We start from the raw sequence: 126268 nt of genomic DNA on the forward strand, positions 1-126268 counted from the left end.
TTGAATGTCTATTCAACACAGGCAAGACATAGGCATGGGAGCATTATACATTGTTAAAGAAGTTTAACTGATTCCATCCAAAAAAGGAACATTGTCCCATAGTTTGGTTATTAAAGTGCCCTATGATGTCCTATATAAACAGTTTTCTTGTGCTGTGACTGTTACCATTGCATCAGGTTCCATCTGTTGATCTTGATTAATGTGAAACTGAATATTAGTTCTAAAAGTTGCATCTTGATTACTCCTTTCAGCGAGGGCTTCTTGTTCTATATACAGAGCACGTACAGTTTTGCCCAGCTTCAGGCCCAAAGCAAATGTTTTTGCCGGGCCCTGACTGGTGATCACTCTATTGAGACTGCTGATTGGGAGAAGCAGCCCAACCAGAACTTGGAATTCATCTTTGGCTTTTGTAGGACTACTTGACACCTGTGGGGGCAGATCTTTTCCCAGGTACAACTCTATTTAATTTGCACGATAGAACTTTTATACATTTTCTTTATTCCACCATCCTAGACAACTATGGGTGGTATGGGATGTGGAATTGTTGCTGAATGTCTAACAATTATAAACAAACCTAAGTGACCATATGTTTAATATGTGGGTTGTTTGACTAGATTTTATTCTTTCTGGGAGCCCCCAGAGAGAGAACAACTGTTTAACCAGTGCCTTATCAGTGGCAGAAATTGTGTTAGCTTTTCCCTTAAAAGTTTTCACCCACTTTGAAAAAGAGATCTACTAGTACCATCAAATTTGTATGTGTGTGTGGAAGATAGTTATGTTAAAATTAATTTTTTAAACCAGGATTTAACTGGTTCCCTGACATTTTTTAAAGGGAACATTCTACACTGAGAGTTTTAACTGCTGAATTGTTTTCATAATATTTTTATTTTTAGTTTGTAAGGCTTTTAAATTAGAGACAAATTTTTTCTGACTTCCCTTAATTGAAGAAATTGGATGGAATAGACAGGCTGGCTCACAAACTTTTGAGAGTCTGTTTATATCACGCCCCCTAGCATTCCCTTTTTGTCTAATACATTAGCTTTTGATTGTTTTGGACATACAAAGCATCATAGGTGCCAATGTCCTCTCTACCCTGTGGATGCTCGACCCTGCCCCGCCCCAGGCCCCACCTGCAGTCTACCCCTTCCCCCAAACTCCCGCCCCTGCCCCACCTCTTCCCTGCCTCTTTTTGCTCCCTCTCCTGAGCACTCCCCATCCCCGCTCCTCCACCTCCCTCCCAAAGGTGACCTGCACTCCATGAAGCAGCTGTTCGCGGCGGCTGGGAGGCGCTGGGAGGGAGTGGGAGAAGTGATCAGCAGGGCCGCCGAGGTGGGTGAGGAGCTGGGGGGAAAGTTGGGGCTGATTTCCTTTTTTGGTGGTTCAGGTTCTGTAGTTTCTGCGTCAGAGTGTTGCTCTTTTAAGACATCTGAGTGCTGTAGCTGTCTTTAGAAATCTCACATTAGTACCTTCTTTGTGTTTTGTCAAATCTGCAGTGAAAGTGTTCTTAAAACAAACAACATGTGCTGAGTCATCATCCGAGACTGCTATAACATGAAATATATGGCAGTATGTGAGTAAAACAGAGCAGGAGACATACAATTCTCCCCCAAAGAGTTCAGTCACAAATTTAATTAACACATTGTTTTTTTAAAGAGTGTAATCAGCATGGAAGCATGTCCTCTGGAATGGTGGATGAAGCATGAAGGGGCATACAAATGTTTAGCATATCTGGCATGTAAATATCTTGCAATGCTAGCAAGCAAAGTGCCACGTGAATGCCTATTCTCACTCTCAGGTGACATTGTAAATAAGAAGTGGGCGGCATTATCTCCTGAAAATGTAAACAAACGTGTTTGTCTGAGAGATTGGCTGAACAAGAAGTAGGACTGAGTGGACTGAGAGAAGAGTGAGGGGGGATTTGATAGCAGCCTTCAACTATCTGAAGGGAGGTTCCAAAGAGGATGGAGCTAGGCTGTTCTCAGTGGTGACAGGTGACAGAAAAAGGAGCAATGGTTTCCAGTTGCAGGGTGGAAGGTCTAGGTTGGATATTAGGAAAAACTATTTCACTAGGAGGGTGGTGAAGCACTGGAATGGGTTACCTAGGGAAGTGGTGGAATCTCCATCTTTAGAGGTTTTTAAGGCCTGGCTTGACAAAGCCCTGGCTGGGATGATTTAGTTGGGGTTGGTCCTGCTTGGAGCAGAGGGTAGAACTAGATGACCTCCTGAGGTCTCTTCCAACCCTAATCTTCTATGACTTGTAGGCACTAAAGTTTTACATTGTTTTGTTTTTGCGTGCAGATATGTAACAAAAAAATCTACATTTGTAAGTTGCACATTCCCGATAAATATATTGCACTAAAGTTCTTGTATGAGGTGAATTTCTTTTGTTTATGGTTTTACAGTGCAAATTTTGGAATAAAAAATAATATAAAGTGAGCACTGTATACTTTGTATTCGGTGTTGTAATTGAAATCAATATATTTGAAAATGTAGAAAAACATCCAGAAATATTTAATAAATTTCAATTGGTATTCTATTATTTAACAGTGCGATTAAAACTGTGATTAATCGTGATTAATTTTTTTGAGTTAATCATATGAGTTACCTACTTTTCTCAACTAAAACAAAGCCTTCAGTACAGTGGTTCTCAACCTATTTATCACTGTGGGCTGCATATACAGCTCTCTGTGTGTTATGTGGGCTGCGTCCACACAATATCCATACTACCTGTATGACTGAGGATATCACATGGGCTGCAACTGTGTGCTGATTGGGCCGCAAGTGACTTGTTGCCTGCGGGTTGAAAACCACTGCTTAGCATAACTACTTCTAGAAGGCCTTACACTAATAAAACTGGCAGAGCAAGGGTGGAGTGTGCGCGGGGCCACGGGCAGAAGAGGCGGGCCAGGGAGCTAGCTTCCCCAAGCAGAAGCTTCACCCACTGCCCATGTTTCCCTCCTCTCCAGTGCAGTGGGCTTGGGCTCGGGTACATAGTTGTCCAATGAGAAAGAAGGGGCAGGGTAGGTGTGAACAGAGGAATATTAGACCTCTTGCTGTTGAAGATCAATAGCATATAGAGGGAAGGCAAGGGAAAGATCACTTTTCCTGCTGTCCCCAAAAATCTGTTGCTTCTACAACAATGGCATTTGAAAACAAGATGCATTTCCCCCTCTCAGTGTTTGCGGCTGGCTGCCTCTGTGCTTGGCTTTTCTGGTTTTCCATATGTTGCCCGCTGCTCCAGTCTAACAGTGTGGATGCTTCCACTGCCAAGCCTGCATGCATTAAGGTGAGACCAGGAAAGCAGAGGGGGCCATTTGTGCTGCTTCTCTCTATTTCCAATGCAGTTAAAATATTGGGGAGAGAGAGAGAGAAATTAAAACGTGTATTTGTTGGTCAGTCTAGAAGAATTACATAACTGTGTTTTATTTTATGCTTTTGCTGTATCACCCATCATACTTCCCGGGATCATGGAAAAGAGGGATTGTACTCTTAAGTTTTTGCATTTGACTTTTTTTGTATGATTCCTTAATGTTATACAGCCCTCAGATGTTACAGTGATGGGCATTGACAACATCTTAAAAAAAGGTTTCAGAGTAACAGCCGTGTTAGTCTGTATTCGCAAAAAGAAAAGGAGGACTTGTGGCACCTTAGAGACTAACCAATTTATTTGAGCATGAGCTTTCGTGAGCTACAGCTCACTTCATCCATGCATACCGTGTCCATAATAGTGTCCACGGTATGCATCCGATGAAGTGAGCTGTAGCTCACGAAAGCTCATGCTCAAATAAATTGGTTAGTCTCTAAGGTGCCACAAGTACTCCTTATCTTAAAAAAGGTGAAAGTTTACATGTCACTATGTCATTGTACTACAGTAGATTTATGTATTAACATGTATATGTTAATAGATTTAAATGGTTTCCCAGAAGAGCTAACTTAGTGGTCTAAGTATCAGATACCTACTACCATGGAATCACAAGTTAAAATCCCAGAAGTGTCAACTTAGCTGTTCATGCTTCCGAGGTAGGCAAGATAAGTTTCCTGCAGCTTACTGGCTGAGGATCTTTTGAATGAGAGCTTATAAACCAAGGTCCTGTTGTCTTTGCACTTACTTACTATGTTCTGAAGCAGACATTATTTAAAACAAATCTCAGACACCAACAATATTGTGCATCTACAGTGAGAGTCCAGAACACTGTTATTTACCATTGTATTACTACAGGAATTTGGAGCAGGATTATAGAATACTGTCGTATTATTTTATTATGTATGGAGTCACTTATTTATTGTTAGGTAGTAATGGGGAAATATCCATTGATATTTACTAATGATTTTGACCATGGGCAAAATAATGAACAGCATGATAATGAAAAATGTAAGGATATATTTTATCAGCTTTTTAAATTACTTAAAAAGAAAAGGAGGACTTGTGGCACCTTAGAGACTAACAAATTTATTTGAGCATGAGCTTTTGTGAGCTACAGCTCACTTCATTGGATGTAGCTGTAGCTCACGAAAGCTCATGCTCAAATAAATTTGTTAGTCTCTAAGGTGCCACAAGTCCTCCTTTTCTTTTTGCGGATACAGCCTAACACAGCTGCTACTCTGAAACCTGTAATTACTTAGATGTTGGGACTTCATACTAAACTCTATTTTTAAACTGTATGTCTTTGACATTTGCGCTGCCTGTTGGATGTTTGCTTATCTACCTGACAATAGAGGCAGTTCATGCTGCATCCTGGTTTTACATCCTCCTCCTTTGCACCTGCACAGTGACATCAGCTACTAGCCTGGAGGCCTTTGAGGGCTCCTTTCCTGCCATTCTTTATGAACCAAATTGTGGTTCCATAAAAATCCAGGGGAATGCTCACCATTGATTTTAGTGGGACCTGGATTTAACCTTAAGCGAATAGAATGGTGGTCTTCATACAGTAACAATGTATGTTAATAAATGTGTGATGTACAGTAATGTAATGTTGTAAAATGTATTAGATAAATGTGAAGACATGCTAATTAATTGAAACAGTGAACACATGAAAGCGGAACAGTGATCCCAGCCACTAAAGAGGAACTGCCATGAAAATGGACTTTGGTGGGTCTGGCACATTTTTCAACAGCAGCTAAGCATGGGGGAGGGGGCGAATACATCGATAACTTTGTTCCCGCTGAAGTTACTTCCTCTATTTGTTAGAGACTCCCTTCTTCTAACACACACAGATAACATTCTAAAGCACCTCATAGGACATCTACATGGGAAAAAAATGTTCCTCGAGGAGAGTCCAAAGTCATTCTATACAATGCAGTGGTTTCTTTCTAACTGCACCACATTTTGACATTTGAATTTCTCACTTCATCTTAAGCGCTACAATGAACTGTGGGAAAGTGACTCAGGTAGCATCAAACTGGGATATAGAGTACCTATTGCAGATCTTCATTGCTTCTATCCACTGTTCTTGCGTTTATCCTGTTACATGCTACGTTGCAGTGAGTATAAGAGGAAAACAGCAACATAAACTACCTAGTCAAATCAATGGGCCAAACTAATCTCTGATATATATGTGTCTCATATTTGAGGTATCTTTTGGCATTCCAGGTAACAAATGCACAGTCAGTTAACAGGTAAAACTGTATCCAGAGTAAACCAGGATGTGACAGAGGGTGAGAAGCATTAGGCTAGGTGCTTGGTAGGCATCCCCACCGAGGGCAAATTAGGGAGATAATGGGTTAAGGACTGAATAACTAACCAATTTGGACAGCTAAAAGAGAGACAGGAAGAGGAAGAGAGGTAGGTTGGAATGAAGGGCTGCTGAAGCGCAGGCTCTTAGGTAGGTGGGAACTTGCCTTCCTCTCGCCCTGTACCTAGGGAGAATGTAAGCATCTTGAGCTGTGGGGAACTGTAAATAGAGCATTGGGTGTTGAACTTGCCACAGCTTCTGTGTGAGGATTGTTTGCAGTAAGTAGAGCAAGGTGAAGGGACGTTTTCCTTTCATGTTCCCCGGACTGGCACGTCTTTAAGCTCTCAGAAAGCTTCTGGCATGGAGCAGATAGTTAACATCTTAATACAAAGGTTTCCTAACAAATCATCTCTGACATTTCCTTGTATCGTTTCCAAGAGGGCTTCGTGCTCTTCCACATTGTGCAATGTTTTCGCTTCCTAGCCCTAGTCACAAAGAAATGTACTGCCAACTAGAACTGACTGAATAGTGTTTGACAAATACACCATTCAACAAGTATCACCATTTTCAACAAGTACTTTAGTCAAGGAATATTTTGCCATATGTAACCAAGCTGTTAGAATACTATTAACTGAATGAAGTATTTGATGAAACAGTTACGTTCACACACTGATTCATTCAGGGTGAAACTAACCCCTTTGCAGAGGACCAGTGCAGGGCCTATGTCCCAATTATCAGCATCAGTAACAAACAAGGGAACTGACTTTCCATCCATTACTGTGATAAGCTTCAAACTCTTACAAACCACCACCCATCCACCACGTATGGCTGACAGACCATCCTCTAGTTCAGCTATTCTCAACCAGGGGTTTGTGGCCCCCTGGGGGTCCACTAGCAGTTTCAGTGGGTCTGTGAAAGAGGGCTGGCTTTAGGAAGCAGGACTGGGAGCCAGGGCAGAAAGCTCAAAGCCTTGAGCCCTGGCACCCTACGGCTGAAGCTCTGAGTCCGTCCTCCCCAGTCTCCCACCACATCCTGCAGGGCTAAAGCCCAGAGCCCTGGCACCCTAAGGGTCAGAACAGAAGCCCCAAGCCCAGGGCTGTCTTTAGGATTTATGGGGCCCTATGCAGTATTATTAAACTGGTGCCCTTATGCCCAATGGCAGCCGAGGCTTGCATGTGTATTTTAGATAAGGGAGGTCTTTTGAAGGATTTATTTAAAAAACTGTATGTCTGAAGATCCAAGCATTTCAGGCTAAAGATGAATACTCAGATTGTGCATCTAAAAATCTATGCAAGGATTTTTTAGAGATGTTATTTTATAATCTTCAGATCTTCAGCAACACACTAATGAAATATTTTTAAAGCAAATTTTAAACTAAGGTCCTGTAGACTAACATGTTCTGAGTAAATATTACAGTAATGCACAACTGTTTTTGTCAGTAACTTCATAAACTGACAGTATATACCTGGGAATTGGCAAATGCCTGTTAAATGGCTTCATTATCACTTGAAAGGCTCTTTAACAGTTTCAATGTTGTGCTATAGGTCTGGCAGGCTGGAAGGCTTTTTCACATTTAAGTACTAGATCCCCTCTGGAGGAAGACTTGCCAGGCTGCAGCAGCCAGCTGTGGTGGGAACCTGCAAGAAGGGTCAGAACAGGGATAGGAAGAGGCAGGAGGGTGGACACTAAGACCCAAGGGCACCCCAAATTTTTGGGTGCCCTACGCAGCCACATATGCCTAAGGATGGCCCTGCCCAAGCCCACACACCGGCAAAGTTAAAGCCTGGAGTCTAGGCACCCTGGGGGTTGGAGGCCCCAATCCCTGCCATTCTGCGGCTGAAGCCCAGAGCCCCAAGCCCCACATTCTGCAGGGCAGAAGCCCTGAGCCCCCCGCATCCCATGAGCCCCACCATCCTGCAGTAGAAGTCCAGAGCCCCAATCTCCCCTGACCCACTGGGCAGGAGCCCAGTGCTTGGCGCCCTGCAGGGCAGGAGCCCTGAGCCCCCTGGCCTCGTGGCTAAGCTCCAAGCCCCCGGCCCTGCTGCCCTGCAGGTCAGAAGCCCCAAGCTCCCTCCTTTGCCACAGCTGAAGACCTGAGCACCCGCTCCCCATCCCCTGCTGGGCCCTGGAGTTTTTATAGCATATTTTGAGGGCTCAGAAAGAAAAAGGTTGAGAACCCCTGCTCTACTTCATCTCACCACTTTTTTTGAAGAGACATCAACATGTTTCTTCTTATCTTCCGTTTACAGACCAGAGACTCAACTCTCCCCATGCCCACCCACTTACTATGGTCAAGAGACCACAAGATATCATGTTTTATTTTCCATATTCTCTTCAGTCTAGGAACATTTCCCAATCAATATTCAACTGAATCAGAAAGCCAAATCTACCCCATCCTATATGGAGTTGAACTCCCTTTATACCTTCCCTATTCACTCTTCTAATGTGACTCAGAGACCATCCTTTGACACTCCACACCTTCCTGGTTCAGACTAGATGTCCTCCTTCACCCACTGCACTCTAAGTGTAGTGGCCCATGTTCCCTCTTAGTGATTAGACCCCTTGGCACTGCTTTTGTGTTGCAAAAGGGCAAGAAAGAAGATTATCTTTCCAGTTCTCCAGGCAAGGGGGAATCCAAAGGGAAAGTAAAGTCAATGAGAGGTGTGTTGGGGTTGCACTGCACTCCAACAGCCCCAGACTGCAGACAATCCCTTTGAGGGGCCATAAAGCTTAGAGGAGCCTCTAGGCTACTCTAATCTTCACCAGGATTGACATGAGCCTAACCCCAAAATCAGGGAGTCACAACCAACTCCTTTGTCCCCACATCCCTTTGCTGCACCCAATGGAAACTTGTTGAAGCAGAGAATCTAGCCCATAGCTTGCAGACCTCAGAGTGTCGAATGCTTCAAACAAAGCTATGATGTTATTTACCTCAGAGAAGCCTGAGAATCAACATATCTGCATAGTGTGTTACATTTTTAATTTGTAACTAGTGATTTCAAAATGTCTTCTTGCTGGATAGATGGAGAATGGCTCTGGCGTAGGCAGAGTTAAGTGTTTTTTGCTATTGTACATAATTTATATGTGTACATTCATTTAAAAGTTTGTATTGTATGAACTGTGAATATATTTGAATATTTATCTACCTTTCCTTAATTGTTCATTTCCATACTTTTCAATATTTGGAGATTTTCTTAACTGTAACTTTCCTTAGTGTACATATATAGTAGCAAGCTCAAGTTAAAATTATCAGAGAAGTTTTGCTTGTCAATTTACTTGTTTTTTCAGTGCTCCATGTTTCCTTGTTCTTAGGACACCTGTTGCAGAGGAGCTGTATGAAGTTACTAGCTCACCCATCCTATCCTTTGCTTAATTAAAACATTTTTTCTTCAACTACTACCTGTGCATGAGTTTCCAAAAGAGATTTAATTTGGTAAAAAGTTTCCAAGGACGGTAATGAGCCTTTTTCAGACTAGAAGGACATGAAGAAGAATTAAGTATAAAACAAATTTCTCCCATCAGGGTAATTCGTAATTTTCTGTAATTCCAAAAGAGCATGATGTGACAGGGTCGGGCCAGATGGCTACAGAGAGTAATAGAAGTATTCAAACTTTGCAGAAGAGTTCAACTTAACTTAAAAATTATCACCTTATTGTCAGAATAAACCTGTCAATTTTTCAGGCCACCGGAGTTATGGAAAAGCTATAAATTGGTGGATTACACTGGAACTTGGTTGCAAATTTAGGATGGATGAAAATATTATCTTTTCATAACAGTTTAATTTGGTATGTAGAACATTAATAGAGTAAGATCGATCTTATGCCTTATTAGCAGATACTATTATGTAGAAGACATTCAAGTTAGACACTAACTTATTTTATTTTTCAGGAACACAAAAGTGATACGAAAGACTGCTGCTGCCTCCGTACTTGTAAGTGTATTTTGCTCCAAATAGATAGATAGATACTAGAAGCACTAACCTTATTTTAATTGCTCTTTTACTGTGGAGGTTCTTTAACTTTCATTACAGTTTGTTGAAATGTGGTTTTGAATTTTTTTTAAATGAAGTATGATTGGCTTTTTAAAAACCATACTGGTAAATCTAGCCTTGTACTTCAATAATCACTCTTCATGCTGCTATGTGGGATATCAAAACAGCCAATAGGGATATTTCAAAACCTTCTGAGTTTGAAAACCTATTGGGTGTTATTCTGTGGTCAATTTGTAACTTGAATGGGAATGACCTAACCCGCTGTTTACCGGGCAATATTTGTTCCCTGGTGTTTGTTTTCTTGCTGAAACTAATTTAAAACTCGATTTGCAAGTAAAAATGTTGGACAAGATTTTCCAAATTGACTCATGACTGTAGGTGGCTAACATTAGTCCCCTTTAAAGGAGCTTGATTTTTAGACAGTGCTGAGCCTCCCACTCTCTGAAAAATCAAGCTCCTTTCCGTTGTCTCAAGAGAACCTAAAATAATGGGACATCCAAACCTTACTAGTCACTTTGGAATACCCTGCCCATCAATCTTATCTGCAGAACATTCTAAATTATTATTTAATACAATCAGTAAAGGCACACTTTTTTCTTAACTAGTGCAGTTCAGTACAAGTCTTTCCTCACGACTGTAATCTCTCTTTTAGGTGAGAAAACGTGTAAGCTGGTGCCTACAGTCATCCAGTTTACATACAAACGTTGTAGCACTTCAGTTAATGCATCGAAATGCAGTGATCATTGCAGAAAAAAAGAAAAGTAAGTTATTAGGCTGTATTTAAATAAAATCCAACCCGATTTGTTATTGAAAATGTCTTTGTATGAGATTCTCAATTGTATAAGAACAAATTATTTGATTTTTTTAAATGATACTATAAAAGAGGGAGTGCCCTATTTCCCCCCTGTGCTTCTACAACTGAAGAAGAGACAAACTCACACTATCATGGAAAAGGTGAGGGAAAATTGGTTTCAGCGTGCATCATGGTCCCCTCTGTGCCCAGACCTGGAGAAGCCGCCATATGAGTACAGTATGGTTCTGAGTGGAGCCAGGAGTGGAAGAAGTTGGAATCTGCTGCCGTTTTTTCTGAAGACTGGTGGTTTCCCACTCGAAATCCAACTGGGAGGTGTTGATGCTTTGTAAACAGCACTAGGTAGCAGCAGAGTATGAAAGTGTAGGGCAATGGGCCTTTGCAGGTGTCCCAAAATCTGTGTGGAACCTGAGACATCTGCTGGATTAGAAAGAGGAACATTGCAGTGGGAGAGGCTCCTTACAGTGGAATGAGGAGGAGGAAATGCCAAGAATTGGAACTTTGAGTCTCCTTCCCTTCACAGGCAGGGCTGGATTAACTTTTTGTGGGCCTGGCGCCAAACATATTTGTGGGCCGCCCAGAGAATGATTGTAAAAGGGGCTGGGGGCAAAAGCATAGTGGGGTGGGAGCTAGGGTTGGTCCCTGGAGCAAGGGAGGGGCCAGGGTTAAACTGCAAGCACAGCAGGGCTGGGGAGGGGGTAAACAGAATCACCCCCCCTCGCCCCTGCTCACATAGAGCGGGTACCTACCTGGTTCTAGCCCATTCTCTTTGTCTCTCTCCGCACTGAGCTGCCCCTCCTCCCGCAGGCCCACGTGTGCTGTACTGCTCTGGTAGGTTGTTCTTGCACAGGGGAGGGTGTGGCTGTGAGGCAGAAGCTTTGGCCCAGATCCTCAAAGGTATTTAGGTGCCTATCTCCCTTTGAAATCTATGGGAGTTAGGCACCTAAATACCTTTGAGGATCTGGGCCTTTGTTCCTCACTAGTTCCATTATCTCTGTTATTTTTGATTCAGGTGTAAATCTTCACTGGAGGCTGTAAATAAAATCTCTCTGTACCTATCCAAGCAACTTTCAAAACAAAACATAAAGCAGTATCTAAAGGAGTTTGAACACACTAGAGCGAGAGGTCTTATAACCAAGGAGAATTTGTCTTTTGTTTTTGTTTTTCCTACTGATGCATCAGAGGATGAATTATTACAATAGTTAGACTTCAGGCCTGACAACATAGAATCATAGAATCTTAGGACTGGAAGGGACCTTGAGAGGTCATCTAGTCCAGTCCCCTGCACTCATGGCAGGACTAAGTATTATCTAGAGTAGACCACCCCTGACAGGCGTTTGTCTAACCTGATCTTAAAGACCTCCATTGATGGAGATTCTACAACCTCCCTGGGCAATTTATTCCAATGCTTAACTACCTTGATCGAAAGTTTTTTTCCTAATGTCCAACCTAAACCATCCTTGTTGTAATTTAAGCCCATTTCTTCTTGTCCTATCATCAGAGGTTAACAAGAAATTTTTTCTCCCTCCTCCTTGTAACAACTTTGTAGAGAACAAGTACCTTATTGTGTTAATTGTATAATAAAGACACTATTTAAGAGAGCATTTTGTTTGCAAGTAAATCATTTTCAGAAAAAAAATGAATACAATTTGTATATGATATCATGCCAGATTGATTTCCAGATGACAGCCTCTCACAGGTTTGAGAGATTTTAGCCAAAATGATCATGGTTATTACAGTTGCACTTCAGAGCCAACCCAGAATTGTGCTAGGTGCTGTACCAGCATAAGTAAGAGAGGGCCCCTGGCCTGAAGAGTCTAAGGAGACAAGAGAGACAAAGCATAGGGGAAATGAAAATAGCATACAAGCAAGTGAACTGTGTCATGGCAGCAAGGCTTATGTTAACTCTGTGATTATTTTGGTTTGGTTTTGTTATTTAAATCCTTTCAGTAGGTTATTAGGAAGGGATTAGCTAAAACCAAGGAAGGGAGGCAAATGAAAGGATTGCAGCCATTCGGCACAGGGGATGGACTGTTCAGAATGAAAACTGTAGAAAGCAGGCTGATATCATCAGTGTGTATAAGTCTTTGCTTGAACTGCTTTCTGCAGCTGCCCTGCTGGCTTCAGTCTCTGGCTAGCTCCTCCCTGCAGTTTCTTTCCCACATCACAGGCAGGAGGGGGAATGCTGCATGGCAGATTTAAGATATAGAATAATTTGGGTAAATGTGCACAACGTTAATACTGAATGGAAAACCAAACTCCTTTCTTCATGTACATTAATCAGCTCTGCTGTTTCTTTTATGGAGAATCATTCTTCCTGATCTATATGCAAGTAAGCAGTTAATTTAGACAAGAACAATTGAAAATTGTGAAATGGTTTGATTGACGAAGGTAGAAGAGTCTTACAAACAGAAAAGATAGATTCTATTGTTTCGAGTGAGCAGTTTTGAGCAAACAGGTATCTTATGAATAACACAGAATCTGTCAGACCGGTCAGCTTGCAAAATACTCTTCTTTATCTGCTTAGAGATGTCAGGCTCTCAGGTGATGTTATGAAAAACAATTTTACATTAAAGCTTGGCACTCTGAAGTTGTATTTAACATTTCAAAACAATACAATTTACCAACAACAACTTATTTCTTCCCTTTAGCTTTGATTACAAAGAACGCCAATGTTGCTGCTGCCAGGAAGATAAAACTGAGGCTCAAGTTGGTACTCTTATTTGTAACAGGGAAACTATTGACTTCAAGTACAAAAATGTCCTCTCTTGTGCATGCAAAGATTGTGCAAAACCATAAGATGTTATTATTAGCAGAAAATCAATAGTCTTTTATTCTTAAAATTATTATGTGATTTTGATCCTTTCTAACTATATAAAGCTGATTTCAGTAATGATCAAACAAACAAAAATAAACATAGGGTCCAGCTTGTTCCAGTATATGCAGGATGCACAGCACATACCCCTAGGAGCAGCCCACATGGACAGCTCTCAAGCGAGTTATTCTGTGGAGCATATCCACTCCCATTCTATACTAGCCTATATAGATACACATACGCAGCATGCCCTCAGTTGTACCAGGATGCTTAGATCCAGGGGTGTTGGAACAATTTGTATAGTGGAGGTGCTGAGAGGCATTTAACCAAACTGTAAACCCTTTATATAATGGAAGCCACTTCAAGCCAGGGGGTGCAGCTGCACCCCCAGCACCCCTAGTTCCAGCACCTATTCCTAGATCAGCATGGGGTATATCAGGGCCGAGAGCTGGAGTAATAGCTATTGTGTTTCGTTTGCAAAGAACCGTTAGTTCTCGGGGCCAGCTAGTAAGTGACACATGCCGGTCATTCTGTTTTTTGCTGAGCTGTATGTTTGTGTATAGGAGTGTTCCTTCAGCTTGCACCCTGTGTTTGGCAGGGTCCTTTATGGTATAAAGACTACCAGCTGCACCTGTGCCCATGCTGAACTGCCAGCACTGATGGTTGGCACAGAAGATGCTAGCAGGCATTATTCAACACTCACATCCATGCTAATGACTGACTGGGGGAGGCAAAATTTACATGGAGGGGTGCATGGGAAATTAACCACTCCTACCATCACGCAAGCATCCCAGGCCCTTCCCAGAGCTACTCTATACAGGGAACTTCTGTGCAGTGACTGAGGTCTTGATCCTACAGCCTTACTCAGGTGGTTAAGGGATGCAGGATCGGGCCATGAATGTGGACTCTTGTTGTGTTTTTTCCCAACATAGGCAACTGAAACACACACGTTCCTGTTTTTCACCATGGTACTGCACTGGGCCCTTAGGCTACGTCTCCTCTGCAAGTGGGCTTGTGATTGGAGCACACGTCCACATACCTGAGCTAGCTGTGTTCTAGCTAGTGCTCTCGTACCAATAACAGCGAAGCTTCAGCAGCACAGGCCTCGGCGCAGACTAACTGCCTGAGTAAGTACCCAGCGTCCCAGGTGTCGCTTCCACAGCTCATGCTGAAGTCTCTGCTGTGGAGGCTTCAGTGCTATTGGTGCTCACGTTAACTAGCGCAAAGCCAGCTCGGGTATGTCTACATGGGCTGCGCTCACACCTCTGACTGCAGTGTAGACATACCCCACGTCATGATTTCATTTCAAAACAGATGAAAATCACACATTTCTCTCCTCATTAGCTCTTTACTAATCACACCTGTCAAATAAACATTTCTTTGCATTTAAAATATGTGATGCTTAGTTCATTGTGAGCTGGTGTTTGATTTTATTGTTAATTATTTCATAGCAGCTAAGTGTGGGCTAGATGCTTCCCTGAAGACAAAGAAATACACAGTCCCTGCCTCAAAGAGTGACAGACTAAATAGCAGCTATGTGATAGAATGACTGAGGCTTATGAACAGACGGGAGGGGACAGCACTGTGATTGCATGTTGCTCGGCGTAGGAACTTGCACATCATGTACTTAAGTTAAACCTTTTGTTAGTACTTTACATGTAGGTAACTCTTCTGCCAGGTGTTCTCGGCAGCAAAAAGGGCCAGAATCAAATATCTAGAGGGGTCTTCTTAAAATTAACAAACACCACTGGCTTGAGATGCCACCCAGAAATCTGAGGAAAACTACATACCTTCCCTGGGCACACTTAGCAGGCAATGCTTCCCCTCTTGCAAGCACACAGTCTGTGTATAAAACAAAAACAATTTCATTAAGGGGGAAAAGGAACACAGCATTAATCTGGGAAAACACAACAATGCTAAATCAACTATGTGTTTATACAAATAGTAAGTAAAACACCCACTTCTACCGTATCTTGGGCAGTAGTCCTTAGTCTCTGTTTTCCACCTTGCTACTGTGAACATCTGATGGACAAATGTCCCTTTGAGACCTCATGTCCTGCCTCTTTCCCCCCTGGGGGGAAATTAATCATTAATCCACTTAGGGTTTGGTGAAGTCCCAGAGCCTGAGAGTGACGTGCACTCAAACAAGTTCAGCTCCAGGCCGAGGGGGAAGTGCTGTCTGGCTTCCTGAACAGATGCCTTGCTGCCACCTCTGCATCATCTCTCATTGTGCCCCTCTAGCCAGGATGCTATCTCTCTTACCTTGCCACCACCTCTGCCTGCAATGCCATCTCCGTGCCATCTCCTCTATCTGCCTCTATGTCTTTTCTCACCACGGTCACCTCTTATTGCAATGGCAGATGTGGGTCTTCAGGCTCCTACGCCAGTGATAGTGATAACAGCTCTTGTGGTGCTAGATCTAGGTCCCTCCCAGAGTTCACTCCGCTCTGCCATTATACTATGTGAAGAGTCTTGAGCAGAGTCTTGCCACCAGGGATTTACTCTTCCATACCAGGTAAAAGCCCCCTTCCCCTCCCTGTCTGCCCAATGGTCCCAGTTCCATTACGCAGAGGTGTATGGCTCTTTGCTCAAGGCATATTATGTACAGTTCTTTTGTGCTTTTGTCACACAATAAGGATGACAACATTTAATTACCCAAACATCCCATACTTCATTGTATTTTAACCAAAATAGTCACACTGGGAGAGCCGGTAATGAACATGCAAATGAGGTCTACTCACCAAGAGATGGGAGCTGAGAGGTCCTTCCCTAGAGCTACCAAGCTGCCATAGGCTTACATGTATAAAAACTAGAGCTGGTCAGGGTTGCATTAGAAAAACAGATATTTTTGTTTTGTTTTGTTTTCATTTAAATTTTTTGTTAATTTTTTTCAGGTTTTCATTAAAAACTCAAACCTCCAAAATTTTCCAGTTTTTGACAACCAGCCTTTTGATTATTTCAGTGAAAACCCGCAAAATTAGGACAAAAACAGAAATGTTCATGAGAAGGTCTCCATGTAATCCCACAGGCATTTTTAATCAAAAATATTCTCAATGTAAATATTTCATCCAGTTCTAATAAAAATGCAAGGACTTTAAAGGAAGGGGCCAGAATTTTGAAAGAGCTCAGGCCAGATTTTCAAGGGCTGAGGCGTCTGGGCCAGACTTTCAAACATGTTCAGAAGCCAACAGCTCTCACTGAGATGTGCTCAGCTCTGTCGAAAATCTGGTCCCTTGTTTTGGTGTTTCCTTGGGAACCAAGCTGGGTGGAATCTCAGGGATGTAAGATACGGTGAAAGTTTTGTCTGGGTAAGGACTTCAGGATTTGACCCAGGAATTCTGCAATGAGAATTGTTGAGAACATCCCATTTCCTTTTACTTTAATGGGAGGTACAGGGTCTCAGCACATAGCAATATCCAGTCCATATTTTTTAAAGTTCTTTGGACTCCACAGAATGAAGAGTACAGTATAGATGTAAAATATTACTACAGTCTAAATGAAGCCCAGCAGCCATTCCTCCATACACACCCCTTCGTCCCCATCATACTCTGGTTAGTCTTTATGAAGGAAACATATTGATTTTGTTAGCAACTTTGTGGTTTACTTATCAGGCTATATCAAGAATGGACCTTAGTCATAACAACTGCAACCATCAAGCCTGTGATGACGTGACAAGTCATAGACCAGATCCATATTGCCCTAGCTACCAGTGGAAATGATGACTCACCCTAAATCCAGATCATTTGCCAGTGCTGGGACCAGAGATGTAGGAAAGAGGTTTCTAAGTCCCTGCCTCCAGTAGTTTGAGGCCCCACTCTTGCTTGGGATCCTATATAACTCAAAAGGCTGGACCTACCTGTAACTTATACATAACATATACATCTTCCGCTAAATTCCTTTCGCACATAATTTTTCTGCAACAAAAATGTTTTTCCTACAAAATGTTAATAAAAGATCAAGCATTATTTTACAATGTAGTATTATCCTAAGAATAATATTCTCTTACAATATTTGACCCTTATCTACACTGACACCTTGATTAATCATGAAAAATAGAATGTACATCTTGTAGGAAAACTGATTTATTGCTTAATCCTTTGTGTTTATTTGTCAGTATTTATGCCCACTAAATGTAAAGCACTTCTACAATAATTCATACCCCCTGTAGATGAATACACACCAAATAAGGGATGAAGTCAGCCTGAGAAGATGTTGTGCTCCAACAAGTAATTTACAAGTGTTCCTGAGGAGAAACATTTCTAAAAATGTCAGTGTGTGAATTATTTCTGCAAAGAGCAATCCTGGTGACAGAAGAACAGTCACAACACTAAAGCCTTAATTTAGGAATGAAAGAACTTTCTGGTCACCATAGAAATTAAATGAGAGAAAGGTGATCCCCTGGTTATACAATAATGTGTATTTTGCTCATCTATAGAACTTTCTATCACAGGATCTCAAGGTATTTTACAAACAAAACAATGGATTAGGCCGCACAGCACCCATTCTATACGTAGGGAAACTGAAGCTCTGAGGATTTAAGATTAAAAATTTCAAAAGTAGCCACTGATGGTTGAGTGTCTTAGTGCCCAACATTTTTTGGGTGTTCAACATTTTTGAAAATCAGAATCAAAGTGTTTCAAACTGGGGAACCAAAATTGGAGATGTGACATTCTGTACCTTGGGGGAGCACCCTGTAACCCCCAGATTCCTCGTTTTTATATCATTGTGATCTGACATATACTGTAAAGTATGCCATGTGAGGAAAGTCACTGTTCTCTCTGCATATGCATATCTTTAGCGCATATGAAGTTATGAGATTGTGTTGTATTGTTGTCACTAAAACATGCTGTAAGTTGGGGAATCAGCCAGATATTTGCTCCTCAGAGACAACAGCCAGGAAAGTAACCAATGCCAGGGTGAAGTGTCAAACAATCATCAACAGCCCACTATCCAGCAAGGGAGCTACAATTCAATGACTCATCTTCATGAGGCCACACCAGGGGAATTGCTCAACCTTGCCTGGGGAATCAGCAATGACCCCAGACATGCCTGGACTTGTGCTCCCCAAGCACATGGGACTGAAGGTATAAAAACAGAACATATCAGGCCCATGCTTGGCCTTTCTCCTGCCCCCACCTACACTGCAAGCAACCAAGACACTCAGAAGAAAACTGAAGACTCCAACAGAGGAGGCTGGCCCAGGTTTAAGGGATAACCCTGTATATTAAGGATTGCTATATCCAGTGGGGTGAGAAAAACTGCTTAATCTAGATGTTACCCAGTCTAATAGGGTCGAGAGTTTAGACTGCGTGCTTATATTTTATTTTATTTTATTTTATTTTATTTTATTTTGGTAACTAACTCTGACTTTTTGCCTATCGCTTAATATCACTTAAAATCTATCTTTTGTAGTCAGTACATTTGTTTTATTGTTTATCTTTACCAGTGAGTTCGTATGAAGTGTGTGGCAAAACTGCTCAGGTTTACAAAGGGTGGTTTATATACACTTTCCATTGATGACATGGTGAAACAATTAATAAATTTTCACTGCTCATCTTGAGCAGTTTAGGATGGTATATTCCTGGGGTACAGTGCTGGGAGCTGAGGGGATCTGGCTGGTGCCTTTCCCTATGTGATTCATGAGCGGCTCTGGGAGCATTCATGCAATCTAGCTGGGTGTGGGGCTCCACATGCTGTTGTGCTGAGTGATCACAGCTCCCGGAGGGGCTTGCTGCTTGTTACTAGCAAGGCATTGTGAGAGACAGCCCAAGCTGGAGAGACTTCAGGGGGCACAGCGGCCCCATGGTCCCAGGCTGCACTCTGGGGATCGTGTCACAGGAGACACCCTGAATCAGTATCCACTTTTGAAAATGTGGCTGTGACTTGTCCAGAGCTACGCAGGAAATCTGTGGTAGTGCGAGGTACATGGCCAGATCTCTTAGCTATACTTGTACCACCAGCCCCTTATTTTCAGTGTGTGGTTCTACATCGTCTCCTCAGACACAAAGGATTGATTCTTTAAGTCAACGTGCACATCTGTTGGAAGTCCACTCTACTCTGGTTTGAATTGTCCCTACCCAAATTAGGGTGTTCACATGCTACTAACCTTTTGTTGTAAATTAGATATAAATACTGTATGTTGGTTCTCAGCTACAAAGTGGAACACAGAATCAAAGACACACAAGCCAGCATTTTGTGAATCGTTGACTAATTCTTAAACTAAAGTAATGCTATTTTCTGCTCTAAATATACTGATCGCTGTTTCTATTTACTGCATGTATTTGCTAATGCCAAAAACTCAGGCTGAATGAATTCATAAATCACCTCTTTGGTAGGTTTTAGACTGGTTCTCCTTTTCTTCTACGCCCAGATGCCTGAGGGTAAGCACTTTTCTTTCTTAGCTGAAACTCACTGGTATGTCTTGTCTTGCTGTCTTCATTTTGTTCCATTCATTTCTAGAAACGCTTCATCTTCCCAGGTCCAGGTAAGACCTATTTTAACATTTAACTTTCCTGCTATGCATTTGAGCTACAGCATGTCATTTTTGCTGATTGTCATTTCACATGTTAAACCAATGCAACAGCAAAGGTAGGCTTCAGTGAATATTGTTAGTGCAGCACTTTATAATATTAGTAATTCAGATACTGTAGTAGTGATGGGGCCATACAGGTACCTAGATAGATAGGTTACTATTGACACGTATCTTACTAACAGGCCAAGTGCTGTTCAGTGGCAGTACTTAAAATTGTACTTAGGTCCAGTGATGAGCTGCCAAAATCTTAACAACCAGTTCCCTATCAAAAGTTCTGATTTAAGGGATGTGCCCCAGTATATATTTTTTGTACCGACAAGGTTACCATACGTCTGTATTTTCCCGGGAGGAATTTTTAACTTTTTAAATTTTAAAAATTCCTCCCGGACGGCGATTTAAGAACCAAAAAGCCTGACCTGTCTGGGAAAATATGGGTGTGTGTTAACCCTGCCTAAAGTTCTTTTTTTAAAAGATGGGCCTGAACTAGAAATGAGCTCTGTTTCACGTGTGGGTCCCTGCCACTCCCTGGGGGTGTGCTAGGGTGACCAGATGTCCCGATTTTATAGGGACAGTCCCGATTTTGGGGTCTTTTTCTTATATAGGCTCCTATTACCCCCCACCCCCTGTCCTGATTTTTCACACTTGTTGTCTGGTCACCCTAGGGTGTGCACATATGTGGGTCCCAGCTGCTCCCTGCCCCTCCCCATTGAAGCAGGTGTGCAGGGTTACTGCCCTGGGAACTGCAGGGCACCAGTGGATGTGGGGCCAGCTGCAGACAGGGCGTGGGCCAGGGCTAGCTGGAGGCAGGGGGTGCTGGGTTGGCTGCAGGCAGGGCAGGGGGTGCGGAGGTGGCTGAAGACAGGAGGGTGCTGGTTGGCTGGAGGCAAGGGGGTGTGGGGCTGGCTACGGGCAGGGCAGGGGGTGCGGCAGGGGCTGGCTGGGGGCAGGGCACGGGGTGCGGAGCTGGCTGGAAACAGGAGAGTGTGGGGTTGGCTGGAGGCAAGGGGGTGTGGGGCTGGCTACGGGCAGGGCAGGGGGTGCGGCAGGGGCTGGCTGGGGGCAGGGCATGGGGTACGGGGGTGGCTGGAGGCGGGGATGGCTGGAGGCAGGGCAGGGGGTGTGGCAGAGGCTGGCTGCAGGCAGAGGATGCAGGGGTGGCTGGAGGCAGGGCAGGGGTGCAGGGGCTGGCTGTGGGCAGGGGTGCAGGGGCTGGCTGGAGGCAGAGGCTGGCTGCAGGCAGGGGATTCGGGGGGGCTGGAGGCAGGGCAGGGGGTGCAGGGGCTGGCTGGAGGCAGGGAGTGGGGGGGGCTGGAGACGGGCTGGCTGCAGGCGGGGGGTGCAGCAGGGGCTGGTGCAGGCAGGGGGTGCAGGGGTGGCTGGAGACAGGGGCTGGCTGCGGGCAGGGGGTGCGGCAGGGGCTGGTGCAGGCAGGAGGTGTGGGGGGGCTGGAGACAGGGGCTGGTGCGGGCAGGAGGTGCGGGGCGCTGAAGGCAGGGGGTGGCTGCGGGCAGGGGGTACGGGGGGGCTGGAGGCAGGGGCTGGTTGTGGGCAGGGGGTGCGGGGGTGGCTGGAGGCAGGGCAGGGGGTGCAGGGGCTGGCTGCGGGCAGGGGTGCAGGGGGTGGCTGCAGCCAGGGTGTGGGGGTGGCTGGAGACAGGGGCTGGCTGCGGGCAGGGGGTGTGGTGGGGCTGGTGCTGGCAGGGGCTGGTGCAGGCAGGGGGTGCAGGGGGTGGCTGGAGACAGGGGCTGGCTGCGGGCAGGGGGTGTGGCAGGGGCTGGTGCAGGCAGGGGGTGTGGGGGTGGCTGGAGACAGGGGCTGGCTGCGGGCAGGGGGTGTGGCAGGGGCTGGTGCAGGCAGGGGGTGCAGGGGTGGCTGGAGACAGGGACTGGCTGCGGTCAGGGGCTGGTGCAGGCAGGGGGTGTGGGGGTGGCTGGAGACAGGGGCTGGCTGCAGGCAGGGGCTGGTGCGGGCAGGGGTGGCTGGAGACAGGAGCTGGCTGTGGGCAGGGGGTGTGGCAGGGGCTGGTGCAGGCAGGGGGTGCGCGGGTGGCTGGAGACAGGGGCTGGCTGCAGGCAGGGGGTGTGGCAGGGGCTGGTGCAGGCAGGGGGTGCAGGGGTGGCTGGAGACAGGGACTGGCTGCGGGCAGGGGCTGGTGCAGGCAGGGGGTGCGGGGGTGGCTGGAGACAGGGACTGGCTGCGGTCAGGGGCTGGTGCAGGCAGGGGGTGCGGGGGTGGCTGGAGACAGGGGCTGGCTGCGGGCAGGGGGTGCGGCAGGGGCTGGTGCAGGCAGGAGGTGTGGGGGGGCTGGAGACAGGGGCTGGTGCGGGCAGGAGGTGCGGGGCGCTGAAGGCAGGGGGTGGCTGCGGGCAGGGGGTACGGGGGGGCTGGAGGCAGGGGCTGGTTGTGGGCAGGGGGTGTGGGGGTGGCTGGAGGCAGGGCAGGGGGTGCAGGGGCTGGCTGCGGGCAGGGGTGCAGGGGGTGGCTGCAGGCAGGGTGCGGGGGTGGCTGGAGACAGGGGCTGGCTGCGGGCAGGGGGTGTGGCGGGGCTGGTGCTGGCAGGGGCTGGTGCAGGCAGGGAGTGCAGGGTGGCTAGAGACAGGGGCTGGCTGCGGGCAGGGGTGCAGGGGGTGGCTGGAGATAGGGGCAGGCTGCGGGCAGGGGCTGGTGTGGGCAGGGGGTGTGGGAGTGGCTGGAGACAGGGGCTGGCTGAGGGCAGGGGGTGTGGCAGGGGCTGGTGCAGGCAGGGGGTGCAGGGGTGGCTGGAGACAGGGGCTGGCTGTGGGCAGGGGGTGTGGCAGGGGCTGGTGCAGGCAGGGGGTGCAGGGGTGGCTGGAGACAGGGACTGGCTGCGGTCAGGGGCTGGTGCAGGCAGGAGGTGCGGGGGTGGCTGGAGACAGGGGCTGGCTGTGGGCAGGGTGGTGGGTGCTCATGGGGAGAGCGGCTCGGAGCAGCCCGAGCAGCAGGACGCAGCCCAGGCCCAGCAGAGCAGCTGGGGACCCACCAGGCAGCAGCGGGAGCCCCAGGGCCAGGGGTCGGGGGAGCAGCAGCAGCAGGAACAGGGCTCGTGCCCAGGGCCAGGCGGCAGCCCACATGGCTCCCGCAGCACAGCATCCCCGGCAGCCGGAGGAGGAATTACATCACTTCTCGGCTGGAGCCCATCAAAGCCTCAGCGCCCCCTGCAGGGAAGCAGGTTAACAACCGGTTCTAAAACTGCTTCAAAATTTAACAACCAGTTCACGCAAACCGGTGCGAACCAGCTCCAGCTCACCACTGCTTAGGTCTGTCTGTTATTTTCATACAGTATCAAATTTTGAAGTTCAGCTCAACAGGAAAATGTTTGCTGAATTATGCCATAGGAAATTGGGTCTGCTGGAAATTCCCTTCACAGTAACTTCTCACTTAAAGTCATCCCGGTTAACGTTGTTTCATTGTTACGTTGCTGACCAGTTAGGGAACATGCTCGTTTAAAGTTGTGCAATGTGCCCTTCTAATGTTGTTTGGCAGCCGCCTGTTTTGTCCACTGCTTGCAGGAAGAGCAGCCCTTTGCAGCTAGCTGGTGGGGCCTGGAACCAGGATGGACCGGCAGCCTCCCATCAGCTCCCCACTTCCCTAAGTTCCCTGTGCAGCAGCTGCCCAGCAGGCTATCAATTGCCGGCAGTTCAGCTGTCCCTCCCCCCACTGCCATGTGCTGCGCCTGCCCTCTGCCTTAGAGCTGCTCTTCAGAGCCTCCGGCTTGCTGTGCGGGGGGTGTGGGGGGAGAAGAGTGAGGCTAATGTCAGGGTATCCCCCTTCCCCCTGCTCCTGCACCCCACTTACCCCATCTTCCATAGAGCAGGGGGGATACATGACAGGGCTCAGGAAGGAGGGAGCTTCCTGGCAGCAGCTGCTGTCTCAGCATGCTGATTAACTTAAAAAGGCAGTGTACTTAGAGTGGGGTCAGCGTACTTAAAGGAGCAACATGCATCTCTCTCTCACACACATGGTGTGTGTCTCTGTCTCTCTGCCATGCTGTCTCTCCTCCCTCCATTTATGCTGCCTTGTAGAGTGTGAGGCTACATTAACAACAATGAGTTAACCCTTGAGGACTCAGCCAATTGCTAGTTCATCATTTAGCAGTAAGGCATTCCCTGGGAAATATCCCACCCTCTGACTCCACCATCTCAACCAAGCTTCACAATCATCATTGCTGTATACAGTATTAAATTGTTTGTTTAAAACTTATACTCTCTGTGTGTGTATATATATATATATATATATATATATATATATAGTCTTTTGTCTTTTGTCTGGTGAAAAAAATTTCCCTGGAACCTAACCCCCCCATTTACATTTATTCTTATGGGGAAATTGGATTCGCTTAACATCGTTTCACTTAAAGTCGCATTTTTCAGGAACATAACTACAACGTTAAGCGAGGAGTTACTGTACAACTAGATAGCAAAAGGCACAACTGCACAAAGGTTACTCAGCTTCTCATACATAGTTCTTCAAGATCCTTCAAAGCTGCTGTACGCTAGGGGGAACTGAAATAATGAGATACCAGCATAGAGCACAGAAGGCTGGTTGTCCTTTTATAATTTTTTCCCCACTATTATAGCTAAAATAGCTGTGTAATTATGGAGATTGCAAAATATGCTAACATAGGACCCAATTCTGCAAATAAGTAAATGACTTTACTCATATGACTAGTTCCATGGAAATGCTTGAAATGCCACTACCCTGGTATCCTGTGGAATTTCATCTTAGCTTACTCCACATGGCAAGGGCTGTGTGGGAATTAGGATCAGGGATGGAATTGGAAAGCTGCTATTCTCTGCTACTCCACAGAAGTTAATGCTCCAAGCAGTATCAACAAGTCCTCTGTGTCTGCTTGTCCCTCTTGAAAGGGAGTGGGTTATAATGTACACCGGGGACAGCATGGCTTCATTTGAGGTGGCAGGCAAGCAGGCACAGAGACTGCCATCTGCTTTTCCAAGACCCTTGAGGTTTATAGGTCTCACTTCTTCCCATTCTGATTGCTAATCCTTCCCTTGGTAGGAAGGATGCAGAGAAAATCCCACAAGGAAAAACTTTGTCTTCCGATGATTCCCCTTCCACAGGTCTTTCTGCAGGGCACGAGCACCTGGTCCAGAGCTACTAGCTATTTTCCTCATTGCACATGCTTAATGACTCACTCATAATATTGTTTCTGCTATGCATATCGGCATGAGACAATTATCATGCCTCAGTTGATCTGCTTAGGGTTAAATGGGTTATATTTAAATGATAAGATGGGACTTCTGCTTATAGCACTTTATTTTTATTTTTAAGTGTCAACAACCTTTTGAAATCTTATCAAAAGCAATTCTGAGTTGTTCTTTTGCTTTGATGTAGCTGTTAGTCACTAGCAGGAAATCAAAGCCTGCATTTTCTTTTCATCTGCCTGTATTTTTATTTCAGTGGTATCAGTTAATGTAAGACAGCTATGAGCATAATGTATACATGAGGAGAGGTTTGATGAGGCAAACTGTTAAATGTCATAACAGGTTTCTTTTCCTCCTGCAGGTATCCAATTCGTTTGGTTGTCACATAAAAGAATGTGGCTTGAGCTGATCATTCTTTTAAAGTTTGGTAGGTGCAAATACTTTACACATGTCCAGGCTAAACCTTTTTGGTTAATATTGTGTAATTTACATATTTTCCCAGCCTTTCATTACATTGCTTCATCTTTCCTCTAGTGATACACAAAGTGTTTTCAATGGTTATTAAATTCTACTGAAATATAGTCCTGGTAAGACACAGGTGCAACACTCCAATGACTCCTCTTTCCAGTACCTGCATTCCAAAGACCTGATTCAAAGTTCATTAAAGTCAAAGGAAACCCTCCCATTGTATTCAATAGGCTTTGGGTCAGGCCCTAAAACAGATAACCCATGCCTGCCAACAGTTGATAAATGTGAATCTGGGAAGCAAAGTAGGGCAAACCAAACACTCCTATTACTTGACTACGGAAAATGCTTGTAAGTAAACTGCCTGTCTGAAGTATATCCTAAGCCATAAATTGAAGTTTGACAGTTCAGCACTCCCTACAAACACTCTTAATTGATGCTAGTCTGCTATTTCTAACACTGCATTAATAATCTCTCTAGTTTCCCTTAGAATCCTAAAACACAATTTTTATCAGAAGTTGAGCCAAGCAGAGTTAAACAATGATGCCTCCAAGGCTCCCATTCCTGTTCAATGTTTCAGGACAGAACTTGCCTAAAAAGGGTAAAACCCTGCAAGGAAAATCTTAACTTACTGGGAGGAAAATATTGAAAGTCATGTCAGGCAATGCAAGCCATAAAGCTTTGTGATTATCTGATTCCTAATTATTTCTGTTCCTAAATGTCCATCTTATCCTGGAAAATGTGGGGTATGGAGACCAAAGCTAGGGGTTCAATTCAAGTCATCTGACAAGCTGAGGAATCACTGACTTGGATTCCAATCTCAGTTACGCTGGTATAAATCTGGAGCATTTCAACTGCAATCAGCAGAGTTACTCCAGATTCATATTAATGTAAATGAGGTCAGACTCTGGCCCTGTGTATGGGGTCACCTGTGATGTTATCAGTAATACCTCATCAGTGCTTGCTATATCTACATATGAAGCACAAAGCATAACAAATTATTAGAGCCTGGCAGTTTCACATATTTATTGCACGATGTAATATTGATCAAAATTTTAGCACTGATATGCAATATGCTAGTTACCAATTTATTTATAATTATCTGCAGCAGGTGGGTTCAGACTGGAAATAAGGCACACATTTTTAACAGGGAGGGGAATTAACCATTGGAACAACCTACCAAGGGTTGTGGTAGATTCTCCATCATTGGCAATGTTTAAAAGACATGGTCTACTTCAAACAGGAATTAGTTTGGGGAAGTTCTTATGGCCTGTGTTATACAGGAGGTCAGACAAATGGTCCATTCTGGTCTTGGAATCTATGAACCTATGAATTAGAGAAGCTCTTTTGAATCCTATCAAGCAGCTTAAACAAAGGACAAAAGGAAAGTGTAGACAAAGGACAATTCAGGTGACGTTCCAGTGTAGCTGCTTTTCTCTGGAGCATATAGCTGAGTATGTCACAACACCATTACAGCTGTATTTGTCTTTTGTGTTCAGTGCTGTTTAGTCTCCTGCATGCAGAGGATGAATGTAATAGTGGCTCCTGTCATCCAACCGTTGGAGATCTTCTGGTGGGTCGCAGTGAGCAACTAACAGCCTCATCAGTTTGTGGACTGACTGGCCCTCAGAAATACTGCATTATAGGCTACCTCGAGGTTGGTTTATTCTTATTCATAAAATAACTACACAATACATAATAATAAGATGCTACATAATAATAAAATGCTTCTAGATATGTTTAAATAATTGTCAGATGACAAGAATACACCTGGTGAAATTATATATTCCATTAGGGCAGGAAGATAGCTTGGTAGTAGCCTTCAAGGTGATGTTTAATTTCTCAACAGAAATGGCAATGCATTAGTGAGACATAAGAACAGCCATATTGGGTCAGACCAATGGTCCTCTAACCCAGTATCCTGTCTTCCGACAGTGGCCAATACCGGGTGCTCATGTTGTAGGAGCAGCAGTGATCTGTATGCTCTGTATGACTATGCTCTGTATAACCTGTAGGTTCAAAAGGTCTGTTACACCTCTTCCCCCCCTCCCCTTTTGTCTCCTCTCCCTTTTTGAATACCTGTGAAGTGGCTTTCCCCCTCCCCGCTCCTTCCTGGAATGGTTGTGGGATGAATGGGCTGCTTGAGCAGCTGGAAGATCAGAAGAGCTTGCAGGTAGACAAGGTGGCTGGGACTCTGATTAGGCAGTGATCAAATGCCCAATGTATGGACACTACCCAAGGTGGAGTGTAACCAACCAGATGTGGCCAAGTCATCTCTAGTCATGGGCCATGAGGAGCAGGTCCTTAAAAGGGGAAGGGACCATGTGCTCGGGAGTGCACTCATAAGATTGTACCTCCTGTGAGGGCCCTTCACCCGGACTGCCTGGCCAGTGGTTCGCCACATTGCATTCCATCGTGCCTCGGGAAGACTTACCTTCATCGCACCATCCATCGCTGCACTGTGGGACACTTACGTTGAAGGATCCTGACACCTCCAGTGCTGTGCCTGTGCTGGGTGCGTGAGTATGCAAGTGTGAGTGTGACCCCCCACACACACACTTCTTCTGAGCTCAGCTATCAGTATAATAAACGTGCTGCTTTCTGCCAAACTCTGGTGGGTCATTAGTCCTCCCTAAGCTTACTAGCTGGCCCGATTTCAGGTAACATTTCAGAGGGAATGAACAGAACAGGCAATCAGCAAGTGATCTATCCTCTGTTGTCCACTCCCAGCCTCTGGCAGTCAGACGCTAGGGATACCCAGAGCATAGAGTTCATCCCTGACCATCTCGGCCAATAGCCATTGATGGACCTATCCTCCATGAACTCACCTAGTTCTTTTTTTAACCCCGTTACAGTTTTGGCCTTCACAACATCCCCTGGCAACAAGTTCCACAGGTTGACTGTTCAAGGAAGTAGTGTGATGAAGTACTTCCTTTTGTTTGTTTTTAAACCTGCTGCCTATTAATTTCATTGGGTGACCCCTGGTTCTTGTGTTATGTGAAGGGGTAAATAACACTTCCTTGCTCACTTTCTCCCCACCATTCATGATTTTATAAACCTCTATCATATCACCCATTCGTCATCTCTTTTCAAGCTGAAAAGTCCCAGTCTTTTTAATCTTCCATACCCTTAAATCATTTTTTTTCCCTTCTCTGTACCTTTTCCAATTCTAAAATATCTTTTTTGAGATGTGGCAACCAGAACCACATGCAGTATTCAAGGTGTGGGTGTACCATGGTTTTATATAGTGGCATGATGATATTTTCTGTCATCTTATCTATCCCTTTCTTAATGATTCCCAACATTCTGTTAGCTTTTTGGACTGCTGTTGCACATTGAGCAGATGTTTTCAGAGAACTATCACAATGACTCCCAAGATCTTTTTTGAGTTTTGACAACTAATGTAGACTGCATCATTTTGTATGTATAGTTGGGATTATGTTTTCCAATATGCATTACTTTGCATTTATCAAAATTGAATTTCATCTACCATTTTGTTACCCAGTCACCCAGTTTTGTGAGATCTCTTCGCAGTCTGTCAGGGACTTAATTATCTTGAGTAGTTTTATATCATCTGCAAATTTTGCCACCTCACTGTTCACCTATATTTTTTCCAGATCATTTATGAATATGTTGAACAGTACTAGTCCTAGTACAGATTCCTGGGGGACACCACTGTTCACCTCCTTCCATTCTGAAAACTGACCATTTATTCCTACCCTTTGTGTCCTGTCTTTTTTTAACCAGTTACTGCTCCGTGAGAGGATTGTCCCTCTTATCCCATGACTGCTCAGTGTATTCACAAATGAATACATGAATCTCCAGTAACACTTTGCTGCTGCTGTCCTCAAGTAGTTTTCCTGTAAAATGCCTCATAAAGGCAAACATACACCGTATATGTCAGTCTGATGGGCATTCATGCATGTGAAGAATGTAGTTTTGTAAGGCTACGTCTACACTTCAAGCTGGAGGTGTGAATTCCAGTTCAAAGAGACATGCCCTCACTAGCTCTGATTGAGTCAGCACACTAAAAATAGGGTAGCTGTGTTGTTGTGAGGAGCTAGCCACCCAAGTACATACCTATCTGAGAAGCATATATTTGAGGTGGCTAACTCTTCCCATGGCTCATGCCACCACAGCTATGCTCTACCTTTAGTGAGCTAGTGTCATAAATATAAAGGGAAGGGTAAATACCTTTAAATCCCTCCAGGCCAGAGGAAAAACTCTTTCACCTGTAAAGGGTTAAAAAGCTAAGACAACCTCGCTCGCACCTGACCACAATGACCAATGAGGAGACAAGATACTTTCAAAGCTGGAGGGGGGGAAACAAAGGTTCTCTCTGTCTGTGTGTTGCTTTTGCCAGGACCAGAGCAAGAATGCAGGTCAGAACTTCTGTAAAAAGTCAGTAAGCCATCTAGTTAGATACGCATTAGATTCTGTTTTGTTTAAATGGCTGATAAAATAAGCTGTGCTGAATGGAATGTATATTCCTATTTTTGTGTCTTTTTGTAACTTAAGGTTTAGCCTAGAGGGATTCTCTATGTTTTGAATCTGATTCCCCTGTAAGGTATTTACCATCCTGATTTTACAAAGGTGGTTCTTTTACTTTTTCAATTAAAATTCTTTTTTTAAGAACATGATTGCTTTTTCATTGTTCTTAAGATCCAAGGGTTTGGGTTTGTGTTCACCTATGCAAATTGGTGAGGATTTTTATCAAGCCTTCCCCAGGAAAGGGTGTGTAGGGCTTGGGGGGATTTTGGGGGGGAAAGACATTTCCAAGTAGGCTCTTTCCCTGTTATATTTGTTAAACGCTTGGTGGTGGCAGCAATAAAGTCCAGGGACAAAAGGTAAAATAGTTTGTACCTTGGGGAAGTTTTAACCTAAGCTGGTAAAAATAAGCTTAGGGGGTTTTTCATACAGGTCCCCACATCTGTACCCTGGAGTTCAGAGTGGGAAAGGAACCTTGACAGCTAGTCTGGGTATGTCTTCTCGAGCTGGGAATTACACCTCCAGCCCAAAGTGTAGACATACCCCCAGTGGCAAGATTTTGTTTCTTGTGTACTGCACCTGTAAGTCTTTTGGGTGCCTAAATGCCTTTCAGGATCTAATCCTAATGCCCACTGACTTCAATGGAGTTAAGCACCTAAACACCTTCGGGGTTCAGGGCCTAAGAGTCTGCTGGATGCAGTTGCCATTTTGTGTTCAGTTTAGATGTAATGTGTTGCAGAGAAGACACATACACAATGTGCTCTCTTATGTTGTTTTGTTGTGTAATTTAAAATAAAAAGTAATTAATTGAGCAATCATTATTTGTGTATGAAAAACATAACAGTGTGTGTATGCTCTTTGACTGTGCAGGGAGGTTGGGCTGATCTCCCTGACAGTTTTTGTGAACATAAGAGAGGAATAGGAGCCAGCATGAGCAAACACAGCATTCCCCTGAAAAAGCTGCTAAAGCTGTCAGTTCTGACATTGAGATACATTTATTTGGGTTGTTGTAATTCAATGAGTTGCAATGAATTCAAAGCTGTTTGCACTAGAGGACCATACACTCATTACCTTGACAGATGCATCTTGTCCTCTTCCACATGGCTGCAGTGGGCCTCGCCTGCACTAAAATCAGTCTGGCTTTGCCACATAAGGGGCTGGATGCATAGAAAAGTGCAGAGGGAGTCTGCACCCTCTGGATGCCATGGAGCCCAGCTCTGAAGGGACCCACATCTCTGTGCAGCCGAGCTTAGGTGACAGGGAAGTGATGGATAGCGCTATGCGGATCCAACAGTCATTGCCTCTTATCAAACTTCCTACTGATATAAATGGGAGTTTCCCTGAGCAAGGGTTTCAGGACATGGTCCCATGAAGTTAATGAATCATCATGAGAAAATATTTTTCACTAAATACCAGATGTGAACTGCAGAGGAAGTTAATGAGACATTACTCATTTTAGAGGTAATTTTAAAATGACTATTTATCACCTTCTGGTCAAGGACTGTGACATGTTTAAAGTATAATATACTGCAGAAGTAAGAGAGTCGGACGGTACATATCAAGCTAATGCAGGTCAACTTATTCATTGTAAATCAGTGATCTGATCAATTTAACCACTTTTTCCATTCTCAAATAGTTTGTGAATCAGTCCTATTTTCTGTGAATCTCTTCACTTTTTGTAATTATCCACCAAATAGTGTGAATGAACAATTCTCAGGCAACATGGTTATTCATGAGCTATTCCCTATAACTATTTACTCTGTTTTTTTGTGTGGCCTCAGATGCACATGTTGTTTCTGATCCCTGACTGGTTGACTGCAACTTTTTAACGAGGAGATTGAAGAATGAGAAATAATGAATAGTAAATAATCTTGTTTCTTCATGCCTACCTTTGATATCGTGTGAATATGGTATTGTTAAGATGAACAGCCATTCTTGAGACATTAGTACAATGATTTGTGTGATTTGACACTGGTTAAGTGTCATGTCCTCTCTAGTTATTATTTTGCATAGAAGATAAGAGCCTACTACTGCTATCACCTAATGGGATTATTCCTTCAAATCAAAGAGTGGAGGCCTGTGCTTTGGGGGCTTGACTCTTGTGACAGGGTCAGGCCAGATGGCTATAGGAGAGTAATTTTTTTTTGAAGCAAAAGATATTTTTATTTGCATAACACACTTACAAAGTAAAAACAGCAGCATATGCAATGTGTAACACAGCAACCTATCACAATTGTTTTCTCATTAGCTTCAGGGGAGGGAAGTGTTCAAGCTTGCCTGGGCCCAGAGTGGGGGGCTTCCTCAACTCTTGTGGTCTTCCACCCTTCCGAGTTACTTGGTGGCCCAGAGCGAGGGGACTTCATTGACTCTCGTGGTCTTCCACCCCCTCGAGTTACCTGGCGCCACCCCCGAGCGTCACCAACAATTCCCTCCTCTGAAAGCACCCGACAAGAGGGGCAGGCTGTGGGGTGGACAATCTGGGGGGGGGCACGTGCACCCACGTGTGAAAGGACCCCTCTAGGGTGGTGATGTCCGCAGCAGCAATGGCTGGGGCTGGGGTCCCTTACTCTCTCCCCCAATCAAAGGGTCAGACAAAGGGACCCGGACGTGGACACCAAGCAGAGAACCTCGGACAGCGTCCACCGCTCCTTAAAAGCATCAAGGGAGTCGGTGGACGCCGCCCAGAGGAACTCCGCCCAGATACATGAATGGACCGAGGATCGTAAAACAGCTCCACAGTCACAGGAAACTCCATCGGCTAACCTCCTTTTTAGCCAGGGCCAGGAGGAGGTTAACTAGGAGATCCCGCAACTTTGTGAGGCCACAGATGGGGAGTGCATAAATAAAAAGGTGAGGGGAAAAATGCAACCAAAAACATAATAGGAGATTTGTGAGGAGCTGGAACAGGGGCTGCAGCCTGGCGCACTCCAAATATATGTGCGCCAGGGTTTCCCTCACACCACAAAAGGGACAAGTATCTGGGATGGGGGTGAACCACGCCAAGTACATGCCCGTGCTCACAGCTCCATGAAGGAGCCGCCAACTGATGTCCCCAACGGGCCTCGGAACCAAGGTGGAATATAGGCTGGCCCACCAGGGCTGCTCACCCTCCAAAGGTGGCAGAAAGTCTCGCCACTTTGTGTCGGGGCAGGACACTAGGGTGAGGGCGTGAAGGTTGTGGAGCGCGATGTTTCCTTGGCTCGGTTTAGAAGCGTATCGGCTGCAGTTCATGCAGCCGGCTCGCAGTGAAGGGGTGGGGGGGTAGATTGGATCTGCGGGGCAGGGGTCCAATTAAAAAGTCCAGAGGGCCTGGGGTAGAGGGTGGGCGGGGCGTGTCCTTGAGCAGGACCTGGTCAAGGTAAGCTCGAGCAGTGGGCGGCAAAGCGGCCTTCACCTCCTGAAGTACGTGCCGGAGGGGTACAAGGTCTGGAGAGCCCCATACGCCGGGCGAGCATCAGGGGATCCAGCCAGTCTCCCCAGTCGTAGTCCAGGAGGTCTCCGACTCTCGTGACTTCTGCCAGGATCAAGCTCTGGCGCATCGAGCGGGACTCCGCTACCTGCACACGGAGCTGGGGGTTGTGTAGCAGAGGCTCCGCGAGGAGATCTACTCCCTCGGTGGCCACCATGGACCTGGTCGTTAAAAACAGTTTCCAAGTCCGGAGGAGGTCCTGGTAGAAGACTAGCAGCCCGAAGAGGTCTTGCGGAAGACCTCCCGGATGGAGATAAAAGAGCTGCCGGTCATATCAGAGCCCTCAGATGCAGCGCAGGATGGCGTGCGCCAGTGTGCTCCACGCCGAACTACTTGCACCATAGAGGAGCCTCTGTAGGGCCTGGAAGCGGAAGACACGGACCTGAGTGTGTAGACACTTCAGGCCCTGTCCTCCTTCCCTCAGGGGTAGATGAAGAACCCCTACAGGGGCCCAGTGTGTTCCTGACCAAAAGAACCCCAGAATCGATGTCCGGAGGTTGGTCAGGAAACCCGGGGCTGGGATCAGGGTGTTGAGCCAGTACCAAAGCATGGACAGGACTAGTTGATTAAGCACCAGCGCTCTCCCTCGGAGGGAGAGACATCGGAGTAGTCCTGTCCATTTCCGGAGCTGCTCTATCACCCTGCCCCTAAATTTTCCCAGTTCTCCGGTGGAGAGGGATGCATGGCAGAAAGGTAAATACCGAGGTAGAGCAGCGGACCCGCGCTCCACCAGATGGTCTGAAGCGCGGGTGGGAGGGAGCTCGCCTGCCGCCAGTCTCCTACCACCAAGCCAGAGCTCTTGACCCAGTTGACCCGGGTGGAGGAGGCTGCCGAATAGATGGCCTGGCAAGCCTCCACCCGCGCCAAGTCGCCGGGGTCCTGGATCACAAGGAGCATGTCATCGGCGTACGCCAACAGGACCAGCCACAGCTCCGGCTTCCGCAGCACCAACCCTGTCAACCTCCTGCGGAGGAGAAAGAGGAAGGGCTCGATTGCCAGAGCATACAGCTGGCTCGAGAGGGGGCACCCCTGCCGTATTCCTCGCCCGAAGCTGACCGGTTCAGTCAGGGTCCAGTTGAGCTTAACCAGACACTCTGCGGAGGTGTACAACACCCGGAGAAAACCCACAAACTGGGGTCCAAAGCCAAACGCCTGCAGAGTGCTCAGGAGGTACCCGTGGTCCACCTTATCAAATGACTTCTCCTGTTCTAGGGACAGGAGGACAAACGACAGACCGTCTCTACACCCGAGTTCCAAAAGGTCCCGAACCAGAAATAGGTTATCAAAGATACTGTGGTCTGGGATGGTGTAGGTCTGGTCTGGGTGGATCACGTCCGCCAGCACAGACCCTAGCTGCAGCGAGATTGCTTTTGCTACGATTTTGTAGTCCGTGCTGAGGAGTGAGACGGGACGCCAATTTCGTAAATCGCGGAGGTCCCCCTTCTTCAGCAATAAGGCGAGCACAGCTCGCCTGCACGAGAGAGGGAGGACCCCGCTCTGCAGAGACTCGGCCCAGATGGTGACTAGATCTGGGCCGAGGACGTCCCAAAACACGTGGTAGAACTCCACAGTCAGCCCGTCCATGCCTGGAGACTTATTGGTGGGCATATGACAGAGGGCTTCCGAGAACTCGGCCAGAGCGAGAGGCAACTCTAGCTGGTCTTGGTCGCTCGCGCTGACCGTAGGGAGCTCCACCCAAAGCACTCTGCAAGCGCTAGGGTCGGTCGGATCCGGGGAGAAAAGACTTGCGTAGAAGGCTCGGGCCCTCCCGCACATCTCTGCCGGTTCCGTGAGGGGGGTGCCGTCTTCTGCCAGGAGGCAGGTGACGTGTTTCTTGGCCCCCTTTGTTTTCTCCAGGGCATAGAAGAAGCGGGAGCTGTGATCCATCTGCTGAAGGAGGCAGATGCAGGATCGAACAAAGGCGCCCCTGGCCCGATGGTCCTTGAGGGCCTGGAGTTCCTTCCGCTTCTCCCAGCACGCTCCGCAGAGGAGCGGGTCTTCGGGGCTGGCGGCCAGACGCCTCTCCAGCTCTAAGACCTCCCGTTCCAACTGCTCTATCGCCGCATTTCTCTGTCGGCTGGTGCCCCGAGTGTAGTCGCGGCAGAAAAGCTGGACGCGCACCTTCCCCAGGTCCCACCATTGCCGCGCCAAGGGAAAGGCATGCCGCTGCCCTCACCGGGCCAGCCAGAATTCCCAGAAGGACATCACGATGCCCTCATCCTCCAACAGGCTGTTGTTAAAATGCCAATAGGCCGGCCCTGGCCTCTCCGCACAGAGGGAGGCTGTCACGGTGGGTAGGTGATGGTCAGAAAATGGGGCCAGCCGAATGCTGGAGGAATGGGCTCGTGAGAGATGGAAGCGTGATAGATAAATGCGGTCCAACCGGGAGTGGCTCGACCGATGGGCTTCCACCCGGACAAAGGTGAACGTGGAAGTGTCATCCGAGTGGTGGTCATGCCTGATGTCCACTAGGGAGTGATGTTCAACTATCTCCCGGAGTGTGTCCATGGTGGCCAGGCACTGCTCAGTCCCTGAGTGGTCTCGCTTCTTGAGGGTGGTATTAAAATCCCCTCCCAGGACCAAGCACTCGTGAGAACCTAAGGTGCCGAGGAAGGCGGACGCCTGCTGATAGAATTGCAGCCACTCCGGGCCCGACGTTGGGGCATAGATGTTAACGAGGTTAACCACGAGCCCCTCTATACGGACCTGGAGATGCAGCAGGCAACCCTGCATGGCCTCGGCAACCCCTAGCACCTCGGGCCGTAGGTCGGGGGAGAACAGGGTCACCACTCCAGCTTGCCGAATCGTGGAATGGTTAAAGTAGACCCTGTCCGGAGGAAAAAAATCCCCCCATCGCTGGAGAGCAAGCTGTTGCGGGAGCCATGGACATCCTCTAAAAACTTCCGCAGCTCTCCTCGCAGCTCATGGGGAGGTGGGGTTACGGTTTCCCAGTTGTTCCCCGGTGGGGCCCTTGGTGCAGCCCTGTGGTCCACTAAAATGGACAAGCAGGGTGCGGACCCCCGACGGGGTGCCTGATGGGCTGGAGCTTCTAGGCCCACCTCAAGCTCTGGGGCGATAGGGGGCAGTGGAGGGAAAATAGCAGCCCCAATGGGTCGGGGCAGGAGAACGCAAAGGCCGCTCCCTGGGGGTCATCAGTTGGAAAAGGGAAGGAGACAGCCCCGGGGGCGGCAATAACATCGCAGGAGGTAGACTGGATAGGGATAGGGGCAGGGGCAGGGCAGAGGCATGGTTCTGGGTTTCGGGAGGCAAGCAGCTGGATGGTGGCGCCTCCTGATCAGGGTCAAGGGTTAAGAGGGTGGGGAGGGAGCTCTCAGTGACACTGGGCATGCTCTCTGTGGTGGATTTAGCGGCCACAGCATCAGGAGGTGGATTATCTTCTGTTGGGCCCCCGCCCAGGAAGGAAATCAATTGCTCCGCACCAATGGGGGGTGCCCCTGGCGGCCCCTTGCCCCGGCCGCATGGCGCTGGTTGTCACCTGGGCAGGCTCGGTCGTCGTCAGCGGGGTGCCCTCAACAGCCGGGTCAATGGAGGAGTCCAGGGGCTCCTCAGAAATGGGAGCAGAAACAGCAGTTAGGGGGAGGGAGCATAGGGAAAAGAGAGGTGGAGTGAAGTTGCCCAAATTGAGGTTTTCTGGCAAAAGGTCGTCCTCCCCCTGGGTGACCGGGGTCAGATCTAGGGCCTCGATCTCCTCGAACATGGAGGAGAGGACACTTTCCGTCGCCCCAGGGTTCTCCCCGCTGGCACCTGCCACGATGGTTGCCTCGGGGTTCACGGGGGCTTCGGGTAGTGTCGGGACAGAAGGGGCTTCCTTAAGGGTCTCGGAGGGGAGGGTCTCCCTTGGAGGGGAAACACTACCTTCCAGTGCTACCACGTCTTTCCCGGCTGACACTGGTGGATGGGACGCACTTGTGGGCAAAGCGGAAGGTTCGGCATTGGTGCCCCCCTTCCTGGTCTTCCGGGGGGCCTCTGCCTTGGGTAGATGAGGCGGAGCTCGAGCCTTCCGCTTGCCTCACTTCCCCTGGACTAGGGCCCAGCCCTCCATGGCATCATCTGGGGGCTGGTTAGCAGGGGTCGTATCAGGGGGTAAAGACGATGGCTCAGGGGCTTGGTGGAGGGACGGTGGGGTGGCATAAGGGAGGGAGGATTCTCCCTGGGGCAGACTTTCTCCCATGCCTGGTGGTATCTCTGCCACACCCTCCTCCATAGGCCCCGCCAGATTGTCAGCAGCAAAGGCGGGGTTCTCCCTCTCATCTGGGCGTTGTAGGGGAGGTGCCCCTTGGGCCTGAGCGGGAGAAGTGGTGGTCCAAAGAGGAGAGGGGGCGGGTTCGGGTATCAGAAGGCCAAGGGCGTCAGCAATGATGGGGCCAATGTCCTGCCAGGTCTTGGGGATCCCAGGTGCTCATCCTTGCTGGGCTAAGGGGCAGTCCCTCCAGACATGCCCTGACGCCTGGCAGAGGTAGCACCAGGCTTCCCCCATGGAGAAATACACCCGGTAATGGGTCCCCTGGTGGGGGACTAGGAAGGACCCTTGAGCGCCTCTCCATCACGCGCCGCCGATGGCAGTAGAAGCTGCACTTGCTGGCGGAAGGAAAAGATGTGACAGAGGGTGGGGTCCTTGCAGCCCAACAGGAGAGGGCTGATGACAGAATCAGGTTTCCCCAGGGTGGAAAGGGTGGGTAACAGGGCAGCATCGGGGAGAAAAGGAGGGACAGAGGTCAGGACCAGGTGGACGCCCAGGTCCTCCAGCAGCTCTAGGGGGACAAACACCCTGCCCCACCGCCAGGCCCCTCTCCACTACCTCCTGGGCGGCAGCCTCTGATGCTAAGAAGAAGACGACCTTCCCATACATTTTGGAGGCCGCCACAATGGCCGAGGGCCCCACCACCCTTGCCAACGCCCGCAAGTAGGTCTCCATGTGGGGCAAGGCGGGCACCAGGAGGCATCGGACACCATGCTTCCTTGTCATGGTGGGGAAGGAGCCCCGGCCGCTGTTGATGGAGGCGGAGGCGGTGGACAGGAGAGATGACGAGGCAGCAGGTGGGGGGGCTGCCGCCGCCCGGGTATACATCCTGGGGGGGTGAGGGAGGGACACCTGCAGAGCCGGTGGAGAGGGCAGTGGGGAGGGATGCCGTGGTCGATGGCGGGGCCGCAGCAGTGGGGGTGGCCCCTGCCACGGAGGGCCTGGTGGTTTTAGCGGGGCCCTTCCCCTTCTTCTTGCCCTGGCCTTTCCTGCCGGCTGGGGGGCTCTCCTAGAGTCTGGGGAGGTGGTGGGCATAGCAGCGGCGGAGGTCACCCTGGTGTCCTCCATTGCCAATGCCCCAGTGGGGGCGGTGGCAGGTGGTTAACTGGAGTTGGGGTCAGGTAAAAAGGGACAGACTGTGGGATGGGCAGTTCGAGGGGGGGCACATGAACCACCATACGCTTGTCCAGAGAGTCCTGTTTGGTTGGCTGGTGCTTCTGGCCCACATGGTGGAATCAGGGCAAGCAGCTAAGTCCAGAGGCAGATGTTAAACAGCCAGCAATGACGATGGAGGGGGCAGTGATGAGGATAGTAGTGTGTGGGAGGGGGGAGACACAGATGGATCGGGGGGCAGCTCCGTGCCACATCCCCTGTGTCTCTACAAACACAGTCACGACACAGTCAAGGCCTCCCCCCACACAAGAGCACAGTTTGAAAGTTACTCAGTCTTGGGCCCCCTCCACAGCGATTTGTAGATTCCCTGGGAGGTGTTCCTCCGGTAGACGGCTATTTCCCTTCCTTGTCCAGGCTTTCGTTTTCGCAGCTCCAACATTCCAGGGATGCCGGAGCAGGTGATAAGAAATTCTCTCAGCCGGAGATGGGTCCACAAACAAACAGCAAGCGGCTGGGTCTGGGGGCTGGGTCCTTCCACTCCCCCCCTCCGGGGAGCGGGTCAGCAGGCCCCCCTCTATCGGGGGGGGTTCAGCTGGAGCAGCAGCAGCGTCCGAGGGCGGGCGGGCTGGGAGGGCGGGGGGGGCTAACAGCCGGCCGGCAGCTGGCCAGCACTCTAGCAACAGCAGAGAAAGAAAAAGAAACAACAAAAGAAAAGAAAGGGGGAGAGCATCTGGCCCGGTCGGGGGGGGAGCCGAAGCAGGGGCAAAAAGCAAGAAAAGCCCAGGCCAGAGGGCAGCAGTAGGAGAGCAGGCTATGTAGGTCCCTTTTCCCTGGGTAAGGTAACAGGGAAGGTGTTTTGTTGTTTTTTTAAACAGAAAAGAAGTTTATTTGTAACACTTACAAGAATTACCAAAGGAAACAAAACAACTATGCAACAAAACAACGCAAACAGAAGGTATAACACAGCAGCTTTCAGGAGGGAGAAGTGTTCAGGCTAGCCTGGGCCCAGAGCGGGGGGGCTTCCTCGACACTCATGGTCTTCCACCCTCCTGAGTTACCTGGTGGCCTAGAGCGGGGGGGCTTCCTCGACACTCGTGGTCTTCCACCCCCTCGAGTTACCTAGTGCCGCGCCCAGTGTCACCGATCCTCCCTCTCCTGAGAGTGCCCGGCAAGATGGGCACAGCTGTGGGGTGGGTGGTTTAGGGGTGGGGGGTGTAGACACCCATGTATTATAGGATCCCTCTTAGATGACAGTAATGATGGTATCCACAGCAGCAACGGCTGGGGCTGGCGTCTCTCGCTCTTCCCCTCAATCAAAGGGTCAGACGGAGGGAACCGGACGGGGTCACTGAGCAGAGAACCCCGGACAGCGCCCACTGCTCCTCGAAGGCGTCAAGGGAGTCGGTGGACGCCGCCCAGAGGAACTCTGCCCGGATACGTGAATGTACTGAGGATCGGAAAAAGGCCCCACAATCGCAGGACGTTTCATGGGCCAACCTCCTCTCTCTGGTTTTATAAATGGCTGTTTTAGCCAAGGCTAGGAGGAGGTTGACCAGGAGATCCCGCGATTTTGTGGGGCCACGGAAGTGTATAAATAAAAAGGTGAGGGGAGAAATGGAGCCAGAAGCGTAATAAAATATTTGTGAGGAGCCGGAAAAGGGGCTGCAATCTGGCACACTCTAAATATACATGCGCCAGGGTTTCCCTCACATTACAAAAAGGGCAAGTATCCGGAATGGGGGTAAACCGTGTCAGAAACACGCCCGTGCTCACAGCTCCGTGAAGGAGCCGCCAACTGATGTCCCCGACGGGCCTCGGGAGCAAGGTGGAATACAGGCTGGCCCATCGAGGTTGCTCACCCTCCAAAGGTGGCAGGAGGTCCCACCACTTTGTATTGGGGCGGGGCACCAGGGTGTGGGCATGAAGGGTGTGAAGCGTGACTGTGTATAAATATTTCTGTGGTGCTATTTGAAAACTGACCGGCTGCAGTTCATGCAGCTGGCTTGCAGTGAAAGGGTGAGGGGTTTGTTGGGATCGGGAGGGTAGGGGCCCAATGGAGAGGTCCGGCGGGCTTGGGGTAGAGGATGGGTGGGGTGCGCCCTCGCGCAAGGCTCAGTTGACATAAGCCCGAGCAGCGGGGGTCAGAGCGGCCTTCACCTCCTGAAGCACGCACCGGGGGGTACGAGGGCTGGAGAGCCCCATGCGCCGAGCGAGCGTCAGGGGATCCAGCCAGTCTCTCCGGTCATAGTCCAGGAGGTCTCCGACCCTCGTGACTTCTGCCAGGACCAACCTCTGGCACACCGGGCGAGACTCCGCCGCCTGCACACGGAGTTGCGGATTGTGCAGCAGGGGCTCCGTGAGGAGATCTGCTCCCACGGTGGCCGCCACGGACCTGGTCATTTGAAACAGTTTCCAGGTCCAGAGGAGGTCCTGGTAGAAGACCGGCAGCCCGGAGAGGTCTCGCGGAAAACCTCTCGGACAAAGATAAAAGAGCTGCCCGTCGTATCGGAGCCCTTGGAAGCGGCGCAGGAAGGCGTGCGCCGGTATGCTCCACGCCGAACTACTTGCACTATAAAAGAGCCTCTACAGGGCCTGGAGGCGGAAAACGCGGACCTGAGTGTACAGACACTTCAGGCCCTGCCCTCCTTCCTTCAGGGGTAGATGAAGAACCCCAACAGGGGCCCAGTGCATTCCTGACCAGAAAAACTCTAGAATCAATCTCCAGAGGTGGGTCAGGAAACCCGGGGCCGGGGCCAGGGTGTTGAGCCGGTACCAGAGCGTGAACAGGACTAGTTGGTTAAGCACCAGTGCTCTCCCTCGGAGGGAGAGACATCAGAGTAGCCTCGTCCATTTCCGGATCCGCGCTATCACCCCGCCCTCTAAATTTTGCCAGTTCTCCGGCGGGGAAGGGTGCGTGGCAGAAAGGTAAACGCCGAGATAGAGCAGTGGACCCGCACTCCACCAGATGGTCTGAAGCGCGGGTGGGAGGGAACTTACCTGCCGCCAGTCCCCCACCGCCAAGCCAGAGCTCTTGACCCAGTTGACTTGGGCGGAGGAGGCTGCCGAATAGATGGCCTGGCAAGCCTCCACCCGCGCCAAGTCGCCCGGGTCCTGGACCACGAGGAGTACATCATCGGCGTACGCCGACAGGACCAGCCGCAGCTCCCGCTCCCGCAGCACCAACCCTGTCATCCTCCTGCGGAGGAGACAGAGGAAAGGCTCGATCGCCAGAGCGTACAACTGGCCCGAGAGGGGGCACCCCTGCCGCACTCCTCGCCCGAAGCTGACCGGTTCAGTCAGGGTCCAGTTGAGCCTAACCAAACACTCCGTGGAAGCATACAGCACCCGGAGAAAACTCACAAACTGAGGTCCGAATCCAAACGCCTGCAGAGTGCTCAGGAGGTACCCATGGTCTACTCTATCGAACGCCTTCTCCTGATCAAGAGACAGGAGGGCGAAGGACAGGCCATCTCTCCGCCCGAGTTCCAAAAGGTCTCGGACTAGAAATAGGTTGTCAAAAATGCTGCGACCTGGGACAGTATAGGTCTGGTCTGGGTGGATCACATCCGCCATCACGGACCCTAGCCGCAGCGAGATTGCTTTCGCTACGATTTTGTAATCCGTGCTTAGGAGTGAGATGGGACGCCAGTTTTGTAAATCTCGGAGGTCCCCCTTCTTCGTCAATAAGGCGAGCACCGCTCGCCTGCACGACAGAGGGAGGACCCCGCTCTGCAAGGACTCAGCCCAGACAGTGACTAGGTCTGGGCCAAGGATGTCCCAGAACGCGCAGTAAAACTCCACAGTCAGCCCGTCCATGCCCGGAGATTTATTGGTGGGCATGTGACGGAGGGCTTCCGAGAACTCGGCCAGGGTGAGAAGCAGCTCTAGTCGGTCTCGGTCGCCCACACTGACAGTGGGGAGTTCCTCCCAGAGCACCCCGCAAGCGCCAGGATCGGTCGGATCCGGGGAGAAAAGGCTTGTGTAAAATTCACGGGCCCTCCCACACATCTCCTCCGGATCCGTGAGGGGGGTGCCGTCTTCCACAAGAAGGCAGGTGACGTGTTTCTTGGCCTCCCTCGTTTTCTCCAGGGCATAGAAGAAGTGGGAGCCATGGTCCATCTCCCGAAGGAGGCGGATGCGGGACCGAACGAAGGCACCTCGGGCCCAGTGGTCCTCGAGGGCCCGGAGCTCCTCCCGCTTCTCCCGGCACGCTCCGCAGAGGAACGGGTCCTCGGGGTTGGCGGCCAGGCGCCTCTCCATCTCTAAGACCTCCCGTTCCAACTGCTCTATCGCCGCATTTCTTCGTCGGCTGGTGCCCCGGGTGTAGTCACGGCAGAAGAGCTTGGCGCGCACCTTCCCGAGATCCCAACATCGCCGCACCGAGGGAAAGGCACGCCACTGCCCTCGCCAGGCCAGCCAAAACTCCCGGAAGGACGTCATGAAGCTCTCGTCCTCCAACAGGCTGTTGTTAAAGTGCCAATAGGCCGGCCCCAGTCTCTCTGCACGGAGGGAGACTGTTATGGTGACTAAATGATGGTCGGAGAATGGGGCCAGCTGAATGGCGGAGGAGTGGGCCTGTGAAAGATGGAAACGGGATAAGTAAATACGGTCCAACCGAGAGTGGTGTGACCGATGGGCCTCCACCCGGACAAAGGTGAACGTGGAAGTGTCATCTGGGTGATGGTCACGCCAGACGTCCACTAGGGAGTGATGTTCAACTATCCCTCGAAGAATATTTGCGGCGGCCGGGCTCGGCTCGGCCCCTGAACAGTCCCGTTCCTCGAGGGTGGTGTTAAAGTCCCCTCCCAGGACCAGGCACTCGTGCGAATCTAGGGTGCCGAGAAAGTCGGACACCTGCTGATAGAATTGTGGCCGCCTTGAGCTCATTTGCGGGGCATAGATGTTAACAAGATTGACCACGAGCCCCTCCATACAGACTCGAAGGTGCAGCAGGTGGCCCGGCACGGCCTCAGTGACCCCTAGCACCTCGGGCCGTAGGTTGGGGGAGAACAGGGTCACCACTCCAGCTTGCCAAGTTGTGAAGTGGCCAAAGTATACCCCGTCCCCCCACTCCAGCCGCCACCTGTCCTCGGTGGTCGGGTCCGTATGGGTCTCCTGCAGGAAAACTACAGAGTACCCCCCTTCCCGAAGGTAAGAGAGCACCTGGGACCTGCGGAGAGCCATCCTACAGCCCCTGGTATTCAGGGTTGCAATAATAAGAGGCGTCATGCGGAGGGCTGGGGGGGTGGGGGTTTCTTGTTGGTGGGGGTGTTCATGGCCCCCGGCGGGTTGCACAGCAACCCGTGACCCATCCCGTGGATGAGTAGATCGTTTCGGAAGACGCGGGCTCGCTTGTAGGCCGCAGCACCGCGCCTTCCTAGCCCCCTGCCCTCCTGTATAAGGGCCCTTATGGCCTGGAGGATTTGGTCAAAGTCCCCCCATAGCTGAATAGCCAGCTGTACCCTATTGCGGGCGCCACGGGTGTGTTCTAGGAACTTCCGTAGTGCATGCCGCAGCTCATGGGGGGGTGGGGTTACGATTTCCGGGGTATTCCCTGGTGGGGCTCTTAATGCAACCTCGTGGTCCGCTAAGGCGGGTAGGCAGGGTGCGGACCACCGACGGGGCGTCTGACAGGCTGGGGTTATTAAATTCATTTCACGCCTTGGGGTGGAAGGGGATGGCAGGGAAAAAATTGTAACTCCTAATGGGTCGCGACTAGAAAGTGCAAAGACTGCTCCCTGGGGGGAATCTGCGAAGGGCGGGAAGGAAATAACCCCAGGGGTGGCATTAGCATTGCAGGAGGAGGGGAATTGGGCAGGGATGGGGTGGGGGCAGGGGCAGGGGTAAGGCTCTGGGGTTCAGGAGGCAAGCAGCTAAAGGAAAGTGCCTCCTGAGCAGAGTCAAGGGTTAAGGGGTAAGGGAGGGGGCTCCCAGTAATGCTAGGCGCTGGCTCCGTGGTGGTCTTGGTAGCCATGGCATCAGGTGGTGGACTACCTTCTGCAGGGTGCTCGCCCGGGAAGGCAATTAGGGGGAGGGAGCATGGGGAAAGGAGGGCTGGGGTGAGGTTGCCCAGCTCGAGGCCAGCTGGCAGTAAATCATCCTCTCCCTGGGTGACCGGGGTCAAATCTAGGGCCTCAATCTCAGCATACACGGAGGAGAGGCCAGCTCCTGCTACCCCAGGGGCCTCTCCTCTAGGGCCCGCCTCAATGGTCACCTTGGGGTTCGCGGGGGGTTCGGGTGGTATCCAGGCAGAAGGGGCGTCCTCAGGAGTCTCGGAGGGGAGGGTCTCCCGTAGAGGGGGGATTCTGCCCTCCAATGCCAGTCTGTCTTCCCCTCCCGACAGCAGCAGATGGATCTCACTCGTGGCTGTAGCAGGAGGCTCAATATCAGTGCCTCCTTTCCTGGTCTTCCAGGGGGCTTCCGTGTCGGATGGATGCAGAGGAGCTTGAGCCTTCCGCTTGCCTCGCTTCCCCTGGACTAGGGTCCAGCCCTCCATAGTGTCGTCTGGGGGTTGGTTAGCAGGGGTCGTGTCGGGGGGGCGGAGGCAATGGTTCAGGGGTTCGGGGGGGTAGCGGTGAGGCAGCATGAGGGGCAGGGGGTTCTCCTTGGGGCGGGCCCTCTCCTATACCCGGTAATATCCTTGCCACACCCTCCTCCATAGGCTCTGCTGGATTGGTAATAGCAAGGGTGGGACTCCCTTGCTTGCCCGGGCGTTGTGGGGAAGGTATCTCTTGGGCCCGGACGGGAGCAGCGATGGGTCGAGTAGGAGGAGGGTTCGTTTCAGGTGCCGGGCAGCCAGGGGTGTCGGCAACGACGGGGCCGATGTCCTGCCGGGTCTCGGGTGCCCCTCCCTCTTGGGCCAAAGGGCAGTCTCTGCGGACATGCCCCGCTGAGCGGCAGAGGTAGCATCGGGCCTCTCCGGTGGAGTAACAGACCTGATAGCAGGCTCCCTGGTAGGGGACTAGGAAGGACCCCTCGAGCGCCTCTCTGTCACGCGCCCCCGCCGGCGGTAGAAGCTGCACTTGCCGGCGGAACGAAAGGACGTGACGGAGGGTGGGGTCCTTGCAGCCCAACGGGAGAGGGCTGATGACAGAGACAAGTTTCCCCAGGGTGGAGAGAGCGGGTAACAGGGCAACATTGGGTAAAAAGGGAGGAACGGAGGTGAGGACGAGGCGAACGCCCAGGTCTTCTAGTGGCTCTAGGGGGACAAACACCCCCCCACCGCCAGGCCCCTTTCCACCGCCTCCTGAGCGGCAGCCTCCAAAGCTAAGAAAAAAATGACCTTCCCATACATCTTGGAGGCCGCCACAATAGCCGTGGGTCCTACCACCTTCTCCAACGCCTGCACGTATTTTTCCACGTGGGACGAGGCGGGCACCAGGAGGCAACGGACACCGTGCCTCCTGGTCAAGGCGGGGAAAGGGCCCCGGCCGCTGGTGATGGTAGCGGAGGCGGGGGGGTGGGGCGAGATGACGAGGTGGCAGGCAGGGGGGAGCCCGTCACCGCCCAGGCATACGTACTGGGGGCCGGGGGAGGGAGAGTCGCAGAGCTGGTGGAGGGAAATGCAGGGAGGGGCGCCACGGTCGATGATGAGGCCACAGCTGTGGGGGCAGCCCCCGCCATGGAGGGCCTAGTGGTTTTAGCGGGGCCCTTTCCTTTCTTCCCACCCTGGCCTTTCTGGCCAGCTGGGGGGGGTTTCCTAGAATCTGGGGGGGGCGGTAGGCGCAGCAGCAGCAGTAATCACCCCGGTGCCTCCTGCTGCCGGTGCCCCAGCGGGGGAGGGGGTGGCAATGATTTTAACAATAGTGGTGGGGGGGGACCTTGGGGGTCGGGCGGGGGGGAGGTGGGGGAGGGACAACTGATTTTGTTAGAGGGGCCTCACCCCTCTCATTCCCCGCCATTGTGAGCAGGGAGAGACGGGGAGACACCGGAAGGAGGAGGAGGGAGGGGGAAGCAGATTAACCACTCCTCCCTGCTGGGCTGCAGGCGGGGGGCGGGGAATGCCGAAGGGGTTGGACTGGGAGGGGGGGGAAACAAAATCGGGGTCCGGTAATAGGGGCAAGCTGTGGGATAAGCAATCCGGGGGGGGTGCAGACCCACGCACATTTGTCCAAAGAGTCTCGGTTGGTCGGCTGTTATGTCCGGTCCAAAAGGCAAAGTTCAAAGCAAACAGCTGGATCCGAAGGTAGATGGCAGGTTGCCAGCAGGGATGGACGGCGGGGGGGCTGTGACAGTTGTAGTAATGGTGGGGGGGAGCACCGATGGATCGGGGGACAGCTCCGTGCCACACCCCCAGTGCCGCCACAAATGCAAGTAAACCACAGTCAAACTGCCCCCCACAAGAGTATAATTCAGAAAATTACTCAGTCTTATGGCCCCCTTCATGATGATGTGTAGCTTCCCTGGGTTATTTCTCCTGTCTTCTGAAATCTTCTTCTCCAGCTGTGTTGGCTGTGTTCCAAGGCTTCCGGCATGCTGAGAATGTTGTAAAGATAAGAAGTAAAATCCGAGCTGCCAGCAAAACGGCTGGGTCTGGGGGTTTCCACTCCCCCCTTCGGACAGCAAAATCGGCAATCTTCCCCCCCCTCCTCCGGGGGATTCAGCTGAGGCAAATAGCTGCGCCCGAAAGCAGGCGTGGGGGGGGGGGCGGGTGCTGGCGGCAAGCTGGAGGCCGACCAGCACATAAACGGCAAGAAGAAAAAGCAACAAAAAATCAAACCAAAACAAAAAGCATCTGGCCCAGTCGGAGGGGAGAAACTAAGGCAGATTCAAAAAGTAAGAAAAATCCAGGCCAGGGGGCTTTAGAAAAGAATAGAAAGCAGAGAGCTGAGGAGCAAGCAAAGGACGTTCCGTTTCCCAACAGAGAAGTTTTTTTTTTTTGAAACAGAAAAGAAGTTTATTGGTAACACTTACAAGAATTACCAAAGGAAACAAAACAGCTATGCAACAAAACAACGCAAACAGAAGGTATAACACAGCAGCTTTCAGGAGAGAGAAGTGTTCAGGCTAGCCTGGGCCCAGGGCGGGGGGGCTTCCTCGACACTCATGGTCTTCCACCCTCCTGAGTTACCTGGTGGCCTAGAGCGGGGGGGCTTCCTCGACATTCGTGGTCTTCCACCCCCTCGAGTTACCTAGTGCCGCGCCCAGTGTCACCGATCCTCCCTCTCCTGAGAGTGCCTGGCAAGATGGGCACGGCTGCGGGGTGGGCGGTTTAGGGGTGGGAGGAGTAGACACCCATGTATTATAGGACCCCTCCTAGATGACAGTAATGATGGTATCCACAGCGGCAACGGCTGGAGCTGGCGTCTCTCGCTCTTCCCCTCAATCAAAGGGTCAGACGGAGGGAACCGGACGGGGTCACTGAGCAGAGAACCCCGGACAGCACCCACCGCTCCTCGAAAGCATCAAGGGAGTCAGTGGACGCCGCCCAGAGGAACTCCGCCCGGATACGTGAATGTACTGAGGATCGGAAAAAGGCCCCACAATCGCAGGACGTTTCATGGGCCAACCTCCTCTCTCTAGTTTTATAAATGGCTGTTTTAGCCAAGGCTAGGAGGCGGTTGACCAGGAGATCCCGCAATTTTGTGGGGCCACAGATGGGAAGTGTATAGATAAAAAGGTGAGGGGAGAAATGAAGCCAGAAGTGCAATAGAATATTTGTGCCAACAGAGAAGGTTTTTTTTTTTATTTCTATGCATAAATTTTGTTTTGTATTTATAACAAATATAAAAAAGCAAACTTCAGAAGTTGTACATGTATAGAGTGACAGGGTCGGGCCAGATGGCTACAGGAGAGTGATAGAAGGCAGATATATTAGCCCCAGGTTAAGTAGGTCCCTTTTCCCTGGGTAAGGTAACAGGGAAGGTTTTTTTTTTTTTAAATAGAAAAGAAATTTATTGGTAACACTTACAAAAATTACCAAAGGAAACAAAACAACTATGCAACAAAACAACGCAAACAGAAGATATAACACAGCAGCTTTCAGGAGGGAGAAGTGTTCAGGCTAGCCTGGCCCCAGAGCTGGGGGGCTTCCTCGACACTCGTGGTCTTTTTGTAAAGTGGTCAGGTACACTGACAGTGCTCTATAAATAGTTAGTACTAATAACCTCTGTGTCTCAGTTTCTTCATCTGTAAAATGAAGATACTAATATTTCCATACACAGGCTGTTGTGAGGTTCAGTTTGAGGCCATGAAATGGAAGATGCAAAGTACTCAGTACCCTTATTAACCTGACAATGGGGACAGAGAGTGCACTGATAGCTTGTCTTGCTTATTCTGTTTTTCAGGGTGAACAGAAATGCTTCCTTTGTGATTCCAGATACCCATATAATCCCTATACCCATCCCAACAGTCACCCAATTGAAAATGTTCTCACAACTTTTGAGCCAGACCGGAAAAAGAAGTGGTGGCAGTCAGAAAACGGTAGGTTACAGTCAAGTAATGTTTCTCAACTTGGCTAGTTTAGCTTATTCTACTCAATATGTGCAATCATCACTTTATGAAACTATAAGACAATATGGCAGGAGTTCTCAACCATTTTCTTTCTGAGCCCCCCCTCCCTTCCTCCGCCAACATGCTTTGTGCCCTGGGCAGATCCCTTCTAAAGCCAGCCCTGCTTTGTGGACCCTCTGAAACCAGCTCATGGCTCCCCAGGGGCTGCGGAGCCCCAGTTGAGAACCACTGCTAATGCCACATCGTGGTTTGCCATGTCATAGAGCCTGAGCACGAGCATGAATATTCATGCCAATTCCCAGCCTTTTATGCCCAAATCTAAATTCCTCCTCCGCATAATATTGGGGTGCACTTATTCTATAACCTAGAGTATCCGTACATATTAATACCAATTAGCTCGTTCTCAGACCTACCACTTCTTGTCCAAACTGGTTTATGGTGGTTACTTCCACGTTCCTGCTGTGTTCCCTGGGGTCGCCGTCTACCATTAAGTTACGACTCTTACTCTGAGGCCTGTTATTAGTGCAAGGCCTTGTGGAAGTAGTTATGCTAACGGCTATGTTTTAGCTGAGAAAAGGGCAGGTCTAAGACAGTAACCCCTGGTCATAAATTCTGCACTCTCATATGGAAGGATAAACAAGTAAACACAAAGAATACAGTACACCAAAGAATTCTGCTAGAAGGCAGTTTTTGAGAAGGCTTTAGCAATCTGGTTACTAGACAGTTGGACCACAAAAACTTATAGGAATGATTAAGAAATGAATGATGTGGCTTGTTAATATTAAGAGGTGTGATTGTGGACCCCAGATATACCACATATTGATGAGGGGTAGATATTAATATGTTATGGTCACAGAAGATGATCAAATATGGTTGGGTTTTCAAAAAATTAAACAAAGGGATATAAAAGATCCGGTCTAGTTTCCTAATTTTGAGGTTCATCAGTTTCCCAAGACAGTGTAAACTGAATCCCTCCCTTCGGATGGGCTGCGCTTACTTTTCCTTCCCATCTTTGTTTTGAATGGTCCTCACAATGTAAGATTGTAAGTATGAAAATGCAGGAAACTGCTTTACTGTACTGATCTTATTTTTATACTTGTGCAGACGGATTTTTCTCTTATTTCAATTATATTTGTCTACATTCACTAAAAATTCTGTCTCTGCTTCACCAAATTTTATCTTCTTAATTAACTCCAAGTAGCCACCTGAAAAAGAACATGTTATCAGTGACAAATGTATGTTAATTTTAATAATTAATACAGTGGCATCACAAACAGGATTGGTGAAACACACAACAGAGACCCTGTGGCAGGGACGGTGGGGGGGTCCTTGTGGGGGCTATAGCTACCCCAACATTTGCCTTAGCCCTCCCCTGTAGTCACCCCATAACAGTTCCCGCTCTCCAGTCACCCAGCTCTCAAGGCAGAGCAGAGAGAGTGGTGGCTGCTGGCCAGGTGTCCAGCTAAGAGACTCAAAAACTCAGAAGTAGAAGAAACAGCAGAATAATGGTAACCAGTGGTTCTCAACCTTATTCTTTGCAAGCCCCCCCCCGCCCAACATGCTATAAAAACTCCAGTGCTTGGGGAGGGGGCTCAGGACTTCTGCCCAAGGGGTGCTGAGCTCCTGCCCCATGGGTTGTCATGGCTTGAGGGTTTAGCTCTGGGGGTGGAGGGGCTCGGAGCTTCTGCCCCACAGGGCAGGAGGACTCAGGGCTTCGGGCTTCAGCCCTGCAGCTGGGGGGGCTCGGGGCTTCCGCCATGGGGTACCAGGGCTTGGGGCTCCAAGCTTTCTGCCCTGGGCCCCAGCCAGTCTAAATCCAGCCCTGCTTCATGGACCCCCTGAAACCAGCTCACGGATCCCCTGGTTGGGAACTGCTGCAATACAGTACATTCTCTTTCTCTCTGATTTATAATGTTGGAGCAAAGATTTACAATGATTTAGATCTGTTCATTTGTAACTACACAGGATTTCAGAAGCATTTGAAAAAATAAATAACTTATCTATAGAGAAATTGTAAGCACGATACCTTGAATCAACTTATCTTCAACAGCTGAACCAAAGGAACTATAGCAGGATTGAATTACCTACCACAGAAATATATGTTTTCATATAACCTCTACTTTTAATTTAAATCTGTTTTTTGTGACATAACCTACAGCTCCATAAACCACAATGGCAGGTTGTGTACCCATAGGAAAGACAACTAATTTTACATCATTGATCTTCACTGTTTTTTAATTCCTTTTCAGGCATTGACCATGTTAGCATTAGACTGGACCTAGAAACCTTATTCCAGTTCAGCCATCTTATACTGACTTTTAAGGTACGCTGTTTAGATATTTTACTTGAGCCTTCACATAGCTTTATGTAAAGAACATCATGGTTGAAAAGTCAAGTACTCAAAAGTTAGAAATGACAGAATTAAGGTTGCCTGTGCAACATAAATTTGGCCCCTATGCAGGGGTAAAAGTAAGTTAGAGGACTTACTCGTACGCCAGAGTCCTGAGCAGGGGGTGTGGCCTCAACCAGAAGAGGCGTGGCCTTAACTGGAAGAGGCAGGGCCTTAAATCCCCGGGCCCTTTAAATCTTGATTTAAAGGGCCAGGGCTCCAGCTGTGGTAGTGGTGGCTGGGAGCCCGGGGCCCTTTAAATCACCGCTGAGCTACCAGCTGCAGAGGCAGCTGGGAGCCCCAGGGCTTGGGGGTGATTTAAAGGGCCCAGAGCTCCAGCTGCTGCTACCACAGCAGAGCCCCGGGCCCTTTAAATCACTGAGAAGCCCAGGGAGCTCCCGGCTGCCACTGCTACCCCGGGGCTGTGGGCTCTGGCAGAGCTTTAAAGGGCCTGGGGCTCTGCTGTGGTAGCGGCTGCCCGAGCCCTTTAAATCCCTGCCGGAGCCCTGCTGCCCGAGCCCTAGGGTAGCGACGGCCAGGCTCCGTCGGGGATTTAAAGGGCCAGGGCGGTAGCGGCGGCTGGCACTCTGGGGCCCTTTAAATCCACGCCAGAGCCCCGCCACCGCTACCCCAGGGCTTTAAATTGCCCTCTGGGAATGCCGGTCCCGGTACGGCGCACAGGCTCTTACCAGTACGCCGTACCGGGGCATACTGGCTTCCTTTCACCTCTGCCCCTATGTGTGTATGCTTTATGTTATAGTCTTTAATTACATGGTCACGTACTATTTTTCCCAAAGCACCCCTTCTTGGTTCTCTTAAAATTGCTTATTCACCATTGTTCCCAGTTTTGGGTAGTACTAGTGATTCATTTTTGTTGAGAGAACTCAGTTGATGAACCCTGTTTCTTATGTGCTTCAGTTCATACTTAATCACTCTATTTCAGAAAATCAAGTATCCCAGATAGTTGACTGGGGAATTAATCCTGCAAACCTGCATGCTTGGAATTGTCATTAGCTGTTATTGGAGTTCCATGTGCAGAGGGCTTGTAGGTTCAGACCTTAGGGCTTATGAAAGCAACATAAATTAAACCAGAAAAGGCATAATTTGGAAGGAGTATTTGCCAGGAAACTTCCCCTTTCAGAGAGAAACCCTTCTATTTAGGGTATATCTAGACTGCAGTTGGGGACATACTTGTGTTAACTTTGACATAGCTTGAGTAACAATAGAAGTGAAGCCATAGCAGTACAGGCTTGAGTGTGGACCCAGGGTCCTGAGTGGGTGGGGCTAGATCAAAACTAGCTTGGGCACGTCTCTGTGTGCTGCAATCACACTTGCCATTTGCAGTGTAGACATACCCTTAGTTCTATTAAAAACTTTCTCCCAAAGTCTGTTTAAAGAATTATTGCAACAATGTTTCTTCCAGACATTTCGGCCTGCAGCCATGTTGGTTGAGCGCTCCACAGACTATGGTCACACCTGGAAGATATTTAGGTATTTTGCACAAAACTGTGCTGAATCTTTCCCCAACATCCCCTCTGGTCCGGCAAAAGGAGTGGGAGATATTGTTTGTGATCCAAGATATTCAGACGTTGAGCCCTCCACTGAAGGCGAGGTATTACTTCGTGTTTGTGCTTTTTTTACTTCAAATTACACTGATTTTTTTCTCATGGCAATGAGATATCAGTGAGCTAGTTTGTATCCCAGGTCTGATTCGTCTCTCACACTGGTTTTACAAGGGGAAATGCAATGGGTTACACTGAGAAGAAAACCCGACCACTGAGTTTTATTTTGAGTTTCAGGTTCAAATGAACACCTACAAAATCTCATTCAAAACTATGTAGTTTCTCCAGGTTTCCACTCTAAACCATAAACCCCTCCCCACAACAGGTCTTTGCTCCCCCTAAACTTCTGCTGACCTGTGCAGAATCCTATTCTCTGGTATCTGCAGGTGACAGCTAGCTGGCTCCCTACTGTAGCTTCAATCTGTGGGGCTCGAGGCTGGTCTCTCTAACAAATCCCCCAAAAGGGTCTTCTGTCTCCCACACCAATTTTTCAGTAAGAGGTCTCAAAAGCTTTACTGAGTCCCAAGGGACAGTGATGGCAATTGAGTGTCATAAAAGTTTGCACAGCTCTGCTTATAATACATAAAAATCATGCTTCATGAAAAAGCTAGCTGAATATTATTTGTTACATAATATATTAAATTTTGCATAATTTTATTAACATTTTTGTTGTTTGCCCAGAATCTAAAACTGGGAAAAGAATTTGTGAATACTCACCAATATTTACGAATTTCATGAACATGTTCCAACAAAATATTCGCAAACAATTTTTAAAATGAATTAGCCATTTTTAACATTATTTTTTAAGAAAAATGTGTTGTATTCACCCAGCTTTACTTCATACAACCTGTACGCACACAGCTAAATTAAATGTTTAGGTGTCATAATGAATCACTAATAACTGTATACAAGATATTAGCTGCTCATTTTAGCTCTGTTGCTATATACTGATATTTAGTATTAATTAACCTTGAAATATTTCCAAATTTATACAAAGCACTGTACTAGGAATTTCTTTTTGTAAGTTTCATAGGGCTAAAAATAATATTTAAAAACAAGACTTACACTAAATTTCACAGCAGTTTTTGATTTTCAGTAGAACAGGTACCATGATTCTCAGAGAAATGAAGATCACATATTTGCAAAAACCATTAGACTCACCAGCAAACATTTATATAGGATACCCAAGAGGATTCCACTTAAATTACTGAACTTCTATTTCCCTTTGTCACAGGAATCAGCTTCCAGTTCCCCACTTCCTCTTAAAGGGCCCAGTCACCCTGTGACACCCCCCATTCATCTCTTCCGCTTCAGTATCGTATGTTAGCTACTATCCTAAAGAGCTTGTTAGCAATTCTCCATTTCATTCCCTTCTGAATCCTGTACATCAATGTAATATTGACCCTCAACCCAGCTTTACATAGAGCTGAGCTAGCTATTTCTTTAACTCCATACCCCTACTCCCCTAGACTAATTTGGGTCATGCTTTGCTACATTGCTACAATTTCAGGCCTCAAGTCAGCAAAGCACTTAAGCAGATGCTTAACTTCAAGTACAATTGTAAGTGCTTTGGGCCCTCATTCAGGAATGTAGTTGTGTCCAAATTCAAACATCTGTGCAGGCCTCACTGAAGCCAACAGGACTATTCATATACTTTGTTAGACATGCACTTAAGTACATTGCTAAACCAAGGCCTTACTGAATAAGGGTGGACTTACATGCTTAAGTGCTTTGCTGAATCAGGGCCCTAATCCTGTTCTTTCTCTTATATGATTAACAAAATGGCAAGCAATTTGATTAATCATTATCTTATTTCCAATAGGTATTAATTATACAGTGATAAATTTTAGCTAAAATATTTGCCTTTATGTACTAAAATAATACTTTGTATGCTTAAATATACATTCATTTGTTTTACAGGTTGTCTTAAAAGCTTTGGATCCCAGCTTTGAAATAGAAAATCCTTATATCCGATCTATCCAGGGTATGTATAGTTTGGGTTTTCTTTACAGATAGTTATTTGTTTGTCTTGCATGTTAAAGACAGTAGTCTAGATCCTCAGCTAGTGTGAATTGGTGTAATGTAGCTAATTTACAGCTGAGCACCCTGTAGATTTTCAAGTGAACAGAGCTTTTAGGTTAATTGTGGTTCTGGATTTCCTTTCTCTTATCCCAGATCTCATCACCTTAACAAACCTGAGAATAAACTTCACAAAACTCCACACTCTTGGGGATACTTTATTTGGAAGAAGGCAAAGTGATCTCCTTGAAAAATATTATTATGCAGTTTATGAAATGGTTGTCCGTGGAAGTTGCTTTTGTAATGGTCATGCCAGCCAATGCAGTCCAGTGCAGAAACTGCGGGGTGATGTTTTCTATCAGCCTGGAATGGTAAGCTATAAAACTTCCACTCCTAAAAGGGGATTCCCTATGTGGTAATTTTTGGATGATTATCCTTGGATTGCAATTTGTAATTCAACATTTTAAAAACATTTTAACATTGCTTCCTCCATTCAAAACACTGGACCAGATTAAAAAAGACCAGAATCTGACCCCTGTTGGCACTAGGTACTGCATCCGATGAAGTGAGCTGTAGCTCACGAAAGCTCATGCTCAAATAAATTGGTTAGTCTCTAAGGTGCCACAAGTACTCCTTTTCTTTTTGCGAATACAGACTAACACGGCTGTTACTCTGAAAACTATAATAACTGACACACAAACATGTTAATAATAGCATGAAAATACCAGAGCTGTAATGGTGCAAATGTAATCCAGTAAGTAATTTGTGTTGTGTGCAGATTCAAATGGCTACTTCGTTGGGTACATTCCATAACACCAGTAGGGCTTGGTGAAAACTCTGCTGCATGAAAAGTCATCAGCACAAAGAGAATTCCCTGTTTCTACATTAAAAACAAACAGACTGGTGAACAACAGATTGTCCAAGAAGTCAGGAACAGAATAAAGTGTACCTTCATATTTGGAACCAGTGTTTTTTCCTGGATAAATTTTATATAAGTGTTTAAACCTCAGTTTCTGTCAGTAGAAGTATCTTTTTTCTAAAATTTGTTCAATATCTTTAAAACAGGCTGGTTGTTGTTTCCACACGCTGTCCATGTCTCTTGCTCATGTAACTGAGAATTGTTTGTCACATGAGGGAGCCAGAGGGCTCTGAATTTCTCTGCTCATGATGGCATATCACAAGCCTAGGTATTTTTACATGGGAACATTTTAGGTTGGCATATAGCATTTTGTGGGGATCTATCCAACCATGCGAGTACATAGGACTCTTCATGTGATGTAGAACTGTCCAATTTTGGCAAATGATAAATTTGTAGATTTGAAGCTTATCTCCGCAAAGAAGGCAAATTCACTCTTGAAATCAGTTACTTTCTAGAGACGAAACAAACATCAGGAATACCGTGTTTCATTATAATTAACATACTAAATTTCTCCCTCTAAGAGGGAGAGGCAACCTGATCTGGTTCTGGCACTAAGGAAATTTTCAATTTTCAAGAATCAAAAAGTAATATATTATCCCACATGAAAGAAAACTATATTGGGGTGGGTGTGGGTGGAGTGTTTTTCCTGCCCAATGTCCCAAAGACAATGGACTAAAGAAAATTCACTTATTTTTGTTGTTGTTGACATGTTGCAGGTTCATGGCAGATGTGTCTGTCAGCACAACACTGATGGCATGTCCTGTGAAAGGTGTAAAGAATTCTACAATGATGCTCCCTGGAGGCCAGCCGAAGGATCACAGGATAATGCTTGCAAATGTACCTGACAAATAGTTACTTAATTTTCATCAGATAGATGATAGCACAGTACAATCCCATGCATTGCCTACAAGGACAGATAAGCTTTCACATGGGCTCGTTTCTCGTGCTTAAATGAGAATAGGATATCCTAGATGGATTCAGGTGTCAGCGATGCATTGTCAGGCGAGATGTGTGGCAACTGTTCTGCGTCCCCTGGTGGTATAACCGTATATCTAACATTTGTGTTGCTCTCAGTGAAGGAGAGCTATTTCAATTTCCAATTCTCTGTAAAGAGTAAAAGTAAAGTGAACAAGAAAAGGCAAAGAAGGCAAAAGGGATTATTCACTGGTTAGGGTTCTTGTTGCAAATGAGAATATTATTTAGACAAAGCTGTATTCTTTTCAGTAGATTACTAGCAGATTACTAAACCATCTTCAGTACACTAGAAAATTGTGATGGCCACAGGGATCTAAGATATTCTGGGCCAGATTTACCTTTACGCCCCAGCTGCTTTGCATCACCCTAGTGATGTAAAGCAGTCAGACCATACAGCTGAATCTGATCTGTAAATTCTGTGCATCTGATTGTGTTCTCAGTTGTTATATCAGTGAAAATTGTGAGTCGCTCCACTGAATTTTCATGCTGGTAAAGACAGTGTGAGATCAGAATCAGACACTTTACTTCAGCTGTGACATTCTTCATCCCCACTCCCAGGCTTGCGGGGAGGTCAGACCCAGGAACTATTCACCCCACTGCCAGGCTTTTGAGTGGGGTTGTCAGCTCCAGGTCTTTTTCATCTTCCCTAAGCCTGAGTTGGAGAGGAAGGGGTGCTGTTCAGTTCCAGTTGTGTCTTCTTGTCCCTCTTCACAGGGGTAAAGAGGAGCTGGCTCACTTTCTACAGGTAGGGGGGGCACTGCCTGCCTCCTGCAGCAGCTCTGATTGGTTGTTCTTTCCCAAGAGATAAGGAAGTGGGGAAGGCAGCCAATCAGAGGGGCTTTTCCCCGGGCATGGCAAGACAGCCCATGAAAACTGGCTCCAGCTGTAACAAAAATCACATTACTCATGATCAGATCATGAGAGTTGGCAACACTGCTTATTGCTCTCACTGAAACCACTGGCACTTTACACTGATTGACTGGTATTTTAAAAAACTCACATCCACACCAAACCAGAGTTTGTAATTATTCACAATTATCAGTTATGCATATTGCTAACGTATGTAAACAAGTGAACTTATTATTTTTACCCTCATCCTCCCACTCCGTTCCCTCCTATTGTTTGTCACACTCACTGGTTCCATTTTGTCTTTGATTAGGCCCCAATCCTGCAAACTCTCATCCACGTGCTTAGCTTTTTGCAAGTGCGTAATCCCTCTGAAGTCAGTTGAACTACTAACTTGCATAGTGTACTTCTTTGCAGGATCTGGGCCATACATTGTAATCTCTCTGAGCGTGGTACTATGTACAGCTCCTGGACTTGTAAATCACCTGGCATAATGGGGCCGTAGTCATGAGTGACATATTGGGGCACTACTGTAATAAAAATTTAAAAATAATATTAACATTAATAATTGATTTCAGTGGGAGCACGAGCAGAAGCATGAATCAAAATGTGCCGGCTCTTAAATAAAGCACACTTTGTTTTCTGTTTTAGCGTGTAAATGCAATGGCCATTCGGACCGATGCCATTTTGACATGGCCGTGTACATAGCTAATGATCGCATCAGTGGTGGCGTATGTGAAGACTGCCAGCACCATACCATGGGGCAACACTGTGATCAGTGCAAGCCCTTCTTTTACCGGGATCCCCTCAGAACAATTTCAGACCCTCGTGCCTGCATCCGTAAGTGCGCTGTTCTTTCCCCATTTACAAATGGCTAGCAATGATTGGCTCAAAATTAAATATTTCTAGTTCTCTTTGTAAGCTGCTACCCTCTCCAAGTGCTTTCTTCATCAATACACTTAATAATCAATATAGATGTAAAAATGTTTGCCTACCTTAGAAGCAGAAGCATTGTATAGACCAGTTGATTAACAGCATTTTCAAGCTAATGGGGAAAAAGACCCTGCATTAATTTCAACTATGGCTCATCACTGAAGTCAGCTTTGAAGTCCGGCAGGGAGGTTATCTTTCTTGTAACAAATCAGGGTAAATATGAATAGCCATAAATGGCCAGAGTCCGGCCAGCCCCTGCACAGATGGAAGAGAAGAGGTGAACACAATGAGTTCCCTATAACCTTGCATCCTTCAAGATGGATTTACCAGAACCCTATTCAGGAGTGTATTGCTTGCTTTTTCCTACCATCCTGGAGATGCTAGGTACCTGAAAGAGGGTGAGGAATGACTAGGATGGGGCTATGACTCCTCCCTCTGCACAAAGAGAAGAGGGAAGCATTTGCATTCTTCAAGGGATGAGTAACTCCCCCTCCAGTATGTTTTGCCTGGAAGGCCCTTCGAATAATTCTGGTTAAGATGAGGCTTTGCTTGTAGAGTGTCTAACACCCTGGGGCCCTGATCCTGGCAGGAGTCTCTGGGCACTACCTGAATACAAATATTTAATAAATAATAGCAGTTATGGGACCTGCATTTTAATGTATATTTCTAAATATCATTATTTCCACATCTCCATTTGCATATCTGTGTTTGTAGCCTGTGATTGTGACCCAGAAGGCACATTATACAGTGGGTTGTGTGAAAGCTATACAGACCCTATTCTTGGAACTATTGCTGGTCGGTGCCTTTGCAAGGAAAACGTTGAGGGAGTCCGCTGTGACATGTGCAGGCAGAACTACTATGGGCTGAGTGGCAGTGATCCTCTTGGCTGCCAGCGTACGTAAACTATGATCTTTTTCTTTTTTCCTTTCAAAACTTAATTTTATGTGACAGAGGCAGATAAAAAATAAATCTGGCCCCTTTACAAGTCACATCAGGTTGTCTGCCGTCACTTATTGCACCAGATGATATTTCCTGGAAAAGATCTGAAATGAATCAGAAATGTAGGGCTGGAAGGGACCTGAAAAAGTCATCCAGTTCAGTCCACTGTACTGTGGCAGAACCATGTAAACCTAGGCCATCCCTAACAGATATTTGTCCTACCCAGAGGTGCCAATTCCGTGGGTGCTCCGGGGCTGAAGCACCCAGGGGGAAAAAATAGTGGGTGCTCAGCATCCACTGGCAGCCCTGCTGGTCAGCTCCTCCCTCTTCTCCCCCCTCCCTCCCCAGTGCCTCCCATCTGCCAGTGGGCCCTGCCGATCAGCTCCTCCCCTAGTGCCTCCCACCCATCAGTGATCTGCTGTTCAGTGGCATGCAGGAGGCAGTGGGGCGGGCGGGAGGAGCGGTGGCAGGAAGAGGGGGAGCAAGGGCAGAGTGTCCTTGGGGAGGGGAGGAACAGGGTAGGAAGAAGCAGGGTAGGGATGGGATGGGGTCTGGGGTGTAGCAGGGGTCAAGCACCCCCAGGGAAACCAGAAAGTCAGCACCTCCAACCTGTTCATAAAAACCTCTAGTGACGGGGATTCTATAACTTCCCTTGGAAGCTTATTCCAGAGCTTCACTTCAAACAGATGATATTTTTATTTATATTAAACAAGTATCAGGGTAATTTGGTAATCACGAAGGAGACTAGCTTGAATCGCTCATAGGGCAGGTAGGCTTTATTCAAGACTTCCCCAGCATGCCTCCCCCAATGCACCGCCCTCCTGGCTTGCAACATGCATGCTGTCCCAGGTTGTAATGTTCTGCTGTCAGTTTGTAAGGTTGTTAGTGACACAGACAAATGTCCATTGCAAGCACCTTACATCAGATTTTGCAGAGTCATGTCCTGGGTTAGTATTTCAAAAACATATAGAAACTATTTACCTGGGCAGGTAAACCAGTGCCTCTTAAACAGAGGAAAAGGGGAATGTCCTCAAAATCCCTAGCTGAACATTCATATTCATGGTTTTTATACCCTAAAAATATGAATGGAAATCCATAGAAACCCACCTGGAACAGAAACAAAACAGATGAGGTCTGCATTACCATGTGAGAGCACTCTTTTGGGGATGATTTAGGAGGCCTTGCACTTTGGGCTGGTAAAGATCAAGTAGGCGGCAAACCTGACATGCTGGGTATCCAAAGGCTGCAGACTGCATTACTCTTGAACTTTCAGCCAATCGCTTCTTTGAACCAGTTTCAAGTGAAATTGTGCATCTTTGTCCTCCTCAGGGACTGTCAAATTTTGCAAACACATTGTGCTGATCAAAGAATAAATAACAATAAGGCTAATAAAGGCAGAGGTTAGGCTCAGCAATGGTGAGAATACTACAATGGAGCAAAGATGAAGAATGCAGCAGAACCCACTGCGCAGAACTTCTTCCAGGAGTCCAACATGTTTTGCCAGAGCCATCCCTTGCACACCAGCAGAACTTCTCCTTTCAGATGCCCACCACAAATACCTGAGGAAAATGATCTGCCCCTCAGAAACAGCTGGTTTGCGAAGTGTTAATTGGATTCTGAAGCTGGTCTTCTGCAGTTTGTTCCCCCGATAGTTGAGTGCAATGGTTATTTCGAATTCCCACCAAAAGTCAGTGTAGGGCTCATTCCTGCAGTGGCACTAACGGAGGTGATTATGTGTTTCTTTCCTTGCAGCCTGCTCCTGCAACCCTTCTGGGAGCTTGTCTTTCTCCATGTGTGATCCAGTGACTGGAGAGTGTCTCTGCCAGCGCTTTGTCACAGGGCCACATTGTGAAGAATGCCTTGTATGTAATCGGGAGGCTTTTATTATTGCTTCATGTAGCATCCTGTTTTACACCTCCTCAAATGTCTTCCCCTTGCCCATGTCCTGCCTCCTTATTTGCCTCTGCTGTGGACATCCTGTTAAAGGGGAACACAACACGATGCCAAGTGGAAATGGCCCATAGGCCACAACATTTATCATAGAATTAGACAAAAAAGAGTGACAGGGCATGAGAACAAATAGTCCTTGCTACAAGGAGCCCTCAGATGAGTCTCTCCACCCATTCTAATTAAAGCAACCTGGAGACGGTCCTCTGTGGTGCTTCAATTGATTCAGCCTGGTCTGGCTGGCTGGCACATAGCCGGATTCTGCTCTTACTGAAGTCACTGGCAAAACTCCCATTGTTTTCAATGGAGCAGGATTGAGCTGTTAGATGACTAAACCAGCAAATGCTGTACCGCTGTAGAGATAGTTAGATTGCCCCAAGTACATCCCCCAGCAGACTCCAGTGGGGATGGGGCAGGGGGCTACTGCCTTGTGAGTGACCTCTGCAGTTTCTACCATGTCCCCACTGTGACAGCCCTGAGTGATGGTGGAGATAATTCCTTGTGAGAGTACCTATACTCACCGCTGTTGAAAACACTTGATGGCTTGTGCCCTCTGTTCTTTTATGGGGGAAGTTGTCATGGCTGAAAATGTAGGTGGGAACAGTTAGGGTTGGACAAGTACTGAAAAGCATTGTCTATGCATATTCACTTGACACTTTAAATGACTGAGCTTCATCCGTGATTGGGCCTTTTTGTGAACATTTGTGCAGCCAAGTTTACTGGCACCAGCTTTTGCAGAAAGAAAATGAGTGAAATCGATAGTCCCAATGAAAGCAGAGTTTCTTTTAGTCAAAAAGGATTGGGCTTTTTATTATTTAAGTTGTTAAATATTCCCAGTCAAAAATCAATACGTTTTCCTTTCTTATCATAGGTAGGATACTGGGGGCTTGGGAATCATTTATATGGCTGTTCTCCGTGTGGCTGTGACATTGGTGGAGCCCACAATAACTTGTAAGTCATTTAAAGTATCATTCTCCTTTTGATGGTAATGAATTAACACCAGCACATATTGCACCTTTTTGATAGGGTCATAGGATCTCGTGGTTAATGAAGAAGCCAAGTAGTTTAGAGACAGAGGCTCATCATGTGTGAGCAATGTAAAAACACCCTGGTGTATAAGGTTTTGTGACTCTATTAGCGATGTTTCAATGGATTTGAGTCTGACCAGGAAATGTCAGTACGAACTAAGGAACTTTTAGTGTGCAGCAGCAGGGTCCATGTGTACAGTTTGTGCGCAGCACACTGGACGGCTGTAGATTGACACCTTAGCTTGCTATGCAGTAAGTGTTTATGTAGATGTGCCCTTATCTTTTTCTCTGAAGCAAATTGTCAGTCATTAAGATTCAAGATCAGTTAAATGAAAAGTACAAACCACCCCAACCTGACTCCCGATGCACAGGGCCCCCAACGTTGTACAGTTAGTTAGGGACAATATTTTTGAACTTGGGTTCCTACATTCATGTTTAGGCACCTAAATAAATAGCCTGGTTTTCAAAGGTACTGAGTTCCCATTGCTTTAAAAAAAATGCAGGACTTTAGGCCACTCACATTTGAAAACATTAGCCCTATACTTTGCTGGGTCAGGGTCTTTATTACTCCAGGAAAAAGGTTACTAGAGTGCATGGTGTGGTCCCATATAGTAACTCCTACAGTACGTTTCTATGCACATGGTTAGGTAAAACCAAGCTAGTGAATACAGGACATATTGCAGTTTGTGGAATTGGTAGAGCGAGCAAGGGTGACAAACACATACCTTTGCCAGCTGATTAATAAGGAAGCACTGGAATAAACTCCAGCATTACAAGCAAGAAATAGCAGTTGCTGGAAAAATATTTTAAAATTGAGTTAATTTTACAGTGAAAGGAACAATAAGAATAAAAGCAAAGGTAGAATAGCTACTGCCTATGTATTGTACATAAACATATGTGCATTGGTGAGACTCTTACCCCTCTTCTTTCCCACCTGTTCATCCAGGTGTTCATCGAGCGATGGGCAGTGTAAATGTCTTCCTAACATTGTGGGCCGTCAATGTACAGAAGCAGCCCCAGGCTACTTCTTTTTACCATTGGATTATTATATCTATGAAGCAGAGCATGCAAAGCCGCTTTCCAGATCTGCACCTTTGGTATGTTTCGCTTTTATGTGCGGTATTCAGAGGTAATGTGTAAGGGAGTCTAGGTTGGTGTCAGTGGAATGCTGAGGGCAAAGGGGAGAGTGCTGTAGTGGGAAAAGCAACCTAAAGGAGGATGGAAGATGATTTCATGTCAAGTGGGTTCCTCACCCTCCCCTGTAATTTTAAATGACACTCCTCATTGTGTAAATTACACTGACTGACACTCCCTGGCCCTAGTCTTTGACTGTAACCAGAGAGCCCTTGGAGAAGTGCCCACAGGTGTCCTCCGTGTTCCCCCAGTCTTGAGTTGTCCAGGTACCTGGCCAGTCCTGAGTGTAAATTAGAGCATCCTGAACATTTATGCCAGCTGCCAAAGAGCCCGAGAGGCCATGATGGCAGCTGGATACTCTGGAGTGCTGAGGTGCCTGGCACAGACCTTCATCTCTGGCCAAAGCACTTGATTAGAAAGAACCTTTCAGTGGTTCTATCCCAACTGTGGCTTCCCGTATGTGAGGGTGGGGGTCTTCCTCTGTTCATTAATGCCAGCTTTAGAATAGCTCTAATGGACTTGTTTAGACTCGCTTACACCACTACATACACTGACTCTGAACTTAGTCCAGATTCTTCAAAAGTACACATAACTGAGCCAGTCCATATGTCTTTTAGAACATTGATTTTAAAATAGTTTCTTAATATAGACATTGCTGTTGTGCATCCACAATGCAAGCTTTGGTTCTACTGGAATGTGTTCTCTTCTTCCGCCAAGATTTCTACAAATGTTTCCTCTCACGTGTCCTTGAGAAGCCACAAGCAGGGGATAATTGTAACCCTTCTGCCCGTCAGAGTTGGCAGCAACAAGGGCCGGGTTCAATATCTAGGGGTTCCATTCCAATAACACAATGCAAACCGGCTCGAGCCCCCACCCAGTGACCTGGGACAAATATATACCACCTCCGCTGGGCGCCTCCAAGAGGCAATACTTCCCCTCTCGCAAGCACATAGTCTGAGTGTAGCAAAAGTCTTTTAATAACAGAAAGACACAATGTGGCATTATGTTGGGGAAACACCACCAACAGGATTCATAACACAACCCATGAGCAAAAAAAAAACCCACCCCAGGCAAATTGGGGCATGCCCTTTTCCCTTTGGTTCTTGAGTCCAGCAACCCCAAATCACCCAAAGTCCCAAAAGTCCAATGCCCCAAAAGTCTCTGTCCCTGGTCAGGGCAGCCCCAGAGTTCGAAAGTTTATCTGCGGAGCTTTACCTCCCAACCTGGGTGGAAATGGGGCGGGGGTAAGAGGTACCTTACATGATCTGAAGCTGACCGCCCCATAGCTCCATAGCTGCGCTCCGCTCCGCCAGCCGCCCCACAAACTCCTTCGCTCCACTCCACTCCGCTCCGCTCCGCCAGCCACCCCATGAACTCCTTCGCTCAGCTGCGCTCCGCTCCACCAGCCGCCCCACGAACTCCTTCGCTCAGCTGCGCTCCGCTCCGCCAGCCGCCCCACAAACTCCTTCGCTCAGCTGCACTCCGCTCCGCTCCGCCAGCCGCCCCATGAACTCCTTCGCTCCGCTCCGCTCCGCCAGCAGCCCCACGAACTCCTTCGCTCAGCTCCACGGCCCACAAGCAGCTCCTGCCATCCACACACTGCTCCGCGTCGAACTGCTCCACAATATATCTTCAGGCTCCCCCACTACTTAACACAACGCTCAGTGATTTCAGCTCTTAGGTGAATTCAGCTTGTAGTAGGGGAGCCCCAGTGCTGGTGCACTGTCAGCCCAAAGTGAGCTCAGCAGCCTGTAACTAGACTTCTAATGAAATCAAAATTAGCTCTGATATTCCACAGTGGAGAGAGGAGGAAGTGCAATTAGCATGTAAGGCCCTCACCAAGGGGCCCATGCCACCAAGTATTAATACTTGTCCCCAGCCTCTCTCCATTCACACAGTTTTGGAACCCATGACCCTTGCCTAGCAAGTGCTACTTAGTTGATGGTGAATCCCTCCATCATAACAAAAGGCCACGTACAGTTCCAAGCACAGTTCCCATAATCAGGATAATAACAATTTATTCTTCCTGCCCCAATAACAGAGACACTGGGGATCCCACAGCAGCCAAAGTGACCATTTGGGCAGCTATGGTCTCATTCTAGGCGTGGTGGGTGTGCCTATGCAAATGAGATCGGCCCCTGAAGTTCTTTTCCACAACTTGCCACACCTCACCACCAGATGTCAGGGTGGAGCTCATCCTGACACTGCTTACATCATAAAAAATTATTTATTTGCTTGGCGTATCTGCAAATAATCCGATATAATCGCAAGCAGTAATCAACCTACGTTCCAGTAATGAAATAGAAAACAGATTTTTGGGACATAGTGTGGAGTGCCAATTGTCTGTGGCAATAAAAGCTGGTTGGAACAGTGGTTATGTCTTCACTGCAGATAAAAGCGTGTTCTTAACTCGAGTTACCTAGCTAGGGTTACACAGCAGTGACGACATGGCAACTCTGCTTTTAACTCATGTTACCAACTCGAGGGGGACTCTGGGGTTGAACTTGAGCAGCTAACCCGAGTTAAAAGCTGAGGTGCTGTGTCTTCACAGCTGTTTCAACGCAAGTTAGCTAATTCAGGGTATTTGCAGTGAAGACGTAGGCATTGCAAAATAGATATATTTTCAGTGCTTATTGAGCCAAATTCTTGGAGCTGCCCCCATTTACACCAGGAGAGACTGTAGCCTATTGTTTGGATTTTCATTTTTACATAGTCATCTATGCTTAAAGATTATTCAAACTGCGCTGTCACATAAATCATCCATTTTTGCTTTTAAGGTTAAACCAACAGCTTTACCAAGGTGTGATGTCTATTTTCAGCAGCAAGGATATGATTTCACTATTGAAAATGGAAATATTGTATTAAACAGGAGCAAGAAACGAAGCGTAAGAAAACCGGGGTTGGAACAGGTAAACAGATACTACAGTAATCATTCAACAAAGAATTGCAACAAATGCTGCTAATGTTTAATATTGCAACAAGAGTTTTGGTTTAGGGAATGGATTAAACCACTGGTGACTATGAAATTGGAATTTACAGGCCTGTGTATCAGAATCCTTATGCCAATGGGATACATTAATTCATTAATACATTAATTCAGTTGTTGATATACAATTGGGCTGGATATTTTATAATTCTCTCTCTCTCTCTCTCTCTATCTCACACACACACACACACACACACAGTCTTATTTTGCCATGTTTAGTGGACAAGCTGTAGGACAAATTCAGAGATTTGTTTAGAAACAAAAATGTGACAAGGGAAAAAAGTCCATTTTTTTTCCCTCCTAGTAGGGGGCTCATTTTCAACTTCTGAGACTTACATAGATACTTGCATCATACCTATTAGAATCATTGCAATTTAAGCCATTGTCAGCTTTCTTCCCATTATAAACATCTACAGTCATGGATAATAGACTGCCCAGAAAAATGTGTCTGTGAGTGAACAGCCTGAAATGTCTATTAAACATATTTTAAAATAGATTATAGTTATGTCTAGAAAACAGAGAAAGAAAGACACAGAGAGAGAGAGATGACACCTTTATTCACATAAAATTACATTAAAACTATTTTAATGTTATAAAATTGCACTATATAAGCAAAAGGCATGAATAAAATAAAGCAAAACACATTAAGCAAACATTAAACATGGCTCACTAAAGCATCATCATGAAGGCTAAGATTTTGTCAAGGATATTTTTAGTAAAAGTCACGGACAGGTCACAGCAAAAAAAAAAAAAAAAAAAGAATTCATGGAAGCTGTGACCTGTCCATGACTTTTATTAAAAATATACCTGACAAAATGGGGATCTGCGGGTCCCCACACCGCCTGAAGTTTGGCTGCTGCAAGGGCTAGGAGCTGCCTGCAGCAGCTGGGTGCTGCGGGGTACCCCTGCAGCTTCAGGGGTCCCCTACTGCCCGTGGGGGCTGGAAGCTGTGAGGTGCCCCCACCTCCCATGTCGGACAGGAGCTGCGGAGTACCCCCAGTGGCGGTGGGCCGGGAGCTGCGGGGGTTCTCCTGCGACAGCCAGGAACTGCAAAATTCCCCAGCCAGGAACTGGAGGGTTCCTCCGCCAGTGGCTAAGGGCTCAGATTTCCCGCCGCCCATGGGGGTCCTCTGTTGGGGGCTCAGCGATTCCCCCATTGCCCACGGCTGCCAGAGGCTCAGGGGTTGCCCTGCCAGTGGCCGGGGGTTCCCCCACTGCCCACGGCGGCTGGGAACTTGGGGGTTCCCCCACTGCCCGCGGCGGCTGGGAGCTCCAGAGGGGCCGGGGGTACCCCGCAGCTCCCTGCTCCCACTGGAGGCAGGGGACCCTGCAGCTCCCAACCACCACAGGCTGAAATCATGGAGGTCACTGGAAGTCATGGATTCTGTGACTCCTGTGACCTCCGTGACTAAATCGTAGCTTTAATCATCATCACCAAGTTCACTCAAAATATTGTTAATACACCAAGTCAGCCAAAAAGTGTCCAAGTTGCAAGTCAATTTGATTACACGTTTTATAATCTGCAGCTGGGCCTTCAGCCAAGAGTACTTCCTAACAGTGAGGTGAGAGGGCCTCCAAACATCTACTAGTCCAAAGGTCTACAGGAGACAGTACAGTTCCATGCCTGACTAAGGGTCTGGCTCCTCATGTTTCCTGTCTAAAACATAATCTACACTGCAACTGAAATCCGTTTCAAGCACAATGGTAGTATCTGGGTCATAGCCAAACATGGCATAGGCAAGTGTCTATAGAAAGGAGACACGATCTCACCCCAGAATAGGGTCATACACAGAAAAAAGATTTAAAACAATAGTGCCAATTTGTGTATCCACCTGGAGAAGCCGCCCTTGCATAGTCTCCTTCACAGAGCAGATCTGTGCCCCAGTATCCTGGGAAAAGAGAGCAGCTACTTCAGCAGTGACATTGGAACCATGGCTCAGGAAAGTTTCACTTTTCCAGTCCTTCAACCAGTTCCCCTCGTTATCGGGGTCTGAGTGTGTCTTTTGCAAAAGGACCACATCAGCCCATAGTTGTCTGAGAAATTCGAAGAGTTGTGCCCTTTTATGACCACCCCGGCACCCATTACTATTTAGAGAGCCAAAATTGAGCAGCACCATAGTGACTAGGAGAGCGCCAAAAGCAGAGAGAAACAATGGAAAGTGGAAGTACTTTTAACAAAATAAGCCATGGAGAGGCCAGTATATCTTGAACAATCCCTGAATGCTTCCTCACCTTACCCAACAACTTTTTGAGATGGAAATGATTCCTGCAATCAACCAAGGTATCTCTCGAGACAAAGGCGGCTGAGTGAACAAAGCACTGTAAATCAGGAATATAGGCCCAACCTCAACTCGCTGCTTCCCTTTAGTGCAGGGGTGGGCAAACTTTCTGGGCCGAGGGCCGCATCTGGGTGGGGAAATTGTATGCAGAGCCGGGGCAGGGAGTTGGGCTGCGGAAGGGAGTGCGGGGTGTGGGAGGGGGTGCGGTGTGCAGAAATGGGCTCAGGGCAAAGGATTGGGGCAGAGGAGGGGTGCAAAGTGCAGGATGGGTCTCAGGGCAGGGGGTTGGGGTGCAGGGTGTGACGGGGCTCAGGGAAGGGAGTTGGGGTGCAGTGTGCAGGCAGGGGGCTTAGGGCAGGGAGGTGGGGGGTGGGGTGCAGGAGGGTTTCGGGGGGCAGGCTCTGGCCTGGTGCCACTTACCTAAAGCGGTTCTGGGGTGGCAGCAGTGCCACTCTGGGAAGCAGCTGGAACCACGTCCCTGCACGGCCCCTGGGGGAGGGCGTGGCACAGGGCTCTGAGTACTGCCCTTGCCACGCCTCCAGGTACCTCCCCCAAAGCTCCCATTGGCCACAGTTCACCGTTCCCAGCCAATTGGAACTGCGGGGGGCGGTGCCTGGAGGCAAGGGCAATGCACAGAGCCCTCTGCACCCCCCACCCCCAGGGACGTGGTGCCGGCCGCTTCTGAGTGGCAATCCTGTGGGCCGGATCCAAAGTCCTGAGGGGCTGGATCCAGCCCACAGGCCGTAGTTTGCCCACCCCTGCTTTAGTGCTATCCAAAAAATCACTTATCTCGTTCTCACTGTACCACCCTTCCTATGTAGCTGACAGACTGGGACATCTGGAACCAGTGAGAAGTCAGAGATCATCATTATCCTCTTCATCTCCCTCAGACTCAGCCAGCTCAGAAGAACATTGGGCCACCACTGTAACATTCTTATCATTCATGCAGAAGAGAGATTCAGTGGGAGTAGCTGGCATATCTGTTGCCCCAAGAGTGTTAGGCAGTGCATGCGCAGGAACCCCTCAAATGACCAGGGTCACCAGACTAGAGACATTTCATGTTTTCAGTGGTATCAAATATTGTATAATCTATGTGGTGCATTAAAACCAGGTTCGAGAGCTGTTCCAGATTATTTAGAACCATATACAACTGGTGGCAGAATGACACAACATGCCCCACATCTGAGTTCTTGCAGCGTAACAGAATCATCCTAACAGCAGAAACTATCTTCCCGTAGTGGGAGAGAGCAGATACCAATGTCTTGTTGTGAAGGAAGGGGGGACATTGGAAAAAACTACTTTATTAGCAGGAGTAAACAAGGGAAATACTTGAAGAAAAGACTCCTTGACCCAGAGTCCCTACTGTACCAAACAATTCACAAACTGCTTCTGGGCCAGGAAAGTCACTATAGATTTGCTCATTCAAGAGGCAGATTTTATATTAGCACAGCCAATAACCTTACCGACGCTCAGCACCACATCCTCTGCAGCGTAGGAGACAGCAGGCACACCCCGAACCCCATGCTTGCAGGTCAAACCACTAAACCCATCTGAAATGAACCCCATGGAGAAAACCACCCACCCACCCCAAGGGAAAAAAAGGAGGAACCAACAACACCCCTGAAACAAAGAAACAGAAAGTAACCAAACAGACTAACAGAAATCCAGCTAAAGCACATAACAGACACAGCCTCACTTCTAGAACCTCCCACAATCCCCAGACAAAGAGCAAGAGAGGTTTTCTAGCTGTGACTATAACTTTAATTTATATATATATATGAGTTTTTTTAGGGGACCAAATCTTCAGCATGTTTACAAAATGATGCTGACTAGTTGCAGAAACTAGGAATCTGCACAGCAGAAGCACCTATCTTTGTCCTGTATTTATTGTTCACAGTGTCACTATCTCCTTGCAGGGCTGGGTTCAGTCTGGGAGGAACTCTGCTCTGGACATTGTTTTCAGGGAGCCCACCCCTGGCAAACCTGTCACATGGACAGGTCCTGGCTTTGCCCGTGTCCTGAATGGTGCCGGATTAAGGTTTACTATCAGCAACATTCCCTTTGCGATGGACTTTGATATCGCTCTTCGTTATGAACCTGAGGTATTTGAATTCAGACCTTTAATTCACCATTAACACTTTCCTAAGAGATGCTGTTCCAGAGCAGGGTCTCTTTCACTTTTGGTAGTAATATGACAAATGAACAAGAGCTTTGGACTGACACATCTGTTTTCAGATTTGTACAAAGGTTTGGAGCAAAACTATCAGCTTTATCCTATCATATTTTTGTCCCATAAATAGAAGATATAGGGCCCAAAACCTGCCAGGTGTTTCACAGTGGCCTGTAAGGAGGAAGTAATTATGCATCAACAGGCTCTGATAACCAACCTAGCACTAGGACAAGGTTCTGGCTACTGGACCCACTCGTGTACCACAGCCGGCTAGTGCATATGCTGCCACAGGCAGCACATGCTAGCTAGGAACACACACTGTCCTTCTGAGAGGGCAGCAATGGATTTCTCCCCACCCCCTCCACCACCACACACACACACACACACACACACACACACGTGTTCCCTGGTCACCTTGAGCCAGTCTGCCTTGTACCCAAGCAGGATTGTTCTGCTTTCTGAAAGCTGGTACCATTCTACTTTGCCCCCTCTCCCCAGCCTTGCTGATCCATGCAGGACAAGATTTGCCCCATAGTGCGACTTTTGAAGCATCTTTAATGATAAGGTTGCTTGAGGAAATGAGAGATTTCCTCCTCTTAAGCTTAATGTTCAAAAAACCCAATATTGTCATTTTAAACTAAAAAAAAAGAGATATGGCCTTTTCATCTTTTTCAAGGGAGCAGTAACATGCACCCCACACAGCAATGCAAGTAGGATGGTCCGGTCCACTGTACCAGCAAGGTATTTATAGCCAGTACGGTGTACCGGAAAGACACAGGAGGAGCTGGTGGCCCCACACCAGCAGCTTCTGTGGCGCAGCTGTCCCACCCACAGCCCCGCCCTTCGGCCTTCAACGGAGCTGCGTCTCCTCTGTCTGTACAGCAGCAGCCCCGCCGGAGGACAGGGCTGGGGGGCCACAGCTGCAGGAGGAGCTGCCAACGTTCTGCTCCTTTCCCTGCTGGGAGGAGCAATGGGGAAAGGAGCAGAACACTGGCAGCTCCACCAGCCCCATCCCTGTCCTCCGGCGGGGCTGCTGCTGCTGTATAGACAGAGGAGATGCAGCTCTGTGGAAGGGCAGGGAGTGGGGCTGGGGGATCTGCTCCTTTCCCCACTGCGGTTCCCAGGAGAGCCCTGAACCGCAGGGCTCTTCTGGGAACCACAGTGAGGAAAGAAGCAGAACCCCCAGGGCTCTCCCGGGAACCACAATGGGGAAAGGAGCAGAAAGTGGGGCTGCTGGGCAGCCCCACGCAGGCAGCTCCTCTGGCTCAGCTGTACCACTGCCAGCCCCACCCCCCAAGCCCTGTCCTCCGGTGGGGCTGCCGCTGTACAGACAGAGGAGACACAGCTGCCTGGAAGGTAGGGTTGCCAACTTTCTAATTCCAGAAAACCGAACACCCTTGCCCCGCCCTCTGTCCCGCCCACTTCCCCGCCCTTCCCTGAGGCCCCACCCCTACGCACCCTTCCCAAGGCCCTGCCCCCTGCTCATTCCATCACTCCATGAGGGGGATGGTGGTGTGGGGGCTTGGGGAGGGAGGCAGTGAGGGGGATGGAGGTGCGGGGGGTGGGACAGGGAGGGGTGCAGGGCTCGGGGGGAGGAGTTGCCTAGAGTCCGGGGCTACTGGGGCCAGTGGTGGACTCAGGGGTGGCGCTGCTGGGGCAGAGGCGGTGTTGCTGGGCCGGGCCTTCTCCCAACTCCCCGAGCTGGCTGAGCCGGGCCGGGCTGGGTGCTGGGTTTGTCTCGTTCTCCTCCCCTCTCCTCCAGCAGCCCCATTCCCAGTGCTAGGAGACGGGGATACATACCTTGAACTCCTGGGTGCCAGCAATGGGGCAACAGACTGGTTCACCGCAGGGCACACACCACAGCTCAAGCCCAGCCACAGGAGAAGCATGAGAAGGAGAAGAGGGCTGGCAGCAGTGGGAGAGGTGTGCGCCATGACCCCTCAACAGCCGCTTGCTGAGTGCTGGCAAGTCGAGCTAGTTCGTCCCCTGCCCTGACCCGGCCAATGGGAGTTGTGCCTGCAGGCGGAGGGTGGGGCGGCACGCGGACCGCCCTGGCCACCCCTAAGCCTAGGAGCTGGACATGCTGGCTTCTTCCCAGGAGCCACATAGCGCAGAGGCTAGCAGGGAGCCTGCCAGCCCCGCTGCACAGCGCTGCCAACCGGACAGTCAATGGCCTGGTCAGCAGTGCTGATTGGAACTGCCAGGATCCCTTTTCAACCACGTGTTCCTGTTGAAAAACAGGTACATGGTCACCCTAGTGGAAGGACAAGGGGCGGGGCTGGGGGCTGTAGAACTGTGCTGGAGGAGCTGCTGGCGTGGGGCTGCCCAGCGGCCCCATGTTCTTCTCCTTTCCCCACTGCGGTTCCGAAGTCTCCAGCGCAGCAGGAAGAAGACAGAGCTCTGCCCCGGCCCAGGTAACGTGGGATGGATCTTGGGGAGGGAACGGGGAGAGCGTGGGGGCCCTGGACTGGGGGTGGGGCAGGGAAGAGTCACATGGAGGGTCACGTGGGGAGGTCACATGCCCCCTCCCCCTTAACTGATGCCCCCCCATACCAGTAAGAAATGGATTCTACTTGCACCACTGACCCCACATGATCCCCCTGCACCACATACCATTGTCATTCATAAAATAAAACAGAACCAGAACTGGAGAATATTTTCTGGGCAGCCTCACCCTCCAGAATTCCTGATCTGTGTCCCCTGATTTGACTTCATCTTGTGCCCATATATTTGACACATGAAAAATGCATAATCATTTTAGATATGATTAAACAGTTGGCAATTATTCCTATAAGCCACATATGTGGTCTACATGGCCCAGTAGAACATCCCTTTTTCCTTCACTTCTCAGATATTTACAGTAACAACACCATTCAAGTTATCAGTTATGACTGTTATACTTTAAACAGTCTACTAATCTATTTAAAGATCCGCTCCTATCATTCTGAGTCAGGCAAAACTCCCATTGATTTAGAGTGCAAGAATCAGCTCTGAATGAATCTGTGATTTTGAATTGTGCTGCTATGATATAAATTTTCCCAGGTAAAGATTTAGACAATACATTTAGAATTTTAAGAACCTCATTACAAAGTTATTTCAGTTCATTTTTACTTAATAGCAATTTGAGCAAAGTTATGTGCTGAATTCTGTATTATAACCTCTTGGGACGTATCCTTAACTGGTGTAAATGGGCACAGCTCCACTGACTTTGTTGGAACGATACCCATTTACATCAGTTCAAGATCTGACCCTCCATTTTGAACTTATTTGGATTATACTAACCATTGTTTTTCTCCTGCACTTTTCAGTAAAGAACATTCTAAAAAACATCATGTAATGAACAAAAGGGAACTTGGTGGTTATTACTGCAATATGTTATAATTTAGTTTGGCTCTCAGTAACATTGGCAGGTTGATGTGCATGTGAGAAAGAATTTTTCAGGTATTTTTTGAAAACGATCACAACTTTCTTCCCAAATGTGTAGTCTTTAGAAGACTGGATAGGAAGTATTGCGGTCAACCCCTCTGGTGCTTTGACAAGTGATCACTGCAGAAACAAGGCACTTCTGCAAGAGCCACACACATTGGCTCTGCCAGCTACAAAGAGGTCAGGATGTTGTTACCTTCTTTACAACTCTAAATATTCAGTGTTCAATGCTCTTCTCGGAGGTGTTTTGTAGCAAAGGGATAGATGCATGGGAAAGTGAGAATATGAATGGAACATACTCAGAATTAGAACAGGGCATGTGGCCTTTCGCATTGCTGCTACACCAAAGAACAGAGCAGCAGTAGGATGCAATCTGAGGGCCTGATGCAGCAGTCCTGATTTAGGCAAAACTCCACATAAGTCAAAGGTTTGCCTGAGTAAGGAATGCAGGCCCAGCTCCTGACAGCAACCCTTTTGGCTACTGGACCAATAACTCGACACAATGTTGGTCTTTAGAACCTACCTCATTAAAGAGATGAAATATTGGCCAAGAGACCCCAAGGATGTCCTTGGCTTCGCCTATTTTCAGAACTGCCTTAAAGTTTTTAACTTGCACTTCCATAGCTAAAAGAAGGAAACAGCTTCAGTTTAATGTCTCAGCCAAAGAATGGTAGGAAGTGCACAAATGTGAATAACGAGTTACAGACTCCACAAATATCCTCAGAATGACCAGGTGGACATTGCTCATGACAGATCCAGAACTGGGATACCAGCAAGAAATAGAATGTTTTTAAAAGTTCATCATCTTAAAAATCACTCTACAGTGATCATTACAGTGAAGGAATGGTTGCCACTTATTTCGATGAAATTAAGCCATCAAATGGATTATTTATTATTTATATTATTGTCACACATAGGAGCCCCAGTCAATTGCATCCTCCTCCATCTCAAACTCCCACACAGGATCTAGTCTCTCCCGATCATGTGTGTGTAACTCCCGTTGTTAATAAGGCATGTGAACACAGAAGACTTATCCAAATCTTTATTTACATCCTTTATATATTTTCTTAAGCAAATACTTTATACCTATTAACTCTCTGATAAAGGAATATTGACTCCTATATTTATTCCTTCTAAACAGAGTTGCACTTCTACATACTCCTTTCTGCTTAGACCCAGGAGTAGAGTATTTTGTAGATGTTTATTTATCGCAGCCTTCTGCCTCTGATCCAAAGACTATATCATACATCTTGATTGATTCAGTAAGTAATCCTGTTACATATTTCTTTTTAATAATATTTATACCTGTTTCACGCTCCTTGACAGAGGCATATTCAAAAATATTTTGTGAACAGACTTTAGAACTCTTATTTTAACCATTTAAAATAAAATTTTATCCAAAAAAATCAGAAAAGCATGCCTGTGGTTACACTAATTTGTACTGGGTGTACATATTTTCATGTTCAAATACAGATTTGTATTTGTGTTCTAAGTTCTGTGTCTGAATATTATAACTGTATGTCCAGTCACAGTATTTGCACACGTTACTAGCCAGTTGGTTGTATAATTGATCATTTGTTCGTTTACTGATGATGTGCAATCATTAGTAGGGTAAATGCACACAGGTCTTTGGGCACAGCTTCTCTACAAAATCTAAGCTAATATGTGTGATCCTCATGGAAAATCTTGGATATGTGTAGAGATGGATCCTGGAGTTTGGATCTAAATCTAGATCTGAATTTTCCCAGAAGTGTTCATATTTGAGTTTTGGAATGGTTCATTGCAGAGCTGGGAGTCACACTTGAAATTCATATCCAAACATTTCCCAAGTTTAAAGGAAGTTTTGGAGGGGGGTATTTGGTTTGTGCTCATTTCCAGATAAAATTTTAAAATAGTTCAACATCAGTTTCTCTGATAATCTTCGTAAAACTGAGTTTGATGGAAGGGGGAAGGGGGAAGAATGAACAAGTTTGGACTTCAGTTCTTCAAACTACTTTTCTCTCTCTCAAGAATGCATGTAAAAATGTTGGCCAAATTCTGCCTTTAGATTCACAAGTGCAGCTGCCGCTGACTTCATCAGCAGTTCTGTACATACATCATTCTGAGGACATACCATAATTTGGTTTTCTATATACATAATGCAGACTCATTTATCTCAAAATCTAGGGCAACACCCAAAACCTTAGAATAAATGGGGATTTGGGTGATGGAACAGTAAGATGGAAGGTCTAGAAATGGCTGAGCTCAGGGTTTCCAACCGTGAAGCGCAGAGTTGAAGTAGCAGAGTTTGGTAAACTACAGTTTTCTGAACGCCCTTTCCTTTCTTTGTCAACTCCAAAGCTTGGACTTATTCCCAGAATCAGTTCTGCGGAGAACCTGTGCAGTCAAAAAGATCTAGATGAGTACCAGCAGTATCACTGTGTCGAAATTGCTTCAGAAGTTGGACCTCATATTCTACCTGAAGTATGTGCAAGGCTCACAGTTAGCATGTCTGCTCGTATTCACAATGGAGCAGTTCGTAAGTATCTGTACTAACAGCATGGTACAGACACTTCTACTGATGGCTGACTTTACATCAGTGGTTCTCAAACGTTTGTATTGGTGGCCCCGTTCACACAGAAAGACTCTGAGTGCGACCCACCTTATAAATTAAAAACAATTTTTTTTTATATCTAACACCATTATAAATGCTGGAGGCGAAGTGTGGTTTGAGTGTGGAGGCTGACAGCTTGCAACCCGCCCCCATGTAATAACCACCCAATCCCTTGTGGGGTCACAACATCTAGTTTGAGAACCCCTGCTTTACATGCTCTCGGTAGACTATTGTTATAGGTGCGCTATAACTGCGTAGATATAAATAGTTAATAAATAAATACAGTGCCAATAGATGGCACTCCAGAGCATGTTGCATAGTTTCCTGGATTTTGTAGGACTAATAAAACTTGTCGTGCACTTCAAATGGCTTCCTCTGGCAGCTGTTTGCATCAGCACTGTTTGTTTGCATGATCAGAGCCTAGGATTGGTGCTGGAAAAAGATAGCACGACTGCCATCCTTTCACCCATGTCCTACTGTGGCAGGAGCCAAAAGACTCAGAGAAATTTGAGCTGAAACAGTGATTCCTAATCTGGTGGCTGTTAGCAAGTGCTGCAAAAATACCCACAAGTCATACTTAACCTGGCTTGCTCAGTATGCTGAAAAGTATTGTGTGTCCTTCAAACAAATGTCTTATTGCTTAGAATGAGCAACCCAGTTCAGATAAAATAGGCTCCAAATATGACCCTTTCTTCAATCTAAACCAGAAAATATTTCTGCCATTTGAAAAATTCATTGCCACTCTGTGAGTGGCTGTGCACATGCATTTGTGCATGCGTATCTGTGAAAGAGAGCAAGAGATTAATTCTCACACAGAGAGCTAGTTGCATAATGGGGAAAACATTCACAAGTAATTTGTACACAACTGACAGAAAATAATCATCAAATGAATTATCTGCTACATATTATTCCACCATCTATAGTGCAGGTTAAATTATGAGGGAAAAATCATTGCATCCCATAAAATAAGCATTGCCGCTAGGGCCTACAAATGCTATTATGGCTAACAAAAATGTGAACATTCATCAGGTACATTACTTGCAACAAATAATTCAATCATGTCTAATTATACAACTCTTCTCTTCCTGGTGGTAACCAGGACAGAAAGCAGAATTACCACAAGTGATGTAATTATCAAGGTATTTCCATTTTTTATTTTTTTGCTGAAACATGATGATTTGTGATTTGCTCTTACCACCTCCATTAGTTGATGATGTCTGTAAGTGGATTTGTGAGCAGGTTCAAAGTCCAAACATTAGCAAACCTCTCTTCAAAAGTATTAGCTAGAGCTAGACCTTAACCAAACACCTCAGACTTTGAGCATATTTATATCTGGATCCAAATTTGGCAATATCCTGAACTTTATAGATCCAGATTAGAACTTTAAGGCTCATGTTGCTGACTGGTCAAATAGTTCAAAGCACATAATTTGGTGGCAGATAAACCCCTGGTTCTCAGGACTCAGACTCTGCTTTGTTCTCTTAGCACATCTCTGGTAACTCTAAGTATAAAAAGAAAAGGAGTACTTGTGGCACCTTAGAGACTAACCAATTTATTTGAGCATGAGCTTTCGTGAGCTACAGCTCACTTCATCGGATGCATACCGTGGAAACTGCAGCAGACTGTATATACACACAGAGAACATGAAACAATACCTCCTCCCACCCCACTGTCCTGCTGGTAATAGCTTATCTAAAGTGATCATCAAGTTGGGCCATTTCCAGCACAAATCCAGGTTTTCTCACCCTCCACCCCCCCCCCCCCCCCACAAACTCACTCTCCTGCTGGTAATAGCCCATCCAAAGTGACAACTCTCTACATAATGTGCATGATAATCAAGGTGAGCCATTTCCTGCACAAATCCAGGTTTTCTCACCCCCCCCACCCCCATACACACACAAACTCACTATTCTGCTGGTAATAGCTCATCCAAAGTGACCACTCTCCCTACAATGTGTATGATAATCAAGGTGGGCCATGTCCAGCACAAATCCAGGCTTTCTCACCCCCCCCCTTTTTTTTCCGGGGGACACACACACGCACACAAACTCACTTTCCTGCTGGCAATAGCTCATCCAAACTGACCACTCTCCAAGTTTAAATCCAAGTTTAACCAGAACGTCGGGGGGGGGGGAGGGGGGGAGGAAAAAACAAGGGGAAATAGGCTACCTTGCATAATGACTTAGCCACTCCCAGTCTCTATTTAAGCCTAAATTAATAGTATCCAATTTGCAAATGAATTCCAATTCAGCAGTTTCTCGCCGGAGTCTGGATTTGAAGTTTTTTTGTTTTAAGATAGCGACCTTCATGTCTGTGATTGCGTGACCAGAGAGATTGAAGTGTGTGTGTTTTTTTGGAGGGGGGTGAGGGGGTGAGAGAACCTGGATTTGTGCAGGAAGTGGCCCAACTTGATTATCATGCACATTGTGTAGAGAGTTGTCACTTTGGATGGGCTACTACCAGCAGGAGAGTGAGTTTGTGTGGGGGGGGGGTGGAGGGTGAGAAAACCTGGATTTGTGCTGGAAATGGCCCAACTTGATGATCACTTTAGATAAGCTATTACCAGCAGGACAGTGGGGTGGGAGGAGGTATTGTTTCATGTTCTCTGTGTGTATATAAAGTCTGCTGCAGTTTCCACGGTATGCATCCGATGAAGTGAGCTGTAGCTCACGAAAGCTCATGCTCAAATAAATTGGTTAGTCTCTAAGGTGCCACAAGTACTCCTTTTCTTTTTGCGAATACAGACTAACATGGCTGTTACTCTGAAATCTAAGTATAAAACCTGCTAAGGAGGGGAAAAGCATGAAAATAGTTAACTTCATTTTTCATTATATATATATTTTTTTATATAGCGTGTGTATGACTTTTTCTTGCCAACAGCATGCAAGTGCCATCCACAAGGGTCCCTGAGCTCCAGCTGCAGTCAACTTGGAGGCCAGTGTCAATGTAAACCTAATGTTGCGGGCCGCTGTTGTGACAGATGTTCTGCAGGAAGTTTTGGTTTTGGTTTCCATGGATGTTACTGTAAGTAGTAAACAGTGAACATTAAACAGTGGTTCATATAAAAGCAAACTGAATCTTTACCCATTCCTCCAAGTGAACCTCATTTGAGATTCAAAGAGCACAATTAGCTTTCCTCCCAACCCCCACTTCCATATGACTCTGCGCTTCCTGGCTCCCAGTGGCAATGGAAATGGAAGTGCTGAAAAAAGGATTGCTCTGATGGTAATTCCAGCCTGATTGGAAACAGACAATTCCAGAAGGCTTATTAGAAGGCTCTTCTCGTGTGATTCACAACCCACTTGTGCAGGCCAAAGAGGTTCAGATAAGCTAATGCACACCAAATTTTCTGGGATTTCCAGCCACTGATGTGCATGAACCTACAGTGATAATATCAAAAATGTTACGCCTACAGCCCCTGCTGCACATCTAAGTGAAGCCACATCTCAGTCTTATGGCCTCAGATGGTGACCAGTTTCAGGAAAATACATTTAGAATTTAGCTGATCCTTAACATGGCATCTGCTTTTTCTTGTGTTTATCTAGCATGTGAGTGCCATCCTCAAGGCTCAGTGAGCACTATGTGTGATCAGCTGACAGGACAGTGTTCATGCCGCCGAGAGGTTGATGGTCGATGCTGCAATCGGTGCCTGGCTGGGTATTTTGGGTTTCCCAACTGTCGTCCGTGTCCATGTAATGGCTACACAGAGCTTTGTGACGCAGCGACTGGTGCATGTCTTAGCTGCCGTGGGTTTACAACTGGAAGTAGGTGTGAAAGGTATGCAAGGGCTGTCATCTAGAAAGTGTCTGAATGGTAGTGGATAGTTTGATATGCATCTTTGGGTGTGAGGCAGTGCCATGTCAAACCTTTAGAGCTGGGTAGCCAGAGAGTTGCAGTTGCTGGCCGAGAGCCCAGCTCTGAAGGCAGCAGCGGAAAAGTAAGGGTGGCAATACCATACCATGCCATGGTGCTGCTGGCGTCAATGCTGCCTTCAGAGCTGGCCTCTCATCCAGCAGCCACCGCCCTCCGGCAGTTCAGCTCTGAAGGCAGCGCTGCCGTCAGCAGCAGCACAGAAGTAAGGGTGGCAATACTGCAACCCTCCTGCAATAACTTTGCGATTCCCGCACAACCTTCTTTTGGGTCAGGACCCCTACAGTTACAACACTGAAATTTCAGATTTAAATATCTGAAATCATGAAATTTAAACTTTTAAAAATCCAATGACCATGAAATTGACCAAAATGAACCGTGAATTTGGTAGGGCCCTACCTATGAAGTTCTGTGTGCTACCTGCAGGGACCTGAGTATCTTTACTCCACTGAATTCAAGGGACGCAGCACCTGGTAGGAGGCGTGAAGCACCTCACAGGATTGACTCCTCAGTATCTTGATGCATGTGAAAAGTGCTGCATATATCTTAGAATTGTGAATCTTACCAATTATTAAAGGAAATTTTCCAAAACAATAATAATTCTCAATACTTGTTCTCTTACTTTGTGTTTGCAATAATCCTTGAGGCGCCTAAATGAACAGTTCTCTGTCTACTGGTTTATAGCTTTTCCATATGAATGACAAATTATTTCCCCCCTATGTTTCTAATAGGGCTGGAAATCGTTCTTCTTTTTGTCTGTTCTTGCAGCAACAGAAGTGATGTCAGTACAGCTTTGGTACAGTAATAGGGCTGGTTGGCTGATTAGTTTAGTTTGGCTGAGTCATCTCCTCTCATTCAGTTTAAGGAGAACTTCCCTTTGCATTCTATGGGGAGTTCTTCTAGAAAATGGTTTAGACAATAGGAACCTTAGGCTATGTTTTGAGTTCTGCTGGCCGACTAGCTGTCTTAGAAGTAGTAGAACAAAAATATGGTGGGTCCTTTATAAATAACAGTTACTCAATGCATCAGAGATCGTGTGGGAAATTTAAAATACATACATTTAGAAAATTTTACATTACCAATTAGATTAAAAGGGTCTCTGAGGAGGTGGATGATTGAGCCAGAACTATTTGGCAATGCCCCTTGAACATAAAATGAATAATTTGCTCCACGTTTGGGGAATACAGCAGTGTTTCTAATTCCTTTAATCTCTTCAAGCCTGGACACTTCTGTACCAAATAATGGGAGTGGCATCATATTAAGTGCTATCATATTTTAAAACATGGACTTGAATGAACCAAGCTATTGGCATGGACTGAGAGGTATATCTGTCAGGAGGATAGTTTAACGTGTCTCTGTGGTGACTGTTTTGACAGGTGTGTCGATGGTTATTATGGAAATCCTCTCACAAGAGAGCCTTGTCGCCCATGTATGTGTCCAGAGTCCCCTGAAAGCAACAGATATTTTGCACATTCCTGTTACCAAGATCCTCACACTTTGCAATTAGTCTGCAATTGTCATGAGGGCTACTCAGGTATGAAACATATTGTTTAATTTTCAGCATATTACAGTTCTTAAGGAAAGATTGAAAAATTACAACTAATTCCCACCCATCTGCTCAGCGACAGAGTGGAATAATGAAAATAAGGTACATAAATAAGGCTAGTGTCTGGTTTATTGGGACAAAGGGGGAAATCATGTAGTAACTGATCATCCAGCGACAGCAAATAGTACTACAAAATTAATGTTCCAACAAGGAACTAAGGAAACCAGAAGAAACCCAAGAAAACTGGACTCAGTGAAGCAATTAATTTATTTTTACTTTCATTTATTACTGATTAAACCTGTTGTCTGTCCTTCTATTAACTCCTTATGCATTAAAGCTCAGATTTGAGAAAGTGTGCTCCAAGATCGGCCGCTCAATCTGCGACTCTTCGGGCAGATCCTCAACTCGTGTAAATTGTCATAGCTCCACTGAAGTCAATAGAGCTATCACAGTTTATAATACCTGAGGATCTACCCCTTCACACCCCATTTTCAGTGGTGCTGAGCTAAAGTCAATGGGAGTTGCAGGTGCTCATCCTCTCGGAACTAAACAAGCCCTGGATACCCAAAAACTGAGGCACCCAAAGACTAAGTAGTGAACTGTTTTGAAAATGTTGGTTTAAAATGCTGCCCCATAAGAGAAAAGCTCTTTATACGTGAGTTTTGACCTGATCTCTCAATCACTGCAGAGTTTTTTCTTACTTCGAACTATTGTTTTGCAACTGGGTGGTTTTGTTCTGGGTTATTTTACATGTTGCTGTTTTGGTAGCAACTTGACTCTATTTCTTAGTGTCAAATTAGTCTTAATCTCCAGGGGGGAAATGAAAGTGCTTTTCCACTGCTTTGTCCATCAGAATGAAACCAGCTTATTTTTGTGAGATAGAAAAAATTACCTTAAATGAACGCTTAAAACAGAAAATAAAGTTAGCTGGTGTTTCTATCCAAAGATCCTCAGGAAAAACATAGTTGATACTTTTTTCTTTCACCAGCTATTCCTAAAGGAGAAGGAGTCAGGTAGAAATGGCAGTGCTAGCCTTATTTCCTATTTGTAGCATGTATTTAAGACAAAACCTTTCGTTCTCAAAATATGCTGCCAACTTCTGACATAGTATCCACCTTTACTTAGTCAAAACTAAATAGCAAGACATGCAAACACTGTGTCAAATTCCATAATCTTTATTCAGGTCAAATGCCCTTTGCAGGCCTGATTAAACCCTGAAGGATTGTACTTGTTCTGACCAGTACTTATCCAGGGGACTTCTGCCATGAATAATTACTGCGGATCTGGTCGTACCTCAAAGATCTGCACTCAGTGAGAGATCTCCACAGTTAGTCACCTGTCTGCAATATCCCACTTCCTAAGAGCCTGTGAAAGGCTCTGGAGACTGTTATGGACCAAGACCAGGGAGTGGACAGGTGTTGGTTGGGACTGAGCCAGCCAGAGGTAAAGTGGAGTCACACTGGCCCCCAACCAGCCCATTAAGATTTCTGAGATAAAGTAATGTAGCCTCTTGGACAGCTGCAAGTAGGAGGGGCCCTGGAACTCCATTGCAGCTGTAATACCAGGGTGAGGAGGCCCAGAGCCAATAAAGAAACAGAGCCTATATGAGGATGGCCCTGGCTAAGTCACTCAGGAGCTGGAAGGATCATGGGGATCTGTTGGGTTCTGGGACAGATCTGTGGCTCATGCCATGAGTGTGGAAACCCCCTAGCTTCCCATTGGGTGTTTGGGGGGAAATCTCCTCAAAAAGATTCCTTCAGAATTTTCCAACTCCTAAAACCACTCTCATAGGGACTTCCTTGGTAAGAGATGTTGCGGTGGAGGAGGGAGGGAAAGGGCTGCACATTTCCAGCCTCTGGCCAATGTGGTACATATAATCTTAACCTACTGTACAACTAAAATGCAACAATGTCCAATTGGATGATATAAGGTTACTTGGGAAACTTGCATCTAAATCTAGGTTATCACAGGCAGTAGGAATTGTCAAACAGTTTTGTCAAAAAATGATTTCACTTGTGTTCCTAGCACTCAGCAATTGATTTTACCTTCCTTTCTGGCAGGCAATCGGTGTGATGAGTGCTCCAGTGGGTTCTATGGGAATCCAGGAAGACCAGGGGCTCAGTGTTTGCCATGTTCCTGCAATAATAATATCAATGTGATAGATCCAGGATCCTGTAACAAGGTTACAGGAGAATGCTTAAAATGTTTATACAACACACAGGGACCAAACTGCCAGTTCTGCAAACCAGGTCACTTTGGGTCAGCACTTCTTCAGAACTGCAGAAGTAAGTAAACAATTCAATTGCAAGTAGATATTATCACTAAGAACTAAGATCTGCCTTAAACAAATCATGGTGCACAGAGGGGTTGGTTTTTACAGAGCTAGTAAGACACATGATGGAAACTGGACAATTTATGTAATACTGTCTTCAAAGTGCTGAACAAAGACTCATTAATTGTGCCTGCACTGTCAGTTAAATTGCCATTCCTAGTCATTCTTCAAGAATTCCTCCCAGGGTATATGGCTCATATGAGAGAGTCCACTATGAAATGAGATGTAGTACAGTACTATGCTCTAAGAAAAGAAGCAAAAACTTGTTCCCTTCACAGAGAAATAAGAATTAAAGGTATTAAAATGCATTTTTAACATTCTCTTATTTTACCCAATATAATAACTGGCATTCTCTTTCCAGGGTGTACTTGCAATTTTTCAGGTGTGAACCCAGCAATATGTCCACCTGGAAATGGAGTTTGCCTGTGCAACCGAATGACTGGAGTATGCCCTTGCTTACCTAATGTAATAGGTTCTACCTGTGACCAGTGTGCTTCTGGCTACTGGAACATGTCTAATGGAATAGGATGTCAGTTCTGTGACTGTAACCCAAGAAACTCTCAAAGTAACCAGTGCAATCAGGCAAGATAACGACTCTGCTAGATGGGAGATGTAATGTTTGAAGTTACAGGGACATTTTGAAAGAATCTCTCATAAATTATCAAAATCTTTTGTTTTTCTCATTGTTAATAACAATTTCTTAGAAGTTTGAAGCTGTCACAAATTAATTTATCTTTTTTTTTTGTTTGGGTGCATCATACAATACATGCTGTTTTGTTATGGAGGGTTTGCTCATGAACAATGAGCTCTTTGCGTTCATGTATCTTCCTGAAATGGAGCACTGAAGCATTTTGTGTGGAAATGGCACACACAGATTATATGCCTTTATAATAAGGGGGAAGGGGGAAGAATTAGTCAAGTGTGTAAGGGGGAAGAATTAGTCAAATTTTGAACCCAACAGGCAAACTCGACAGTGTCCTTTTAAGTGTTTGTTTGCATGTGGTAGTAACTGAAGTCATGTTGTTGTAGCCACGTTGGTCCCAGGATATTAGAGAGATAAGCTGGTTGAGGTAATATTTTTGACAGAGGCCACTTCACTTTGAATGGTCTCTCACAATATGTTAACTACTTGTGCTAAACAATCCATTCCACCTCGCATTTTGCATCTGAAGAAGTGGATTTTTACCCACGAAAGCTTATGCCCAAATAAATCTGTTAGTCTTTAAGGTGCCACTGTACTCCTCCTTGCATTTTGCTGTGACACTGGGAGGACCTTTCGCAGAAGGTGATCCAATAAAAGATATTGCCTCACTCATCTTGTCTCTCAAACTGAAGTCATGTCATTGGTTTATATCTTATCATGAAATGAGTTGTGTTTTATCATATTTAATCTATATGTACTTCATAGGGCTCAGGGGGGTCTGGAAAAATCCAAAGTTTTTCCAAGGCTGAATCTGTGGTTGAAATTCTGATCCCTTTGAAATCAGTGGGAGTTTGGCCACTGACTTCTACGGCAATGGGATCTTATCCCATAGTTCTAACAAAAAGAATTTCAGATTTATTTTATAAGTGTTTTCTGTTTGTTTGTTCTTTAGTTTAATTGTTGGAATTGTAATTTTTCCTAGTCAAATTAGATCTTAACCTTTCGAAAGTTAGTACAGATTTCACCAGTTAATTTCACCAGGTTAATTTTATTGTTTTAATTCCAAAATATGTTTTCTGGGACAATTTGCATAGTGTAACCTTGAGCTTCTAAGTTACAGTTACTGTATCCCGAAACTGGGATCTAAAGATCAGTAGTTTAGCCTGGAAGGAATAAGAATTAGATGAAGCAAATTTTCTATATACAACAGAAAAACCCTGCCTTAGATGAGCTGAAAATAGCCAGGGGATAGCTGAGTTTAGGAACGTCTACCATTCATCTTCTCAGAGGTCAATAATGAGGTCTGGCACATGTGAAATCCTTCATCTCAGTAAACTAAGGGCATTTCCATGCATCCATTTTGCTTTCACTTCCATCTGTGTGATTTCCCAACTTTTAATCATATGTCACTAAGCAGCTGGAGCATGGTAATATTTTTTGGGAGATTTGAGTCAATCCTATAACTCATTCTGTTCTTAAAAAAAGCATGAGAACAATCCCACTACATCTTTTGTGCAGCTGTATGTCATAAATCACAGAGGAAAAAAATGTATCTATTGAATTAAATGTTTATTCAGTTGGCTCGTGCTATTTCTTCCAAATCATATTCCTGAGACAAAGTGGGTGAGATAATATCTTTTATTGGACCAGCTCCTGTTTACCACACTCACCTTGTGTCTCGAATATCCTGGGACCGACACAGCTACAGCAACACTGCATACATAATCATAGTACTGGCAGTTGTTTACTGAAGGCTGTCTTTGCAGTTCACAGGCCAATGTCCATGCAAACTAGGCTACAGTGGAAGACGTTGTGATGAATGTGAGGAAAATTACTTTGGCGATCCACGGATGTATTGTATTTGTAAGTATTATTAGGGGGGATGTAGTGTATCAGAAATCACAATATTTTCTGTAAATGTTAGACCTTCATCTGAATATAATAGACAAGACATACAAATAGAGAAATAGTTTTGATTTAGCTTTTTTTCTGGAATATGGATTAAAAACCATTACATAATATTTACCATGTTTGTCACCTGTAAGGTTATCATAGATTCATGGAAATTAGAGTTAGAAAAGACCTGTTAGATCACCAAGTCCATGTCTATGCAACTCCAGCATTGTTCTCTATGGTACATTTTACAGCATTTTGATTAGTCTAGTTTAAATGACCCATGAGATGTGGCATTTAGCCGTTCTCTAAGGAGATTATTGCCCAGCCTGACAGATCTCACTGTTAGATAATAATAGTATATAATGGTGCATAAAAGAAACCTGTCGTACAATGGTTCATAAACTTTTTCCCACTACAAACCCATCTTAGTGAATTATTTCTGTCCAGGATCCCAGACAGCATGGAGGACACAATTTTGTAGAGCAAAATGCATTGTGACCTCACACACTGTACATGTGAGGTCATACTGTGAGGAGCAAAATGGTGTCCTCTACACAGTAGGGGTTGCCACAACCCCATCTGCTGATGACGCAACCCCATTGGAGTCACGACCCACAGTTTGGGAACCACTGGTATAGCAATTATTTGTATAAAAACTGTGTTTTGCTTATTGTGATCAACATGGCAATAGTGTTTAGGACTAACTCCCTTAGGTGCCTTGAAAATCCTAGCCTAAATGGCCCAATACCAATTTGTCAGTAAATGGCAAAAAAATGTTTATTTGTATTGAATTGCATTATCTTTCATGTTTTACCCCTATAACTTAACTAACAACTAAAAGAAACAATGTCATGTTCCTGTCTCCCCCTGTAGCATGTATGTGTAACCAGGAAGGAACTCGCAACCCCAAGTGTGACAAAGAGACTGGAGCTTGCAACTGCCGCATTGGTGTCACTGGAAAGCTCTGTGATCAGTGTGGTCGAGGCTTCAAACAAGAATTTCCCATATGCTCTCGGTGTCACCTTTGTTTTGATCAGTGGGATAATGAAATTACTACCCTATCTCAAACTGTTCAGGGGTTCATGAGATTTGCTGCAAATCTAGAAGATAAAAGAGACACAATGCCCAGCTGTGATATGCGTTTCAAAGGCTTAGAAGATAAGATTTCTGAAATAGAAAGAATTTTAAAAACTCCTGTTCTTTCATTGGAGACATTCTTAAACATCAAGGATTTTCACGACTACATTCGGTAATATTTTCTCTTGTAGAACAGAAGGGCGTTATAAATGTCACTGAATTGGAAAAGCAATCCTCCACTGTACTTTAATAGTTGTGCAATGTATTTATAGTTCTGTTTGTGATCACCATGCAAATGCTGGATTGTCAATTAATGATCCTAAATCATCAATAGATTTATTATTGTGTATCCTATTAACAGCTCAAATCCTCAGCTGCATCACAGCACTGTCGGATGCAGTTGAGGAGAGGGGGGGCCAAGTTGGCTATAAAACACTTTTTCACTTCCCTGAACCCAAGGTCAGCTTCAGGCTGGTCCATCACACCAGCATAATTTAGAACAACTGCAGGTCTGCTCTGAGCTGTGCCCAGCTGGAGATTCAAGCAGTTCCAAACTTTAGGTGCTCAGAGAAACTGAACTTCCAGCTGACCAAAATCCTTTAAGATGCCCACAAAGCCTGCAATAGCCGTAAGAGCCTTTCAGTGAGCAAATACAAGCACCCCAGAGTCCTGGATTGCGTGTGCCTGAGACGCCGGGCTTGTCTACACTTACAGCCCTGCAGGGGCACTGCTGCACTGTTGCAGCTGCATCGCTGTAGTACTTAGGGAAGGCGCTACCTTCACCAACAGGAGGGCTTCTCCCATCTGCATAGGTACTCCACCTCCCTGAGAGGCCGTAGCTGCGTCGACAGGAGAAGCCCTCCCGTTGACATACTGCTGTCTACACCAGGAATTAGGTTGATGTAACTACGTCGCTCGGGCCCGTGGATTTTCCACACTCTTGGGCAATGTAGTTATACCGACATATGTTTGTAATGTAGACCAGGGCACAGACTTGCACATAATTCAAGTGCATGTATAAATCATGCCTTTGCCGTACACTTTCCCTGAAAAGCAGGGAGGCTTCTATACTCACAAGGGAGTCAGTATCTGAAGCTACATATAATAAATACATAGATTAATAACTGACTAATGTACAAGAGCATCACAGCATCAGGATGTTATGCTAATATATAAGTGAAACTAATGGGTATTGGTATCCCATCAGAATAATGGGAGAGGTGAAGCAATCATGTTGACAATCCAGTCAGAGCAAGGTGAGCACGAAGGGAGGAAAGGCTCCAGTGTAGCACGTCCTAAAACTTACAGTTAAAAACACTTCAGAAAGAAGCTCCAGGCTGGGAGGAAGCATTGGAAGAAGGAATGGCGCAGTGACTAAGGCTGAGTCTACACTACACAGCTTTTAGCGACACTGCTGTGTTGCTATAGCCGTGCCGCTAAAAGTCGTGCAGTGTAGCCGCTGTTTGTCAGCTCTCCTGCTGACAAAATCTTCTAGCCCCAATGAGCAGGGTTAGCTTTGTTGGCCGGAGAGCGCTCCTGATGACCAAAGCACTGTTCACATCGGTGCTTGAACGACAAACATTTTGTCTTTCAGAGGGGTTAAAAAAACACACACCCCTGAAAGACAAAAGTTTTGCCGACAATTGCCAGTGTAGACATAGCCTCAGGACCCATAACAGTCAGGAGATTCACTTGAAAAGACTTTAAGAGGCCTGGATTTAACACCCAGACTTTCAAAAAGCGTGTGATTGCAAAACTACAATGGCATGCTGCAAACAGGTATTTGCATGCACAAATAGAGTGGCTGAATGCCTAATTAGCCAATCAGATATGCATTCACCCACTCTGCACATGCAAATTCATATTTGAACATGTGAATCTGGGGGTTTGCCAGGCGTTTGGTGTTCAAACATTTTTGCGGGAGCATTGTCTGCATCCTTCACTGGCAATTTTTAACAAAATTCCATGATTTCAAGCATTTGAGGAATGGAAGATTGATAAATCTCCACAGCAGGTTTTATCATGACCAATCTGAGCTTGAAGCACGCAGAATGGCATCCTTTCAGAAAGTGTCAATAAAATTGGGAATGTAAATGCTGGCTTTTTTCACTTAGTCCTCTGACCTTCCTAATATGATGATGCCACAAGTGAATGTTTCCTTCTGGTCTAGGGTAAACAGTTGTCATCTAAAATAACATGTATCTCATTCCTAGATTAATAATAAATCTTGAATGATTACTGTACAATTGCACTTTGCTCCTGTAGACAAAAAGTTGCACAAATGGACCTATATCGCAATAAAATGGATGAATTTCCCAACCTGAATGGGATCATACATGACATTAGGAAAGAAGCTGACCAGCTATATGAAAGCCTGAAACAGAAAATACATCTATATCACAGTTTGAATAATTTGAGCCACAAAGGTAAGAAGACCAACAGCTAATCAAAATAAGAGAACATTTTTCATGACGTTTCACACAATTTTTCTCCAATTTATTTTGCATGGTTTTAAACCCTCAGATTTCAGCTTTCCATAACATCTCAAGAGTTTAAAAACTGCCATCATTTTTTCACATATCAACTTGCAAATCCACTTCTAGCTCAAAATTCCATGACTTCAAGCATTCAGAATTTAATACAGAAGTACCAGAGCAGCCATGTAAAAAGGCAGAAGAAGGCCTCAAAAGCCCCCTGATTTATAATGGGTTGGGAGTTAAGAGGACCTGGGTTCTGTTCCCTCCTCTAACATTGACTGGCCTTAGTAATATTTTGTAAAGAGCTCTATAAATGCAAACATTATTTAATTAAGAAGCAGGTCATATCAATAGCATACACTGTGGCCAAAAGGGCTAATGTGATCATTGTATGCATAAAGAAGGGCGTCGCGAGTAGGAAGGTTATACTACCTCTATATTTGGCAATGATGCAACCATTACTAGAATACCGTATCCAGTTCAGGTATCAACAAGTCAAGAAGGATGTTAATAAACTGAAGAGGGTTCAGAAAAGACATTTTGTATAGGGATAGACTCAAGGAGTTTCATCTATTTAGCAAAAAGAAAAGGAGTACTTGTGGCACCTTAGAGACTAACCAATTTATTTGAGCATGAGCTTTCGTGAGCTACAGCTCACTTCATCGGATGCATACCGTGGAAACTGCAGCAGACATAATATACACACAGAGAACATGAAACAATACCTCCTCCCACCCCACTGTCCTGCTGGTAATAGCTTATCTAAAGTGATCATCAAGTTGGGCCATTTCCAGCACAAATCCAGGTTTTCTCACCCTCCACCCCCCCACACACAAACTCACTCTCCTGCTGGTAATAGCCCATCCAAAGTGACAACTCTCTACACAATGTGCATGATAATCAAGGTGGGCCATGTCCAGCACAAATCCAGGCTTTCTCACCCACCCCCACTTTTCCCGGGGACACACACACACAAACTCACTCTCCTGCTGGCAATAACAAAGCCCGTTGCCAACTGTGCCCACATATCTACTCAGGGGACACCATCACAGGGCCTAATAACATCAGCCACACTATCAGAGGCTCGTTCACCTGCACATCCACCAATGTGATATATGCCATCATGTGCCAGCAATGCCCATCTGCCATTTACATTGGTCAAACTGGACAGTCTCCACGTAAAAGAATAAATGGACACAAATCAGATGTCAAGAATTATAACATTCATAAACCAGTCGGAGAACACTTCAATCTCTCTGGTCACGCAATCACAGACATGAAGGTCGCTATCTTAAAACAAAAAAACTTCAAATCCAGACTCCAGCGAGAAACTGCTGAATTGGAATTCATTTGCAAATTGGATACTATTAATTTAGGCTTAAATAGAGACTGGGAGTGGCTAAGTCATTATGCAAGGTAGCCTATTTCCCCTTTTTTTTTCCTACCCCCCCCCCCAGACGTTCTGGTTAAACTTGGATTTAAACTTGGAGAGTGGTCAGTTTGGATGAGCTATTGCCAGCAGGAGAGTGAGTTTGTGTGTGTGTGTGTGTGTCCCCGGGAAAAGGGGGGGGTGGGTGAGAAAGCCTGGATTTGTGCTGGACATGGCCCACCTTGATTACCATGCACATTGTAGGGAGAGTGGTCACTTTGGATGAGCTATTACCAGCAGGAGAGTGAGTTTGTGTGTGTGTGTGTTTTTGGAGGGGGGTAGGGGGTGAGAGAACCTGGATTTGTGCAGGAAATGGCCCACCTTGATTATCATGCACATTGTGTAGAGAGTTGTCACTTTGGATGGGCTATTACCAGCGGGAGAGTGAGTTTGTGGGGGGGGGGTGGAGGGTGAGAAAACCTGGATTTGTGCTGGAAATGGCCCAACTTGATGATCACTTTAGATAAGCTATTACCAGCAGGACAGTGGGGTGGGAGGAGGTATTGTTTCATGTTCTCTGTGTGTATATAAAGTCTGCTGCAGTTTCCACGGTATGCATCCAATGAAGTGAGCTTTAGCTCATGAAAGCTCATGCTCAGATAAATTGGTTAGTCTCTAAGGTGCCACAAGTACTCCTTTTCTTTTTGTGAATACAGACTAACACGGCTGTTACTCTGAAACTCATCTATTTAGCTTACCAAAAAGAAAGTTAAGGGGTAACTTGAAGTCTAGAAGTACCTACCTGAAGTACAAAAATTTGATAGAGGGTTCTTCAGTCTAGCAGACAAAGGTAAAACAAGATTCAATGGCTGAAAGTTGAATCTATATACATTCAGATTGGAAATAAGGTGAACATTTTAAACAGTGAAGTTAATTAACCATTGGAACAACTTACCAAGGCTTGTGGTGGTTTTTCTAACCATGGCAATTTTAAAATCAAGATTGGATGTTTTTTTCTAAAAGATCTGCTCTAGGAAGTATTTTGGGGAAGTTCTATGGCCTGACTTCCCATATAACATAGACTTGATGATCACAGTGATCCCTTTGGCCTTGGAATCTGAATCTGAATATTCTCACAATATACATCTGGGGAAAACAGAGCTCAGAGTGGTGAAGTGCCTTGCTTAACATCACAGAAAATTGCAGTTTTAGAACAAGGTTCCTGTTCGCACTGCATTCTTAAGTGAATTATGCTTAATATTAACGCATGCTAAGTAGAATCTCCATCAGCTGGTAGGAGTAGCAGGAATGATATCCTCATAGGCCAGCTTCTAGAGAATGAGGCAGAAACACTGAGCAGATGTTAGTCCATCCATTAAGAGCAGTGGAGTACATACAGTACAAACCACCCTACTGATTGATCAAAACAAATAATGCTCAAGACAAGAAAGATCTTGGATTCTGGAAGCCTATGGCTGGAATGTCAAACACCATACAATACAATAAAGAACCTAACTCTTATTTCTATAATACTGTCAGAAAGATGTAAATTGATTCCAGCCTATAGAATATGTGTACATTCAAAGTGGGCTTGCTGTTGTTGTTGTTTTATTAATGTGCTCAGTGCTTACATAAAGCAAAATACCAGCACTTCTCTAAATTCAAAGTTTCTTGCTGTTTTATTTCAATAAGAATAAAATGGAGCTAAATAAGATTAAAAGAATGAAACAGAGGATGAAAGATAAAGCTGAAAGAAAGAAGGAAGGAAAGAAAACGACTAATTGTAGATGATCCACTCTGCCACACCCCTTTGTGCCTGACTCCTCCATTCAGGCTGGTGCACTAGTGTTTCAGCACAGCATGGTGCTATTCCCACACTGATCACTTCCTGCTCAGATTTTCTCAAAGCAATCCATAAAGCTGGAGAAACCTATTCAGAGCAGGGCTAAGAAAGAACATCTTATGCAAAGTGGTAAGCAGGTCACTGATTTATGTACCTTGGTAGCTTAACCCATTGATGCCGTTTGGTCAGCTTCAGAGGCCTTTTCATACTTTCAACCTTTTGGAGACCAACAGTCAGACATTCATATATAACACCCATAATTGAGGTCTCTGGTTTATACTACATACGGAGTCATGGCCCTATGCAGCCATTAGCCCTGCCACCAAGTATCTGACAGCTCCAACAATAAGCACTGCCACCGGGCTGCCAGTTCTCTCGTGAGCCTTCCTCCCTGTTCAGTTTGTTTTTTCTTTCCCTGCATCTATCCTCAGTTTGGTGCCAGCACCACGTCAGAATTGTTTCCCTTTGGTGTGATGTCGGTCTGGTGAGGTTAGAAAGCCTGAGCCATGGGTGGGGAATGGAACCCCACACATCTGTCTTTGCATAAGACCCTGAAAAACAGAGCGTCAGTAGTGCATAGATCTCCTCCTAAGTATTTGTTTGGCTAGCAGTCTAGAGCATGTCAATATTATAGTGGTTAATTAAAGTTGCTGGAAAGACACAAACATCAATGTCCTTAAAATGAATATTCACAATTGATGCATACTCATTAAATTAACTTTCCAGCTCCGGCTTTGCAGCTTGATTCAAAACCTGTTGAAGTCAAAAGTTTCATTAACTTCAGTCAGCTTTGGATCAGGCCTCTAGTATCCAGCTGAGGCCTGGTCTACACTAGAAAATTAGGTCAGCATAACTTCCTTCTCAGGAGTGTAAAAAATTCACACCCCTGAGCGGCGTAGTTAAGGCAGCCTAAATCCCTGCAGACAGCACTAGCTTGATGGAAGAATTCTTCCATTGGCCTAGCTACTCAGGGAGGTGGATCATTTACACCAATGGGAGAATCTCTCCCATCAGCGTAGGTAGTATCTATAGCGCTACAAAGGTGTGGTTGCAGCAGCGCAGCTATGCAGCTGTAGCTTTTTAAGTGTAGACAAGCCCTGTATTTGGTTACGAAAATAGAAACCTATGATATGCAATGACCTATAAATAATATCTCATTGCAATGAAGCCACTTGAGTCTCTACTCCCTGCACACGCTAACAGGGTGGGAGAACACAGTGCAAGCTGTAGTTTTTATGAAACTTTTACAACTTTTTCTTTACATTTTAAGTTTTGCAAAATGTGTTGAGTTTCAGAAAAAATTTCCTTTAAACTATTGTGTTTCAATACAAATTTGAGAGCTTAAGATAAGGAAACAAGAAAGGTTCTTTCTTGAAAGCATTTCTTCTCTTGTTTATGGGATTAACAGGGGAATAAAAAAAATGTAAGAATGCATCAAATCTAAAATTGCATTTTTCCGAAACCACATGAAACCCCAGAAATTTCAATCTCTGTTCTACATTTATGTCCCAATTCAGTAAAGCACCTCTTTAACTTTTAAGTGCTATGATGAATAGGGATAGGATTAAGTGCTTTACTGAATTGTGATAATAGAAATGACCATTTTTAGGGGTTTTTCAATTGGCAAAATTAATTCTCCCATCCCATCCTCAAAATAGCAGAACATAAGAACTGCCATACTGTGTCAGACCAGTGGTCCATCTAACCCTGTATCCTGTCTTCTGACAGTGACTGGTGGCAGAAGTGACTGGATGCTCCATCTAGTCAATAATTCCATCAGCTGATGAGCCCTTGATACAAGTAAATAGCTGTCTGAGTCATTAATCAGAACCCGTTCATACACCGGAATCTTTATTTGTCTGCCCCATATCTTGGACATCCAAAAACGATGTGGGAACCATCCCTGTTGTATCTGTTTTTAGGCTTTCAATAGCTAGAGCTCTAAAATAAAAACTCCATAGCTGGCTGAATAAAGGATTCACAAACCTGACAGAAAATCACAATCCCTGGCTTACCCAGCTTAATTTCCTTTCTCATGCAGAGTCAAGAACCAGCTGACAACCTAGCAAAGCTACTGCCACTCATCATGTATCAAGAATGTATTTGTTAGATACAGTAAAATATGGTCTGCCTCTCATATTAAATGCTATTTCTCTTCATGTAGATTCCTTCAGCAACATCAGGAAGTATTACCAAATGTCATCATTTGCTGTAGAGAAAATCAGTGGAGCAATCCCCATCATAAGATATTCAGAAAACACCAGGGATGGCATACTTGCCATGTTAGGCAATCGAACCTCAAAAGAAAACTATACCTTGGAGCAGCTCAGAATATTCAAGATTCCAGATATCCAAAAACTGAATGAAAAGGTAAAATGCTATGGATTTTATTTTTAAAAGGGAGATAAATAAAATACTTACTTTTGCTGTTGCCAATCAGTAACACTAATATACACTCTTTTTTCTTTCTTTCTTTCTTTTTTTTTTTTTTGTGAAGGAATGTTTGCAATACTTTTAAATCTGGAAAAGGAAATCTCAGGGTATGTCTACACTGCAATTAGAGACCCGTGGCTGGCCTGTGCCAGCTGACAGGCTCACAGGACTCCGGCTGCGGGGCTGTTTTATTGCAGCATAGATTTCTGGGCTCAGGCAGAAGCCCAGGCTCTAAGATCCTGTGAAGTGAGAGGGATCTTGGGGATGAGGTCTTAAAAACAGAGGTACTGTCTGCTCTGTATGGACACTAAGGCCCTGTCTAAAGGTCATATGAGATAAAGCCATGTGAAAGAACCTGGTTACAATTCTGTTGTCTAGCCTGGTTACAAGCATGGTTCAGTTTGGAACACAGATTGGATCTTAACCATGTTTTATAACTCAGTTAGACCTATGGTTTCATGGTTAGGCCATGGCTTTACTCACATAGTTAAGGTTCAGCCTACACTTCAGATGTGAACCACAGATGTAACCAGGCGAGGGGATGAGCCAGCTCTAACTGCATTCCTTGACATGACTACATTTATACTGTACACAGAGCCTCAGCATCCCACAGCACTTTTTGTAAGACTAACTGTTTTCACTGTTGTCATTGTCCAGAAGGTTCCCCCACTTCATCAACTATTATATAGTGTGTGTCAGCTGGCTCACTGCCCACTATCCCAGAGGTGCCTCCCTCTCAGTCGCGTTGTATTTTGTGAAGTATTTTCGGATCCTTTAGGAGAAAAGTGCCATTATAAATGTCAAATATTCTTCCTTGCTCCAGTATTACATTTCAGAATCCTGAAAAGCTCAACACGTGTTGCTTCTTGCCATTAACGTGCTTTTATTGCAGAGTTGTGGGCTACCAGGAAACCTGCCGTGTGTTATAACAGCTTGTGGGGGAGCTTTATGTCGAAATAGCAATGGAAATGAACAATGTGGTGGCCCAAACTGTAATGGAACTCTTCCTCTTTCTACAAACACAGTCAAGAAAGCTGAAGAAACAGACATGCTGTTAAATAATTTGACCAGACACCTACAAGAGTCTGAAAATCAGGTGCTGTATAACCGAATCTAGTGTATTCTGAGGAATAATTTGGCAGCCAAATGTGATGCAGGAATTAAGACAAAGAATCTGACTAATCCAAACGGTCATGTCCAGAAGGTAATTGCACAATTTATTATAAAAGGGACAGTGTCAAAATTAGAGAGACAAGGTACATCAGGTAATATCTTTTATGGAACCAAATACTGTTGGAGAATGAGGCAAGCTTTTGAGCTACACAGAGCTTTTCTTCAGGTCTGGGAAAGGCACTCCAAGTGTCCCAGCTAAATACAAAGTGAAACAGATTGTTTAGCATAAGGAGTTAACACATATTGTGAAAGAGGATTCAGAGTGGACCATTAAAACCTTTGCAGGCGTAGAACAAAAAAAGGGGAGGGTAAATGGTTTACAGATTGTTATAATAAGCCGTCTTTATTAAGACCATGATTTTTCATTTCAGAGTGGTAGCTATGTTAGTCTGTATCAGCAAAAAGAACTTTTAGTGTCTAGCATAGTTATGATTTTAAGCTCCGAGTCTCATGCTATGAAGGTTTCCTTTGAGGCCAAGGACTGAGAGGTCAGATATAAAGTGACTACTTTGTGACAAGTGTTCCCTCACAAGTGGTGCAGTGTTTTTGTGTTTTATCATTTTTCTGTGTGACTGTCTAGTTTCACCCACGTAGTTGTTATTAGGGCATTTAATCCACTGGATGAGGTATACCACACGTTGTGATAGGCATATGTAGGACCTATAGATCGTGAAAGGTGTTTTGTGGGGGGTTTTGATCGTTATAGCAATGGAGAGATGTCTGCAGGTTTTGCATCTGTTGTTATGGCAGGCTCTGGTGCTGCTCTGAGTTGGTGGGTCCTGGTCTGTGGGGAGCTTCCTTCTGATGATGAGATTGTTGAGGTTGGGGGGATGTTTGAAGGCCAGAAGAGGAGATGGGAAAGATTGATTTCAGGATGTGGTCCCAGTCGAATATGGGTTGTAATTATTTAATAATATACCATCTGGGTTCCAGTGTGGGGTGGAAGGTGATAACTAGGTGTGTGTGTGTGTGCGTGCGTGTGTTTGATCAAAAGTTGTTGTTGTTTTTTTCTGTATTGAAGCAGGTTCTTTTGCGGTATTTGAGTGGCCCATTCTTGAAGCGATCTACTTGTCTTGTGGAGTGTCCTTATATGGTGAAGGCAATTTTAAGTGTGCTAAGATCTGTATCCTGGACTTCCTCCTAGGAGCATATTCTGTGGTATCTGAGGGCATGGCTGTAGATGACAGATTTCTTGGGGTGGTTACTGGATCTTTGAAGGTAGGCATGGTGGTCCATGAGGTTCTTGTATACAGTTGTCTGTAGAGTTCCATTGTTGAAGCTGATTGTAGTGTCCAGGAAGTTGATGCTGATGCAGGAGTGTTTGAGAGAGTGTTGGATGGATGGGTGGTGGTTGTTAAAGTTGTGGTGGAAACCTGAAGGAGTTAGGTCATCTGTCCAAAGGATGAAAATAGCATTGATGTATCTTAGGTATATCACAGGGTTCATGGTGTTTTCAGAAATTCTTCCTCAAGGTGACCCTTTTGGGGAGCCATCCTAGTACCCATGGCTGTTCCCATGGTTTGGACACAGTATTTGTTGTTGAATGTGAAATTGTTATGGGTGAGGATGAAATGGATGGGTTTAGTGACGTGTTTGGGGTGGATAGCTGAGTGTTGTCCGTTGTTTGTAGATATTTGAAGGAGGCAGTGATGCATGTTGTCATTGCGAGGGATGTTGCTTTGTAGGGAAGTGACATCCATGGTGGCAATGATGGTATTTGGAGGGAGACTGTTAATGTTGCAGAGGTTCTGGAGGAAGTCAGTTGTGTTCTGGAGGAAGCTGGCCCTTTGTGTGGTGAGTGGTTTGAGGATGATCTGATGAGTCCTGAGATTCCTTCAGTAAGAGTGCCAGGGCCAGATATGATGTTTGTATATCTCGGCAAGCATTAGCAGGTCCCTGGGGTGTGGTCATGGGGGATGAAGTTTGTAGAGTTTCTTTTGGATTTGTTTAGGAAAAGATTTGGTGATATCTTCACACACAAATGTAAATTGTGCTGTGGGATGGTCTTTGAGTTCTTTATAGTAGATGGTGTTGGAGAGTTGTCAGTCGGCCTCTTTAACGTAGTCATCATGGTTGGGAACTACAGTGGTGCCTTTGGCACATCACATCTACCACAATCTCTCCACTGTCAGGAGGACAGCTATGCAGTCCCTGAAATCCAACCACCAGATAGTGATCAAATCAGCAGACACTAAATTTATGATTTATTAGAACAATCTGTAACCCAATAACTCCCCTTTTTTGTCCTATGACTGCAGAGCTGTTAATGGGCCACTTTACTCTGAATGAGCTCTCACAATATGTGTTCATTAGTTATGTAAAACAATCTGTTCCACCTTGTATTTAGCTGTGAAACTCTGAATACCTTTCCCAGCCATGAACAAGAGCTCTGTGTAGCTTGAAAGCTTGTCTCTCTCACCAACATAAGTTGGTCCAATAAAAGATATCACCTCACCCACCTTGTCTCTCTAATATTCTGGGGCCAACATCTGCCCACAATACTACAAACAGTGGCAAAAATGTTGATGTGCTGTCATTGTCTTCTAAAGTGAACATCTACCTCTTTTTTGTCCCAATGTGCCTTTTTACATCAAGGAAGAAATGTCATCTAGTGGCTAAAGCACAGGACTGGGAGTCAGGAAAGCTAAATTATATTCCTGCCTGTGCCACAGACTTGACAGGTGACCTTGCAAGACATTGGTCCTGATCCTGCCAAGACTTAACCACTTGCTTAACATTATGCACCTGAATAAGTCCCACTGCATGCTCATTGATATCAATGGGATTCCTCATGTGTATAAAGTTAATTTAAGTTCACAAGTAATTTTTTTAAAAAAGCCATTCTCTGAAGGCACACTTTTTTTAAATAGTTTGTCTTTCACTTTTAAAAATGTCTTTACAAATATGAAGTGTTCTGTTCCTGTGATGTTTTATAAGGATCTCTTCAGTTGCCAGGTCTCCCTTGCTAACTATGCAACAAAACAGTGAAAATGACTATACATAAAATCCTGTTAAATGCACAGTAAACAAAGTGGAAAAATATTAAAAATTTGTTCTCGTTACTAGTTTCTTTCAATCCTGATAATCTTAGGTGATACTTGTGACAATAATAGGTCCAACATTTTCAGACAGAAACTTGATTTTTCAGGTTGACAATGTCCCTTTAACCTCTCTGGGCCTCGGTTTCCTCATTATAAAATACAGGTGATATTTACAGTACCTTACAGGGAAATTGTGAGGATTAATTAATCTGTTTGAAACACGTGTGAAGCATTCTCTCCCTGGATTATGGAGAACCAGTACATAGAAGTTTCACCTAAACACAGTATGGCCTCCAGCGAAACAAACACCTGTTTTGCTGTTTAAAAAACTGTTGAAATATAGCTAATTAAAATAAAACCGTCAACTGGGGCCTGGTCTTCAGTAGGAAATTAGATTGGTATCGCTACCTTGTCAGAGGTGTGAAAAATACACAGCCCTAAGCAATGCAGTTAAACCAACCTAAATACAGCACTAGGTTGAGGAGAGAATGATCCCATTGACCCAGCTACTGCCGTTCGGGGAGGTAGAGTAACTACCCTGACAGGAGAATCTCTCCCATTAGCGGTGTAGGTAGCGTCTTCACTGAAGTGCTACAGTGGTACAGTTGCACTGCTGCAGCATTTTAAGATTAGACCAGCCCTAAATGATTATGAATGTAGTATTGATGGAAACATTCAACTTTTAAAGGCATATTTCAAACCTACTGGCCTTGGCACCATCCTTTATGTAATAATTTTAATAATAAATGTAACAATGTTACATTTTACACTGATTCCAAGCAGAAATGGGGGGTGTAGCTGCAATTATTAGATATTCCTCTCCCTCAGCCTGAATGTCCATATCATTTTAAGAGTGAGTGAAGTGCAGCATCTCGGTTTTTAACCGTGGACACTTTTTGCCCTCAAAACAATAATTGTTTAACAGTCTTTGAAAATGGAAGGAATATGTTATGTCGTCTTTGGTGAAGGTCCAAATGAAGTCAATGCTATAACGCCCACTCAGTTTAACAGGCCAAGAAGCTGGGCCGAAGTCTTTTATAAGTATTGTTTTAATATATCCCGATGGGAGCCAAGCTTGCCAAAGAATGACATTTAAACCCTAGAAAGGATAACACTATATTTTAAAATATTTCCAGATTGAAAGCATCAGAAAAATGGCAGAAGAGACCAAGACAAAAGGCTCACGGTTACACGGGAAACTAGAGAAAGCTAAGAATCAAACTGAAATTGACAGGGAGGACGCAAAGGAGTTCATCAGAAAAGTTAAAGACTTTTTGTTAGGTAAATATGCATGGAAAGTTCTTCTTTGTATCCTGCTTCCTGTATTTCAGTATCATATGGCATTTACCTCTCTGCTCTGTAACGTGATGCCTCAGCCTGGGCACCCCCAAAATGCACTGGCATTTTCAGCTTTAAGAGCCACACTGCACACGTCTGATTTGCTGTCTAGACTTGAATCGATCAATCTCTTTCAGTGATGCTGTTTAACACAGCTCTCCCTCCTATGGCATATCAGTATGTTGGACTATTTCCCTGAGATCTATTAAATCCCAACCCTGTGACGACTTATTAATGGGCTTAATGTTAAGCATGTGGATGCAAGTGGTCCAGATGGTTACTGCCTTACACAACTAACTGTTGGTCCAGTCATGCCCACAAGCTCCAGAGCATTTCCCACGTGGAAGGTTCTCTATGGGGAGCCACACGTAGGAAGTGACCACATAGGCAGGGCTGCCAGCTGAAGGCAAAAGGCACATTCAGCCTTCCCCCACTAGTCCTGCAGAAATCAGGACACAAAGTGATACATTCCCCCAGCCCTGAATAGGCTGGCAGAAGGTGACAATGAGGATGGCTTGGGTGGGGTGGGGAGGATCCACATTTATGCAGCTCTAACAGTCATAAGTAGGGCAGAGCATCTGCAACTCCAGTCTACAAGCATGGGGCCTTCTCTGCTCTGCATCCTCACCCCCTGGGAGTTGCATTTCATCTCCCACTCTTCTGCACTTCACCTGCATAAAGCCCAGCGACCCCCTAACAATGCAGTTTTCCATGCTCACTAAGAGGCACCAGGTTGACTGTTGCATGGTAGGGAGGGAACTGGGGACTTTCCTCTCACCCCTCCCTTGACCTGCTTCCTCTCCTTTTTTAAAAATAGCTAGGACAGTGAACACACCAAATCAGTGTTGCCAGCCCTTGTGAATCTCACAATATTTGTGTTCTTAGAGCCCTAGACCTGGAGTCAAGTGATTACAGCAGAATCTCTGCTTTCATTTTAAAATAAAGTTTCCAGCCCTCATCGCTGTGGAAAAAAAATTAATCCTAAAGGTTCAAAAAACAAACAAACAAACAAACCCAGAAGGCAAGTAAAAAACCCCAGCTTTATTGATTTCTCAAGATTTTTAAGCCAGTCTTGTGGTTTTGATGGCTTGACTTATGATTTTTGAACATTTGGGGTTGGCAATCCAGTAGCATCCAGTCCACTGTGGTGGAGTGACAGCTGGGAACAGAGTTCTCCTTTGTAATGAGATAATTAAGTTACTTTATCAAAAATAAAGGCAAAACTGTGCATAAGTCCTAGTGATTCATAGATTTTGTTTACTTGATAGCAACGGTGAATGAATCATTTATAATTGGTTTTACTCACAAATTAAAAAGGCAGGAAATACAACAGTTAAGGTGCCTATGGCAATGTTAACTCAGCCACACTGAGCATTGCCATGTGTACTAGCTTTTGTTTCTGTTCTTTGTTGTAAAATATTTCTAAGAAAATTACCCTTCGGGAATGAAGGAGTTAACGGTGCCCCCTGAACAGCACACCACAATCATTTCTAGTGTTTAATCTTTGGTAGGTTGTTTTGCAACATTTGCACAAACTTTTCCAATGTTTATTTCCACACAGTCTTACTTGTTAACCATTGGATAGGTGTTATAAAGCCACCTTCCAAACACTGTGGCCACGTTCACACAACACTCCCCTTGGTGTCCCTTTGATCGGGTGCATGGGGGGAGAAATGGGCTCTGCACAACACAGCAAATGTGTCAATGATTTAGAGACAGGTTTCAGAGTAACAGCCGTGTTCGCCTGTATTCGCAAAAAGAAAAGGAGCTCACTTCACTGTAGCTCACGAAAGCTTATGCTCAAATAAATTGGTTAGTCTCTAAGGTGCCACAAGTCCTCCTTTTCTTTTAATGATTTAGAGAGACAAGGAGGGTGACGTAACATCTTTTATTGGCCCAACAGAAGCTGGTTCAGTAAAAGATATGACCTCACCTATCTTGTCTCTCTAATATCCTGGGACATGGCTACAGCAACACTGCAAACATCCATGATTTAGAGCCCTCTGGGGATTGAGTTTTACACCCAAATTTTAATGCATCAGTTCAGAGTAGGCTCAAATCCATTTTTATCCTGCTCTGACAACAGATTAGCAGCACCTTGAAATATAACATTCCACTACAACAAGTGCTTGACCCCTCCTTGCTGTGGTTTGTCAACTTTATTAGCCAGCATAACTCAGCATATATGACACTGTATCAATGTTTAAATTGCACTGTGCAGAAAGGTACATCTTATTATGTTCTGTACTCTATTTGTTAAAGATGAAAGTGCACCTCCAGAAGACATAGAGAAGGTGGCAAAGCATGTTCTAGTCATAAACCTTCCAAGGACTCCACAAGAGCTAACAAATATGCTTGATAAAATCCAGAACCTTGTAACACACTGTGAGAACTATGAAATAAATGTGAACAAGTTAAATAAACAAAGGAAAGATGCCCAAAAACTTCTGGTGGAAGCCAAACAAGCTGAGTGAGTGGAATATTCTCTTACTGATGTGATAAATCTAAATGAAATTGCAGTGCACATACCTAGGGCAAATTCATTAGTGAAGTCACTCAGTATGCCAGCCAGCAGGTGGAAAGGCTACACAGCAAATAAAGTTCTGGACTTTCATTACAGCATGTTCCTACTTTTCATTTGCACTGGGGCCTCTCTCCAGTGGTAATGATCTGACACCTTTCTCACTACGCAAAGCTGTGTAAATCATCAAAAGCTACAGCCCAGATCCTCTCATGTATTTAGATGCCTAATCCCCATTGATAGAAGTTAGGCTCCTAAAAACCTTTGAGGATCTGAGCCTACATCTCTGCTAGATCTTGACTGCTCTGCCTGCTGAACTAGCCAAGCGGACTTGTCAACCCAAGGAAGCTCTTCACTTCATTTGGGACCTCAGTCATTGGGCGGTTTGAATGGTGATACGCAACCAGAGGAGGAATGTGGGGAGGAGGAAAATGTATTCAGCTTCTTGGCCTCCTGAATGGTAGCACAGCATCAGCCAGCCTGCCGCATCACACACCCCAAACTTAACTTTCAAGTCCATGTTGATTTCTCTTTTTGATGGGTTGCTTTCCCATCCCATTGGGAGCAGCAATTCTAGATTTTTGGAAGAGCTGGTGAATGCTGGACTCAAGGAACCAGGGGACTAGTAATGCATTTCTGGGTTTGGGGGTATAAAGGGATTTGAGGAGATGCCTTTTACTGTGCTTATACATAACAATATTATACAACTATTTACTTTTATTTTAGGGAAGCAGCAAAAGCTCTGCTACCTCTTGATGAAATGATAAATAACCTGAAGGAAGCTGAAAGCACGAAAGGACAAACCAAAGACACCTTCATAAGATTAAATGGAGAGATACAAGAAATTAAGACAAAAATCTCACAGGTATCTTGATGTACAATATAGCCAATGATTTTAGTTTATTATCCATTTATTGTGTGATGTTATGATTCTTGCAATTCACTTAAATTACAGCCGGTTTCTAAAACCTAGATTGCAATGCAAAGATCCCAAAGACATTGTAAATTTAGACCAGTGTAACTGTGAACAGATTTTGGCCCAGATATGGCACCAGTTCCACTTTAAAGGGGACTCGTTAATCTGTTTGCCTTAATATACTTCAGTGGTGAGTTTTGCAGGTTAGTTATACATTGCATAAAGGGAGTATGACTTTCTGGTTGTTTTCCTATAGGCTGAGAATCAAGTGAATAAGACAAGTGATGAACTAAAGGACTTTTCAGATAAACAGTCTGAGCTGGAAGATGAAATTACCATGCTGCAGAAGAAAATGCTGATGAATGGGAACCAGGCTGCAAATGCAAAAGCAGATGCAGAACAGGCACAAAATCAAGCTATGGACACAGATAAAGTAATGTATTTCCGTATTCTGTCACATATTCAAGAAAATCGCTGTCCTTCCCACATGTTTTGCACTATTTTTTAATGAAAAGTTTACTGTAAATATGCATATATGCTCCTTCCATGGTTTATTTAAATTTTCCATTATGCCATCCAATTTAGAGTTGCACAGAATTAGAAGTGTTTCCTGTCCATTTTAACTTATCCAGCAAACAATAGTCCTGTTTACTTACATCAATTTAAACAAACACAAATCTTGGGCCAGACTGTGATATCCTTACTCTCATTGAATAGTACGTTACATCATGGGGCAAGGTACTACTCATTGTGAGTGAAGGTATCAGTCTTGTCCCTTGCATTTAACACACTTGACTTCAGAGAAAACTGTCTTGTTTTTTCCCCTTGATGCTCAATATAGCTCAAATTCTTAAGTACCCACTAAGTAGAAATTTTCCAGAATTCTGTGTATGGATAACAAACAGCCACAGATCAAAAGCCAAAGTATGCACTGAATGAGCCTCCACACTACAAGAAATCCAGCAGAAATCAAACTGCAACCTTCACAGGAACCAAAACCAAGTAGGCCCAGAGCTAGAAAGTCAATATTATAAAACCAAATTTATAAAAATTATGCTATGCCTAGTTCATTAAAACTGAATTGAGCCTTGTGTCTAAAATGGAAACAAACCCAAAATCAATAACGGGAAATAAACTAGGAATAACACAATCTTTTAAAATCCTGCTTAAATTATATTTATTATCCAGCTCTATCCTCTCTTTATTTTGGATTGTTCAACAGGAAAGATTGTTTTTATTTTGATTTCTGCTGGATTTTGCATTTTCAGGGCTTCATTCAATGCATATTTGTCCCAAGTGAGTTTTAGATTAAAAAGAATTAAAGACATAATGTGTGATTCAGAGAGGAGCGGTAAATGAGGTAGAAAAATCTCTGCTTTCTTCGTAGGTCAAATAAATTACAGGGCACGTCGTTACACAAAATAAAGTGGGATTTTTTTGTTTGTTTGTTTTTGTTGTTGCAGGAATTTACCAACCTTGAGAGAAAATACACCATTCTGCAAGAAAAAGTAAAAATGAAAGGGCTTCCCAGAGAAACATTAGAGAAACTGAAGCAGCTGAAAGAAGCAGCAGAGAAACTGGCTGAAGAGACTGAAGAAAACATCAAAAGAATAACAGGTGTCCCCCTTTCATTTCTGTGCCCAGCAGTGAAATACATATGAAAATGCTGAAAGACGGAAATATAACCTGAAGGCCTTGTCTACACACACAGTGCACTGCCTTACCTACAATCAGTTTGAAAAACCAGCGTAGTTAAACTACTGCAAACAGTTTCAAACTCGTTACCTTGGTTTAGTTTGTGCCTGTCCATTTTCTAACACAAGCTGCTATAAGCCAAGTTTAAATCAGTGTAAGTGTGTCCACACAGGGTTTTGCAACGATTTTACTGAATTGATTTAAAAACACACTGCTCGCAACATTGTACCCGAAAGCACAATCCTGCCCAGTGCTGAGCACCTTTGGTTCCCATTGGAATCAGCAGGTTTGCCAGGGGAATGGGGAAAAGTTATTCAAGTGGTGAAAATTTGGGATGGGTTGGGGGGGGTGGAATACAACAAGCTCCACTGGAGCCAACGGGAGGTGAGGCTATTCGGCACCTTGTAAGATGAGGCCCTTTTGTCCTGATGGGTTCTGTGTACATCTGTAAAGCACAACTGATTGCAAACACCAAGTGGCTGGGACATGCTGGTGGGATGCTGTTTGAGCATTAGGCTTTTGACTTTTATGAGCATTACAGTCTGTGTGTCAATAGTAAATCACAGTAATATCCCCACGCTAGCAAACCACCAGAGTGCATAGCACCAGTCTACTGACTGGGCCCAATCCTGCATCCATTGAAACATATGGAAGTTTTATTACTGATTTCAAAGAAAGCAGTACGGGGCTTGCTCCTACCAGGCTCAGCGGCCTATAGAAATAACCGAACAGCAAATGCCAGCATGGGAGTAAATTCTTTTGGATGTTAATGGGGGGTAAGAAGGGGAGCACAGGAGGGAATAAACCTTGAGAAAAGACACTGAAGAAAAATAACCCTGTTCTGTTGTCTCTGAGCATTCCCCAGTCCAAAGGCCCCGAAACCATGACGATGGGGCTCTTAGGACTGCACATCATGAAGAAATGCAGTTTTGATTCATCATCATTGCACGTGTTTTCATGATAAAGACTGGGGGCCTCTGAACAACCCTTGTGTAAATCTGGAGTAACTGCATAGAAGCCAGTGGAATTACCTGCATAAAACTCCCATGAAGGAGAGTAGCATGAGTTATTTGGAGCCAGACTGTGAGCCTTTACACTGCTGAGCACTCAGTTTGAGTCATCACCACTGAAACCAGCTGACCAAGACAAAATCTCCACAGACTAAGGCTATGTCTACACTGGCAAGTGACCGACAAAACTTTTGTTGTTCAGAGGAGTTAAAAAAACACCTACCCCCCGCCAAAAAAGACAAAAGTTTTGTCAAGGAAAAGTGCCAGTGAGAACAGCGCTTTGTCAGCAGGAGTGCTCTGCTGCCGATAAAGCTAACACCGCTTGCTGGGGATGGAAGTTTTTTGTCAGCAGGAGAGCTCTCTCCTGCCGACAAACAGTGACTACACGGTGTGTCTTTTAACAGCATGGCTGTAGCGGCATAGCTGGGTCACTGAAAGCTGTGTAGTGTAGACAAAGCCTTACTCACAATGGCTAACAATAAAAGCACACTTGGAAAAATAAACATCTTGAAAGCTGTTGTAATCTGCAGATAAAACACACGTGTTCTTGTCAAATAGTTTTAGCGACAACACACATTTCTCCAAGGGAATCTTAACAGTTCTGCAGTTTTTACTTGCACAACAATAAATGCATCATTAAATGTTACTTTCTTCTTTCAGATTTGGCAAAGAAGCTCCAAGATCTGAATCAGACTAAACAAGATAAGGCTGATCAACTAAAGCAACTAGAGGATCAAGTAATAGCCATAAAAAAGGACATTACTGAGCAAGAAAACAAATACGCTACTTGCAAAAGTTAGGACTTGGTAAAACATCCCGTCTCAAATGGCAATGGAAATTGGCTCAAGCCTCTGTTTTTACCATTTTCTGAACTTTTCAGAATTGAATGGCTGTATTCTGCTAAGCCAGTGACGTGTACAGTACTTAGATACATGGAATCATCTAATTTTCTGCTGGTTTTTAGTCCAGTTTAATTTACATGGCACTAGGAAAAAACCTTTTAATAAAATACTTGAAGAAGTTAGCAGGGGCTGTTTTTCATGCTGAGTCTTACAGACACTGCCAGCAGTAAGCCCACTAGCTCCTCTTGGTGAAAAGGGGAGAATCTGAATGTAGCTCAGCCAGTGACATAGGCAACAGGCTCAAAGGATACGGTCACCACAAGGGCTATTCGCTACCAGGTTTGTCACCTGTTGACAACCTACCATCACCACCAGGCCTTTCAGTGATCCTCCACTCATCCCTGTGCAATGGCCCTCTGGTGTGTGAGTGACAAATTATACAGGGTGATGTGGAAGCTGAGAAGTGAGAGGATGGAGAGTTTGCATGGCTGAAGAAAAGGCACCCTTTTCTTTGTCACCCTCCCCTGCACATCCTCTGAATGCTAAGCAGAACTGTCCCCTATGTATCCTCACCACCACCCCTGTCCCCCCATGACAGGGGTCCCAGGATTCACTTCGAAAATCTGGTTTCAGAGTAACAGCCGTGTTAGTCTGTATTCGCAAAAAGAAAAGGAGTACTTGTGGCACCTTAGAGACTAACCAATTTATTTGAGCATGAGCTTTCGTGAGCTACAGCTCACTTCACCTTTGCTGGGACAAAGCAGGGAGGAGCAAGCCTTGCTCAGCCCAGTGAAGCATGCAGCCTGTTTGTTCACTGAAGGTATCCTCATGTAGCATTGGCCTATTAAAGGACATAGGTTATGGGTTTCAGAGTAACAGCCGTGTTAGTCTGTATTCGCAAAAAGAAAAGGAGTACTTGTGGCACCTTAGAGACTAACCAATTTATTTATGGGTTGCAATTTTCCTCTCACACACTAGATGGCTGTATACAGATGTTTAAATCCAGTCTTTCCAATGTGACTAGAATAAGTTGTAAATTCACTAACTTTGGTTAAAGAAATGTTTTGATCAAAAGCTCGTGTAATATAATGTATCTAATCCACATGAAAAAAGCCAGGTTACAGCGCTGTATAATAAAAATGTCATAGCGATTAAAAACCAATGATGCACCTGATTCTGCAAACACTACCAGGCATAGTGATTACTACCGGAGCAGTCCGTAGTGAGCACTTATGTTTGGTTGGCCAGGTCTACGCTACACTTACTTTGGTATAACTACATTGCTCAGGAGTGTGAAAAATCCACACTCCCGAGTGACATAGTTATACTGACCTAACCCCTTGTGTAGACAGCGCTATGTTGGCGGGAGAGTGTCTCCTGCTGATGTAGCAACCCCCTCTGGTGGAGGTGGAGTTATTAAGCCAACAGGAGAGCTCTGTCCTGTCAGCTTAGAGCATCTTCACCAGAAGAGCTACAGCAGCGCCTATGGCAATGCAAGTTTGTAGTGTACACCTGATCATAGTGTTTGTGGAGCAGGGCCCTATATCATAGAATATCAGGGTTGGAAGAGACCTCAAGGGTCGTCTAGTCCAACCCCCTGCTCAAAGCAGCACCAACACCAACTAAATAGTCCTAGCCAAGGCTTTGTCAAGCCTGACCTTAAAAGCTCTAAGGATGGAGATTCCACCACCTCCCTAGGTAACCCATTCCAGTGCTTCACCACCTTCCTAGTGAAATATATCACAAAGGGTGTGGCACTTAAATGGTCAAACAAGATACTGAGGGTTAACTCAACCCACTCCTGGGGTTCATAAACCCACATCTCGAAGCTCTGATCCAAGATGGGAAAGACCCGTTTAGCTCTAATTAATCTACAACTGAATCAGTGTTTTAAAAAAGTACTAACATTGCAATGAAAGTACAATCTTAACAGAATTTGAAATCAATACCTTTATAAGCTACAGCTTGTTTGGTTACTATTCATGAATGCTGAGAGGTATTAATTTTGCCACTGGCGATTGCCCACATTTTTTATTAGTGCAACAAAATATATTTTGATAATATTTATTATTAAATAGTGAATATAAAGGACTATGAAGTTTTGAAAATCTATGTTCTGTGGTTCCTAATATCTCCATTGATGCAGCATTTTCAGAAAATCAGTTTTAACATGCTAAGACTCGCTTTTTTTCAACAAGAACATGAAAAGAATGTTAGAATATAAGACACAAGGTATGATTTTTTTTTTTATTTTTTGGTTACAGGGTTGACTAAGCACAGGAAAGAGAAAGCATCAGGCTGGGATATTCAAAGGATCTGGAGGGAGTTAGGCCTCCAAATCCTAGGATTTGAAAATCCCAGTCTCAGTGCTTGGTATTACCAGGCAGTACTTCAAACCCCTCTATAAATTTCTGTCTTCTCTGTGTGGTAACAATGGTTCTAACTTGGCTAAAATTACTACCGTTACCTCTCATCTCACTTGTCCAATAAAGGATATCCCATTATCTACTTTGTTCAGTTTTTCTGAAGGGCCTATATGGCTACTGCCATGTGCAAAGAGCAGCGCTGAGTGTTAAAATGAACCCCAGGCTCTTGCAACCACACCAATATTTACAGAATTCAGAACTTTCTGCAGTAATAAAAGGCTCTTAACATTACATGTTCTAATGCTGGGGTGTTGCGTGAAATATTCCTTATCTAAAGGCAAGCAGCATTTTGATCCATTAAAGAGAAAATTCCAGAGTTGTAACTTTACATTTATGAGAGCTCAGGTAGTAGGGTGGGAGAATTACTGGAATAGATAAGATTGTAGAGATATTCTTATTATTCAGTGCAAATGTGCCCCAAGGCAATGCACAATATGTATTAACAGTACAATAGCTTTCATTGTGAAAATGATGGAGCCAAACTACAACTTTGATTAACACTAACAAAGGCATCTTAATGTAGGTATGCAAATAATTTCTGGTTTAGTGTTTTACATTTTTATCACTTTTTTAAAAAGTGCTATAACAAAATCAATCAACTCTTGTAGTTGGAAAACACTGACAATCTGAGCTGTTTCCATAAATACATCTCTGTCTAATTCTAGAGAAAAGGCGCTCAACTTTCTTTTAGCTTTGAACATGGCCAACTACATTTTAACTAAAACAGGTCAACTAAAATTGTTTACAGAAAATTAAGAATGAATATAAAATTGCTAGTCCACTCCTGGCTTTGAAGATCCAATTTTCAAGCTTCTAGAAGGTGGAGGGAGAGGAGAAATTGTCAACTGGATTTAGTATGAGCAGTGTGATAATTGCTATATTGTTCTTGCTAAGCTATAAGGAAGAGTATGTATGGCATAAGGAAGTTGGATAGAACTATGTTAAACCTCTTCAGGGGGTACAGCGAAAATGGTGGGCAGGAAAGCGAGAAAGTAAAGAGAATCTCCCAGAAGAATGAAGTCAGCTTAGCATCCAATGCAGTCAAGTTACATATGGCCATGTCAACCATGGTAGCAGAGCGGGCTGCAGGATCACAATTCCATTTCACAACAACTTTTGAGGTTTCAAAATTTGTTTTCACTCACTGAATGAAAACAAAACCTTTCCACCTTTTTTTTACAAAATGGCATTCTGCTGACAGGTCCATTTTCAGATCCATAAGATCAGATTTTCCATTTGGGTGACCTGAGAGCTCTGGAACTCAGAAACTTTCCTGTCAAAAATGTATCCAGATTTGATACATCTCTGCAAAACATTTCAACTTCTATGAAACAGTATCATTTGGTCATTTAGTCAACTATATTCCTTGTTATTCATACAATCACTGTAGTAGCGTACAACATATTGGGTGAAATCCTAGCTCTGCTGGAGTCAAAGGGAGTTTTGCTCTTGACTAGTGGAGCCAGGATTTCAACCATTGTTTTGGTTATATCCTCCATACACTGAGCAACAACAGAAATTCAGGCAGATGTCTTATTTAGATTAAGCAAAACAAGAAAGACAAAAAATAAAGTTCCCACAAGAGGGCAACATATGTACACTTCCTCAGATAATGTATTGGGACACCTAATTGTCTATTTTCTAAACAGATTTCTAATTTCTATTATTTAATTCTTCTTATTGTTAATAATAAATTTGTAAAGGATTGTTAGAAGAAAGATGCTATATAAAGTAAGGATTGATATGATATAACATCAAATATAAGTCAGCCATGTACATTTAACAGGTCAAGTTTCACAGAATCTGGTGTTATACTAAATCCAAGTTTTTAAATGTAAATTTCCCACGTATATTTTAGATACATAATGGGCTGGGCACGGGGGTGAAAGTAACTTAAAGGACTTGCCCATATTGAGTCCTGAGGAGGGGGCAGGGCCTCACCCAGAAGAGGCATGGCCTCTACCAGAAGAGGAGGAGCCTTTAAATCCCTGGGCTCTTTAAATCAGGATTTAAAGGCCCAGCACCTGGGAGCCCCGGGGCCTTTAAATCACCCCTTGAGCTCCCAGCTGCAGAGGTGGCTGGGAGCTCTGGGGCTCAGGGGCAATTTAAAGGGGGCCATTTAAAGAGCCTGGTGCCACTGGGAGCCCCAGGCCCTTTAAATTGCCACCTGGGGAAGCCAGTCCGCCCCGGTACAACGCACCGGCTCTTACCAGCAGGGGTGGCAGGTTTGTAGAAATTTTGGTGGTGCCCAGACCTGCCTCTGCCCAAACTCGCCCCCCCCCAAACTCCACCCCCCACCTGCCCAAGGCTCTGGGCAGGAAGTTTGTGTGGGGAGGAGGTCTGGGGTGCAGGCCCTGGGCTGGCGCAGGGGATGGGGTGCAGGAGGGGTGCAGGGTGAAGGCGCTGGAAGGGAGTTTGGGGATGGGAGGGGGTTCAGGTTCTGGGAGGGAGTTTGAGGATGGGAGGGGGTGCAGGGGTGAGAGTTGTGGGGTGAGGCTGGGGATGGGTTTGGGGTGTGGCTGGGGATGAGGGGTTTGGGGTGTGGGAGGGGGCTCAGGGCTGGGGCAGAGGGTTAGGGTGCGGGGGGGACGAGGGCTTTGGCTGGGGCTGTAGATGAGGGGTTTGGGGTGTTGGAGAGGCTCAGGGCTAGGGCAGAGGGTTGGAGTGTGGGGGAATGAGGGCTTTGGCTGGGGGTACGGGTCCTGGGGTGGGGCCAGGCTGGGGGTGTGTTTGTGGTGCAGGCAGGCTGCCTGGGGACTGGAGCCAGAGAGGAGGACTCCCTCCAGCCCTCTCTCCGCTGGCAAGAGTGAGCTCTGGGGGAGGGGGCCCCCTCTCTCCCCCCGCCCAGCAGCACACTCACCCCCACCACTGTCACTACACATGCTCCTAGGGCCCCTCTCAGGTCCAGGAATCTCCCTCGCCTCCCTTGTGGTGGGTGCTGCTGGGGGTGAGGGCTGCCATCACATGTGCACCTCATCCTCTGCTGCTGCCCTTCACTGTAGCCCCACTGGGGGTGGGGGAATGGGGCTGCTCCTTGCCCAGTGTGGGGCAGGAGCGGTGACTGCAGGCACGGGGGGCGGCTGTACTGGTGGAGGGTCCCGCTGGAAAATGAAAGGGTCTGAGGGGGAAGGGTAGGGGAAGGGCAGCGTGCCCTGCCACTAGGAGGTGGGAGGCACTAGGACCCGGCAGCGGCAGTTGATGCAGGGAGGCAGCATGGAGCTGCAGGGGAGAGACAGGGACACTGTGCTCTGGGAGCCAGGGAGGTGCAAGGGGGCAGCCCGGGGGGCAGGGGACACTCGGGGGAGGCGTGGGAGGGCAGCAGGTGAAACCGGGGGGAGACCCGGCCCCGAACATTGGTGGAGCCAGGCCCCCAGGCCCTCAATATTGCTGGAACCACGAGCCCATATAACTCATCTCTGCTGCTTGCCAGTACGCTGTACCAGGGCGTACCGGCTTACTTTCACCTCTGGCTGGGCGTAAGATGAATTGTGATTCAGTGAAGACACTTTTAACTCATGCAATTAGATCCAACACACACACACACACACACACACAAGACTGTAAAGCTGCTTCACCAACCGGAGGAATATGGTATGCTACAAAATGTCATTTTAAAGCTATTTTAACATTTTAAGACACAATCAAGTTAAAATGCCCAGATTTACTTTCTGGTTCTCAAGCTGTATCCTAATGTTTTGCTTGCTAATACTGCAAGGAAATAATTAAATCAAGCACGGGCAAACCCATTTTTCCAAATTTGCAAACATGCTAGGTTTTGAAAGGCTGACTTGTATTCTGAGGTTATGTTTTAGAGTATTATTGTGTTTAAACAGGATTCTGAAAAATCAAGATAGCTAGTATGGTTCATCCTGGTCTACACTGACCATGAAGTCAAGGTGGTCATCATCATCCGGCCAGCTAACTCGATTCTTCACAACCAGCCCTAAAAGACTGTGAAAAAAGAAACAGAGAGAAAAATTCAGTGAGCATGGAGAGTGAAAAAAACAGATAGAGGTTACTTTGAAAAAAATTTATGACAACTACACACAGTGCCCACTGTTCTATACTTATAGTTTGGACAGAGTAGCCTTTTCTTTTAGAGGTGTGAAGTTCTATCTGTAATTGGTGTTTAACCTTTAGGGAAAATCATCTGGTATTTCTATGTTTCAGTTTATCCATCTGTAAAATGAGGATGACTATAATTGTTGGATCATATTAAAGAAGTTCTGTATTAAAATCACAAATGAGTTTGATTCCCCAGAGTTTCAATTCCAGGGTATTACTAATTAAGAGGTCTCTTGGGTTTTGGTACTGTTTCTCTCCCTCTATGTGTGAAACTTGCAAGCTGCTAATTGCGTTAGTACATTCTAAGACAGAGTCTGTTCTCAAAGCAATTCACACAGAGAGAGACTCAAAGCAATACTCTAACAACAGAAACAGCACCCAGAGACTCCCCGCCCTTTTGTTGTATTAACAATTGTGATTAAAATAGAGATAGAGGATGTATGTGGATGGATGCTTGGTGTGGATAATAACTGAATGATCAGGGAGGTGCCAGCCTAAGAATCCAGTGTCCATCGGCTGAAGAAGGCGTCAATTGGAAATAACCAGAGGACCCCCCGGAGGGCAGACTGGAATCCACCCAACAGACTCAAGGATGGGAGAACCAAAGAACAAGATAACATCTTGGAGCCGTCAGGAATGTGCTATCTGCTGATTGATTCAGCAACAGCATGATGAAGCAATTCCCATAGACTGGCATAGGAAGAAATTCCTATAAAAATAGACTCTAAAAAGTGAGAACTTTGGGGTCTGATTCTGCAAACCAACTTCCAGGAGCATCTGGAAGGCCCTGCTCCTTCCTCATGTCCAGGCCACCTGGCCAGTGGCTTGGCATGAGCAACTCTAAGGCTGGTAACTATGATAACAACCTTGCAGAACCTGTGTGTGTGTGTGTGTGTGTTTGTATGAATGAATGTGAGAATAAATATGAGATTGAATGGAATGTTATAGCTATAACTAACTGCTTACTATGATTCTTTCTGTATTCACAATAAATGTGGTATTTTGCCTTTTTCCCTTTAATAAGATCCTGCTGGTTTTTATTTTATTGGTACAACATAATTACCTACCTCAAAGGGCAACAAGGTGGCTGAGGTCATATATTTTATTGGATCAATTTAATTTGGTTAAAGAGACAAGCTTTCCAGCTTACACACAGCAATTCTTCAGGTCTGGGAAACTTACTCAGAGTGTCACAGATAAATACAAGGTGGAACAGATTATTTAGAATAAGTAGTTAACACATATTTCAAGGGACCATTCAAGGAGAAGCGACCCATTAACACCCCTCCAGTCCCAGGGAGGAAAGGAAGTGGGGGTTGGGGAAGAAATCTGTTCTGCCTTGTATTTAGCTGTGACCAGGGCGATCTCTAGGGGGGTGCACTCCATCCCAGGCCCCACCACCACTCAACCCCTTTCCTCATGCCCCCGCCCCAACCCCGCCTCTTTCCATCTTCCTCCCACTCCCCTGAGCAATGCTGGGAGCCGGCGGGGAGGAGCAGGGTGGGCTAGGGCCAGGTCGCTCGATGCTGCCTGCCCAGGCCCCCCGCTAACTCCCCAGACCACCCTAGACCCCACGTCCTGAAGCATGGGGTCCCCCAAAGCGCAGGGACCAGGGAGGTTGACACTCTGAGCCCTGGTCTACACTACAGAGTTAGGTTGATGTAAGGCATCTTACATCAACCTATCTCTGTAAGTGTCTACACTAAAATGCAGCTCCTACCGATGTATCTCATCTAGCCTTAATAACTCCACCTCCACGAGAGGCGTAGCACTTGGGTCAATGTAGTTAGGGTGATGCAGTGTTAGTGTAGATACTGCGTTACTTACATCTCCTGTTGCTGCCTTTCAGAAACCATCCCACAATGCCCCACACTGACGGTTAAATCCGTGCAAGCACTGCTGGTGAGGACGCACACCGCCGACACAAGAAGCATAGTGTGGATGTTCAAAAGCAGTTTAATTACTGTGGTGGCTGTGAGTTGATGTAACTTAGGTCAGTGGTTCTCAATCAGGGGTACACGTACCCCTGGGGGTATACAGAGGTCTTCTAGGAGGTACATCAACTCATCTGGAAATTTGGCTAGTTTTACAACAAGCTACATAAAAAGCACTAGCTAAGCCAGTACAAACTAAATTTCACACAGACCAAGACTTGTTTATACTGCTCTATATACTATACACTGAAATGTAAGTACAATATTTATATTCCAATTGATTTATTTTATAATTATATGGTAAAAATGAGAAAGTAAGCAATTTTGCAGTAATAGTGTGCTGTGACATTTTTGTATTTTATGTCTGATTTTTTTAAACAAGTAGTTTTTAAGTGAAGTGAAACTTGGGGGTATGCAAGACAAATCAGACTTCTGAAAGGGGTGCAGTAGTATGGAAAGGTTGAGAGCCACTAACTTAGGTCGACTTAATTTTGTACTGCAGACTTGCCCTTAGTAAGTTTCCCAGACCTGAAGAATTGCTCTGGGAACTCAAGGCTTTGCAAAGGGCTCTGAGATTCCAGGATGAAATATACCATACTGTAAAAGTCCAAAATATTCCTCACAGCCCCAATCCAGAAAGGATTTGTGCATGAGTCATACTGTCTGGAGTGGTTCACGACAGAGCAGACTATCAAAAACCCAGGCAGGCACCCCAAATTGGTGGTATGTTCTATAATTAGATTTCACCAACCCACTAACAAATGTGATCTCCTGAAGCAGTATGCCAGTCTTACCATGGAGTCACTGAAAGTCCCCTTGGGCATTCCAGTCTATCTTGCCACACAGGCTGGACATAGAGATAAACAGCCACTTACACCCAAGATCACAAAATATTCAGGTTGCTCCCAGTCCCAAGAGACCAGTCACTTACCCCAGATCAATTTGTACCTTAGATCTCGCACCAAAGACCATGCTGGTAGCCAATCCTATCGTCCACTAATTAAGAATTTATTAAATAGGAGAAAGAAATGAAAGAGTTATTTACAGGCTAACAGAGGCAACATATATGCACAAATGAGTTACAGTCTACTATGGTTCCAAAAGGTGACAGAGAAGCAGTAATCTTTCCACTGAATGTCTTTTAGGGCTTACCCATGGTGGCCCTTGCAATCTCTGCTTTTGTTTCTTAGCTCCAGCCCTTGTGAAAGTCCAAACAGAAAAGAGAGAACTATTTCTTCTTGTGAGCATCTTTATATGCCCTTCCCCCAGAGTTCAAACTCCTGTGTGTAATTAGTGGGGCAATCAACAAAGTTTTTGTCCTACAATGACCCATTTACTTTTGATAGTCCTGCTTGATGGTCCTGCAGTCTGAGTTCACAAGTTCAGAGCAGGCATTTTTACAATTATAAAGCAAAACTTTCATTATTACCTTCTAGCAGGGGATACAGACATTACAGGTAAGATTAATGCATAAAGCAACTTACAAGCACTTTATAGAGTCTAAACACTAAACACACCTTTACAAGTCTAACACCTAACTCAAACAATAGTAACATATAGGTGAGCTGGTCTGGTTCCTAGCTATGAATTTGTCAGTGCTCAGCTGACATAACAACTAGTGCCTGGTCTACCAGCATCACGCCAAGAAACTACAAAACCTAGAACAAAACCTAGGAGCAAGCCCAAAATCAATGCTATTAACACTGAAAACCAGAGGAAATGCCAGGAGTTTGTGAAGGCTTTTGAACTTAGCATGCATGGGAAGTCATTACCAGAGAAGGCAGAGGAATTTTGGGAAGATTTAAGAACAACAATCCATGAAACAGCCTAGCTACATTTTGGGGAAAGAGACCATCAAAAAAGGACTGGTTTGAAGAAAATGAAGTGGAACTATTACCTCTCATCAATATTAAGAACACAGCCTTTCCGGAACACAACAAAAAGCCAACAAAGAGCACCAAAGTGAGACTTCAACATGCAAAAACCAAGGTACAGCGAGCAAGCAGACACTGTGCAAATCATTACTGGATCAACCTCTGAGAAGAGATACAAACAGCCTCAGACACAGGAAACCTCAAAGTCATGTATGATGGCCTGCAGAAAGCTCTCGGTCCCACTGTCAACAAGGTTGCCCCTCTCAAATCACACAGTGGTGAAATCATTACAGATAAAAGCAAGCAGTTGTCTCATTGGGCTGAACGCTATTCAGAGCTATATGCACAGGAAAGAAACATCACCAGCGAATCACTGGACCAAATACCAGCTCTACAGTCCTGCCAGAGCCTAGATGTGGAGCCCACTGTAGAAGAGCGAAGCAAGGCCACTGATTTGCTATCAAGTGGCCAGGCTCCTGGAAAAGATGGCATCCCAGTGGAAATCGGCGACTGCAGGAAAGACAGTCTATTACCATATCTTCATCAGCTGCTACTTAAATGCTGGAAAGAGGGTGAGGTACCACAAGAGATGCGTGATGCAAACATCATCACTTTGTATAAAAATAAAGGTGAAAAGGGCGACAGCAACAAATACAGGGGTATCTCGCTACTAAGTGTAGCAGGAAAAGCTTTCGCAAAAGTCATCTTAGTGCCCCTACAACAGCTGGCGAATTGTGTCTACCCCGAATCACAGTGCAGATTCAGGGCTGGAAGATTAACTATAGACATGATATTTTCTCTGTGTGAACTCCAAGAAAAGTGCAGAGCGCAAAACCGACCATTGTACATCACCATAGTGGACCTAGCCAAAGCATTCAACACAGTCAGCAGAACACGTCTATTTGCAACACTAGAAAAGATAAGATGCCCACCAACCCTGTTAAGTCTTATACGTTCATTCCACAAAACATGAGAGCAACTGTCCAGTTTGACGAGTCCACTTCGGACAGGTTTGAGATGAAAAGCGGAGTGAAGCAAGGATGTGTTCTTGCCCCTACACCCTTTGGAATCTTCTTCTCGGAACTCTTGAACTGTGTGTTTAAGGACATGAAAGATGGAGTGTATCTCCACACAAGATCAGATGGAAAACTCTTCAACCTTTCCCGACTTAAGTCAAAGACCAAAGTAAAAAGGGGCTAATCAGGGAACTTCTATTTGCTGATGATACTTCCTTCATAGCCCATAATGAAGATCTACTACAAGAACTCATGGACCGCCTTTCAAGTGCCTGTCGGGCATTTGCTCTCACCATCAGCATCAAGAAAACGGTTGTATTAGGACAGGGGGTTCCGCAAGATCTTCATGTGAGCAGGCTCACTGATTTCTCATGAGCATAAATTTGGGCATCTGTGTAAGCCTTTGCAAGACTGGGGCCATATTCAATAAGTACCTCTGAATTACCAGTCCACAATTATGCTCTACTTTCAGCCTAAATGTTTCCTCTCCCTGTTCTCACAGTTTCCAGAAAGCAGCAACCACAGCAGGAGGCAAATACTCTCATCTTTCAGGCCAGCCATTTATTTACTAGTAAAACTTTCCTCTCAGCACTAAGCTAACTTTGTTGCCTAATGATTAAGCCCATATGTGCCCCTTTCTGGAGCCCAGAGAGTTTAATAATTAGGTCAGAAGAAGAGGAGTAGGAGTTGAGAAGTGACTGTTTGCCCCTCTCAGCTGCTCAATCCCCTCCCCCCTGCCTTCCCAGTGATTGATGATGAGGTAGGAAAGCTACCATTACAATAACAAACTCCTCCACTCTCCCAGCAAATCCTGTCTCACCCACATCCCCTCCTGCCCCCACAGAGTCCAGGGGAAGAAAGGAGAATTCTGCATTCAGAAGTGCTCAGTTTCAATGCTCACCACTAATGAGAAACAGCCTTAGGGCCAGACTGCACTTCAAGTAGAACTGTGACTGAGAAGCCAGCTGCAGCATGCTTCCACTCGGTAGATGAGACCTTAGACATGTACCAAAACATGAGCAATATCCTCACGTACATTCAGAGGCCCCATCCACACACCAGCTTTTTACAGTGGTGCTAAGGAGTTGGGGCATGGCTGGTTAAACACATGATTTGCATCCCAACAGCATATGCTTAATAATCAGTTACTAACTGGTGAATATTAACTGTGCATTTAGCTGCCTGATCTGGGACATGGTTCAGTTCCTGTCAGCAGTGATGCACACCAGTATTTTATTGCATTGACAGACCATTCCACCCATGCTAATGTTAACTAGTAAGCGGTCAGACATCCATCCCAGAGTGCACATTCCCTCCATCATGAGGGTGCCATTTGGTGTGCCTGATCTCTAAGGACTCTGCCCCAGAGCGTGTAGCTGGCTTCTTCACCCAGAAGATGTGGGCTGATTTAAAATTCACAGCACTTTCTCTTACTGGACATTGTCTAGATAGTTGAACATTGTGAGCTGCAGAACAGCCTCTTCTTCCCATAAATCTAGGAAGAAGGGGAAAGGGGGAACAAAATCAAAATACCCAGAGGTCTTGGCACAAGCAGCTGCTGCTGAGGCACTATGGGATACTGCGACACAGAAGTCCATCTGTAGTTCACTTACTCTGTGTCAGCAATTTTTGTCAGGCCTGCCAGACTCACTACACCTAACACACTGTTGTCATGATGTAGACCCAAAAGATGGCAAGTAATATAATTGGAAAACTAATAGATCATTGATATTCTTGTGTGGTGTATGTACAGGGCATGTACAAAGAGTTATGGATATGTGCTAGAATTATGTTCTTAAAATGTGTCAGGCAAGTCATGCATAAGGCCAGTCTGCCCTAAACAGTGGAGTGTGTATTTGCTTGGCTGACCATCCTGGTCATCAGGCAGAGACAATGAAGGTGTATTTATATAAAATGGTAAACAAAGCCATCAAACTGACATGAGGAGGAGGTAACGACTCAACTGTCACCGACGGGGTGGGAAGAACCAGTATGAAGTCTTCACCAGACCACATGGCGTCTTTTCCCATAAGTTGTGAGTTTACTGAACTTTAAAGACGGGGGTCTGAACCTCAAATGATAAATAATTGAATCAACTGACTGTATACAATATTACTGTACTATAAAAGTATGCCAGGTAAGATCATTTATGAAAGCTAATGATACACTGGTGATTAATATCATTGCAAAATGTATGTACTAACACTATATAAGGACAGGTTTCAGAGTAACAGCCGTGTTAGTCTGTATTCGCAAAAAGAAAAGGAGTACTTGTGGCACCTTAGAGACTAACCAATTTATTTGAGCATAAGCTTTCATGAGCTACAGCTCACTTCATCGGATGCATACTGTGGAAACTGCAGAAGACATTATATACACACAAAGCATGAAAAAATACCTCCCCCCACCCCACTCTCCTGTGATCACTTTAGATAAGCTATTGCCAGCAGGAGAGTGGGGTGGGGGGAGGTATTTTTTCATGCTTTGTGTGTATAAAAGATCTTCTACACTTTCTACAGTATGCATCCGATGAAGTGAGCTGTAGCTCACGAAAGCTTATGCTCAAATAAATTGGTTAGTCTCTAAGGTGCCACTAGTACTCCTTTTCTTTTTACTATATAAGGAATTATGAATACTCACTTATATTATTCTTTAAAGTCTGTGACCAAAAACAGGTTTTTTCCCCCAGACAAGAGGGAAAGCAGCTATCTACCTCTCTGCAATGAAATTAAGCAAGATGTGACCAAAAAACAATGGACTCCCTATTTACATACGAATCAGCAAGGGGATGAGAAGTCCACAGGAAGGGAAGAACAGGAAAAGGTATCCTGAGTCTGGGGACAAAACACTGAGTTTGGGAAGATATAAGGAGAGAGAAGAAACCATCTCGACATCCATCACTGGACAGACACAAGGGGCCAGAGCTCTTGGAAGCGGAGAAAGATGGGTCCTTCAGCCAAGGGGATTGAAGTCTCTGGGAACGGAATATAGGTGAGAAACCAGCTTAGGCAAAGATCTTTCACCTAGGAAGTCAAGTGAAACCAGCACCATGTACTTCTGTGAAAGGTCCTGACTGAGAGAAAATGGCAAACATTTAAAAATTGTTAAGGAATCTACCTTGAACAAAGACTGTAGATTATTAAATTAGGTCTTAGCCATTAGAAAATATTTTTACTTTTATTTGCTTGTGACCATTTTGTTTTATACCTTGTATTTGAACAAACTTAAAACCTCTCTTTTTGTTAATAAATCTGTTTTAGTTTTAGTGTAAGCCAACCTCATGCTGTGTTTGAATTGAAGTGATCGTTAACTCCAGTTAAAGTGATAAGTTGTGCTTTTGTCTCTTTAAGGCGCAACGAACCTTATTAATTCTCTGAGCGTTTCAGGAGAGAGCGTTTCAGGGAAGAGGGTCTTGGGGAAATTTGGGACCAGGGGTGTTTGGGGTAAGTAGTAACCAAGGCTGGTGGAGAGCACAGTAGGGTTGCTGGGGTCAAAGCACTGAACTAGGGCTGCACAGCACACAGGGGCTCAGGGAACTGCATGCTTGTCTGCATGCTTTTGGGGGCTGGGCTGTGAGCCACAGCTGTAGAGCATTTTAAGGCACCCAAGGTTACAGGGCAGGAGGTGACAGAATCTCCAGCTGGTCTGGATTCCAATCCAAAATGTTACAGATGCTTTCCCAGAATATACTCAAGTAATGGTTAAGCAGCATCATAGAAGTGTAGGATAGGAAGGGACCTCAACTGGTCATCTAGTCCAATCATCTGTACTCGAGACAGATAATACATAATAACTAGACCATTCCTGACAGGTGTTTCTATAACCTGTTCTTAAAAACCTCCAATGATGGAGATTCCATAAGCTTCCTAGGAAATTTGTTCCAGTGCTTAACTACCCTGGCCGTTAGGAAGCTTTTCCTAATGTCCAACTTAAGCCACCTTTGCTACAATTTAAGCCCATAGCTTCTTGTCCTATTACCAGAAGTTAATGAGACCAATTTTTCACCCTCCTTGTAACAACCTTTCAAGTACTTGAAAGCTGTTATCATATCCCCTCCCTTAGTCTTCGCTTCTACAGACTAAACAAACTCAATATTTTCAATCTTTCCTCAAAGATCATGTTTTCTAGTCATTTAATCATTTTTGTTGCTCACCTCTGGGCTTTCTTCAATTTGTCCACATCTTTCCTGAAATGTGACATTTAGAACTGGACACAATTCTCCAGCTGATCCTTATCAGCGCAAAGTAAAGTGGAAGAATTATTTCTTGTGTCTTGCTTACAACACTCCTGCTAATACATCCCAGAATTATGTTTGCTTTTTTTGTAACAGTACTACATTGTAGACTCATATTTAGCTTGTGATCCACTATAACACCCAGATCTCTTTCCCGCAATACTCCTTCCTAGGCAGTCATTTCCCATTTTGTATGTGTGCAACTGATTGTTCCTTCTGAAGTGGAGTACTTTCATTTGTCCTTATTGAATTTCATCCTATTTACTTCAGACCATTTTCTCCAGTTTGTCCAGATCATTTTGAATTTTAATCCTATCCTCCAAAGCACTTGCAACCTCTCCCAGCTTGGTATCATCTGCAAACTTTACAACCTTACTCTCTATGCCTTTATCTAAACAATGTATGAAGATATTGAACAGAACTGGACCCACGACAGATCTCTGTTGGACCCCTCTCAATATGCCCTTCCAGCTTGACTTTCAACTGATAACTACTGTCCAGAAACAGTTTTCCAACGAGTTATCCATCCACATTATAATACAGGGGTGAGCAAACTACAATTTGCAGGCCGGATCCGGCCCATGAGCCATGTTTTAAGCCAGCCCCTGGGCCACACCAGCGACTCAGTGCTCGAGATGAGGAGCAGGGTCAGGACCTGCACCACACGGCTCCCAGAACTACAGTATGGCCCTGCTTCTGCTCCTACGCGCTCCAATGGCTCCCTCCGGTGCTCCAATCAGAGCTGCAGGGGTGGTGCCTGCAGATGGGGCAGCGTGCAGAGCTGCCTGGCCACACCTCCGCGTAGGAGCCAGAGAAGAGACATGCCAATACTTCTGGGAGCCTCTTGAGGTAAACACTGCTCAGACCCTGCACCCCCAGAGCCTCTCTCCATGCCCCAACCCCCTACCCCAGCCCTGATCCCCCTTCTGCTCTCCAAACCCCTCGATCCGAGCCCGGAGCATCCTCCTGCAACCCAAACCTCTCATCCCCAACCCCACCCCAGAGCCTGCACCCCCAGCCGGACCCTGCACCCCTTCCCGCACCCCTACCCCAGCCCTGATCCCCCTCCTGCCCTCCAAACCCCCAGTCCCAGCCCAGAGCACCATCCTAAACCCCAAACTCCTCATCCCCAGCCCCACCCCAGAGCCCGCATCCCCTCCTGTACCCCAACCTCAATTTCTATTCCCTGAAGTGGCCCTTGGGCCAAAAAGTTTGCCCACCCCTGTTATAGTAGCTCCATCTAGGTCAGGGGTCTCAAACTCAAATGACCACGAGGGCCACATGAGGACTAGTACATTGG

At 45.8% G+C, this 126268-nt stretch overlaps 1 protein-coding gene across 1 annotated transcript; it reads left to right on the forward strand.

The window, feature by feature from the left end:
* Positions 1–5364: 5364 nt before the first annotated feature.
* On the forward strand, positions 5365–109377 carry LAMB4 (laminin subunit beta 4). The gene is made up of 34 exons (XM_073342547.1): positions 5365–5481; positions 10316–10424; positions 26969–27126; positions 49087–49222; positions 51502–51575; positions 53065–53253; positions 55124–55187; positions 55379–55593; positions 56858–56978; positions 58614–58802; positions 59610–59789; positions 61587–61696; positions 62653–62732; positions 63756–63906; positions 71125–71310; positions 74863–74984; positions 75946–76066; positions 77145–77322; positions 80278–80421; positions 80943–81174; positions 82644–82801; positions 84874–85098; positions 85507–85727; positions 87555–87651; positions 88558–88933; positions 91027–91187; positions 96615–96820; positions 97776–97979; positions 102234–102378; positions 104698–104905; positions 105683–105821; positions 106129–106305; positions 107336–107489; positions 109238–109377. Exons 1-34 carry the CDS (start codon positions 5365–5367, stop codon positions 109375–109377), a joined length of 5487 nt encoding a protein of 1828 aa, XP_073198648.1.
* Positions 109378–126268: the final 16891 nt, after the last annotated feature.

The sequence above is a fragment of the Lepidochelys kempii genome, chromosome 1 (genome assembly GCF_965140265.1).
Source record: "Lepidochelys kempii isolate rLepKem1 chromosome 1, rLepKem1.hap2, whole genome shotgun sequence".
NCBI lineage: Eukaryota > Metazoa > Chordata > Testudines > Cheloniidae > Lepidochelys > Lepidochelys kempii.

Coding starts and splice junctions, on each gene's coding strand:
- LAMB4 (XM_073342547.1), top strand. CDS start 5,365: ATGAACTGTGGGAAAGTGACTCAGGTAGCATCAAACTGGGATATAGAG. Junction 55,594..56,857: donor TTTTCTATCAGCCTGGAATG/GTAAGCTATAAA, acceptor GACATGTTGCAG/GTTCATGGCAGATGTGTCTG. Junction 102,379..104,697: donor AGTTAAAGACTTTTTGTTAG/GTAAATATGCAT, acceptor TATTTGTTAAAG/ATGAAAGTGCACCTCCAGAA.